This window comes from Musca autumnalis, unplaced genomic scaffold (genome assembly GCF_047663935.1).
Source record: "Musca autumnalis isolate F117 unplaced genomic scaffold, ASM4766393v1 scaffold_3, whole genome shotgun sequence".
NCBI classification, from domain to species: domain Eukaryota; kingdom Metazoa; phylum Arthropoda; class Insecta; order Diptera; family Muscidae; genus Musca; species Musca autumnalis.
The window spans coordinates 198795423-198905467 of record NW_027411866.1 but is presented as its reverse complement, the minus strand read 5'-3'; the positions used below and the strand labels follow the sequence as shown (position 1 = coordinate 198905467).

The 110045-nt window shown below is 36.2% G+C and overlaps 3 protein-coding genes across 20 annotated transcripts in view; 1 reads left to right on the top strand and 2 right to left on the bottom strand.

Annotated features, from left to right (window-relative positions):
• The window catches only part of LOC141398677 (uncharacterized), a 5897-nt gene extending 4881 nt beyond the window's left edge, over positions 1 to 1016 (top strand). Inside the window, exon 2 of the mRNA XM_073976212.1 lies at positions 1 to 1016. This exon is cut by the window's left edge and continues 4621 nt beyond it. Within this exon, the coding sequence (XP_073832313.1) occupies positions 1 to 726 (726 nt within the window). The 3' untranslated portion in view covers positions 727 to 1016.
• Positions 1017 to 8709: 7693 nt separating this feature from the next.
• On the bottom strand, positions 8710 to 10419 carry LOC141398682 (glyceraldehyde-3-phosphate dehydrogenase 2). The gene has a single exon (XM_073976235.1). The coding sequence runs from the start codon at positions 10020 to 10022 to the stop codon at positions 9024 to 9026; it is 999 nt and encodes a 332-aa protein (XP_073832336.1). The 5' UTR covers positions 10023 to 10419; the 3' UTR covers positions 8710 to 9023.
• Positions 10420 to 32449: 22030 nt separating this feature from the next.
• CrebB (Cyclic-AMP response element binding protein B) lies at positions 32450 to 101383 on the bottom strand. Of its 18 annotated transcripts, none has more exons than XM_073976220.1 (7): positions 68334 to 68471; positions 67776 to 67912; positions 47703 to 48605; positions 47474 to 47626; positions 43923 to 44094; positions 34511 to 34657; positions 32450 to 34383 (listed from the first exon to the last, which is right to left on the bottom strand). In XM_073976220.1, the coding sequence occupies exons 3-7, from the start codon at positions 48036 to 48038 to the stop codon at positions 34175 to 34177; spliced, it is 1017 nt and encodes a 338-aa protein (XP_073832321.1). In that variant the 5' UTR covers positions 48039 to 48605; positions 67776 to 67912; positions 68334 to 68471; the 3' UTR covers positions 32450 to 34174. The 18 variants fall into 18 exon arrangements, with proteins under 18 accessions (XP_073832321.1, XP_073832325.1, XP_073832322.1 ...); XM_073976224.1 differs by having other exon boundaries at positions 43923 to 44070; positions 68334 to 68372; XM_073976221.1 differs by lacking the exons at positions 67776 to 67912; positions 68334 to 68471 and adding an exon at positions 101038 to 101366 and having other exon boundaries at positions 43923 to 44070.
• Positions 101384 to 110045: the final 8662 nt, after the last annotated feature.

Below are 110045 nucleotides of genomic sequence, written 5' to 3'. Positions count from 1 at the left end.
GAAGAACTTCAAAGGCTCAGCGAAAGCGAATTAGCAAGGAGTTTCGACGACATTAAATGGTACTTCAATCCTCCGGCAGCTCCACATATGGGTGGAGCATGGGAGCGGCTTGTGAGATCAGTGAAGACCGTGCTACATCAAGCCTATCCGAATAATAAGTTTATTGACGAGACGTTGAGAAGCGCATTAATTGAAGTGGAATTTATAATAAATTCAAGACCATTAACGTTTGTATCCCTAGAGTCAGAGGACGATGAAGCCTTAACCCCCAACCACCTGCTGCTTGGCTCATCTACGGGTTACAAACCAATTTTTACGAAGGATACCAATCTACGAGAGAAATGGAACCAAGTCCAGGCGTTCGCAAATCGTTTCTGGGAGCGCTGGCTGAAAGAATACGCACCTATAATTACAAGACGAAGTAAATGGTTTGAGAGACAGAAACCAGTTGACATAGGAGATGTGGTTCTCATTGTATACGAGCACCAACCTAGAAACTGCTGGCTTAGAGGAGTTGTAATAGACCGTATCGTTGCGAAGGATGGTCAAGTCAGACGTGCCACGGTCCAGACTAAGAATGGCATTGTACACCGCCCTGTTTCCAAGATAGCTGTGTTGGACGTCGGCAATGGAGAGAAAGGTAAGGCGGGAGAACTGGACCCGCTTACGGAGGGGGGAATGTTGCCGCCGATTAGGGGTAACATTACCGCCGTTGAAAATAACTAATCATCTTTGACATGTCAATGTCAAAATCTATTTCATCGTTTGAATTTTTGTCAGTTGTTCGGGAGAAAAGAAGCCGTGCGTTCATACAATTTTGAAGCTACCTACCCACTCACCTACCAACCCACTCACTCACCCTTTCATCAAATTTCATCATCTTTTCAATTCACCAATACTAAATTCGTACATCCATCATCATACCAATTAATTTATCATTTACATAAACTTTAATTCATATCAACCTGTAAAACTACATTAAAACTGAATTCACAATAAACCATTATAAAAAATAACCCAAACGTCTTTGGTGTGCTCTCAAAAGGAACTAACTAACTAGTAAGTTCTCCGACTGCAACATAAGTAATGGAACATCAAGAAAAATTTAATATTAATTCTCCCTTAAATTTGCCTCTCTCTCGATTTTGCTCAGCTCTGCTGTAAAACAATAACAAATCAAAACATTTGTTCTCTTTTGTACGCTCTTTCTGTGCATTCGGGTCGTGTGCGTGTAAATTGCCGAAAATCATCGGCACCGCCGTGCCAAATGTGGCCATGCTTGGTCTAGTATTCTCATATGAATGAGAATCACACTCACTTTTCGGCTTTTCCAAAGAAACACCAAAATCAAAATATTTTGCAACATGTCAGCACGTTTCAACTAAGAATTCTTCGAATTCTGTGAGTTGAAAAGAACACCAACACAGTTGCCTGTGAGGTTGTTATTGGAATTTTTAAGAATTATTTTGGCAACACAAATTAATATACTTGTTATTAGATCATTTGTATACCTTTAAATCAAAAGAAAAGCCAACCCCACATTTTTTACAATCAAAAATGGCCTGTTCTAATACTGCAAGAATCTACTATTTCTTACTATCATGGTTTAATAAGAAAGGTTAGCCAAAGCTTTATGTCAATTTAAATTTTTTCATTCGAGTATGCCTAAAACTTCAAAACAATAAAAACAAACTGTGTATGTGTGTGTTGTGTTTGAATAATATGCCAAACAATTTTAAAAACAATCGAATTCAATGATTTTTTAAACTGTTTTTAGACCATTTGTATGGAAAAAATTGGTGAGATTTGCATTGAAACAATCAGTTTATCATATTCACAACACGATTATGTGGAGAAAACTTAACTCTTCATTCATTTTTCGCGTTTTTTTATAAAATGCTCAAAAAATGCATTGTAAACAAACCCACTTGTTGCTTTTATTTTGAAGTTTTAGGAATTCAAGAAAAACAAGGGTTCTATAGATTTTTTTCATTTAAATTTACCTCTTTGCTTATACCATGCTTACTATTTTTTACGATAACATAAAGGAAAAAATGTTATCGTAGTAAAAATTAGGAGCTTCTTGCAGTTTCTGGAACAGGGCAAAAAATTATTTGGCATATACAGTTGCGTTCAAAATAATAGGAGTGTCCATACACGGAAGAGAATGGTCCAAAAAAACAAGGTAAAACTTCTCCATTTTCGACTATTTTGTATTTGTCTAACATTGCTCCCAACCCAACTGTTAATTCATTAACAGAAAGGTGGATATTTGTTTTAAATTATTTACCGTTTACACAAACATTATAAATCGCCTTCAATTTTTTTGTTCAAAAAACTAGGAGTGTGGAAGAAAAAGGGCAATAAAAATATTTTAGATGAATTTATAACCAAAACTGAAAATATTTTAGTTGATAGTACTAAATCCAATAGATTTGAAGTTCCCATAGAAAACTTTGTTTTATACGATCCAAAACCTAATAAACATATTCGTAGAGCAAATTCAAAAGTATTTCCTTCGAATTTGCTTTTTTAAAAAGAAAGAAAAATTGCTCATATCTTCCAATCATCCAATTTTTCAAATATAAACAAAATAATTGTTCTGCGTGGAGTTAAGATGCTGAGGGTCTCAAAACATTATTTGGTCGAGGAATTAATGCCTTACAGATACGCTTTTTGGTCGATCCTTACATAAAGCTCTAATGGAAACTGGCTAAAACTTGGCTCAGGGATCAAAATACGAGGGCGGTTCGGAAACTTCTTAGCCTATCAATGAAAGAGAATAGTTAGTTTTTCAAAAATATTTTTATTTTTCAATATATCTCCTGAAACTTCAATACACTTAGTCCAACGCTTTTCTAGCCATTCTATCCCTTGATTAAAATAGTTTTCCTCAAGGTCTTCAAAATAGTGGTTTACAACTGTAATTGCATCTTCATTTGAGGTAAAACGCTTGCCAGAAAGGATTTTTTTAGATTTGGGGGCAAGTAAAAGTCACTGGAAGCTAAATCAGGAGAGTAAGGTGGGTGGTCAAGCAACTCGTACTTTAATTCGTTGATTTTAGCCATTGTTAAAACACTCTTATGCGCTGGTGTGTTGTCTTGATGAAAAATTATTTTTTTGTGTTGTAAGCCAGGACGTTTTTCTCGAATTTGTACATTTAATTGATCCAAAAGGTTGCAATAGTACTCTGAATTTATTGCTTTACCCTTTTGCAGATAGTCAATCAATAAAATACCTTTGAAGTCCCAAAAAAACGTCGCCATAACCTTACCAGCCGATTGAATTGTTTTTGCCTTCTTTGGGCCACTTCCTCCAGCTTCAGTCCATTGTTTGGATTGTTCTTTTGTCTCTGGAGTATAGTGGAGGATCCATGTCTCATCAATAGTTATGAAACGACGCTTAAAATCCATTTTATTTCGCTTAAAACGATCCAAACAAACTAGAGAAATGTTCATTCTTATGGGTTTTTGATCGACTGTTAACAAATGCGGCACCCTTCTTGCAGAAAGCTTTCATCTGTAGTTCTTCATGCAAAATTAAAAGGACTCGATCATTTGAGATGCTCATGATATTAGCAATTTCACTCACTTTTATTCGTCGATCATTTAATACCATATCATGCACTTTGGCTACAATTTCTGTTGTTGTTGCTGTTTTTGGACGTCCACTACGTGGTTCATCTTCAATGCTTGTACGACCACGTTTAAATCCAGCAACCCAATTTTTTACTGTTGCATATGAAGGAGCACTTTCACCTAACACATTCACCATATCATTATGAATTTCTTGTCCCGATAAACCTTTTTTATGTAAATATTTAATGACAGCAGGCATTTCTAATTTTTCCATTGTAAAAAAAATGTTTTTTCCTTTCAATTTTACTTCTTGTTTCTTCGAAAATATTCACTGCAACTGAAAATAACTGGTTGCTGAAAATTAGCCGGTTCGTCAACTGAGATTCGCAACTTCAGTTGAAGGTTGCCATACATAAAGTAATTTTGACAACTGACCCCAAAAATAAAAACAAATCAATTTCAAAAGAATTTTGTTTGCAATAATTAATGAAATATATTGGAAAATAACTAAAATAAAAATTTTACTTCCTTTATTAATTTTCGTATGACAAATTTCGTATTTTTATCAGTAGTGCGATTCTCTGACTCATTTTTTGAGTTACCGACAATTTTCGGTAAAATTAAAATGCTTATAATTTCGGTAATTACCGATGTTTTTCGGTAAGATAGCGACGAATAAAAAGCAGCCGTAAAGTTCTACCGATATTAAGAGTGTTGTCAACTTTTTTTTTAATTTTTTCATTCATAATTTTGCGTTTTAATTTTACCGACAATTGTCGGTAACTCAAAAAATGAGTTAGAGAATCGCACTACAGATGGAAAGCTTTCAGTTGAAAATCTGTTAGAATCCTCGTATAAAGGGGTGTTTACACTATCTATGAATGTCATATGAGATGTCAAATTTGCTACCTATGAATGCTGTACACATAGTCTGACCACTATGAAAATTTTCATCTATCAAAATGATGTGGCAACTCATATGTACATTTTTCATTTATGGGTACTTTACACGGTATGTTTTTTACATATGAGTTGTCACTTCTCCAATACAAAATGTATATGCAAAGTGACAACACATATGTAAAAAACATATCGTGTAAAGTACCCATTATTAGGGAGCGCTATATTCTGCCATATATTTTAGTATGCAGTTGAGAATTAATTTTTATACCCTAGACAGACGACAGAGTTAACTTGCATTAAACATTTCCTAATTTAAATTAATTTTTCACCCTGACAGACGATAGTTTCTGCATTTATGAAACAGATGTTTGTGTTGTTTGTTTGTACCCAGCAGACCATTTCATAAAGCTTTACAAAAGTTCGCCAAAATATGCGAAACAAATACACTTTCTAACATTGACCTTTTCACCACGATGAAGCAAAAATAAATTTAATTTATTCGCGATATTTTTGAGTCTTTTTAATATTATAAAAATATTGCAAAACTTTAAAAAACATTTGAAGAAGATATAATTTTCGATAGAATTGGTATGGTGGGTACTGAAATTTTTTGTGAAAATAAAAATTTTAAAAAGAGATTTGTTAGAAGGCGTTAAAAACGATTAGCTGCTATTCTACTCGCGAAAGACCACTACTTATTTTGATTAAACGAGAAAATTACTGATTTGCTTTACTTTTTTAGGCCATGTTTATATTATAGCCTTTTGCAGGGTTAACCTTCTTAATGAGGATTTATTTGACATATACGTAAAGGAGTTGACATTTGAAACCCAGTAGGTTTGTTAAATCCGGTTATATATAAACGTACTATTATTTTATTAAACATGGAAATTTGACAAAAGACATTGATTTTCAACAGCATTGCCATATTGAAATTGCTAAATTCTGTTTAAATTTCCTTTGATTTTGTGCATTAAGAATGTGGATAATGCACGAATTAATTTGAATTAAGGGAGTTAATGCAAATTAACGCTGCCGTCTTTCTAGGGTATTATTAGAAGAAAACAATTTTACCAAAAAATGAGTCCCAATTTACATTAGGCGAGTTTACTTGCGGCAATTGTCAGTTTGTAGGTGAGAGAGGGTGCTGAGAGGCAAAGGGCTACCATATGCCTCACCTCTCTCTCCTACAAAATGACAATTGCCGCAAGTAAACTCGCCCAATGTAAATTGGGACTGAAGGAAATAGGTAAAGAAAACGAAAATGTGAGTGCGATTAAAGATTTTAACAATATAAATTGTGTTATTTTCGTGATTGATAGATAGTGTAAACAACCCTTGATGGATAGTGATAGATAGTGTAAACGATTCAAGCAATGCAAATTTCTTAGTTCTTGTTCAAAAGATGATTTCGAACGTATTATTTTACAATCATGATACAATAAGAAGGTAGCATTATCAGCCCAGCTGATGGTAACATAATGTGTCAATTGCATTGAATTTGTCAAATTTTGACATTTTATGTTACCAAAAACGGCAGTTGCTGCTACCTTCTTTTTGTATCATGTTTACAATTAAAAAATATTTTTCTAAGTCCCAATTTACATTAGGAGAGTTTACTTGCGGCAATTGTCAGTTTGATGGAGAGAGAGGTGAGGCATATGGTAACCCTTTGCCTCTCAGCCCCCTCTCTCACCTACAAACTGACAATCGCCGCAAGTAAACTCGCCTAATGTAAATTGGGACTAATTTTGTATGAGAAAAAATTGTGGCTTAAGATGAGTTGAAGCATCAAGCTCGGGTCGGGACCAAATTTTTTCCACAGATAGGTCTCGTTACCCTGATCACAAATATATATAACATTTATTGCGGCAGTCCATACTTCCCGAGGACGAATATATTCATAATACCAATCAGTCGATTGGAGACGTCAACTTGCAATTTTGGATACGACTACGCTAACCGTAATAAGGCTGAATGTTTTTTTCTTCTTTGATTGGACCTATCAGTGGAATAATTAGGCCAATATTGATTATGTATTTTCTGCTTTAAATTTCCTTGTGGTCTAATTTTCTCGCAGTATAAAAGCTTACATTTTCTAAAACTATTCAAAGGTCCCTGTTCCCGAAGATGGTTGTTAGTTATAACATACTTTTTTCTTGTTTTCATATGGTGGATGAAGTCATCTGTTCTGTTCAAGTAATTTGTTTCACTAAGAAGATTTTTCAATACTGCATAGTTTTATAAGTATTTATGTATGTATGTACACATGTTTTCCTTTACAAATATATTTCTGCTCCTTTAGAATTACATACATATGCATGTATTTCCTGCTTTACAGGTGAATTTCCTGAAAAGTTCATTGTGGTCTAACATTTCTCGTAGCATAAAAGCTTTCATTTTCCCGAAACTATTTAAAAAAAATGCCGATTCCCATAGATGGTTGTTGTAGCAGTGCAAATTATTTTAAACCCCACTGATTGTTGTCTTTTTTTCTCGTCATCAAAATTGTGCCATTTTGTGCGTAAAGACACACCTCTTTTTTAGATTTCAAAGAAAATGTAATGTTCGTTCATTGACCTCGCGAAAAAAAGCTTTCACTTTCTATGACCTTTTGCCACAATGTGTCCTCCTTCTCATCTTCTCCCTCATTGTGTCTTGTAAGATCTGCTTGCCAGCACAACACATCTATTTTAGGGTACCGACCGGCATGATGTAAAATTAATAAATGAAAACGAAATTATATTATATCCCATGAATTTGTGTTTTGTTATGATGAAGTGATGGTGCGCAAATGTGGGCAGGGGGTGTGTTTATGGATTGCTGTTGGTGACGTTGATATTGAAAGTAAACGTGCAGTCAACCAGCCACTAGGCATCATTATATATGTGTATATACCTTCATATGTATACAAAATGTATCACACACACAATTTGTTGTGGAAAGACCTCCACCACTCTTCACTCTCCTTTCCTATTAGAAATAAGTATTTGAAACGATTGTTTTTTTCCTATGAAATACAAATTGTTTGTTTGGTTTTATGACGAATACTAGACCAGACGAACTGGAAGGTGACCTTTTGCCTTTGGAGTATAATAATATTGTTGATAACTATGAATATTCTCCATATGGTTGTTGAGTAAGCTGCACGAACAAATGACAAATCTAAGGCAATGAAAGCAATTTTCACAATATTAGTTAAATAAAATAAACAATCATAAAAATATTTACTTATGAGGTAGGTAGGTAGGTACATTTGCTAAAAATATGCGACTTTGTGGAATATTCTTTTGGAGAATGCAAACAATAACAACATGGTAACTTGTTATTTATTGTACTCGTATTGCAAATTTGTTGCCTTATCTTTGAATGCATTATAAGGCTGTTTTTGTTATTGATGAAATCTACATTTAATTATGATTTCTTATAATTAATTGTGCTTTTAAACAATTCTACATTGAATTCTAATTTCTTTTGAAGTATGTATGTACCTACATACATATGTATGTATGTAGGTGATCCATTGTTGTCAAAAGTGCCAATAGAAGAACATAGTAACATAGTCCACTGATTAGAATTGGCAAACATTTGCCAATTTCAACAAAGATAAAATTGTTTTCTATTGTTCTTATCATTTTCTGATTGTTGAGTAATAAGGCGGCATTTTAGGTAATCTTTGTTTATGCCAAATTACAGCACATCACTCGCCCCATATATCCTCCTCCATATGTTTGCAAAAATCGGTATTAATGATGCAACTCATTCGTTTCTCTCCCCCAATTTAATGGTGATTCTTGTAACAAGAATCTTGTTTCAACTGTCAACTCTCACAATGTAATGAGACGCATGTCAAGAGAGTGCCCCACTAGTTTCCGTGTATAACAAAATGCCTTTACGCTCTGGGGGAGACCCAATTTCCCCCCATCAATCTCCGTGTATGTATTACAAATGTCTCCCTCCTGCTTTACCATTGAGTGCCATTATTACAATTCTCTACTCTTGGTTTTCGTTAAATTTCTGTATAACAAATAGTTTTCTTCTCCCCCCATTCTATTGCAATTTGATTATATAAGAATTACTTTGCAAAAATTAGAGAAAACATGTTTTTTTTTGGTTTTTTAGTAATGTTTTTTACAACATTTATTTTTTATTAACGTTTGTGTTTAATATCTACTAATTATAATCATATAATTTTTAAATTATTGAATAGAGTAACAGAGAATTTCAATTTTTAGTTGTTTGTTGATGATGTATCAGGAGGTGGATTGGTTGTTGTTTGTTGTTAACATTCTTAGCATGTAGGTTTAAATGTTCCAATACTATATTTTCCACATTTCATCTGGTTTGTTGTGTTGATAACTAAATGCTCAACTCCTGTCTGATCATGTGCGTCTTTTCTTTTTCTTTAAGCATCTCATGTAAATTTTTTCTTCAATCTTTTTTTGGCGTAATATCTAGAAATGTTACTTTGCAGCGTGTTGTTGTTGTTGATTACTTAAAATGTAATTATTATAATTTATCTCTTCTCCCTTTGGAGACAATTTAATCCTTGCTTTGCATGTACTTGATCAAGTCAATGACACGGTTGGAGTAACCGAATTCGTTGTCGTACCAGGAGATCAACTTGACGAAGTTATCGTTGAGGGAGATACCAGCCTTGGCATCAAAGACTGAGGAGTGGGTGTCACTGACGAAATCGGTGGAGACGACTTCTTCATCGGTGTAGCCCAAAATTCCCTTCATGGGTCCATTGGAAGCTTCCAAAACCTTGGCTTTGATGGCATCATAGGTGGCTGGCTTGCCAAGACGGACAGTCAAATCGACAACAGATACATTGGGAGTGGGTACACGGAAAGCCATACCAGTGAGTTTACCGTTCAATTCAGGAATAACCTTACCGACAGCCTTGGCGGCACCGGTGGAAGCAGGAATGATGTTTTGGGCAGCACCACGGCCATCACGCCACAATTTGCCAGAGGGACCGTCAACGGTCTTTTGGGTGGCAGTGGTGGCATGGACAGTGGTCATGAGACCTTCAACAATTTCGAAGTTGTCGTGGATAACCTTAGCCAAGGGAGCCAAGCAGTTGGTGGTGCAGGAGGCGTTGGAAACGACTTTCATGTCTGGTTTGTAGGCATCCAAGTTGACACCGCACACGAACATGGGGGCATCAGCAGATGGGGCAGAGATGATGACCTTCTTGGCACCACCCTTGAAATGGGCAGAAGCCTTATCGATGGTGGTGAAGACACCAGTGGATTCAACGACATATTCGGCACCAGCGCTGGCCCAGTTGATGTTGGCGGGATCGCGTTCACTGAAAACGGTGATGGCTTTACCGTTCACAACCAATTTACCACCTTCAGCGGAGACGGTACCCTTGAAGCGACCATGGGTGGAGTCGAATTTGAACAAGTAGACCATGTAGTTGACATCGATGAAGGGATCGTTGACAGCAACAACGGTGGCACCCTTATCGACGGCGGCACGCAAAACCAAACGGCCAATACGACCGAATCCGTTAATACCGATTTTGGACATGTTTGTTGGTTATTTAGTTAATTCACTTAAAACTCTGGAAAAATATGTCGGATAGTCTCACTGCAACCGTACCGTACAGCTTGCTCTTGCGGAATAAACTGTGCTATTTGCTTGTCGTTGTTCTTCGCTCATCAACTTTGTACGAATTTTCGTTGAGTTTACAATGCGGGGGGTTGGGTATTTCAATGTCAGTTGAAGGACGTTCATGCAAATCACAAACACACAAACGCCACAAATGAAAGCTTCTCGTTCTCTCTCTATGCGGTGCTCTTTTGCCGGCATTTCGTTTAATGCATTAGAAGAGTACAGATATACAGTGTGGTAGGGGGGGACTTTTAACGAATGAATTAAACGACGAAACAGAAATTGTTTGCCACACAGAGTTGTAGTTTATCGAGTGATGCCAGATGGGTGCTTAGTTGGTGGGGGGAAAATAATAATGAAATAAAATTAATTTTATGAGTTATTTTTGATAATTCGGAATCAAATTCTTACATGGAAACAATGGCTATAAATATACATGAATTTTAATTTAATAGTTTTCCTAATAGTTGTTTAAGTATAAATATATTTGATGTATTTTTATTTGAGGGGATTTGGGGAATTTTTCCAATAAATGGATATGGGAAATTGGTTTATTTCATTTTATAAGGGTGGAAATGTACATATGGATGTTTTATATACCCCTATAAGGATAACCGGATATTATGTAAATATCATGGCAGAACTACCAGGTAGTGGTATCACACCAGCTGATCGAATATGAAAAGTCAAATCCCTTTATAAAAAAATTATTTTTGTTGTAATTTCCCCAACAACATAAAGAAAGTTTTGACATAACATATTCAAAATTTTACGATGCCACTACCTGGTTAATTGTGCCATGGTAAATATGTAAGGGAAGTATATACGTTATGTACATAACATATTTTATTAGAATGGGGGCATGGTACAATAATACAGGTAGCATTATCAAGCCAGCTGATGGTAATATAATGTGTCAATTGCATTGAATTGATGTCAAATTTTGACATCTTATGTTACCAACAATTGTCGATGCGGCTACCTGTGTATTTGTACCATGAATGGGGGTATTTGTTGTAGGTTATAGAAAGATATATGGGATAATTGTATGTTTTTTGTTACTAGGGAATTGATCCTTGCTTGCATAAGTGGTTTCTAGGGATGTGTGTTGTTTGTCCACTAAGAACTTCAAATTCACAACAGACATTTTTTTTGTTATAGAATAAATGTTTTTTTTTTCTTTTTTTGTTACTAGAACTTCAAATTGACAATTTCAGCAGTCATTTTATAGACAATTCCTAACTAATATGATTCTAACATCGTAGAAACAGCAATTCTTTTTCTAGATCATGGGATAAATCAAAATATTGTAATCTACGTCACTTATCACTTGGTATTAAAAAAAGGTATTCTAAACTCTTTGGATAACAATTTCAAACTAATGCTACTAATAATAAAATTATAAAAAGCAAAGGCATTTACTATTTACATGTGCATCTATGCCTGCTACTTTCCTATGCAAAGCGAATACAAAAATCCTATAGAGAGGCAAAATTAGGATACCATGAAGAAATTACTTAACAATAGGTTTTAATGAATAACAAAGTTGTATTAAAAAACAAGTCATACAAACTTGGACATTTATTTTAATATAATCGACTAATCTATTACTTTTTTAGTTAGTCGTCCTTGGGTGTCGTTGAGTGTATTAAGATTTAGAATCGACAAATTCAACATGGATGAGATGATCTTCACATTATGCCCCAAATTGAGTCGTAACAGCCAATTTAAAAAAAATCGAGAAAAATTCTCATCACAGTTGTTCTGGCAGTAAACGGCGATGGAGATTCGGTAGTAAACGGTTTTTTATATACGGGCAAAATGTGCCTCATCGAAATAATGGTATGTTTGGACGAAATTTGTTTCAGACAATTTGGAGTTGACTTAGCCATGTTCGTCCGTCTGCAACCGATTCGGTTCATAATTTGGCTTTCGTAATATTTTGCCCAAACTTAGTTTAAGTTCGAAGATGGGTTATATCGGTCCTCTCCTTCCGGTACCTCTCCCAAAAAAGTTCGAAAATGTTCGGAAAATTTGTGCGCACGATAACTCTTGAAGGGAGTATCCGATTTGGCCCACACTTTGTACATCGTGAAAGTTCTACCAGACTTAGATGAAGTTTAAATATGGACTCAACCGGTCCACTCCTTCGGGTACCTCCCACACAAAATTTCGGAAAAGTTCAATTTAGGACCTGCTCTCGAATAGCTTTGATTTTGTTGTAGCAACTTGTATTCGCTGTCCCCCATACGACGGTACAAGTTTCATAAGGAGCAAGTCCATACTTCCTGAGAAAATAGCCTGAAAGGTGCAAAAAAACCCCTATGACACCGTGTGAAGTGGTTGGAGCGCAAGATAAATCTCGAACGGATCTGCCAATTCCGTCCAAAATTTGGCCTTCGTAATATTTTGTCCAAACATAGTTTAAGTCCGAAGATAAACCATGTCGGTCCACTCCTTCAGGTACCTCCCTCACAAAAATTCAAAAATCTTCGGAAAAATTGTGCGCTCGATAACTCTTGAAGGGAGTGACCGATGTAATCCATACTCTGCAAATCCTAATGTATCTACCAGATATAGATCAGTAGTGCGATTCTCTAACTCATTTTTTGAGTTACCAATAAAATGTCGGTAAAATTAAAACGCAAAATTATGAAAGAAAAGTTATAATAAAAATTGACAACACTCGTGGAATCGGTAAAACTTTACGACTGCTTTTTATTCGTCGCCAACTTACCGAAAAATATCGTTAATTAGCGAAATTGTAAGCATTTTAATTTTACCGCTTTTTGTCGGTAACTCAAAAAATGAGTTAGAGAATCGCACTACAGGTTCGAATATGGACTATATTTGTCTACTCCTTCTGGTATCTCCCACACAAAATTTCGGAAAAGTTCACTTTAAGACCTGCTCTCGAATCACTTTGATTTGTGTTGAAGCGATTTGCATTCGCTACCTCCATTACGATGGTAAAAGTTTTTTCAGGGGCAAGTCCATATTTCTTGGGAAAACATCCCGAAACGTGTAAAAAGCCCTATGTCACCATATGTGGCTCTCGAACTGTTCTCCCGATTTGATGAAACATTAGGTCTTCGTCATATTTTATCCAAACTTAGTTTCATGGGGCAATACCGGTCCCCAACTTCCGGTACTTCTCCACAATATTTAAAAATGTCACTAAAATGTTAGGACGATATCCCCAATTTGGTCCAAACTTTGGATCTCCTAATATTTTGTCAAAATTTAGTTTAACTTCTAAAATGGCCAATATCGGTCCTCCCTAAGGGTACCTCCCCACAAAAGTTCAACATTTGTGTTAATTCATAATCCACATTTTTGTCGGCAAAATTCTGAAGAGACGCTAAATACATTCTATCTGTCCGTAGATGAAAGTTTCAATTCACATTGGCTTAGGGTATACCTCTGTCGGCAAAGCCGACTGACACTTTTTTACTTGTTATACTTTCAACCATGAAATATTTTCAAATAAAACATAATGCATAATTAGTTTCCCCTTTCCACCCAAATAGGTGGAGAAGATTTTTGCCAAATTATACCTAATTTGGTCAGAAAACGTATTTAATACTTTAGTACCTGAAATCCGGTGTTATCGTTGTATGGAGCCTAAACCAAAACGCAGACTCATGCCAACAATTTTTGGTGGAAAAGTTTTTCCCGACCACGGGGAAAATGAAATGCTAAAATAAATACTTTAAAGTACCAAAAACGGTCAGTACGGTTATCCACAATTTTTGGTGGATAAGTTTTTCGACCACTGGGAACCCTACATGTCAAAATAAATAATTTCAAGTAACTGAAATTAGGGGGGATATACCAAAAAAGTTGACCTATGTACATAATACTTGTTGCAGAAGTTTTTTGACCACAGGGAAAGCCCAAATGCCAAAATACAACCAATTTGGCCTGAAATGTACCTACATAAATACTTCAAAATATCTGAAAACGGCTGAAATCCTTATATGGGTCTGTACCAAGTCGTGAGCGGATATCCGCAAATGTTGGTGGAGAAGTTTTTCGACCACTGAGAACCCTGAAGTCCAAAATACAACCAATTATTGTGCATGCAAGACCAGATCGACTCGGAATTTCCACCTGATCAAGAATATTTATATATGTACATGATCCGGTCGTAAGTGATAATGTCAAAGAGTTACAAACAGAAAAACAAACAAGCTTAACATATCCTTCATACTATGGTAGAGAATGTAATAAGATTTAAGTTACCGCTAACAAAACGAAGCCCCTTACACTATTCGAATACGAGTCGCGGGTACTTGCATGAACTGGTGAACCGTATATGACATAGCTAAACGTAAAAGGACTAATACCCCGGTTACACTTAACAGGATTAACCTAGTGGGTTTGGGTTTCAAATGTCAAGTTCGTAGCGCAAATGTTAAATAAATCCTCAAAGTGGATTAACCCGGCAAAAAGTGCTAGTGTAACCGTGCTATAAGTTGGCTAGAAATGCATGTGAACTCGGACCAATCAGTGGCTACGCTGTACGGTAAAGCCACAACAACTGTGTACCGCACAAATGAAATCAATGATACGGCTGGAAGAGCAAAGTAGATGATAGAAGGAATAGGAAATAAATTCTAAAGTCGTAAAAATGGGGCTAATGTTCGGTTTCGGGCAACAACAGAAAGAAAATGTATTTTTTGGATTGAAGAGATTATTAGGAGAACGATGTGCTGAATGAGGCCTTGCATTCTCAGGAATCGATTTTATTTCTTAAGAGTTTCATTGATAGAGGCCACCCTTTTAAATACTTTGAATGCCTGGATTGCAAATATACCCCTCAGCGTAACATAAACGACATTTCCTTAGTATTTCAGCCTTGAAAAAATCGGAAAAAGTACGTACCATATCATTGAGAAGTCTCCATGACCCTTCGGGGATGTTTGTATGTACATACATAATTATACAAATGCTAGTAACAAACTTTATAATGGAACTTGTCCCTACTATTGAAATTGATGGCGATATTTCTCCTCATCAACCAACTTGAAAGTGTTTCAAAAAAATTGTGTATCTTATTCTTCTCTAAGGTGGCAACAGTCAATAATGATTTCATAAATTTCGTCCCAGAGGTGACACTTTGTGTAGAGGTGACACTCTAAACAAAGAAAAAATCGCGTAAATGGAATTTTTGTTTTCCATCCAAATATCGTCAAAGTAATCTTTGACATTGATGTGTCCTTTTTTTGGGCAATTGTAGTTTTTTTATTGGGTGCGTGCGTGTGTTTTTTGACTAGGCATTTATTTAATCAATTTCTCTATACTATTTATTCATTGTTCTTCACCCTCCTACATTCAATGTTGGAGAAGATCTAATGAATGAAAAACGAACAGTATGTACACAATCAATTTGGCGCACATGCCCTCTATGATAAACATCCCTCCACCATTTAACCATTCTATAACTTGCCCTTAAATATGACATTTACAAAAGCTTTCATGTTGTTTGGAAGAGCTTTTTTCCACAACTGCTGTTAATTGGAATTTGTGTGTTTTGGATTTCGAACAAGTGCTGCAGACAAAATTTCTAGTAAGAACATTTGAGTCATATTTTGCATTTCTAAAGGTAAAGAGGCATGGGTCTGGTAAACGATGTCTCCTATTTGCTAAAGAAAGGGCATTTCAGAAACAAATTCCGCTTATAGTAGCATATTTTACGGTAATCGAATCCCAATCATCTGAAAGTAGTGTCGGCACATATCACCTGCGTCATTGTGGTATGCACACCCGCCTTGTACACTAAATGCCCGGGTTCGATTCCCTGGCCGGACAACATGGCATTTTTAACAGTGACAAAATTAAGCATTCAACTTATTTCAGTCAAGTAAAACTTCTCTACTAGTGGTGACAATTCGGACTCGCGATACGTGAACAGATACGTCTTTTGTTTTTTAGGCAGGACAAGTTCGAAGGTGTGCTATATTGGCTAAAGTTACGGTACTAACCGATTTGAGGTATTCTGGAGTTTTTAGAGAAAAATTGTGGTAATATGTTCAGGTTTTGGTATAGTCTCCATAGAAGGGTATTTTGGAGTTTTTAGCTACATTTTCAGACTAAATTGGATCCTATTTTGCATTAAGGCTTAAAAGTGGTAAATAAAAACTTCGCCACCAAAAATTATGGGTTTAAAGTAGTCCACGTTTTGGAATAGCCCCCATATAAAGGGTATCTCCCGATTTCAGGTATTCTAATCGGATGTAATATGCCATAAAGGGTTTAAAGTAGTCAAAATCTTCTACACCAAAATTGTGGACATAGGCCAAAATATTTGGGTACCAGCCGAATCCAGCTTTTATGAAGCTAAGTCGAAGGTCACACTAGAGTGGTTTCATTGAAACTTTTAGGTATTTATAGATCGAGTTCCCCACTACAGCAACTTTATGATATCAATCTAATGTGAAACTCGACCTAGGAATCCTTCTTTTCATGAAATTGTTTCAATGAAACACTCTAGTGTGACCTTGGACTAATCAAAATAAGATTTTAAGTGTGTCACATAAAAAAGTCAGGAAAGTGCTATATAATAACAGGCCTTCATCTCGAGTGACTAGGTAAAAACCATTGCCCTCCCAGCATTATATGTATATATAAACTATAAATTTAATTCCTACCATAAAGTTCGGAAAACTGTCAGTTATGATATGGGGTGGTATACCAAGCATTGGCGTTGGCGACATCCAGATTTTGAAGGAACGAATGAAAGAGGAGGTTTATTAAGATACAGGGTGTTTTTTTAAGCCCGATAGAACTTGAAATTGCAATTGAACTGTAATCAATTTTTTTTTATTCGAAAGATCAATACGTGACATTAACATTTGAAAATGATTCCGGGCATATGGGCACCGCGGCTGTTCTTGAAGAAGTGCATTCCGGACGTCCAATTTTTGGCCACTTTTTCGAGCACTGCTGGCCGTATGTCACGAATAACACGAACAATGCTGGCCTCCAAGGCATCAATTGTTGCTGGTTTATCAGCATAAACCAGTGACTTCACGTAGCCCCACAGGAAATAATCGAGTGGTGTCAAATCGCACGACCTTGGAGGCCAATTGACAGGCCCACTTCTCGAAATCAACTTATCGCCAAATTTTGATTTCAATAAGTCGATGGTTGCGTTCGCCGTATGGCACGTAGCGCCATCCTGTTGAAACCACATCTCCTCCGGATCAATGTCATCCATATTTTCAAACAAAAAATCATTGATCATGGTGCGGTAACGATCTCCATTGACCGTAACGCGAGCTCCGGCCTCATTTTTGAAGAAATAAGGTCCGATGATGCCACCAGAGTGAAAACCGCACCATACGGTGCATTTTTCTGGATGTAATGGAGTCTGTAGGGTCTCTTGTGGATTGGTCTCACTCCATATACGGCAATTTTGCTTATTAAATTTATCCACAGTTCGACGAATGGCTTGTTCAGATGGACGATTATGTACGCCATACAAATGACGAAGTCGTCTATAAGTTGCGCGAATCGACGACTGATTTTCAAAGTAAATTTGGATAATTTCGTAGCGTTGTTCAAGCGTGAGTCATGATGATTTGTCAGAGTATACTGAAACAAATAAAAAAAAAGTTTCATCAAAATTTAATTTTTTGTGTTACTTTTTACAATTTAAAGTTCTATCTAGCTTAAAAAAACACCATATATTTTAAATAATGATTTAACAAAAAACGTTGACTCTGAAAATTCAAACAAATTGCAATATAAGTACTACCAAGACAACGACCCTAAACATAAATCTTATTTATGTAGGACTTGGTTGTTATACAAAAGTATCCAAGTCATTGACAATCCAGTCCAAAGTCTAGATATTAAATCCATGAGCCCACTAACAGGGCGGACTAAATAAAATTCATTAAAGAAGAATGGCAAGCAATATATTGTGATTGGAATATGATATTCCGAAACTTATTTATTAAATTTTGAGACGTTTATAAGCTGTTGTTGATGACCAAGATGGGTATACGAAATATTAGAGCCAACTTTTTTTATTTTATTAGGTCTGTACGATAACCCAAAAGTTTGTGCAAATTTGTAAAAAACTTTTACAAAATGCTGTTCGATAAAAAACTTGTAAAGTAAAAGAGGGCGAATTTGTAGAGAATTTTGGAGACTTTTGTTACTGAGAACTTACAAGTTTTTGCAAGCAAAATTTTCCTTGTAAGAATTTGCAAGTTTGATCAGCTGATTTAAATTCGAATGTTTTGTGGCAATTATTGGCAAACACATAAGCAAACATTTGGTTATTAAAATAATTATAAGATATAAAAAGAGATAACTAAATAAATTATGGAAAGAGACTTATTTTGTAAAATAACTTATTTTGTAGTTTGTGGTGATTGTTTTATTTCTAAGGTATCAAATCCGAGCACAAAGCGGCGCAGCCATGGAGTATGAGGAACACTATGTGAACGGCCAGCCTTTAATTTATGATATGGAAAGAGAATTACATATTTGTGTAGCAATGGATAATCAAACAATCTTCGATGGTTAAATTAAATCTTATCCGCCAAACTTCTTGCTTGTCAAATCAGCTGACTTCTTGCAAGTTTTTACAAATTGTTGTTCGATAACATTCTGCAAATTTGTAGCTTCCAGAGAGTAAGATAAGTGGAGAGAAGTTACTGAGAACTAGCTGAGTACTTGCAAGTCCTTTTACTTGCGAAGTTATCGTACAGACCTGTTAATTTGTTTAACATTAGGTGTGTACGATAACTTTCCCAGCAATAATTACTCTGTCAGTTCCAGCAAACTCTCTCAGTGAATTTTAATCTCTCAAGCAACAAAAATTGCAGAATGTTATCGAACAGCATTTTGCAAAAACTTGGAAGAAAGTCAGCTGTTTCCAAAAATGTATGAAATTTGATTTTAGGTCTGTAGGATAACCCAAAAGTTTGTACAAATTTGTAAAAACTTTTACAAAATGCTGTTCGATAACAAACTTGTAAAGTAAAAGAGAGCGAATTTGGTGAGAATTTTGGAGACTTTTGTAGACTTTTGTTACTGAGAACTTACAAGTTCTTGCAATCAAAATTTTCCTTGTAAGAATTTGCAAGTTTGATCAGCTGATTTAAAATCGATTTTTTTTTTGCGGACTTTGCAATTCTTGGCAAAAACATAAACAAACATTTGGTTATTAAAATAATTACAAGATAAAAAATAGAAGAGATAACTAAATAAATTATGGAAAACTACTTATTTTGTAAAATAACTTATTTTTAGTTTGTAATGATTTTTTTTATTTCTAAGAAATCAAATCCCAGCAAAAAGCGGCGCATCCATGGAGTAGGAGGAACACTATTTGGATGGCCAGCCGTTAACACTATGCAACACTGAAAATGCAAACAACTTCTAGTATGCATATTTTGAAAGTACATATTTAGACTACTAAAACCCTAGTAAGGTTTTGTCCTGTCAGATCCAGTTCGGATTTTATGGCCTCATCTAAACCGGGCTAAATTTGCACTTTTTTGCATTTATCAGGCCTTTATCTCAGAAACGAATAGAACTTATTTTCTGAAAAAACAACATAATATAAACTCCATCTAGGGCATCAAAATCTATAAAATATAGTAAATTTTACATAATTGCTAAAATTCTGGTCAGTATCGGCTAAACTATTGGGAGTTGAACCAAGTAATCTTTTGCAAAAATCTTCCAAATAAAGTTCTCAACAATTCTTTAGAACATTCTGAAACTCTAAAATGCTTACTTCATGTTGTTTCAGCGGTATTTTGCATCATATCTTTTACAACACATATTTCAAACACAGTTCACATCAACAGTTTATTCTCGCTTTTCGGATTTCACTACATTATTGACATTTTTATTAAATCGTCGTTGAAAAATGTACTGAAAACAACGTGATAGAGGCATTTTACAGCAAAATTAACGGTTTTGGAGATACGGTACGAAATATATAAAAATTGTGGAATTTTTGCATATATTTTGAAATTTGAGGCAAAAAATGTGGTTTTTCGAGTTCATTATTTCTCCAAATATTTTACTCTTGCCCTTATCTACAAATTTGCTTCATAGATCAGAAGAAGATTCGCATTGGTTTCAGAGATATAGCCCCGAGTTTCTTAAAAAACTCAATATTTAACCATGTTTAGATGGGGCCATAAAATCTGAGCTGGATCTGACACAACAAAACCCAACTAGGGTTTCTTGTCGTTTGGGTCTGTACTTTCAAAAAATCCTCAGTTCGAATTGTTTGCACAAGATCACTTTAAGAATGTTGCACAGTGTAATAAGATTTTTTGTATTCACTTGTTTTGTATTCAAAATTGCTGCGTTTAGCTCATTCATAGTTTATAAAATCCATCTTTCTCAACTTCGCAAATGCCAGTGGAACCTTTTCCTTGTCTGAAACCTCTGTATGGAAAGCTTCCTTCATATTTTAATTAATATCCTGCTATCAATAAGTTAATGTCATAATAACCGAAAATCAAAATTCATTTTATTTTAATTCCTGTATTTTTTTTATTAATTTTTTAAGACAAATATAACAAATATTTTCTTTCATTTTTTCACATTGGTTTATGTTTTTTTATAGTTTTCTTATCTTATTTGTATGAGAAATTTGTATTTGTATCTCATTTCATTTTGTTGTTAGTTTTTATTACACTATTTTTATTTTGTTTTAAAGAATCACAATTAAAATGTTTTTATTTTATTTTTGTTTATCTACAGTGACACAGAAAAGTATACATACACCCTACAAAAATGCAGTTTTGGCTAAATCATTGGAGTTTTTACAGCAACAACTGCACTGTGTGGCTCCTTGGTGACAAAATAACCATAATTACACAAATTTATTCTAATCTAATGCGTATATTTAATACAATTGAAGAAATTCAATTTTCACAACACAGAAAAGTATACATACACCCCAAGGAAATACAAGTATTTTCGTAAAATTTATGGAATTAGTAGCAAAATTTATACATTTTTTAATTTTTGGCGAATGTCTCTGGGTGTCTGAGATATATTTTAGAGAAAAGAAAATAATTTTTGGGGGTAAAATGCCGTTATTTAGGGCCAAATTTCTTATATACCTCGTTAAAGCTGAACCTTGCGTAATTTTTTGCGTTTTTAGGTATTGTACTTTATAAAAAGCACAACATTAGTTTCAGATTGCAAATCTTGAGACCCGAGCAAAATATTCCTTCCTAGACGTCGATTAATGCACGTTTTTCCTCAAATTTCTCAGGAAGTTAATATATTCGGCGGAATTCCTGGCGCAAATTACATACAAAATGCATTGAATTGCCTTGTAATATGGTCGGATACAATCCTTGGGCATTAATTGAATCAGAAATGTGACATATTTTGTTACAAATCTGTTCTCAAAGCTTCTAAAGCAACAAAATATAAGCACTACCAAAAAGCATGAAATTTGTACTGTGAACAACGTCGTTTTCCTATTATGATCATTACTGCTACTATAGGCGCGAAACGTTTCGTACAATTGTACATTTCTGAGTCAATTGATGCCCAAGGATTGTATCCGACAATATTACAACGCAATTCAAGGCCATCTATACGTAATTTCCACCAAGAATTCCGCGGAATCTATTCACTTCCTGAGAAATCTGAGGGAAAACGTGCATTTATCGACGTTCAGGAAGGTATATTACGCACAAAAACAACTTCAAAGCTTTCTAGGGTCTCAAGATTTGGCATCTAATACGAATTTTGTGCTTTTTATAAAGTACAATACCTAAAAACGCAAAAAAATAAGCAAGGTTCAGTTTTAACGAGGTATATAAGAAATTTGACCATAAATACCGGCATTTGACCCCCAAAAATTATTTTCTTTTCTCTAAAATATATCTCAAACACCCAGAGACATTCGCCAAAAATTAAATAATGTATAAATTTTGCTATTAATTCCATAAATTTTACCATAATACTCGTATTTCCTTGGGGTGTATGTATACTTTTCTGTGTTGTGAAAATTGAATTTCTTTAATTGTATTAAATATACGTATTAGATTAAAATAAATTTGTGTTATTATGGTTATTTTGTCACCAAGGAGCCACACAGTGCAGTTGTTGCTGTAAAAAACCCAACGATTTAGCCAAAACTGCATTTTTGTAGGGTGTATGTATACTTTTCTGTGTCACTGTATCTGTTCATCTTACAGTGCTTAACTATAGTTGGACTCCTTTGACTTTTGGGGGAAGTGGGGGAAGATATTGACATTCAAAAATATATATGTACTTATTTTTATACAGATTTCTTTTCAATTGTTTGACGACCTATTGTGTTTCGTCATAATTGTGTAAAAATCTACAATCTCAAAACTTCTAGTTTCACAATGTCGCTGATGGAAACAAAAGAAAAACTACAAAATTCCTTTGTGTTTTTCACATTTTTAATTTTTTTTAACCAGAAACGAGGGATAAAATATAAGGTCGAAACCTAAAACTATGCGTGCTGCTTGTGCGTTCAAAAAAAAAAAAAAAACATGTATTTTAAATTGAACTACATGTAATTTGTTTTCGTTTTTCCGATCGCACACGCAACACGCAAAGTTTTAGGTTTCGACCCTACGAAAAATTATTTTTTTGTTTTGTTTTTCTCTTTTGTTTTTCTATTTTGTATCGATATTGTGAAACAATTTGTTAATTTATTTTGTACAAAAAGTTCTTCCTTTATTAAAATATTTTGTTGTTGTAAAATTGACCATAATTTTTTACATGAAATGATTTGTTACACTACACCATTATGAGCTTTCAATGATTTTTGCTTTCAATTCGAAACATTTCATTTACACAATTTAAAAACTCAAATTAAAACGTGGGTTATCATATTCAAAATTAAAAAATAAACTAGAATTCAAAAAGTTATATAAAAATTCTAATTACGGTCCCGGATCCGCCATTGCAGCAATTCCGAGTGAAATGCACACAATAAAATAGATTGAGGAGAGCTAGAGCAAGCTCGATCATAATTGGTTACGTCTTGATGCGCGTTAGCTGATATATGAATCTTAAATAAGCGCTTTGGCAAATAGAAATTGAAAAAGTCAAATCAAATATCACATTGATGAAACCTATTATATAGGCTGTGTGGACCTTAAATACGCCTTTTGGCAAATCGAAATGGGCGAAGAAAGCAAATCGTATACCGCCTTGTACCAATTCCGTGTTCTGCCATTTGACATGGGCCAACCCATGTGTAAAAAACCATGTCATGTAAAGTGCCCATAAAGGATGCAAAATATAGAGATTAGATTTTAAGTCGAATCGACGAAACATATACAGCAGTGAGAACTTTTAAATACAAATTTTGGCAAATAGAAATGGACGAAAAAAAGGAAAACATACATACATCGCCTGTACGGTTCCAGTAGTGTGATTCTCGAACTCATTTTTTTGAGTTACCGACAATAATCGGAAAAATTAAAATGCTTAACAAAAATTTTCGGTAAGATAACGAAGATAATCTATTTGAACAAGGATTTTTCGACACGTTTAAAATATCCTTTAACCTATTTGCTGGAAGTACTTGAATTTGGCCCTCAAGATAAAAATATATTTGAAAAGGTTGGCAATTTTCTGTTAAAATAAATTGATAAATAAATTCATTGAAAATCCCATGTTACAATTCATTTCAATTATTATTTTTATTCGTTGACTTCATTAGTTGCCTTTTGCTTGGGAGTTTGAGCCATATCTTATGCAAAGTTATTTTGCTTGGTTTATCTTTTGTTGGAAAAAGTTTTACAAAGTTTTCTGTTTTTTTGGTAAATTACAAAAACATAGTTTTCTTTCTTTATCTTTTTATACTAACTACATCATAATGAAATTTGTTGTTGTTTGGAAAAAACCAACACTACTACATTTAGATAAAATTACATAGAAAAATTGAAAGGCTGTTTGTTATAATTTTTAAAATACTATATTTTGTTATAAAAATATTTTCAAACATAACATTTAATGTTATGTTATTTTATTTAATTAAAAAATATCATTCATTTTTGGTTTTTCAAATTTCTGTATTTTATTTGATTAGTAATTGTAGTAAATTTTAAGACAAATACTCCCATTATTATAAGTCTTCTTTTGTTATAGTTCGGATTTTGCGAATAGATTTATAGCGTTCTGGAGGACATTCTTGTCATTTACTTTTTATGTGAAAATTATAGTTGTAATGCCTCCAAATTGGTTTATTTTGTGTTTTCAAATCCATCCAATAGTAAAAGAAGACATGTAATAATGGCCCATAGAAAATTTGTTTTATATTTGGTTTGTAGAGTTTGTTATTTATTAAAAATTTTGTTTGTGTTCTTTTTATCTAATTTGATATTTTTATTCACATTTCATTATTTATTTTTTTATAATATAACAGTTATTTTTTTATTTAATTACATTCATTTTTAATACATTGTTTAATTTTATTTAAAAAAGTTGCCCTCTCTAACAGAAAGGTAAAATATTCGGGTAGGCAGATGTTAACAAAAAATACTCAAAACCCTCCAAAAACAAACATGGAGTTACAAGATAATAATTATAACACAAATACAACAAATCAACACTTTAACATAACTGAAGAACGGGCTAATCACACCATGAGTCCACCTGTCACACGCGCTTCGTCTGTCTCCCGAGAGCAGACGACCGCACAGATAGGGCTGCCGCTGCGCAGAATAAAATGGACACAAGACATGAACATGTCAGTCCTGAAAGCTTACTTTAAAGCTACCTGCACTGAAAACCCAACGGGATATCCGAGTACCCCGAATTATCCCACCTCACGCAACAAAACAAATCGCGGATAGACCTGCTGCGACAGTAAGGAACAATCTAATCCCTGCAACTATCCAGGAAGAAATACGAAGAAACGCCGAACTTGAACTGCAACAAAACATTTCTCACGCTTCAACAAGTACAGATCCAATCATAACAGAAACCCTCGAAAATACATTTAATACCATATCAGAAAGTCAGGAAACCACAAGGGCTACGACACACATACCAATACCAACTCAAGGTACCGACATTATCGCGTCAACTATAGATGCATTCAATGAATCAAAGATAAAGTTCGCAGAGATCAACCCCGAAAACAGGCCATATCTCCCAAAGCCAATAGCTACAAAATTACTCATGAAAATTGACTACCAACACCTCAATGAAATAATATACTGCAGCGCAAGCACCATATCCAACCTAAAACAAAACAAACAAAATACAAAAGTCCAATACATCAATACGTAATAATGTACCGAACAACCAAAATCGGAAAACCAGAAATAATAGCAACAAAGTAACACCCAAAACAAAATCCACGTTGGCAAATAAGAATTCAGGGAAAGATAGACGAATACAGGAGGGACTTAGGACTTAAAAAGATGCAAGAATAAGCTAAACAACATAAAACGAAAATACAAAATCCACACGCAGTTTGAACCTGCAAATAATTCTATAGAACAGATTCGCGACACCATTAAACAAAAGCTACTGAAATACACAAATAGACTACGAACCTACATGAAAAGTTACCAACGATCCACACAAAATAAACTGTTTCACATGAACCAAAAACGATTTTATAACTCTATTACAGAGCCCACCATATCTAACCCTACCATCCAAAACAACATAGACATCAATGAAATAGAGCACTTCTGGAAAATAATATGGAGCCATGAGACCAAACACAACACAAATCCCGTGTGGATGAACACCCTACTCGAGAATACTTCCACAAACACCGATATGACTAACCATCTAATCACAGAACCCATGTTCAAAAAGGTAACACAGAAACTTCATAATTGGCAAAATATCCAATTTTTACTATAAATACCTCACCACACTACATCCAATAATAATTAACATATTTAATAATATGCTAACACAGCCAGAAACTATACCACCTAGTATGAGCTCTGGTATCACATACTTGAAACCAAAAACGAATACCCCAGAATCTCCGGCCCAATATCGACCTATAACATGCCTAAATACGGCATGTAAAATATTTACGGCATGTATAAGTCAACAAATCTCCGAATACTGCGAATCACAAAACATTATTGCCGAAGAACAAAAAGGATGTAGGCAAGGAACAAAAGGATGTAAAGACCAACTCATCATAGACAGCACAATCACAAAACAAGCAATAAAGAATCGGAAAAAAATGTACGCTGCCTTCATAGACTACCAGAAGGCTTTCGATTCTGTACCCCACTCCTGGATAATCGAAGTTCTAACCATTTACAAAATTAATCCAGTCTTAATAAAGTGCATAGAACAACTAATGACGCACTGGTAAACCACCCTCCATATTGGAAATCGAAAGAACAGCGTCACATCACAACCAATCAAAATATTAAGGGGCATATACCAGGGTGATTCACTAATGGGCCGATTCCGTACAGCGAGGCGAGTCATGTCGCGTCGTCTATCGTCTCTGTGACAAAATTTAAAAAAAGCACTACGTACAGCGATGGAAAATAATCGTCGATAACAAGTTATTTTTATTTTTTTTTATTTTATTTTTATTCGTTAGTAAAAATGAACGGCGACAGCTAATTTGTTGTCGCCGGAAAATGAACATTACGGCGACAAAATTTGACGTCGTCGTGCGACTTTTGCCATACGTAATGGAAAAATTGCAACTGGCAACGCGACACGACTCGCCTCGCTGTACGGAATCGGCCCATAAGCCTATTACTATTCTGTATATCTCTTAACCCACTCTCCACACTTCTAAAAAAGTCAATACGGATACAAACTCAAAACATCCGATAATCTAAGGATCTCCCATTGTTTCTACATGGTCGACCTAACACTATACGCAGGGACCAAACTCAACCTAAGCCAACTACTCAAAATAGTCGAACTATTCTCAAATGACATTTGGAATCGAGAAATGTAAAACACAAAACATCACCAAGGACAAATACAATCCAGGAGAAGTCTTCAACACGTCTACAGGAGAACAAATAACCCCACTATTAAAAGGGGAACACTACAAATACCTGGGTATTCGGCAGAACATAACAATAGACGACACCGCTCACAAAACAAAAATAAAACAAGAATTCACATGTCAAGTCCAAAATATCTGCAAAACCGAACTAAATGGGAAAAATCTGATCAAAGCAATAAACACATACTCAATACCCCTCCTTACATACACATTTACAATTTGTATGTCAATTTTACCGGACATTTGATGACTAAACATTGCCAAATACTTTGACATCAGAACTTAGTATTAAATGAAGTCTTTTGGGCCACAATGCCACTCTCGCTTGTCGTTATGTCCATTGCATGTTTTCTTTCATGTTTTTTTTTTTTTTTGCTTAAAAAACTTTACCTCCCAGTAAGCTGTTCTCTTCATTTGTGGTGTTAAAACATGAACGAAAAAAATATAACGACGCTAAAAATAAAATAAGTAAGAAAAGCGTTAAGGTCGGCCGGACCGAACTTTTTATACCCTCCACCACAAATTTCAGCCATTTCGGTGGATTAATGTGAACACAACCTTCAAAAAACCGAAATTCGGAAGGTACCGTTCTATGGGGGCTATATGATGGCGTCGACCTATACCTAAACATTTCTGGGGAAAAGTTTTATAAGCCTAAAGAAGACTAAATACCAAATTTCAGCCATCTCGGTGTGATAATGAGGCTAAAACCTTCAAAATATCGAAAATCGGGAGATATCGTATTATGGGGGCTATATCAACACGTGGATCTATATAAACATTTTATGGTAGAAATGTTTCTTAGCCTCTGGAAACAGAAAATACAATGTTACAACCGATTCTTCGCCATGTTTATTCATTTATTTATTTATTTATTATTTATTGCCCCTGAAAATGCGTTTACCATCGTAATTGAGGCAGCGAATGCAAGTTGCTTCAACAAAAATCAAAGTGATTCGATAGCAGGTCTTAAAGTGAACTTATACGAAATTTTGTGTGGAAGGTACCGGATGGATTGGACAAATATAGTCCATATTTGAACCTGATCTATATTTAGTAGATATATTAGGATGTGTAAAGTATGGACCAATTCGGCAACTCCCTTTAAGAGTTACCGTATGAAAACATATTCCGAACATTTTTGAACTTTTGTGGGGGAGGTACATGAAGTAATGGACCGATATGGCTTATCTTCAAACTTAGACTATGTTTGGACAAAATATTACTAAGGCCAAATTTTGGACCGAATCCACAGATCCGTTCTAGAGTTATCTTGCGCTCTAATCACATCACACGGTGTCATAGGGGTTTTTTTGCAACTTTCAGGCTATGGACTTGCTCCTAATGAAACTTGTACCGTCGTATGGAGGGCAGTGAATACAAGTTGCTAAAACAAAAACCACAGTGATTCGAAAGATGACCCTAAACTGAACTTTTCCGAAATTTTGTGTGGGAGATATTCGTAGGAGTGGGCCGATTGAGACTATATTGGAACCTCATCTTCCTCTTGTAGAATGTTTACGATATACAGTATGGACCAAATCGGTTACTCCCTTCCAGAGTTATCGTGCGCACAAGTTTTGCGACAGCTTTTCAACATTTGTGGGGGAGGTACCTGAAGGAGTGGACCTATATGACTCATCTTCGAACTTAAATCAAATCTGGACAAAATATTTCGATACCCAAAATTTGAACCGAATCGATTGATCCGAAACAGCCAGACAAACAGACGGACAGACATTGCTAGATCTACTGAAATTGGATATCGTACAAACATACTTGGGGTCTAAACCATTATTTCGATGAGGCACATTTTTGGTTGTATCAAAGTGTAAATACCCTCTTTAGCCTAAAGGCTGAGGGTATAATTATCGTGCGAATCCCTCATTTATCGACAAACTAGTGTAGTTTTGACTCAATTACGTTCGGGATGGTGCAGCCCCCTCAATTCTTATAGGGAAAGGATTGATAACACCGTGCAAAAATCTGCCCAGTTTCTACCTTTTGAACTGTACCTTAATCACTTTTTCCACAAGCTTTGTGGCTACCAGATTCCTACACTTGGAGACAGAGCCCGATTAAACAGGAAAACGAACACACAATCAGCCCAATCATGAATGTCAACTCCCCGCTAGTTTTAAAAGACAGTAAGACCAAACTCACGGGGAAATCCGAATTTTGAAGGAGTGGACCGATACAGTCCAGTTTCGAAACTGATGTAAATTTGGAATAGTTTTTATTAAGTGCAAAGTTCGGACCAATACATAGTTCACTGTCTAGAAATAGTGTGTGGGAGTCCACTTTCGAACTTGATTTAAGTGTGAGAGAAAGATTGCAATGTGCAAAGGTAGGTCTGATGTCACTTTTTTCGATTGCTTAGTCCTTGGCCACACTAGATGGTTTCTTTGAAACAGTTTCATAAAATCCAGGGTTCCTAGGTCGATGTCCATACTAGAGTAAAATCATGAATTCGCTGTTGTGGGGAACTCGATTTAAGAATCCCTAAAAGTTTCAATGAAACCACTCTAGTGTGACCTTCGACTTAGTGATTACGAAGCATTTTAATTGGTCAGCTTAGATCATTTGGACCAGTATCGACCAGGTTGAGGTCACACAAAGATGCGAATGTGTTAAGACAAGTAAAAATGTATTAGTTGGCTTTGCCGACAGAGATATACCCTCAGCTCTAAAAAAATCACTATGCTCTTGAACCAACTATAAATGAAAGGAGCTTACACCTGGGAAGTTTTTGCGGATTCTGAAACTACAGTGTTCATAGATGAGAAAAATCATAAATACAAAAAAAGAAAAAAATCGCCTGAGCGCTTTTTAAATAAAACGCTGTCAATGTTCACATTTTTAGGGTTTTAGGTTTTCACGATTTTTCTGGGAAACGGCAAGCCCTATCAGAATGGTACTATAAAAAATGTTGTAGCAGTGAAAATTCTTTGCAAGTTTGTCTTTTATGATATTTTCATAGGTTTTACCATTTTTAAGATATAGAAGTTCAAATTGGGACAATGCACTGACTGTATCGTCTCCTTACACATTGTTTCATGACTGCAATTTCCCAACTTAAGCTTAGTCCCGGGCCACACTACAGTAATTGCATTGAAATTTTAATATGAAATTATGCGTTTCTAGATCGACGTCCATAGTAGAGTAAAATCATAAAATTGCTGTAGTGGGGAATTCGATTTAAGAACACCTAATTTCATGAAATTTTTTAATGAAATTCACGCTAGTGTGGACCGGGACTTATATATCTCAAAAATGGTAAAACCAAGGAAAAAATTACGAAAGCCAATCTTGTAGAGAATTTTCGTTGCTATAAGATTTTCTCTAGTCCCATTTCGGCAAGACTTACCGTTTTCAAGCAAAGCGTGAAAACCTAACAAAACACGTAAAAAAGTATCAGTCGGCTTTGCCGACAGAGATATACCCTCAGTCTGTGTGAATTGAAACTTTCATCTATTGACAATATCAAATGTAATAACGGCTACACATTTCCAAAGGATCTTTGAAGAGATCCTAAACTGTTCAATTTTGGACCGAATCGGCTGATCCGTTCGAGAGTTATCGTGCGCTTCATTCAGCCACTTTACATGGTTACATAGGGGTTTTTATAGCTTTGGAGCTATTTTCTCAGGAAGTATGGATTTGCGCCCTAAAAACTTGTACTGTCGTGATGGCGCAGCGAATGCAAGTTATTACAACAAAGATTAAAGTGATTCGAGAGAAGGCCTTAAACTGCATTTTTTTCATAATATGTGTTCGAGGTACTCGAAGGAGTTGACATATGTAGTCCATTTTCGAACCTGATCTATGTTTCGTAGAAATATTACTATGTTCAAAGTACGGACCAAATCGACCCCTCTCTTCCAGAGTTATTGTGCGCACAAGTTTTCCGAACATTTTTGAACTTTTGTGGGGGAGGTACCTGAAGGAGTGACCGATATGGCTTATCTTCGACCCTAAACTAAGTTTGGACAAAATATCACGATGGTATACCCTCAGCTCTAAAAAAAAAATCACGCTGCTCTGGAATCCGCAACAACTTTCCTTGATTCCAGAGCACCGTGAACTATGAATTTTGGTTGTTTTCAGAATTTTGGATTTGGATTAAAGCTCAAATGTATTGCGGAGGAGGTACCTGAAGGAAAGGACCGACTGGTAGTCAATTCTGGAAGTGGGTCTAATTTGGGAACCATCCATTTCGAGAGGTATCGCGCGCCTGTCGAACATTTCAGTTAATCACCGTATAATTGAGTTTTTGGTCCATTATATCAGGAAGCATGGGCTTACCCACGATAAACATAATATCGCTGTAAACAAGACCACAAGGAGTATCTTCGGTAAAAATTTCCAAAGGTTCCTCGAACAGAACTTAAATTTCACTTAAACAAAAATATTGAACTTTTGTGAAGGAGGTACCCTAACATAAACTAAGTTTGGACAAAACATTACGATATCCAAAACTTGGACCAAATCGGTTGGTTCGTTTATAAGATATCGCGCGTACCATGATAGTGAATATTTCTAAATTTTAGTGAAAAGGTACCGGAAATAGTGGACCGATAAGTTCCATTTTGGAACTTTGGCTAAGGGTTGCAGAACAATTACGATATGCAATGTTTGGAACAACTCAGTATCCAGTTCCAAAGTTGTTGTGCTCAAAATTTAAGATTGGACAAAATATTACGAGGTTGATCCGTATAGTGCGCACCGGGCAGCCATACAGACAAACGGAAAGGGCTAAATCGACTCCAATTTGAAACGAATTTCATCCAATCATAGCTGGAGTCTAAAACCATTATTTCTATGAGGCGCATTTTTGATCGTATCAAAGTGAATATTACCCTCGTTAGTCATAAGGCTGAAGATATAAGCTTCGTTCCCGTACATTTTAATAGTAAAACTCGTAAAAGAGAAAAATAGAGAAAATTTGTTGTCAAACAAAAGATTTTTCAAAAAGTTCGGGAACGCAAAAATGGAAAAAACGTCAAAAAAGCTGGAACAAATGTCAAAGTCGGTGTACCAGCCAATCAGACGCCGGCATCCATGTTACTATTTTTTACACGCTCAAATTTGTCGAGTAAAAAGTTTTTAAAGAGAGCGTCATTCAGCGCCATTTTTGTTTAAAGAGAAGTGAACATTTTACAACTTTTTTGTGTACGGGAACGCTTTTTCGAGTAAAATGTGTAAAAGTCGTAAAAATTTTAAAAACTGTTTAGTTCTGGAACACAGCTATAATAATGACCATTCCAAATGCGGTATAGGGTAAAAAAAATTTCACCTAGTTAATACGTAAAAGAATTAAAATAAAATAAAAACAAAAATGTAGTTTTATTCTTTGATTATTTTTTACCAAAAACACTTTGGTAGAATTTATTTCATATTTTATTTTTTTTTCAAATTTACAGCAAAAACTTGTTGTTTGTTTATTACATAAGAGTGCTAGGCTAAGATATTTTGTTTTGTTTGTTTCATTTCCATTTCATTTGACGAAATCGAATTGCAAATCTTACACATCTTTAGTTGGCCTTCTTAGAAAAGGATATACAAAAGAGCGAAAGATGTTGGAGGGGGATAGAAGGACAAAAAAACGAAACATAGAGGGGGAAAAATGTTGACGATTTTTAAAATTGCTTTAAGATTTCCTAGAATAAACAACTAGATAGAGTTTTTTTCTTTATCATCATATTTATATAGTTATGTGTTTTGTATGTAAAAAATAAAAAACAATAGAATTTCTAATGTTTTGTTTGTTTTGTTTTTTTTAGAAAAATTTACAAAATAGTTTTTTGTTGTGTTTCTTGTTTTGTTTTTTTCTTTAAAAGTTAATTACAGTACATTGTTTTCTTTCATGTTTCATGTTTTTTGTGGTAAAAAACATTTTAGTAATAATAGTAATTAATTAATAATTATAGACTTAATAAATACAAAAAAAGAAGAAAAATCAATTTTCTAGAACGTTTCCATTTAAGAACAAATCAAATTGAAATATTTGTTGTTTGATTTTGAGCCTAACAATAAATTTAATTGGATTGTTGATGCCATGAACAAAAAGATTGGGAAAGGGTAACAAAAATTGGTTTACAAAAACTTTGAGAGTTTTCATTTGAAAATTACATTGCAGCTTAAAGTTATAAAGCAAAGTATACAACTAGTTTTGCTCTTCCGGTAGTTGATTTTAAAAATACAATTATGCAGCAGCATAGTCAGGAGGGGAGGAAGGGGGGAGGGGGATATATTTACAAAATATAAAAGAAGTTTTTAAATAAATTATTATTTTTTTTTTAATTTTAAGGGACTTAAATTTGTGTTGACTTTTGTGTTGTGTTTTTAGGCGCCATGAGTTTTAGTTTAGTTGTTGTTGTTTTTTAATTAATAAAAAAGAAGAAAAAAGTTTTTTTTTTGTTTTGTTTTAATTAAATTTCTAATCAGGTTCACAATCATTTACAGCCGAGGTAGTGGGCCTTATGCAAGAAGTGGTGGCAGCAGTGGGAGGAGAAACTGCAACCGTTGCCGTTGTTGGAGTGGTGGCACACACCACTACCACTCTACCTTGTTTTGGATCCTCCACCAAAGCTTTGTGTAGAAGCAAAGATTTTCGTACATCCAGATAATGGGCATTGTGTAAAGTTATAACCGACGACGATGACGACGACGAGGGTGAAGTAGCATCAGCAGCAGTTAACAAAGAATTGCCAGAAGAGCTGGTGGAACAAGAGGATGAGAATGAGCCTGTTGTTGTTTGTGTAGCTAGTCTAGCAGTAGTTGCTGACTTATTGATGACCAAAGTTCTGTTACTTTTTGCAGGTATTTGTTCTTCCTGTGATGGTGGTGGACATATTAATTCAAATTCTTCATGGCATTCAATTTCTGTTTCACTAAATTGCTCTTCCTCGATAACTACTTCCTGTATGGTTGAGGGCTTTACTAGTTCTTCATCTTCTGCTACTAGTGTCAATTCTTCATCTGTTACTTCTTCTTTTTGTTGTATAATTCGCTGGTGGTGACGGTTATCTTTAATAATGCCCACATTATCCAGATTGGGGGGTCTGTCTCAATCTGTTTTCGTCTGGCAATATAGCTCTTTGAGCGATTTGAGCTCTTCTATGAGGGCCTTATTTTGGTTTTCCAGCACCGCCACACGATTTTCCAGGCACTTGATATACTCCTTCTTTTTCCGGCGACATTCCCGGGCCGCTTCTCTATTCTTTTGCAAGCGTATTTCACGTTTTCGTGTTTGATCTTCGGCAATGACATTATTATCTAAATAAACCACAGGCAAAAGAAAAAAACCAATTAGTAAAAAACTCAATATTTAAAAATCTACTCCATGGGGGTTTGGCAACCAATTTTTCCAAATCCCCCTGAAGAGACATCTGTTGATATTTACTAGGATTATAAGGTAGCCTATTGCTTAAATAAAATGTTGACGCATTATCTGGAGGTAAATGTAATAGGGGACCAGTTCCGGATCCAGCCGAACCAGGTGCTAAGGCGGGTATACCAACATTATCTGACATTTGTAAATTTTGTCCACCTGATTGATGATCACCAATGATCGATCGATCGATCACCACCGACAAAAAAATCACATCATTTCATCATCAATCAATGAAGAAAATGTAAGAGTTTAGGAGTGTTTTTGTTTGTTGTTGTAGTTGAGTTGTCATTTGGTTGGGTAGTCGTTTTAAAAGGGCAGGCGGATGGATACGCACAAATGCGCGCAATTCAATATCATTTTTTCATTTTTCAACAAAGTTTGAATTTTTTGGTATGGAAAAAATATAAAAAGGAAAAGAAAATAAACAAAAAATAAATTAATTTTTTTTTCAAATTTTTCTTTGGGTAAGTTTTCGAGTTAGTAAAAAAACATTAAATATGTGGCTTTAGAATCTTCATGAAACTGATTTGAAGCATGGCGGTTTGTTTTTAGATACAATTAGAGAAGGCGGGACGAATTTACAGAAGATAAATTTACAATTACGTGTTCGTAACGAGTTAGTAGTGGGTGTGACGGTGGGTGGTGGTGGTGGAGTAGCAATAGTTTTGTTTGTTAGGTTAGAAAATGTTGTTTGCTAGACATTGTAGTTACATTTACATAGTTTATGATAAATGATTTGTTTATTGTGACACACACAAATAGTTGAACATGAAGGATGGTGGCATGAGTTCTTCCTTTTCAGTACATAAATACAATATTCGATTTAGAGCTGTTTCAGCTGTTAAACGATATACATATGTGCAGAGAGCTTAGCTTGTTAGCCACTAGAATTGGGAGATTTTGTAAAATAAATTTAGTTTAGAACTGTGAATATTTGTCCTTTAGCAAGTCTTAAGACATGAATGAAATAATTTTTTTAAGAGTTTTATGTAGCAATGTAAGTTTGTGCGTATGTATGGATGTATGTATGTATAATAGTTGTTTGTTTAATATATGAAACTCTTACATTTTCATCATTGGAAACACTAATATATTTTTTACACCACAATGTGGAGAGGATATTGTAAATGTTATTGATCCTAGAAAGATTTACTCTAAACCCAACCAAACAAAAACCTATACGACGATTTAGTGCATTATCTCGACTTATTTGACATATATTGTATGAAAATGACAACTTATATCCATGGATTTGCTAAGTCAAACAATGTCTACACGGGGTAGAAATATAACATACGTAGAAGTTCCTATGGAAAATACGAAACGAAACGATTGGAAATGTTATTTAAAGTATTTTTACGTACGCTGCGTAGAACCAACACATTTTGGGTTAATCTTCCTAATGAGGATTTATTCGACATATACCCTACATTGGCATTTGAAACCCAGTGGATTTACTAAATCCAGTTATATGTTGTTGTTGTAGCAGCTTCTACAAGTACATGTAAATCTTTATTTTATTGATTCGGCTCTGCCTCTAAGTTCAGAAAGGACGCCACCTGAATAGGATTAGTTCAAAGAGAGAGAGAGGAGTTAAGTCAGTCGGGTTGGCTGGGCAGTTAAACAGGTGCTGCGTAGTATGCGGATCGGTGCCACTTGCGGGGGAGATTATTCCGCGTGCCATCAATCCTGGCCCAGTAAGAATTGAGGCGGCTGCACCAACCAGATCTATGTTGCGCCAACACGACTCCCGTTTGTCTTGGCAGCTGTTGTTCTTCCGCTGCCACGGGTGGTGGATGATCTTCGAGGACGATATTCACACTGTAGGCTGCCAGAGCCTCTGCAACCGCATCAGTATAAATGTCTTTTAAACCTGCCTGGTATGCACGTTGATCTAGATGTTCTCTTTTATATCTTTGGACCTCTCTCTCTAGATCTCTATAATCCTCCCTAACTCGCCTGGGGGGTTCATGCATATCCACCAGATGGTGATTTGGGTGGTCTTGCCTATAGCATCCAAGCAAGTACTGCATCGTCAACATCCTGTTGTGACGACGCACAGGAAGCATCTTTGTCTCCTCATGTAAATGGTCCCCTGCAGACATGAGGTGACACCCTGTAGCTGTTCTCAGGGCAGCATTCTGACATATTTGTAGTTTATCCCATTGCGTATCACTTATGTTAGCAAACCACGCTGGGAGCCGCATTGCTTACCACAGACCGACCTATCGCGTTGTATGTGGTTAACAAGGTTTCTTTATCTGCACCCCAAGTGCTGCCGGCTAGGGACTTGAGGACCTTGTTCCTGTTTCTCAGCTTATCGCAGATGACTGTTGAATGCCGGGACGACTTATACATGCTTTGGGGTAATTTGTGGTCGGAATAATTGCACCGTCGACCTGCACATTCAGTGGGAGCTTCATTTGCGCCGTCCATATGGTGAACAGTGTGGCTGTTGACTTAGTGGTGGATATTTTCATATTCCTCGCTTGGAAAAACTCTACAAGATCAATGAGATAGGCATTTAGCCTGTCACAAACGTTACCGATATTGGGACCTGACGCTATGAGTGTACAATCATCCGCGTACGTAATTAACTCAATGCCGTCGGGAGGGCGTGGAATTGCAGAGAGGTAGAGGTTAAACAGTTCCGGAGATATCACCCCTCCTTGGGGAACTCCCTGCTTCACTCTAAGGGGTTTGGACTTCCTGTCTCTGAATTCCACGTATGACTGGCGACCAAACAAATAGTTGATGACCCAGCGTTTCAGACAAGGCCGGAGGGTAGTATTCTCGATATGCTCGAACAGCCTAACATGGCTGACCGTATCAAATGCTTCCATCACTGTTCTGTGACATGGTTTGTCCCTGGTTGAGTCCTCGTCCAATATATGTATGTGGAAATGGCGTGCAGTGCTGTTGTGGTACTGTGCTGCTTCCGGATCCCGTGTTGATGATCTGCAACTCACACATTCTGATGCTGGGGAGGAGTAATGCCTCGAGTATCTTTGCTACTGCTGATAGAAGTGAAATCGGCCTGTACGACTCACCTTTACCAGTTTTCAGCAGCGGGACCACCCTGCCCATCTTCCAGGCATCGGGAACAATTAGGGTGGCTAGCGATAAGTTGAGGACCTTACTTAAATACTCGACTCCTGGGTCATCCAGCTGTTGTAGCATCACCATAGAAATTCTGTCAGGTCCAAGCGCTTTGGATGACTTTGCGCCTCGGATAACATCTGCAATATTGTTCATCGTAAATTGTGGCGGTTCTTTCTCGGCGGGAAGAGATCGCAAACGACGCAAAACACTTCTCTTCGACCGGTCGCTATCTGGGTGCTCGATTAATTGTCGGCAGAAATAGCCAGCGCACCTCTTCGGATCTGTCACAGCCACGCCGTTAAACGTGACAGATGTCCGATCGTCTCTCCTACCAGGGTTCGATAGCGCCTTAACCGTTGTCCACAATTTATTACAGCCGGCTCCAATGTTGCAGCACTTCAGATGTTCTAGCTACTTTTTCCGTATGTGTTCACTGACTAATCTATTGACTTCCATTGTCAGTTCCCTGACTCTGGGGTCGTTAGGGTTCGTGCGGCGAAGCTCATCACGCTCATTAGCTAATCCCGTCGCCTCTGCTGGGAAATTGGGTCTTATTTCAGGTATTCATTCCACCAGCAGGGATAAAGCGAGCGGCTGCAGCAGTGATGATGTCTCGGAACTTCCTCTCTGCTACCCGAACAGGGACTGTGGTGGTGAAGCGTTGATTAGTGAACTCTCTGAAACCTTGCCAATCCGCTTTTCCATGATTAATGAAAGTGCGGCGTTCAGAGGTAATGATAAGCTGTTAAACGGTACTTTTTCCAAATTTTGTGTGGGAGGTATATAAAGGAGTATAACGATTTAGTCCATATTCAAACCTAATCTGTGCCTGAAATTAATATACCGGAAGTTGTGGACCGGTATGGCCCATCTTCGAACTTAAACTAAGTTTGTACAAAATCCTTCAGGGTTTTCGAGGGTCCTGGTCTCAAAGTTTATCGACGACTACAGTCTCTAGGACGACTGTGATCCGAAGTTTGTCATCCCATAATGTGACCTCAGCCACAGCAGAAACGCTAGAATTCGATCGTCGACCAGTCATCATAACTTGCTCGGGTTTTACCGTGAGAGCCAGCCCAATCAAAATCTGGTGGGTAGACCCGACCCATCCAGGCACATCAGGAAGGATATCCACGCTCTAGAGGAAGAGGTCCAACGATACAGGAGAGAACCCCTATGGATGAAGCAACATAGTCATTTTCGGAACTGGATCTAATAGAGGGAGTCAATCAGTTCAGTTCAGTTGGTTCCCGTAGGATTTTTTGAGTTTTTGGGTCATTATGCTAGGAAGCATGGACTGGCCCACGAAACAAATCATTCCTTTGTAATCACAATTCGATGGAAATTTCAAAATGATTGTCAAATAGTCCTTCAAATGTACTTAAGCGAACATTTTGAATTTTTGTGGGGAAGGTACCCATAGATCTTGTCTGCTATATAACTTCTTGGAAGTTGAACTTGTTTCCGACAAAAAAAATTATGGGGGTTATCATGAACGGCAATTCCCCGTGAATTTTTTCACTTTCTCCCTTAAGTTGCTACGGCGGAAAAACAAAACTCACGGGGAAATTTCATTCATGATAACCCCCTATAAACCGAGACGTGCCTTTAAACTGCGTTGTTGCAAAAATCGAATTGCGAAGCGGAGAGGTACGCCGCGAAGGAGTGTACTGATTTTAATGACAGATCAGCAAGTAAGAAGTATCAGTCGGCTTTACCGACAGAGATATACCCTCAGCCTATGTCTGGGATCTTTTCAGAATTTTGTGGTTCTTTTTGGACATTTGACCGACCGACATAGTCCATTATGGAAGTGGATCTTATTTAGGGAGTCATATCTTTTCGATAAATATCGCGCCCACTAGTCATTTCAGTATGTCATAGTATAAATTCTGGACCAGTATGAAAGGAAGCATGGACTTGTCCACGGAAAACATAAAATCGTTCTAAACAGGACCACCACGATTACCATCGGTATACATTTCCAAAGGATATTCGAGCAGACACTAAACTGCACTTAGACACAAATGTTGAACTTTTGCGGGTGAGGTATCCTAGACAAGTTAAACTAAATTTGGACCAAATTGGTTATCGTGCTCTCCAGCCACTAAATATGGTGCCATAGGGGGTTTTTTACCCCTATCGGACTGTTTTCTAAAAAAGTATGGACTTGCCTCTAAAACAAGTAAAAAAGTGTCAGTCGGCTTTGCCGACAGAGGTATAGCCTCCACCAATGTGAATTGAAACTTTCATCTACGGAAAGATAGAATGTACTTAGCGTCTCTTCAGCATTTTGTGGCCCTTTTTCAACATTTGAACTAGCCGACAAAAATGTGGATTAGGAATTAACACAAATGTTCAACTTTTGTGGGGGAGGTACCCTTAGGGAGGACCGATATGGGCCAAGTTAAACTAAATTTTGACAAAATATTAGGAGATCCAAAGTTTGGACCAAATTGCTTGCACCATTCAAGTGTATCGTCCCAACATTTTAGTGACATTTTTTAAATATTGGGGAGAAGTACCGGAAGTTGGGGACCGGTATTGCCCCATGAAACTATGTTTGGATAAAATATGACGAAGACCAAATGTTGCACCAAATCGGTAGAACAGTTCGAAAGCCACATATGGTGACATAGGGCCCTGCTCCTGAAAAATCTTTTACTGTAGTAATGGAGGTAGCGAATGCAAATCGCTTTAACAAAAATCAAAGTGATTCGAGAGCAGGTCTTAAAGTGAACTTATCCGAAATTTTGTGTGGGAGGTACCCAAAGGAGTGCACAAATATAGTCCATATTCGAACCTGATAGATATATTAGGATGTGGTAGATATATTAGGATGTGTAGAGTATGGATTACATCAGTCAATCCCTTCAAGAGTTATCGTGCGCATATTTTTTTCCGAAGATTTTTGAATTTTTGCGAGGAAGGTACCTGAAGGAGTGGACCGACATGGTTTATCTTCGAACTTAAACTATGTTTGGACATAATATTACGAAGGTCAAATTTTGGACCGAATTGGCATATCCGTTCGAGATTTATCTTGCGCTCCAACCACTACACAGTGGTTCTGGCTATTTTCTCAAGAAGTATGGACTTGCCCCTTATGAAACTTGTACCGTCGTATGGGGGACAGCGAATACAAGTTGCTACAACAAAAATCAGAGCGATTCGAGAGCAGCTCCTAAACTGAACTTTTCCGAAATTTTGTGTGGGAGGTACCCGAAGGAATGGACCGATTTAGTCCATATTGGCACTTTATTTAAGACTAGTAGAAATTTCACGATGTGCAAAGTATGGACCAAATCGGTTACTCCCTTAAAGAGTTATCGTGCGCACATATTTTCCAAACATTTTTGAACTTTTGTGGGGGAGGTACCGGAAGGAGTGGAACGATATAACCCATCTTTGCACTTAAACTAAATTTGGACAAAATATTGCGAAAGCCAAATTTTGTACCGAATCGTTTGATGCGATCGAGAGTTATCGTGCGCTCCAGCCAGACGGACGGACAGGGCTAAATAAACTCCAAATTGTTCTGAAACGGATTTCGTCCAAACATACTTGGGGTCTAAACCCATTATTTCGATGAGACACATTTTGCTCGTATGAAAGTGTATATACCCTTCTTAGCATAAATGCTGAGGGTATACAAATCGGATACTGGCTAGACATAATCCTATCCTCCTAGTTATAAATTTCTGAAAATGTGTAATGTACCGAGCGAACTCTATACCCCATGCAAGTCTTCTATTGATGTTTTGCACGTCGTCAACAATATTAGCCCAACAGGAATTGAGGAGGCTGTACCATTCAGTACGTAGTTGAACCAAAACTACTTTGATTTGTCGAGATACCTGGCTGGAAAATATCTATGGCAGCAGCCACTGGCCACTGCATGTGAGATTTAGGGGTTTTCTGTTGCAACGTTCGATCGTTGAATTTTGTGGATCAAGTTTTAAGATAGATATAGATAATGACCCAACGCTTTAAAATAGCCTAAGGTTAACGCTTAAATAACTCTCGAGTCCGAGAAGATTTTAGATTTTTACAGGAAGTTTATAGAGCACACCGAGAGTGACAGTGCGAAAAGGAGTGTTCTGCGCTGTATAAGAAGACATCACAATAATTTTTGATGAGCGATGTCATGAGAATGGCGAAATCATGCAAAGCGTTGACCCCACACCCCAATGCTTAAGTAACTGAATGAAACCGAATTTGAGTGTTGGATGAGTCTCTTCATATTGTGCCAGAAGCCTGAAAAGTTGGCAGGGTGGTCCCGCTACTGAAGCCAGGCAAGGATGCCAGCATAGTTCCACAGCAAGTTTAAGTTATCCCCAAATGCCAAAGTTATCGGCGACAAGCTAAAACGTGCGACAAGCGAACATGCGTAGGTATGGTCCGCGAATATATGTGCAACGCAATGAAAGAGTATTCATACCTGCTAGTACTGTAATAGTATACCTCCTCATGTCTTCAGTAGTCCATTTACATGAGGAGACGATAATTCTTCCCGTATGTCAGCATACTAATATGTTTTCGTTGCAATACCTGGTGGGTAGAAACATCCCGCCCCGACGTATAAGAAAAGATCTTCAAAGATCTTCAAGATCTTTTCTTATACGTCGCACGTTTTAGATTGTCGCCGATAACTTTGGCATTTGGGGATAACTTAAACTTGCTGTGGAATTATGCTGGCATCCTTGCCTGGCTTCAGTAGCGGGACCACCCTGTCAACTTTTCAGGCTTCTGGCACAATATGAGGAGACTCATCCAACACTCAAATTCGGTTTCATTCAGTTACTTAAGCATTGGGGTGTGGGGTCAACGCTTTGCATGATTTCGACATTCTCATGACATCGCTCATCAAAAATTATTGTGATGTCTTCTTATACAGCACAGAACACTCCATTTCGCACTGTCACTCTCGGTGTGCTCTATAAACTTCCTGTAGAAATCTAAAATCTCGGACTCGAGAGTTATTTAAGCGTTAACCTTAGGCTATTTTAAAGAATTTGGGTCATTATCTATATCTATCTTAAAACTTGATCCACAAAATTCAACGAGTAAAGCTCAGACAGCTCCTCACAAAATATACTTTAAAAAATCCACGAGCATAGCTCTGCTGACTCCTATAAATCGTCATAAGAACACAATTTGTCTATGGCAATGTTCAAAACTTGTGCTCTTCACCAGGAAGAGTAAATTTCCCAGTTGGTCGAAGATCGTCTATCTATTAGAGATTCTAGTTTAATAATAACTTTAGAGATCTTGAGAAGTGGGCATTCCAGCAACATCGGCATAGAATTGAATTCGGTGTGAAAAGCACTATATGTGGGAAATGTTTCATGTTTTTCAGTGAGGTGTCGCTAAGAGAAATTTGTTCTTTGTATTCTAAAGCTCAGATTAATAACAAGATGTGGTACACAAGTATAAGGTGACTGAGACAATTAAATATTGAACAAACAAACGGAAGAAATCTTATTCGAACACGAATTATTTTACAATTGTGACTCCAGAAAATCTACAATAATTCGATAAGATTTTTTTTTAAATTTTATGAAAAGATCATTTTAAATGAAATTTAGCCCATTTTATAATGTATATACAATTTTGAACATCCATTATCCGAACAATTGGAATCATGGAATTTCAATATGATCCGGTAAAAGTACCTTATTAAGGTAAGCGGTAATTGAAGTTCAACTGTTAATACATTTACTTATAGAAATGACATGATCTTTATGATGATAAATGAATAGTTTATGTACAAATAATAGAGAATATTATAGTAATGCAAATAAAGAAATGTAAAAAAATGATATCATATGCTATGATGATCTGTTTGGCGGAGCTTGTAATGCTGCACTTGAAGTTAAAATAACAATAAACAATTAGAAAAAAATGTTACAAAAAAAGAGTGAGGTAATGAATGAATTGCTTTTGTTTCATCTTTGGCGACTGTGATGACATAGAAGGGCAATGAAACACAAATTCCTGGATGATATGGTTGAAGATTATGATGATGACGAAGAAAAAGGCGCAAAAATAATGCCAGCGGTTGGTGGTAGAAGTGAATTGTGTTTTAGATAAGAAATTATACGAGCTTAACATAATACAAAATTTGCTTAATGCAATTTTTATTTATTTGCAAAGTTTTTTATTCATTGATGTGATGTGATTGATGGTGATGTGATGATGATGCACGATAAGACACAAGACAATAAACGAATTTGCATTTGTTTTGTTTTCTGGTTAACAACAGCATTGATGATGGGTTTTTGATACACACAGAAATTGATATTTAAATTATAATTACCTGTTATATCGGGTCCACTAATTTCCGAATAGATTTTATTATACGACGGTCTTCGTGTAAGTTCTCTTCGGCCGCGTGGTGAATCCTCATCGGTGTAACTATCTTCACTGTTTGTATCCAGGTGGTGTGTATTCGGTTCTGGTTTTATCTTGCAGGGAAAATTTGGAGGAAGCTTAAGTTGTTGTTGGATGTTGTCGGATATCAATATATTTGGTTTGTTTTTGTTTGGTGGTGGCAGGTTGGTTGTTTATGATGAAAACGGTAATGATGATTATGGTATTGGAGTTTTGGATAAAAAAACAAAACAAAAAAGGGTTTACATAACAATAACATATTAATAGAGTTTAGGGAGCAATTAAAAAGTGTATGATAAGTTATGAGGGGGGACATTAGGGTTAGCAAATATTCCCACAAAATTAACTTAAAAAATCCAAGAGCATAGCTTTGACGACTCCTCACAAAATGTACTTTAAAAATCCAAGAGCATAGCTTTGGTGGCTCCTCACAAAATTAACTTTAAAACATCTACTAGCATGGCTTTGATGCCTCTTCACAAAATTTACTTTAAAAATCCACGAGCTTGGCTCTGATGCCTCCTCACAAAATTTGCTTTAAAAATCCACGAGCATGGCTCTGCTGGCTTTTTACAAAATTTACTCTAAAAATCCACGAGCATGGCTCTAGTGCTTCCTCACAAAATTTACTTTAAAAATCCACGAGCATGGCTCTGATGCCTCCTCACAAAATTTACTTTAAAAATCCACGAGCTTGGCTCTGATATCTCCTCAGAAAATTTACTTTAAAAATCCACGAGCTTGGCTCTGATATCTCCTCAGAAAATTTACTTTAAAAATCCACGAGCTTGGCTCTGATATCTCCTCAGAAAATGTACTTTAAAAATCCACGAGCATGGCTCTGATGCCTCCTCAGAAAATTTACTTTAAAAATCCACGAGCATGGCTCTGACGCCTCCTCAGAAAATTTACTTTAAAAATCCACGAGCATGGCTCTGATGCCTCCTCAGAAAATTTACTTTAAAAATCCACGAGCATGGCTCTGACGCCTCCTCAGAAAATTTACTTTAAAAATCCACGAGCATGGCTCTGATGCCTCCTCAGAAAATTTACTTTAAAAATCCACGAGCATGGCTTGGATGCCTCCTCAGAAAATTTACTTTAAAAATCCACGAGCATGGCTCTGATGCCTCCTCACAAAATTTACTTTAAAAATCCACGAGCATGGCTCTGATGCCTCCTCACAAAATTTACTTTAAAAATCCACGAGCATGGCTCTGATGCCTCCTCACAAAATTTACTTTAAAAATCCACGAGCATGGCTCTGATGCCTCCTCACAAAATTTACTTTAAAAATCCACGAGCATGGCTCTGATGCCTCCTCACAAAATTTACTTTAAAAATCCACGAGCATGGCTCTGATGCCTCCTCACAAAATTTACTTTAAAAATCCACGAGCATGGCTCTGATGCCTCCTCACAAAATTTACTTTAAAAATCCACGAGCATGGCTCTGATGCCTCCTCACAAAATTTACTTTAAAAATCCACGAGCATGGCTCTGATGCCTCCTCACAAAATTTACTTTAAAAATCCACGAGCATGGCTCTGATGCCTCCTCACAAAATTTACTTTAAAAATCCACGAGCATGGCTCTGATGCCTCCTCACAAAATTTACTTTAAAAATCCACGAGCATGGCTCTGATGCCTCCTCACAAAATTTACTTTAAAAATCCACGAGCATGGCTCTGATGCCTCCTCACAAAATTTACTTTAAAAATCCACGAGCATGGCTCTGATGCCTCCTCACAAAATTTACTTTAAAAATCCACGAGCATGGCTCTGATGCCTCCTCACAAAATTTACTTTAAAAATCCACGAGCATGGCTCTGATGCCTCCTCACAAAATTTACTTTAAAAATCCACGAGCATGGCTCTGATGCCTCCTCACAAAATTTACTTTAAAAATCCACGAGCATGGCTCTGATGCCTCCTCACAAAGTTTACTTTAAAAATCCACGAGCATGGCTCTGATGCCTCCTCACAAAATTTACTTTAAAAATCCACGAGCATGGCTCTGATGCCTCCTCACAAAATTTACTTTAAAAATCCACGAGCATGGCTCTGATGCCTCCTCACAAAATTTACTTTAAAAATCCACGAGCATGGCTCTGATGCCTCCTCACAAAATTTACTTTAAAAATCCACGAGCATGGCTCTGATGCCTCCTCACAAAATTTACTTTAAAAATCCACGAGCATGGTTCTGATGCCTCCTCACAAAATTTACTTTAAAAATCCACGAGCATGGTTCTGATGCCTCCTCACAAAATTTACTTTAAAAATCCACGAGCATGGCTCTGATGCCTCCTCACAAAATTAACTTTAAAAATCCATGAGCTTGGCTCTGATGCCTCCTCACAAAATTTACTTTAAAAATCCACGAGCATGGCTCTGATGCCTCCTCATAAAATTTACTTTAAAAATCCACGAGCATGGCTCTGATGCCTCCTCATAAAATTTACTTTAAAAATCCACGAGCATGGCTCTGATGCCTCCTCACAAAATTTACTTTAAAAATCCACGAGCATGGCTCTGATGCCTCCTCACAAAATTTACTTTAAAAATCCACGAGCATGGCTCTGATGCCTCCTCACAAAATTTACTTTAAAAATCCACGAGCATGGCTCTGATGCCTCCTCACAAAATTTTCTTTAAAAATCCACTAGCATAGCTCTGATGTCTCTTCACAAAAATTTACTTTAAAAATCCACGAGCATAGCTCTGAGGTCTCTTCACAAAAATTTACTTTAAAAATCCACGAGCATAGCTTTGATGTCTCCTCACAAAAAAATTACTTTAAAAATCCACGATGCCTCCTTACAAAATTTACTTTAAAAATCCACGATGCCTCCTAACAAAATTTACTTTAAAAATCCACGATGCCTCCTCACAAAATTTACTTTAAAAATCCACGATGCCTCCCCACAAAATTTACTTAAAAAGTCCACGATGCCTCCTCACAAAATTTACTTTAAAAATCCACGATGCCTCCCAACAAAATTTACTTTAAAAATCCACGATGCCTCCTCACAAAATTTACTTTAAAAATCCACGATGCCTCCTAACAAAATTTACTTTAAAAATCCACGATGCCTCCTCACAAAATTTACTTTAAAAATCCACGATGCCTCCTCACAAAATTTACTTTAAAAATCCACGATGCCTCCCCACAAAATTTACTTTAAAAATCCACGATGCCTCCTCACAAAATTTACTTTAAAAATCCACGATGCCTCCTCACAAAATTTACTTTAAAAATCCACGATGCCTCCTCACAAAAGTTACTTTAAAAATCCACGAGCATGGCTCCGGTGCCTCCTAACAAAATTTACTTTAAAAATTCCTGAGGAGCATAGCTCTGATAGCTCTTCACAAATTTTACTTTAAAAATTCCACAAGCATAGGGACATGAAGGGAGTGAAACATGATAGAGTGTCTAAGTGGGATTTCCTTCAGTTCCCATTCTGAAAACTTACTTGGACAGCATTGCCTGATGTTGTGTGTATAACTGTGGCATTGTTTTTGTATACGACAGTACCCTTGGGTAATGCAACATGCGTCTGTGAATTGTTACCGGCCGCTGTTTGTATAACTGACGATTGATTGGCTGCTTGTATTACCGACTGAACCTAGTGAAAAATGTAAAGCAGAGAAGATTAGAAAAGAAAAAGCAAATCAAAAAAAAAAAAAGCGCAGACAACTTACGGGCAAACTGTGTGGATTTGGTAAATATTGTACAACATTCTGGGTAGATGTGGTCAAAACAGAACCAGCTGCTAGGGCCGCAGCAGCTGCGGCTGCCACCGATATCGGTACTGGAACCGATTGTTGTTGGCTAGGAGGTGGTGGCTGATGTTGTTGCACACTATTTGAGTTCGATAGATTCATTTGTGTCGATTGTACCGTGGCAGGTTGCTGTGAAGATGATGTTATGGATAAATTGTGACCTCCGCCACCGCCACTACCGTTACCACCACCACCTCCCGCTGTATCGTCTATATTATTCGAGGAGTTGCCATTCTCCTCGACGATGCTGTCCATTTTTTCGATTTTCAACAGCACCGTAACGTCTTCCGACAACTGCTTCAGTTTGACTAGTTTCTTTATATTGGCACTTTTCTTTTGCCTACCAAACGGCCTTCCTCCTCCCCTCTCTACAGAAAAAACTTGGAGTTTGTTTTGCTTTCTCAAGGCCCCCTTTGGCGCTTTATCTCGCCTCCTCTGCTGTTCTTACTTAACAAAGTCTTAGAACAGGTGTTTTGAGTGTGAGTTCCACAGATCTCTCTTTCTCTTCCTCACTAATACCGTTTTTTCTTTATAGTTTAGTTTCCAACAAATCTGTGGTGTGTAAGTATTCGTCGGTCTTCCTCCTTCTTCGCTCAAAGAGTCAGGTCCACACTAAAGCTACATACAACACACACACACAGACGACACACAATAGTGCGACTTTTCAATTAGACTGGCTCGAATTTAATTAGACGGGGACGTAATCGGTGGTGATTTTGTCTAGGTTTTTTATACAGCGGTGGTTTTGTTCCTACAGCCGAGGAGGTCCAAATAATGACGTAACTTTTTAAATTATCCAGTTTGAAGTTCTATTAATTTAAACTGTAAATAGAAAGAAGAGAGAAAAGTTAGTTTAAAATTATATTTTTATAAAATTTTTTTATTAATTTAACACAAGAATGCCGCTTTACCAAGACAACACAACCAATATTGAAAGCCAAAACAGTCGTCGACTTTTTCTTTTTAAAACTTGAAACGAAAAATAAACAAAAATTCTCCATAAATTGGTGATTGGCTTAGTAGCCACCACAGTTGTTGTTGTCGTCGTCATCATCGCCGTCATAACAAATGAGGCTTAGTAGATGGCATGAGTCACCTCGTGACAACCCAGCTTAGCTCAACACCAACATCATCAATATGAAAATCGGCAGCAGCAGCAACACACAACAAATCACGCAACAGCAGCAACGTTGAATCGGTAAGAGGGTAATATGAAATATTTGGGAAATTACTGCATTGTTTGGACATCTACATATATGTTAAAATACAAAAACGCGGATAACGGATTTACATTATCCAAAGATCTTTGATAAAGTGTATATATTATCCCAAGATCAAGGATAAAATTTCGACGCTTACCAAACGTCGTGAATAAAGTATATGCAATATCCAAAGATCGTGGATAAAGTATCTACGTTATATAAAGGGCGTGGATAAGGTATCTACATTATCCAAAGATCGTGGATAAAGTATCTACATTACTAAAGGTCGTAGATAAAGTATCTACGTTATATAAAGGGCGTGGATAAAGTATCTACATTATCCAAATGTCGTGGATAAAGTTTATACATTATCCAATTTTTGCGAATAAAGTATATAATTATCCAAAGATCGTGGATAAAGTATCTACATTACTAAAGGTCGTAGATAAAGTATATACGTTATCCAAAAATCGTGCATAAAGCATCTACATTATCCAAAGGTCTTGGATAAAGTATTTACATTTTTCAACGATCGTGCATAAATTATCTACATTATCCAAAGGTCGTGGATAAAGTATCTACGTAATACAAAGGTCGTGGATAAATTATCTACGTTGTCCAAGGTAGTGGATAAATTATCTACATTATCCAAATGTCGTGGATAAAGTATCTACATTATCGAAAGGTCATGGATAAAGTATCTACGTAATACAAAGGTCGTGGATAAAGTATCTACGTTATCCAAATATCGTGGATAAAGTATCTACATTATTAAAGGTCGTGGATAAACTATCTACGTTATCCAAATATCGTGGATAAAGTATCTACATTATCCAAAGGTCGTCGATAAAGTATTTACATTATCCAAAGATCGTGCATATAGTATCTACATTATCCAAAGGTCGTGGATAAAGTATCTACCTTATCCAGACGTTGCAAAAAAGGTATTTGCGTTATCCAAAGATAGTGGATAAAGTATCTACATTATCCAAAGGTCGTGGATAAAGTATCTACGTAATACAAAGGTCGTGGATAAAGTATCTACGTTATCCAAATATCGTGGATAAAGTATCTACATTATTAAAGGTCGTAGATAAAGTATCTACATTACCCAAAAATCGTGCATAAAGTATCTACATTATCCAAAGGTCTTGGATAAAGTATTTACGTTATCCAAAAATCGTGCATAAAGCATCTACATTATCCAAAGGTCTTGGATAAAGTATTTACATTATTCAAAGATCGTGCATACATTTTCTACATTATCCAAAGGTCGTGGATAAAGTATCTACATTATCCAAACGTTGCAAATAAAGTATCTACGTTATCCAAAGATAGTGGATAAATTATCTACATTATCCAAATGTCGTGGATAAAGTATCTACATTATCCAAAGGTCGTGGATAAAGTATCTACGTAATACAAAGGTCGTGGATAAAGTACCTACGTTATCCAAAGATAGTGGATAAAGTATCTACGTTATCGAAGGTAGTGGACAAAGTATCTATAGTATCCAAAGGTAGTGGTTAAAGTATCAACACAATCCAAGAGTCGCGGATAAAGTACCAGCATAATCCCAAGGTCGTGGATAAAGTATCTACCTTATTCAAAGATCATGGTAAAGTATCTACATTATCCAAAGGTCGTGGATAAAGTATCTACATTATCTAAATTTCATTGAAAATGTATCTACATTATCCAATGTTCGTGGATAAAAAATCTACATTATCCAAAGGTATTTACATTATCCAAAGATCATGCATAAAGTATCTGTAGTATCCAAAGGTCGTGGATAAAGTATCTACCTTATCCAGACATTGCAAAAAAGGTATTTGCGTTATCCAAAGATAGTGGATAAAGTATCTACATTATCTAAAGGTCGTAGATAAAGTATCTACGTTGTCCACAAATCGTGGATAAAGTATCTACATTATCCAAAGATCGTATATAAAGTATCTACATTGCTAAAGGTCGTGGATAAAGTATCTGCTTTATCAAAAATTGTGCATAAAGCATATACATTATCCAAAGGTCTTGGATAAAGTATCTACATTATCCAAAGATCGTATATAAAGTATCTACATTGCTAAAGGTCGTGGATAAAGTATCTGCTTTATCCAAAAATCGTGCATAATGTATCTACATTATCCAAACGTTGCAAATAAAGTGTCTAAGTAATCCAAAGATATTGCATAAAGTATCTACATTATCCAAAGGTCGTGGAAAGAGTGTCTTAATTACCCAAAGGTCGTGGATAAAGTATCAACGTAATACAAAGGTCGTGGATAAAGTATCTACATTATCCAAAAGTCGGAGATAAAGTATCTATATTACCCAAAGGTCGTAGATAAAGTATCGACCTTTTCCAAATATCGTGAATAAAGTATCTACGTTATCCACAGATCGTGGATAAAGTATCTACATCATCCAAAGTTCGTGGATAAAATATCTACATTATCCGAAGGCCGTGGATAAAGTATCTACATTACTAAAGGTAGTAGATAAAGTATCTACGTTACCCAAAAATCGTGCATATAGTATCTACATTATCCAAAGGTCGTGGATAAAGTATCTACTTTATACAAAGGTCGTGGATAAAGTATCAAAATTTTACAAGGGTCTACATTCTACATTATCCAATATAATAATAAATTTTCTCTTCCAAAAATGACAAATACGTTTTCGTTTGACCACACACAACATACTCATCCTCTCAACAAGTTTTATCAAACATTTTACGTCTGAAATTCAAGATTTTTGCGTGCCAAAAAAAAACATACATTCACCACAAAAATAATGATTCAAAATGACTTGTGTATGGTATGTTGTTTGTGTTATATACAGTTAGGCAAGAAATGTATTGCAAAAACCAAAATTGTAGAAAATTTCATATTTCTTGTTCGTTTATGGCAACAAGTTATGTAAAAACTATACGGTTTTTTGTGCAAATTTCTTGCTATAGGTCCTAACAACAATATTCCGTCAAAACATGCAAAGGTTATTTGCGATTTATAACAAATACGGTCAAAAATAAGAATTAACTACTATTTGGGGGTGACAATAAAAGTATTGCAAAAATTACCAAATCGATGGTTTCTTCGAGAATCACCAATGATGTGTTCTTTAATGAGTTGCCTATCCACTTTGGACATTCATTTGAGCATTAATGAACTTAATTAAACCAAAAAATAAGGCTCGGTATGTTCCACTCTAAGGATACTGGTTCCCAATTTTTAGTAAATCTTGATCCTTCGTTGCAGGATGTTTTTGGAGCCTTTTGTTAAATTGGACCCAAACATTTTATGAGGTTTGATATCAGGATGTTGGTCCGATGCATTTAAGAGTTTTGTGTTGTTATATTACATCGGCAATTTACACAAATAAGATTAACATGTAATTATCTGGTCTTTGGAATGGTGGTAGTTGACTTTGTTTGAGCATTCGGGATCGATTTTTCTGACTTTCAGACTAATGACTATTAAATATTTCTTAATAATGTCAGTAGGAATGCCTCCCAATCATTATTATAATCGTGAACCCAATTTTGCATACTATTTTCCATGTTAAAGAATATAGTACGCAAATATTCGGTATTCCAGCTTCTCCAGTAGCGGTTTAATTTCCATATTTGATGGGTTTTATTGGATTTGGCGCAATTTTTTGGATTTATTATGATAGCAGAGGATAATATCTATCCACTTAGCAAAAATTAAATCATATCAATACCATTGGGAGACGAAATAGTGCTCTGTCGTAGGTCGTTCCAAAATACTACACTGGTGTAAATTTTTTCCATATACTTTCCAGAGGTATTTCCATTTTCTCAAAGCCAAAATCGGACTGCTTTGCATTGTTCCATTATCCTACAATACATATTGAGTCAAATATTCATTCATTGCCTACTTGCCTGTGGCCTATTCGACATGGTTTATTGTTAATATGGTCTGTTGCGTATTTTGAAATAAAAAGAAGCACGCGATGAATAAGATTTAATTCAATAATTCTTTATTAAATACTTAACACAACAAATCTTAATGTTAATCAAAAATGGAGGTTGAACGGTTTGTACTGGTTGATAGTTAGAATGGCAGTGAGTTATGCTAACAATAACTAGAAAGCAAAAAGCTGTTACTTGAAAGTAACGATTAACGATTTAGTACAAAAGATACATTTGCATTGAGTAGAAAATATTAACAGTACAGGGTTGCCATCAAATATTAATATATATTGAAATACACCACAATCTCCCAGGCTAAAATTGGACATGGTCTGACAAATGAGCAGGAGGTCTTCTTATCCGATTCGAACGCCTTAACGCTGTTGGTGTTTCTGGTGTAGACACTTGCGGCTGAGTAACGACTGGATTGGTGACTGGATTTGCAATTGTCTGTTCAATTCTGATTTCATCAAAGGCAGTTTTCTTTTTCGGTTGCACATCCTCAGCGAATGTAACAGATTTTTGTGGCTTTGGCACCTCGGATTTGTAAAGTTGATTAATATGACGTTTCAGCTCGTATCCATTATCAAGCTTAATTTGATAATGTAATTTTCCAAATTTACGTATGACAACTCCAAACTTCCAGGTAGGCTTATTTCTGTCGTACCAACGGACCTGTACCCTCTCTCCCAGGCTTAACTGGCGTACTTTAAACCGAGTTGGAGAATCTGAACGCTGCTTCGTTGGGCGAATTGCATCCAATTTAATTCTTAAAACACGACCAAGATACATTTCTGCGGGGCTCTTCCCGTTTGCTAATGGCGTTGCTCTGTAACGTAAAACAATATCTTGAACTTTTTCACAAACGTTACCTTTTTCACCTTCCATTGCCTTGAGCTTGCACTTTAATGTTTGAATGTACCTTTCGGCTAACCCATTTGTGGCTGGATGACCTGGGGCGATAAACTTTTGAATTATTCCATTTTCCATACAAAAACGTTTAAAATGGCTGCTTTGAAAAATTGTGGCGTTGTCGGAAACCAAGATTTGAGGAAGACCATGAGTCGAAAAAATGTTTTGAAGTAGAAGTATAGTTTTTTCAGTGGTTGGGGCCTCTCGAATCACTCGAACTTCTGGCCATTTTGATTTTGCGTCCACCAACACGAAAAAATAATTATTTTGAAATGGTCCTGCGTAGTCGATATGGACCCTTTGAAAATTTCCACTTGGTTCTTCCCATTGGTGTGTTATTACTTTCGTAGGATTTTTCCTCACCTGTGCGCAATTTTGGCAGGCTCTTACCAAATGTTCAATGTCGGAATCTATGTTTTTCCAGTAACAAAATCTTCGTGCTAACTGCTTCATTTTGACAACGCCGCTGTGTGTATGATGTAGTTCATTGAGAATATACGTACGTAGGTTTAGAGGGATGACCACCCGATCGCCACGAAATATAACTCCATCTTGCAAAGAATAGCTTGGATCCAAGTTTTTCCCGCTCAGAAGGTCTATTTTCAAAGTTGCTAATTCGGGATCCCTTTCCGTCTCCTTTGCTATTGTTGCAGCGGTAACCGTTGATGACGATATTTGATTGATGATTTGATCTTGAATGTTTTTGACTTCTTCGTCCAAAAAATGTTGAAATTTGATATTAGCCTCCATTGGAGCTCTGGACAAACAATCTGCATTTGAATTGTCGATGCCTCTACGATGGACAACTTTGTAATTAAAATTTTGTAGAAAAGACGCATACCTGAGTAATCTTGCTGACGTCATCGCTGGTGTCTTTGCACTTTGGTGAAAAATTCTTGAAAGTGGACGGTTGTCCGTAATAAGGGTGAATTCTCTTCCCATTAAATACGTAAAAAACTTGTCAACAGCATACACAATAGCCAACGCCTCACGGTCCAATTGACTGTAATTTTGTTCTGCCTTTGTTAAGGCTCTGGATGCAAATGCTACGGGGCGCTCTACTCCGTTTATAATATGAGATAAAACAGCACCAATACCTGTGGGACTTGCGTCACAAGCCAAGGTCACAGGTAAGGTTTCGTTGTAGGGTGTAAGTACCCTATCAGCAACAATTTCTTTTTTGAGATTTTTGAAAGCGTTTTCACAATTTGATGTCCACACAAACTTTTTCCCCTCTTCTAACAATTGTCGCAACGGATGTGTTAAAGTTGATGCATTCGGAATGAACCTTGAATAATATGTAATCATGCCAAGAAATGTTCGCACCTCATTAACGTTCTGTGGTCTTGGCAAATTTATTATGGCTTCGATTTTACTTGGGCACTTTGATATTTTGTTGTGGCTGACAATATATCCTAAATACTGCAGCTCGGTTTTGAAAAATTCGCACTTATTTTTGTTGACGTGTAGTTGATTTGCTTTTAAAACTTCCAAACATTTGATTAATCGCGTCTCGCATTCGTATATTGTACCACCATGTATAATAATGTCGTCGAAATACGATATTGTGCCGTCAAGGCCTTGTAAAATTTGATCCAAAATCCGATTGAATTCACTTGGTGCAGTTTTTATACCAAAAGACAATCTATTCATTCGATATACACCTCTATGTGTCGAAATTGTTTGTATATCCCTGCTCTCTTCATCCACTCTCACATGTAAGTACGCTTTGTATAGGTCGAGCTTGCAAAAATACGTTGAATTTTTAAGTGTATTGAAAATTTCATCAATTCTTTTGATTGGGTAGTGTGCAGGTTCCAATTGTGGATTTACACCAATTTTGTAATCTACACACAAACGCACATTACCATCTGACTTCGGAATGACGACCAACGGCGATCCCCAATTGCTGGTATTTATTTTTGAAATTATTCCATCTCGCTCTAAGCTGTCCAATTCACGCTCCACCTTTTCTCGCAGAGCAAAAGGAACTTGCCTCTCACGCACAAACATTGGCTTTGCCCCTTTCTGCAACTTCAAACAGCACATAGCATCAGGTATACAGCCAACTTGTTGCTTGAAAATTTCTGGATAATTTTTAAGAATTTCTTCCACTGGTCGCACCTCGAAAATTGCACCATGCTCACCTTTTTCACATTCTAAATCGACATCCGTTAGATTTATATGTAAATGACGTATCCACACTCTACCCAGCAGCGCAGAATGTTTTGAATTTACTATGTACATCTCTTCTGTTGATGTTTTGTTTTTATATTTGACTTCCACATCAACGACACCAACTGGAACAAAAACATCTCCGGTATATGACCGAAATGCCATATCTGCTTTTCTCACAGGGTTTTTTAATTGCAATTTATCGTATTCGTTTTGAGGGATTAACGTAAATCCTGCACCAGAATCAATTTCGAACTTTTGCACTTTTCCTTCTATTTGTATTTTTGCATAAAATTTTTGTGTATCCCTTTTTGACATTTGTTGATTGTTTTGATAAATATCGATAATTTTGTTTATGCCAAAATAATCGTTTATGGGGTATGTTCCGTGAGATCCACTTGAACTGCCTTGAGAGTCAAACAGCTGATTGCACTGATCGACTGTGTGTGTGTGTTTACCAGTTGTTGATTTCTTTTGCCTCATCTTCATTTGTATACATACTTGTCGTACGTGACCACTTTTCCCACATTCACGACACTTTAACATTGATTTTTTTACTTTGCATTCATTTGCAATATGATTTGAACGACCGCAACGCAGACACATCCCTTCCAAGCCTAATTCGCCGTAGTTTATTCTCGTTGCTGATTTTGAACGGTGTTGACTGCGACTTCGATTTTTCTTTTGTCGGCTTTGATGAAGTTGATTAATTTCTGTTGATGATGGGGTATTATGCGAAATAGCCTGGCTGTCAAGTTTTGCCGCTTCCATTGTTGTTGCTTTATCTACTATTTCTTTAAACGATGCATTCGGCGTTTGTAGTAGCTGCTCACGTATATGTGTATCTCGCAAGCCTCTTATAAATTGAGAGCGCAAAAATATCTCCGCCACAGATTTTTTGCATTCACACTCAAACTTACATGAATTTGAACGTTGTTGTAGAACTGCTACAAATTCAGATATGTTTTGGTTCTCATTTTGAACTTCACAAAGGAATCTATGTTGTTCAACCAAAACATTCTTTTTCGGACAAAAATGTGTATTTAGAAGTTGAATTATGTCATCATAACTTAAATCACTTATGTTTCTTGGGGCTGCTAATGTTGCTAGCGTTGAATATATTGATGACCCAATGTATTGCAACAACAATTTAGCACTAGTTATTTTATCGTCGAATACACCTTTTAACTGCAGATGCAATTCTAAACGCTCTTTATACGTTTTGAAGCTTTCTTTTGTAGGTTCAAATTGATCGAAGTTTGTAATAATGTTGACACTGGTAGACGTTGCGGACGACGCTTGTTGGTTCTTCATAGCTGTTGCCATTGTATTAATGGCTTCTAGAAGTTGCGCCAATTGAGCTGACTCCATTTTGCGTTGCAAACGTTGAAGAAATTTATTGAATTTATGCACAGATTCTTATTCAAAGTTTATTGAAATTGACTTTACACTCGTCGCCAATCTTTGTTGTGTATTTTGAAATAAAAAGAAGCACGCGATGAATAAGATTTAATTCAATAATTCTTTATTAAATACTTAACACAACAAATCTTAATGTTAATCAAAAATGGAGGTTGAACGGTTTGTACTGGTTGATAGTTAGAATGGCAGTGAGTTATGCTAACAATAACTAGAAAGCAAAAAGCTGTTACTTGAAAGTAACGATTAACGATTTAGTACAAAAGATACATTTGCATTGAGTAGAAAATATTAACAGTACAGGGTTGCCATCAAATATTAATATATATTGAAATACACCACATGGTCCCATGCGTTTTTTACCTGTCTGAAGACCCTTCAGGACGGCATTTTTTATCACTGAACTTTATTACATTCAATACTGTTATTCTATTATTAGCCGCAAAAGTCATAAAAATGCATAATGACCGCAAAAATTTGCAAAAAATTTTATAGTTTTATAGTACTGATTTTCCCTTTGCAATACTTTTATTGTCACCCCCAAGTAGTAGTTAAATCTTATTTTTGACCGTATTTGTTATAAGTCGCAAATAAACTTGCCATATTTTGACGGAATATTGTTGTAAGGACCTATAGCAAGATACTTGCACAAAAAACCGTATAGTTTTTACATAATTTGTTGCCATAAACGAACAATTAATATGAAATTTTCTACAATTTTGGTTTTTGCAATACTTTTCTTGCCTAACTGTACATATTTTTGGTTATGCCTTAACGCCATCACCATCGGCAGCATCATCATTATCGAACAACATAAAAATTTCTCGTCATAGTCGTCATCAGCTATGTCATCGTTCGTCATCACAAAAGCGCACAACAACCATCTGTAGCAAAATTTGTTAAGCATTGACACAAAACAAAAAAACTTTCCTATGGGTGAAACACGTGTAGAAATACGTACATATATGCGACCTAAACAATACGTTTTGTTTAAGAGAAATTTTGGCGTAATTCGAAAAAATGGGACTAAATCCAGAAAGTGGCATAAATTGAATACTCTGCCAGCTGGCGGAAAAATCTGAAATGTTTACCACAGTTAGATTTTTACGTACTGATTACAAAAATATAAAGTTTGTTGGGGGGAAGTCCATACTTCCCAAAAATTCCCTTGTTAAAGTAAGAAAAAAAATTTAAATTAAAAAAAAACTTGGCTCCTATCCATAGGAGAAAGTCTTAAATTCCCGGCCGAAGGCCGGCTACTTAGAAAGAACTTACAATTTAAAAAAAAAAAATCAGATTTTTTCCGTCAGCTGTTAGAGTATTCAATTTGTTCCCAGAAAGTTTTTCTAGTTATTCGTAGAGATGCGGATTTTCATAAGAATTGACATTTTATCTTTCAATGTGTGGTGATTAATTCAAACAAATTAAGAGTTTTTAAGTATGATTCTACAGTCATCGCTAATGCATTTCATTGGAAAGGTGTGTGTCGTATGAAGTTTAAACACATCGTAATCCATTAAAATGTTTTTAACATGAAAATTGGCAACACTATGCAGTGGTAGAAGTGGAGAATATCGCCTCTTGATTGAAAGTTAAAAATTACAACTTTTAGTGCGAAAGTGTATTACTACTATGTAAATTCGGACAGAAGAAAACATCTTGCATCTGTGATTTATGAATGCCGACTAATTAAATGCACGGTTAATAATTAATTGCATCTATATTTTTGCATCGTGGTTGCGGTGATTTGTTGCTGTATTTTCTGGCTAAGTACCAAGCTGATAATTTTCATCTTAGCTTAAGCCGCTTGTTTACATTTTGAAGTCGATAGTTTCTTTGCTGCCATCTTATTGTTGATCACATTAGTCGCCGGCATTTTTATATTTTAACGCCGTTATCGCTGCAAACAATCTTTATTTTTGACGCCGTTAATGCAAAATAGCCGCCGTTGAACTTTGCTTTTAATCAGCTGACACATAAGTAAACAGCGATCGTGCCGCTCAAATTTTTATTTGGCTTTTAATATTTTTTCTTCAAAATGGGACATCCTTGCGGAGTTTGCAATTTGGAAACCTCAAGAAAAAGATGTTTACTATGCAGGACATGTGATTTATGGTTTCACGTTGATTGTGAGAACGTTTCCAAATCAGTTTTCAACGTTCTTGACCAAAATCGCAATCTCGCCTACACATGCGTCAAGTGTATGGCTAATCCTCCAGACAATTCCGATAAAGCGTTCAAGACTGAAGTTAGAAAACAATTTTCATCACTCAAAGAATCTTTTTCTACCTTTGCTAGTGATATCAAAAAAGAACAAGGAGAAATAAAACGAGGCTTTGAGACTGCTGTTGCGGAATTTCGTGCGGAGATTTCAACTAGTTTGCAAGAAATAAGAGATGAAGTACATTGTTGCCGTGAACTTGCTAAAGCAAATGATATTTCTGTTAAAAGTTCTCTTTTTGAGCTGGAACTTCAAAATCATATACTACAGCACAGACTTAACAGAAATGATGCAATCTTAACTGGTCTTCCTGATAATATTGAAAAGCTTAAAGATGTTGCCACATATTTGTGTGCATTTTTAAAAGTGGACATTGTTCCGGATGATATTCAAAATGTTCTTTATATACGAAGGCGCCGTTCAATTCTATTAAAATTTAAGGACATTGGGAAGAGAGATGAAGTTATGTCGGCTTATTTCAAGCATAAATCGCTAAAAGTGTCTGATATTATTGGTGGTTCAAATGGAGACAGAGCTTATCTAAACGACAACTATTCCAGCTTGGCCAACAAGTTATTTAAAACCTGTTCTAAGTTGAAGAAGGACAATAAAATATCTGGTTTCAGCATTATAAACAGAGAACAAATTGGAACTAAAATTGTCATGTTGGATGGTGATGTCAAGAAATTCAACTATAAGGAATTTATAGATGTCTTCAAAATTCATTCACAAATTGCAATGTAAAAGTATTTTCTTCTTTATATATTGATCTCATTCATGCTTTATTTTTTGCTGTAATATTTTCAATCAAGTGGTTTAATTAATGAATTGTAGTATTTCATATTGAAATGAAAATTTATTGGAATTATACAAGTAAAATGGTTTTAGATTTTTGGCTCCCCCACAATTATGAATATTGCATTAAAAGTCATGACCGATAATATGAATCTTGGCCCTATAGCCAGTGATAATAGTTTATTGAAGAATTTGACTAATTCTTTTGATAAAAATCTTAATATTGGACATATAAATGCCCAAAGTTTATGCCCGTCAAATTCTAGCGTTAAACTTGAAGAGTTTAAAAACACTTTTTATGATTCTGGGTTGGATATTATTGGCGTTTCGGAAACGTGGTTTAAGCCACATGTATCTTCAAGTGCTCTAATGGTTCCTAATTACAAATTGATTAGAAATGATCGTTTCAGCAGTGATCAACCTGGCATTCCTCATCGAGGTGGCGGTGTTTGCTTATATGTTTCTAATAATCTACGCTTCAGAGTTATTTTCCGTGGTATGCAGCATGGTGTATGTGAGTCGTTATTTGTTGAAGTCTTTGGCAATGGCATATCGTCTGTTATTGTTGGCGTGGTTTACTTGCCCAATGGTTCTATTGATGCTTTTGAAAGTGTGCATGCCGATATATTAGATAGTTATCCAAATATTGTTTTAATGGGGGATTTTAACTACAATTTGTTTAATCACATTAAATCTCTAAATCTCAGGTCTGTTGCGACTAGATGTGGTCTGCATCCCATACACAACTGTTTGCCTACACACATTCATTTACACAACAATAGTACGTCTTTATTGGACTATTTTTTGGTAAGCCAACCTAATTGTGTTGTTCACAAAGATCAGATTCAGTTTCCTTTTTTCTCTTCCCATCACAGTTTTATTTTTATTTCGATAGATTTTTCACCTGTTTTACGTGATGATTGGGTTGAAATTAAAGATTACAATCGTACTAGGCTTGAAGACATTTCAGATTATATTGATGACCTTGAGCTTCGATCTATATTTCATTCAAATGATGTGGATTTACAACTTTCCAAATTAAATAATGTTGTAAATGTCCTTCATGCTCATGTCCCAACAACTAGAGTAAGAAAAAATCGTAATGAAGACTCTTGGTTTAATTCTAACAGAATACGACAGGCTAGAAAGGAAAGAGATAAGGCATATGGTTTATACCTTCGTTTTCATACTGATGAATATTGGAGAATGTATTGTCGTTTGAGGAATAAAGCAAAGGCTATTGTCAGAAAAGTCCGCTCCGAATTTGGTTGTAAGCAATTTTCTAATCTTAATAATGCTCAAATGTGGAAAAAGATTCGTTCGATTGGCTGTATTGAACGTGAGAACAATGATCTCTTAGAAAGTGATGTTGATCAGATTGCAAACAAGTTCTTAAGCTACATGAACCCCAGAGATGATCGTGATTTTAATTTTGAAGCGTTTAGTGAATCGGATAATTCCTTCTCCTTTAAAACAATATCAAGTACTGAACTTGTTCTTGCCCTAAGCTCTATCAAATCGAACTCTGCAGGTTATGATGCGATTCCTACTAAATTTATTAAACTTATCTTTCCAATTATATCTCAATATCTATTACATTTGATCAATACGATACTAACTGTTTCCATATACCCATCTGCATGGAAATTAGGACGTGTTGTTCCAATACCTAAAGATGGTAGCCATGATATTGATAATATTAGACCCATTACAATACTTCCTGCAATGTCTAAAATTCTCGAAAATGTAATGAAAAATCAAATACTTGAACACATCAACAGATATTCTCTATTTAATCCCTCTCAGTTTGCGTTTCGTAACAATCATAACACCACCTCCGCATTGCTTGCTCTTACCGACTCTATCAGAAAAGATCTAAATGATAATGTATCTTGCGCTATGGTCTCACTGGATCTCACAAAAGCTTTTGATTGCATAAACCACCATATTATGATTGAGAAACTACGTGATAACTTTAGATTTTCGAGGACATCTTGTAAACTAATTCATTCCTACTTGTCAGGACGTAGTCAGTACGTATCTGTAAATGGGATTTGTTCTTCTGTTGATTGGGTTACATCTGGTGTACCTCAAGGGTCAGTATTGGGCCCAATACTATTTCTTATATACATAAACGACATTATTACTAAGATTACAAATCAGTTTTGTCAACCTTTTGTTTTTGCAGATGATTTCTTTTTACTATTTAAATCACAATCTTCACAAGAGTCCATAAATTCTCATCTGAGTATTATATCAAAGTTAATGGAAGATAACAAGCTTAAAGTAAACCCTCTAAAAACTAAAGCTATAATTTTCCACAATAGAAATCGTGAGATTTGTTATCCCAATTTTTATATTAATGATACTCAAATTAATTCTGTTGACTCTGTTAAATGTCTCGGTGTTATACTGGATCAGAATCTGAGTTTTGATAAACATATTAATACTTTGTCCAATAAGATCTGTCTTACTTTGAGGAGGCTATATAGTCTTAAAGCATATACTCCTAGGATTGTGAGAATGCGTCTGGGGTATTCTTTACTTATGAGCCTGATTAATTACGGAATTGAAGTTTATACAGGTACTTGGTCTTACAACATTGATAATGTTGAAAGAATTTTTAGGAGAATTATACGATATGTATATTCATTAAATGTAAGCGATCATGTTAATGCTCTTGAATTTACACATGCATTTTTGGGCTGCAATTTCCGTAATTATATTAAACAAAGGACTATATTACTTTTTTTCAATATCATGAAAATGCAGCAACCTAAATTGTTAGTTAATTCATTTCATTTTATTCATTCTACAAGAAATGTTCAAATTGATATTCCGATTGTACATTCCTCTATGTATGAACACTCGTATTTTGTGCGTGTTTATCGTATCTGGAATTATCTCCCAAATGATCTAAAATTGTTTTCTTATTCATACCATTCTTTTAAACATAAACTGAAAGTTTACTTTAACGGTCAAGTTAATAATTATCGCTGGTTGGTATAGGGTTATCTTGTTCTAAAATGTTTGCAGTATTCATATGGCTGGGGAGCCTAATCGATTTAGTTTGTTATTATAAATTTAATTTTTCTTTTTTATTATTATATTGTTGAATTATTTGCATAGTTTTTATCTTACAATACATAAATAATAGGCTTTGTAAGCTTTCTTTGTATTGATATTGAATAAATAAAAAAAAAAAAAAAAAAAAAAAAAAAAAAAAAAAAAAAAAAAAAAAAAAAAAAAATATGTTTTTAGTTCTGCCATTGAAGTTGTCCTCATAAATCTTAAAAAAAAAATTAATAATAAATTTATTCATAGGATCGTGCAATGACGCATACAGTTCATCATTCATCAGTTTTTGTTTTTTCGAAACCTGCATAACCCCTACATTCAGGCTAATAATTCGATAAAAAATCTGCCCATTGAAATATTGGTTTTTAGGCCTCAAAAACCGTTTCAGACAATTTGCAGTCGAATTATACCTGTACATCTATCTATCTGTCTTACGGGTGCACACAAAACTATCGAACTGATCAACGGATTTGGCCCAAACTTCGCACATGGAAATATTTCTTTGGGACATAAATAATTAAGGTTCGAATATGAATTTTATCGGTCCACACCTTCGGGTAACTCCTAGACAAAATTCTTCGCAAATGTAAAGACACAAGTCGGATCGTTTGTCCTCGCGGCCCCCATGAACGGTGGTAAATTTTTTTCAAGGCAAGGCCGATGCTACCTGGACTGCAATAATGGGTTACTTGCGAAAAAAAAACTTTATATACCCTGCCTTGGAAACGTAACATTTCCGTAACCTGAGATCGTTATCTACATCATGGTCTCTACGGGAGTATATACTTGGACCAAAGCCATATGTTTCATATTTCACTCTTTGATGGCATTTTCCAATTTCATTCTTTTATTTTTTTTTTCCTTTTTTACTATTGAAATGATTATCTGCCCCCACGTTTTCATCCGTTGCTTTCTTCTATTGCGTTGTAGCACGACAACCCTGATGGGGGACCCTCTGCTGCACGTGATGAAATTTGCGATTCTTTAGCGGCGTCGATAAAATATGGTGATGATAACCACCTTGTTTTTTGCGGAGTCTATCAGCCTCGTTCCTCAATTTTCTCCATTCAATTTATTTCTTTAAATTGCAAGACATCCAGCCTACAGATCCGAGGTCATCTGAAAAGCTGCAACATTGGAGCCGATATAGGTGAATTGTGGACAACGGTTAAGTCACTCACGAACGCTGGAAGGATGGAGGATAGTACCTCAGTCACATTTGGCGACTTTACGTTGACTGACCCGAAGAGGTGCGCAAGTAATTTCAATCGACAGTTTGTCGAGCCCGCCGAGAGTGACAGGGCGAAGAGAAGAGTATTACGTCGCATCAGATCTCTTCCTGCCGAGGATGAACTACCACAATTTACAATGGATGATGTTGCCAATGCCATCAGGAACGCTAAATCATCCAAAGCGTTGGGCCCTGATGGAATCTCCATGGTAATGCTGAAGCAGCTGGATGAGCAGGGATTGGAGTATCTCACTAAAGTTCTCAACTTGTGGCTAGCCACCCTCGTTGTTCCCGAAGTCTGGAAAATGGGCAGGGTGGTCCCACTACGGAAGCCAGCAAAAGTGAATCGTACAGGCCGGTTTAGCTTTTGTCGCCCGTAACAAAGACCTTAGTCCTCCCCAGTATCCGGAATAGCTATCAAGTTGCTGATCATCAGCATGGATTCCGTAAGCAGCACAGCACGTCAACAGCGCTACACGCCATTACCACATATATTTGTCAAGGACTCAACCAGAGACGACCGTGTGATAGAACAGTGATGGTGGGGCTTTAATACAGTCCGGCACTTCACGCTGTGTGAGGACATTGAGCAGACAACCCTCCGGCCAAGCTTGAAACGTTGGATAGTCAACTATATGTGTGGACGCCAGTCGTACGTGGAATTCAGGAATAAGAAGTCCAAACCCCGTAGAGTGAAACAGGGAGTTCCCCAAGGTGGGGTGATATCTCCGGAACGGTTTAACCTCTACCTCTCCTGTATTCCGCCCCCTCCAGACGGCATCGAGATCGTAACTTAGGTACCTTCCCTGATGACATCTGTGAGAGACTGAACTCCTATTTAATCGATCTTAACATCTTTTTCCACGCGATGAATATGCAGATTTCCGCCACAAAATCTACAGCCACTCTGTTCACCACATGGACAGCGCAGTTTGGAAGAGAATTGAATGTCGTGGTCGACCGTAGCAGAATTCCGACCACAAACTGTCCCCAAAATGTTAGGCAATCCCACGGCAGCGGGTTCTTACGTACCGGATTGACCCGAAACTAAAAGTGTTTCGGCCAGCGGCTGCCAACCCAGCATTATATGCTGCTATAACAACAACAACAACAAAATGTTAGGGGTCATATTCGACACTACTTTCAAGTCCTGCGCGCACGCCACAGCTATCTGCGACAAACTGAAAAGAAACTTTGTTGACCACATATAACGCGATAGGTCGGTTGTGGTGGTAAGATATGCGGCGCTAGTTTGGTCCCCGGGATTATGTGATACGAATTGGAAAAAGATTCAAACCTGCCAGAATGCCGCCCCGAGAACAGCAACAGGGTGCCTCCTCAAGTCTTCAGTGGACCATCTACATGAGGAGGCAAAGATTCTTCCAGTAAAGCAACACAAAGAGATGCTTTCCTTGCAGTACTTGCTTGGGTGTTACCGCGAGAGCCATCCCAATCACCATTTGCTGGCTAGGCCCGACACATTCAGGCATATCAGGAAGGATATTCATTCTATCGAGAGGGAGGTCCAACAATATAGGAGAGAACCCCTAGATCAACAGGCATATCAAGCAGGTTTAAATAGTATTCACACGGATGCAGTTGCTATGGCCATAAGCAAATATAGTGTGAATAAAGTCCTCGAAATACATCCCCCATCTATCGCAGCTGAGGAGCGTCAGCTGCCACAACAAACTAGAGTCATTTTGGCTCAACTAAGCTCGGGATATTGCAGTCGCCAAAATTCTTATTGGGCGGATATCAACCGCGCCATGCAAGACATCTGCCCAGTATGCGGCATGGCCCCGCACGACACAAAACACCTATACAACTGCCCAGCCAAACCTACTCATCTAATCCCATCGAAGCAGCCACTTTCCTGGAGATAGACCCAAAGCCAGATTGAACAGATGAATAAACATACAAACATAATAATAAACACTGTTACAACAACAACGTTGAAATAATAAAAAGTCAATACCCTATACCCGGATACCCGGGAGGACTTTCGCCGAAAAACTATACATCGTTGTGATCAGTATAACAAGGGCTAACTGCGCTAAAATTTTGAAGCTGATCTGAGAGGTGTCACTAAACGACATTTGTTTCCCTTGTGGAAGTATAGATGAGAGTTTATGAATCCGTCCACATGTTGCTTTTATATTGTAAAATAATTGCCGGCTTAAATGTCGTTTAGGGCAAGCATGGTCACATTTGGCACGGCGGTGCCGATGATTTTCGGCAATTTACACGCACACGACCCGAATGCACAGAAAGAGCGTACAAAAGAGAACAAATGTTTTGATTTGTTATTGTTTTATAGTTTGTGTGAATACAAACTTACTAACACACTGTTATAAGTTGCCAATATTTTGAATACGTTCACATTTTCTCCGATCTCTTTTTGGTCATGCCTGGTTTAGGGGCACCTCTCGGATCGGGCTGAAATTTTTACAGTAGATAGTCCTTGGCATCATGAACACAACGATATATAATTTTCCGGGGGATGTCCATACTTCCCGAGATATGGTTGTTGACATTTTACAATTCTAACGTGGTCAATATGGGCATCGTTTTGAAGCTTATGGAGATTACTTTTATGCACGCGACCTATTTTTACACCTGTTTATAGGAGAATGTATTAAATTCCTGGTCAAAGCCGGCTACTTAGGAAACTTTAAATTTAAAAGAAAGTTTTGATCGCGTAGCCCACTCTTGTCCCTGTCCGTAGGAGAAAGTCTTAAAAATTTCAGCCCGATCCCAGAGGTGCCCATAAACAACATAAAGGTGTTACATGTATGAAATTTCCGAAATGTTAAGAAGACCCATATCTCGGGAAGTATGGGCTCCCCCCGGAAAATTATATATCGTTGGAATCAGGGTCCCAAGGGTTACCTATGGTGAAAATTTCGGACCGATCCGAGAAGTGCCCCTAAACGAGACTCCTCCACTGTACCACAACACAACAACTGAAACAATAATAAAGATATTACCAAAAAATCCAACGTTTTTATTTCATATTTACATGTTATAGACCTTAGCGCGCCTTCCAAAGGTTTTGGTTTAATCAACATACTATCCATTCCTTCTAGTAATAAACATTGCAACACATTTTGCTGTTTCGTTACACCTCAATTAAAAAATAACTAAAATTGCAGTAACCTTATAAAGAGATAAAGAAGAAGAGAGAAAAAGTAAATGTTTTTGTTTTCTAAAAAAACTCTAATAAGAATCCATTACCATACCACATAAAAGCATATCAAATAAAAAACAAAGATTTGCTTGAATATTCATGCAATCAACCATTCACAACAGTTATTGGATGGGGTCTTGTTGACTGGCTGTCAGGCAGGCAGAGTGTTGTTATTTTTATGAAATGACGTCATGACGTCGTTGTCGTTTGCTCTCTTAACAATATGAACGACCCGACCGCGAATGATGATGATGTCGTCGGTTGTTGATGCTTGGTGGAGTTTTACGTATACGACACGACTGGTATATGATAGAGCTACGTAACTTGTACGTATGTACGTAATCAACACAATAACATCATTACCATGTTCGTGTTAATCATCATTATTACCTTCATCATTGTGTTGATATGTAAACTAAACACAAGCACGGGGTTTGTTTTGTAGGTCCACACAATACATTTTCTTTTAATTTTTGGTATTTGTAATAAATAAATAATGCCGAAGCAGTAAATGTTTTCATTCGTTTCATTTAGTTTTTTGCTTGGCTCATTTCTTTTTATCTTATTTTTCGTTGTTACGTATTTCACAGTCATTCAGTGAGAAATACCATCATCATCATCAGAGGCCACTTTGATATCAAGTGGATAAAATAACAAGAAGAAGAAATGAAAGAACGGTGCTTCTTCCATTTGTAGAGGGGCAACATAACAAAACAATAAAGTGAGAGAGGCGGAAAATAGTGAAGAGAGTTAATGATGTGTTGTTTGTGTTATTTAAAAAGGGGGAAGGTGGGCAAATAAAGCATCTAGCACAAAAAAAAACGTTTTTATGTGGAATTGGAATTCATCTTTATGATTTCTAGTTTTCTTTGCAAAGATTAGAATACATATCATCAAAACGTAATTCAAAAAAGTAGAAAGGTAGATAGATATACACGACGACATCGTAAGCTAGTGACGTAATGAATTAAAAAAAGAACACACACAACACATATGCAACACTCACAACAATTGTGCAAAAAAACGAATGAATATGTAGTTCACAGACCACTTGCAAACAATTAACGAGAACGACGGACCTATTATTTAAATTTTAAAATAATATTTATTACAACAGCAACAACAATGTTGGAAAAGTGTTCATATTTGTAAGAATATTTTTTGTTATTTTTCATTAGAGAACTTGTGTTTTTCTTGGGGGTTGATTATTGACAAAGTCTCAAATAAACTGTTGCCAACATTTCTATCATAAAATAGGGGTGTAGGGAGGATGGGGTGAACATTTGTTCGTGACCGAGCCAACACCAGCTGAGAGTGACAGGACATGATGAAAGAAAAAAAACTGCACTTGTAAGTATAGAAGAAAATATTTTTCCAATAATTTTTTCACATTTTGGAAGTTACTTATTTAGCAATTTGTAAATATTTTTCAAATTTTTTCCCAACAATAATAAATATTTCCTTCAATATTTTTCATTGATATCTGTATAACAACAATTAATGCAACAAACTATTTGCACTATTTGCACACACACAATTTTCATTTACTTTTTTCTTCATTTTTGCAAATGAATACACAATTTGCCGTTATTTACATTCACAAAACAAACTTATAACAATCAAAACAGGTTTGTGGTATTTTTTTTCTCATATTTTTTTGTTTTTATTTATAAAAACCCATAATTTTTTCACATTCACCTTTTGCTTTCTTTAATTGGAGAAAATTCCATCTTTGATCAAATTCATTCAGCTGTGTTTTTGTGTGTTCACACCAAATAATCAATCTAATAGCGCACGCACGACAGAAAAATTCAACACCCGGACAATTTGACAAAAAAGAAAAACTAAATAATTTCTGATGACATCACTACGTCATTTGTTGTTGTTCATACGACGACGTTTTGCCACTTTGTGAGAGTTCACAGAGAGTAGCGTAGCGAGAGAGAGTGAATTCCAATATATAAAGAAAAATGTTGTCAATTAGGCGATTTAAAAAATCGCAAGCAATACTTTTTTGTTGGGAACGTATTTTGGGAATGGACAGTGGTACCATTAAGAGCTCCCATCTGATTAGAATGGTTTTAGACCCCAAGTAAGTTTGGACCAAATCTATTTCAGACCATTTGGAGTTGATTTACCCATTTCCGGCTGTCTTGCTGGCTGGAGCACACGATAACTCTAAAACGGATCGACCAATTTGGTTCTCGTAATATTGTGTCCAAACTTAGATCATGTTCAAAGATTGGTAATGTTATGTCCAAACATAGATCAGATCAGCTTGACTATATCGGTCCACTCCTTCGAGTACCTCCACACAAAATTTCAAAATTTTTGACACAAGTGCAGTTTAAGAACACTTTTCGGATTATCGTGATTTTTCCAACAGGTTGTGCTCTAAACCGCTTTTACGACGGTACAATTTTTTCGGGGGAAGTCCATACTTCCTGAAATAATGTCCAAAAAGCTCTAAATAACTCCGCCGGCACCAACACAAACGACTGCTGTAGTGCGATTCCCTATATCATTTTTTGAGTTACGGACAAAAATCGATAAAATTAAAATGCTTATCATTTCGGTAATTAACGATATTATTCGGTAAGTTAGCGACCAGTAAAAAGTAGTCGTGATGTTCTAACGGTAGCAACAGTTTTGTCAACTTTTATTTGAACTTTTCATTCATAATTTTGCGTTTTAATGTTACCGATTTTTGTCGGTAACTCAAAAAATGTGTTAGAGAATCGCACTACTGAGCTCGAAAATTTGCGATTTAAGTATACGATTTTGCCGAAACTTTGCTCGTCGCAAAATTTTTTCCAAACGTACATTGAGTTCAAAGAAGGTCTATATTGGAAAACATATTTGGGTACCTCCCTTACACAAGTTCAAAATTTTTGCCTAAGAATTACCCTAAAGCAAGCTGTAAAAACCCTACATCCACCAACCATGACTCTTATGCTTGGTTTACATTTACGAAATCCACTCGATTTCAACTGTCAAATCCATAGGTTAAACGTCAAATGAAATCCAGATGAGATTTCATTTGACGTTTGAGCTATGGAATTGACAGTTGAAATCGAGTGGATTTCGTAAATGTAAACTTAGCATTAAGGTAGAAACAGAATTAATCGCGGCTTGCTTTCCCAAATGTCAAATTATAAAGGAATGCCAGAGCCTCTTTGCAAATCCGCCTGCTTTCCCCTTTAGGAGGCTTTGGCATTTCTTTATAATTTGACATTTGGGAAGCAAGTGACGATTGATTCTGTTCTGGCCTTTAACGGGAATCTTCAATTTGATTCAATCTTTGCACATCGTAATTTTTCTACCAAACTTACGTCAAATTTGAAGATGGACTATATCGGTCCACTTCTTCCGGAACCTCTCCCTAAATGTCCAAACATTTATGTTTAAGAACAGGTTGAAATCTGTTCGTGGATAAATTTTAAACATTGTTTCGGATAGTTCTTTTAGTAATCATATTACAACAATAATGTTTTGGGAAATGTGAAATGATAACTTTTATAACTAGGCGTTTACACCAGACAGTTTGTCTTCAAATACAACTCTGATTTACTAACACATACATACATTTGTCGGCTGTTCTCCAACTGTCCAACATTTTTTCAAAGAAAGCCAGGGGCTCAATTCTTGTTCTATGAAAATTTGAAATGAAAAGTTTTATAAAGGAAATAAATGTCAAATGAAAAATTTTATAAGGCAAATATTTTTTATTTCAAATTTTCATAGAACAAGAATCCAGCCCCAGGTTAACAAATTTTTGACATTTTTGTAAAAATGTGTAAGATAATAATTGAAATGTGTTGAAAACAAAAGAACATAAACAAAAACAAAATATGTAAACTTAAAACAAAAAGAGATCAATAATTTTAAATTGTTTTTGCAGTTGTCTGGACGCCTACGTCACATAGGCAAGTTTTGGGATTTTGACAATCAATACATGTACTCAACTGTCCTGTCGTTTGTAAACGCAGGGTTAAGGAGAAAACTGTCAAATGAAAAAAATTAAGGCCTGCGTACATAAGCTGCTCTGCCTGATTGCCTTGCTTTCCTGCTTCATTTTTGACATAATAAAAATAAAAGAATAATGAAGGCCGAGGAAATTTCGAACTGTGTTGCCCTTTTCTTTTTTATTCTTTTATCAGAAGTAAGCAAGGTAAGCAGGCAAGGCAGCTTATGTACGCAGGCCTTTACTTAGGAAATATTTTTCATTTAAGGCCCATACCTATATACGGACGTATACCCAGAGCGTGTGTGGTGAAAAAAGTAGAACACATGTATTCTTATGAGAACTACCGAAATACGTCGAGCCTACACTTTTTGTAAGTTGAAAAAGTTTAACTTTGACAGAACGTTATTGTTTGTATGTGTGTGTGTTTTGTATTTTAAAAACAAAAGCCCAACAAAATATGAAATACAATTCATTGCAAAGGAAAATTATTTGTTTTACGAATGAAAACATTTAAGTAAGTTTCGGTCGCGGATTTTGTGTTTTAAATGTGATTTGGGACTCAACGTATTTGGGTAATACGGACGCTCAGAGAGCGTTGTTTTGGTAGGTTGGTGAATTATTTGTGTACGTCCCGTCGTTATTTAGGTTTAGCAGTAAAATTTTCATAGAACAAGAATCCAGGCCCAGGTCCAAATAATATAATGCCAAATTTACACTTGCGCTCCAAAATCAACTGGATTTCACGAAATTCTGAAATACACCCCGGTGTTTACACTTATTTTTTGTTGATTTCAAACATATCGCAATGATCAAGGTAGATGCATATGCGCAGCTGATCGAACATGAATTTTCAAAACAAGTTGTTGTAAATTGAATTAATCATCAAAAATATACGACAATGTAGAACTTTACAACTTTATTTGGAAAATTTTCGTAAAATTATCTATATATCGTATTAATTGTGTATAGTACTAACAAATGAATAAATAAAAAAATGATTTTATCGTTGAGACATCATAATAATAAATTTTGATAGATAAAAGTTGTGCTCAGAACCTTCACAATATTAGTACTTGCAATAGTTTTCTCGTTTAGTGCTAAAAATGCGTTCCCGTACTCCGAAATCTAGCAAGACTTGCACTTCTCTTTAATGGGTACTTTACACGATATGTATTTTACATATGGGCTGTCACTTTGCGTATACATTTTGTATATAAAAAGTGACAACCCATATGTAAAATACATATCGTGTAAAGTACCCATAAACAAAAATAGCGCCGTACAATATTGGCCTAGTAGAAACTAGCAGCATGCATGATCATTGCATCTAATATGATAGCTGATACGTTGATTTTGACATTTATGCTGAAGTGTTTGCAATTTTCGTCATTTTTCCGTTCCCGTATTTTTTAAGAAATTTGTATGGGGAAGCAATTTTTAACAATTCGCTCTTTTTTCTAACATTTCCATTAAAAAAGTATGGGAACAATGAAAAATATCATTGTAACAAAGCAATTTAAAAATATTTCAATAATGTTCAAAATTAATAATGTGTTACGCTGCTCAAGTATGGGGTTATCAGAAACATAATGATGTAGAAAAGTTGTTCCGATTTTTTATAAAGAAAATGCTATACCTGCCAGCAACACTCCGAACATGCCCAGCAACACTCCGAACATTCAAAACTAATTTTTGTTACATTAAAAAGTCTTACAATTACACACAAATAGGCTTCCACGTATCTTAGCCGAATCCATCTTAGAACTGAAAATGTGATGGGCTAAAGAATGGACAGTTTTATGCCAGAATTTCAATTATTTGCATCCCAGCAATAGTATGCCTTTATGCTACTATTTGAAGTATGTAATTAATTGTTTAAATTCCAAAGAAAGAGTTGAATTTGAAATTTCAGCTAGAAATGTTCAGTTCCATAACTAGTACCCTCAGCTAGATTATAATACGATGCCAAAACTTATTGAAGATATTCCAGCACGTGCAACAAGTCAAATAATGAAATCAAGGAGTGTTCTACTTAATTTAAATACAAAGTGTTTTAAAATACAATACAGATGGAATATGCTCTATCTGGAATACAGACGAGTCGGAAAATACATGTCATTTCATTGGTTTTTGACCAGTTTTTAAAGCTCACAGAAAGAAATATTTTAACAAATTTATATTGGATGTAAACGAAGTAATAAATATATTAAATGAGACGTATTAAGTATAGACAATTATTGTTAAATGATTTTAATATTTAATGTATACAACACACATATATGTACATATATTGGCATATAGCATGCTTGCTACGCCATATATAGATTGTGATTAACATATATTCTTACTCATACATACAAATCTGTATACATAAAATTGTAATCTATCAATCTATTAATAAATAATACAGGTCGAGCAAAGCATCGAACAACGATCAAGTGAAGTATGAGATGCTGTGCGGAGGAATGCCAACCCAACGACTAGAAGTTTAATCTGCTAATACCAGAGAAACATAAAGGTGACAAGACGGTATGTGCAGAGGCATCAATCCGATTGCATTTAAAATTCTGTCAACCATGGTCTAGTCTCGGACCAAATGTGGAGGTTGTAAACTACATTTTTATGTCCCATTGGTGCACCCGATGAAATGAATAACTGATTCTATCGGTTCATTCTTTTTGGAAGCACAGTGCAAGGAGCGATAGGAACAACAAATATAATGGGTGATCCAACAAGAGGTACTTTTTTCAACAGTATTTTTTGACAGGTCACGCGTGAGGCGTGTCACGTGTTCATGCCATTTTTGTTTAGTACTCTTTGGCATTTTACCATGGAAAAGATTACGCCTCTACAACGTTTACAAATAGTTTAACTTTATTACGAAAGCTCACGTTATGTGGGGAGTCTGTTTTGAGCCTAATTTTGTTCAGTGATGAGGCACCTTTCTGCCTTTATATTTAGGAAGAAGAGCAACATAAAGAGATTCAAGAGATTCCAGAAAAAATAACGGTTTGTGTGTCGGTGGAATCGTCGGACCCCATTTCTTCAAAATTACGCCGGTTAGGACTTCATCGTCAATGGCGACCGTTATTGCGCCGTGATAACCGACTATTTGACGTCTGAAATTGAAGGTCCTAATCTCGGCGACATTTGGTTTCAACAAAACGGCGCCACTTCCCACACATCGCATCAATCAATGGATTTATTGAAAGAACACTTCGGGGAGCACTTTTTGGACCAGTCGATTGGACACCTAGATCGTCTCATATCACTCGGTTAGACTTTTTCCTGTGAGAATATGTAAAGTCAAAATTGTGTGCGTATAAAGCCGCTTCGATTCCGGTCTGGCGGGAAAAACATCAGACGGATGAACCGTCTAAGACGTAGCCGCGGCCAATATTTGTTAGACATACCCCCATCATTATAAGTATTCTTTTGTTATAGTTTGGCTTTACCGAACAGATTTATAGGTTCCGGTTAACTTAATGTTAAAAGTGATGATTGAATTTCAAAAAGGAGCTTCTTGGCATTAACTTTCAATGTAAAAATTATATTTTTAAAGCATATAAACTGGTTTATTTTGCGTTTTCAAATCCATCAGATAGTATAAGAACACATATAATAATGGCCCATAATCGTCAAAGAAATAAATGCCATCGAATGTTCTTTCAAATGATAGTAACCATTCCCAATTCAATTTGATTTTTCTGTGTATTTTTCTTTAAAGAAAGTAGGAACCTCTAAATGGATCATCGTTTACTTTGGAAATCCTGTAAAATCAAAATGTAAAAATAAAGTATTCCTAACAGTCCTGGGTCCTTTTTATTACACGTTTAGGACGAAACGAAGTATTTTATGGCATGGTAGAACAAATACAAGGTAAAGTTAATACTACAACAATAATACTACAACAACTCGAACAACAACCACAAAGGAATTTGTTTTTGTTTGTAACGTTACTGCCAGTTGTATTTGTAAACAAAACAAGGAAATGTCTATAAATTATTGGAATTTAAAAAACTAATAATTTTTTACATTTGGTTGAATTTTGGAAAACATGAATGAAAATTCGTTACATTTTCAATTTTTATGGTTCCACATCATTCCACTAAATGCATAAATTCTCGCAGAAAGTAGAATTCTTGCAGAAAAGTTTGGGGTCGCTGGAAATTCATAGAAAAAGGAGAAGCTGCTTCAATGTTTTGTTTTAGAAATCAAAGAAGCACATGTTTATTAGGGCCTTATTTTTTTAAATTTTAACAAAATACATCACATATTAACAAACGTTGTATCGCCTCTACAAGTGGGGATTTACTGCGCGGCTTATCGTTCGAACTTGGAGGAGGTTACATATCATTGATATGATGAAGTCTTTCTGGGAAATGGTTTTTTCCGAACGATATATTTTTTTTTCTCAAAAAATATATGTCCCTAATGTACATCGAAATAGAAATGAATGTATAAAATGTCATATGAAATTTGACACTAACACTACAACCCAGTTCAGTCAGCTGGGTATTACTGCTACCTTTTCTTGTTCTACCATGATTTTATGGTAGAAAATTTTGAATTTTTAAATTTCATGAGTTGTCATTTAGTAAGAGTAGTAGACCCTGTTTATATCATAGCCTTTTGCAGGACTATAGCCCATTTAGATATGACTTCATTAGCCGGATTTAGCACATTATCAGGTTTTATTTGCTGAATCCAGCCAAAATCTACCAGATTTCCCATACAAAAATAAATCCTCGTATTGAGTGGATTTGTTTTAAATCTGGCATAAATCCTCGTATACAACTCTGTTTTTTGCAACATGTTGCTAGAAAATACAAAAAGTTGCAAGCGGATACAAGCCTCGGTGAAATGCTACACAAAAAATAATTTAAAATGTAAACATTTTAAACAAGGCGGAAAAATTAAATTTGTTTTGATGTACAAAGTTGATTTTAATCAAATAAGACTAATATGGTGTTTGTATTAGAGCTTTTTGCAGGGTTAACCTTCTTTATAAGGATTTATTTGAAATATAAGCAATGGAATTGACATTTAAAACCCAGTCGGTTTGTTAAATCCGGTTATATATAAACGGGGTATAATATTTACTAATAGATTTATGACTAGTCTAAATGAGCTATTAACCTTCTTTATGAGGATTTATTTGAAATATAAGCAATGGAATTGACATTTGAAACCCAGTGGGTTTGTTAAATCCGGTTATATATAAACGTGCTATTGTCCAGAAAGCAAATGCTAAAATCGTTTTCTATCGCAAAATAGACTGATTTGGTTGTTTTATTTGTTTTAGATTATTAGCGATTTTTTTCTCATTGTATGTTGTCAACACTCTTTTAATGTTTATTTTTATTTTGTAAACATGCTAGAAGAGTATGACTATAGAACAGAGAAAAGGGAAAGTATACGATGAGTAACCGATTGTATTATTCGCGGTTACTCAGTCAGTACAATGGGTTGGATACTACATTTTTTATAAAACAATAAAAAACTGACCTAACTGAAAAATGGAAACTATAACATAGAAGCATAATTACGTGAAAATTAAATCATTCACAAAAAGAAATATTTTCAAGGCATATCGACATATTTGTAATATGTTTTTTCAAAAATTTCTTTATGTTGTTGGGGAAATTACAACAAAAATATTTTTGTTACAACGCGGTTTCAACTACCTGTTCAATATACAATGTATCTGCCTTGCATGGAATAAAATCGCACAGACATACTTGACAAAACTATATGGTAACATGGGGCGCCTTCGCCACGTTTTTGTTCAAAATGTTCTCATACCGACACCATTAAAGTTTTTTCAAATATAATTTTTGGTACAAATATTAGCGTATCTTCACTATAAGTTTTGATATATATGTGGTTATAATTTTGTTTTTAAAATATTATTTTTGAGAATTTACAAAATGTCTAAAAGGTGGCGAAGCCTCCCCACCCATGGGGCAGCTTCGCCATCGAAATTGAACATTTTCCAACGGACTCTAAAACTGTAATTTACCATACTTTTTCCTTAAATATCAACATTATGCGAAAAATGAACATGTTTCGTATTGAATAATCAAAAATGACTCTAAAATTCACAAATAGTAACCGATTCTAGCGGTTAATTGAAATAGGTTCCTTGAATTTAGGTACAAAAATCATACTATGACCAAAACAAGATACGTTTATGATACTATTTGATTGTAACTTCACATTATAGTGTGGTATATCCATGGCATAAAGAATTGAAGTTAAATATGACAAATTTCTGACATTAACCCACCACACCCCTATCATGGCGTAGGCGCCCCACCCCCAACATATCTGATAATATGAATATTTTGATATTTGTTATTGTTTTTTTCAAGCAAATTATTGGGATTTCTATTCTTCAGTAGTTGTCTTCTAACGGTATAAAATATGTTTTTGATATCACAAAAGGTTAAGAAGATATCACAAAAAACATCTACCATAATTATTTTTCCCAATACCCTCAAAACACAAAACCGCGTGCGTCCGCTGTCATACTTATGACACAACTGCCAACTTTTGGGAGATGATAGATCTTCATTAAACTCACAATTTTGCCTTTAACGAATTTTTTCTAGCACTTGTATTTTGCGAGAAAATAGGCGATGGCGTACCCGCCCCAGTGGCGAAGGCGCCCCATGTTACCATGTATTAATCATAATAATTCGTTATAAAACAATCATAGAGAAGAACTCCGGCATCATAGATAATGTAATTAAACTTTCGTTTTCCACCGTTATCTACGGTTTGTTTTACTTCAAACTATTTACATAGACGCATACCTAAACTATTTAAGTAAATATGCTTGAATGTATCTTTGTAATAATATGTTAGATATTATAAATATGTATGTATGTAAATTTATAATGCCACACAAATTAATTTTTGTTGTTGTCATTTCTATTTTCTTTTTTTCCTTTGTTTTGTCATTTCGAACAACCTTCCAGAACAACGAAGTTCAAGGCTGACTGCTGTCTTTACAACACGAGCCATCATCGTCATCATCATTAGCTAGGCAACCGCTGTGCCCACCCATCATCCAGACCCCCAAAACACCACAGCCACCCACCCACCAACATAATTCAAACAACTGTCAAACAAACATACCTTCATATAAGAGAACGAACTATAACGGTAAGTAGATATTAAACACAGATACTCGTTCTGCTGTGTGTGTGTTGAGTAAAAAAAGTTTGTTGTGTACTTGAACTACGTAACAACGACGACTAGCAACGAGGATGACATATGATGAAAGTGAATGAAAACCAATTACATACCTAGTAAGAATGAGAAAGAAAGGGAAATAGAACGACCCAACCACTATTCAAGTAAAAGGATTTTTTAAACGTTAAGAACAATAATGTGTATTGTATTATAGATTTAACATGGTATTGGTGGTCTTAAAAATAATGACATGAGGGGGAAAACGTCAAATTTACATAATCAATAAAAAACGACATTATTTATACTAGCATCTCGTTAATTCGTAATGTCAGTTTTACGAATCGCCAGGGTATACGATTGGTTGCCAATTAAATTGCCAATTCCATAGAATATCTGTAAAATAAATGACGTAGGTATTTGCTCCAAATACTTATAGTACGTTTATATATAACCGGATTTAACAGACTCCCTTGCGTTAACCCTGGAAAAGGCTATAATATAAACATGACCTCATATGGGTAAAATAAGTGTTGCAGTATGTTTAGATTTACGAAATCCACTCGATTTCAAATGAAAGATCCACTGCGTATAGGTCAAATAAATCCTCGTCATAAATCCAGTGGATTTTATTTGAAGTATATGCTATGGAATTGACATTTTAAATCGAGTGGATTTCGTAAATCTAAACGCCTTATTGGTTAAATGACGTACGAATTATTGGGATTCCACTGTATGTACGTTTTATGTGTGAACACCATCAATGTGCACCCGTAAAACTTCGCTAAACAGCTGTTCAGTTTTCTTTCAATCTCATTATAAATTTATACCAAAAATGCACGTTTGTCTTTGATGTCCCAAATGTAACAAAGTTATCCCAATAAAATATTCAACTTTTTTCATTATTTTAATTCTTACAATGTTATTGACCTAATTATTGGCATTTGTTCTGACCCTCTTAAAAATCAAATAAAGACATAGAGTTCGTTTAAACTAGCGTTTATTTTCGTGATAATAGTTCTTTCCATGGCACAATTACCCAGGTAGTGGCATCGTAAAATTTGAATATGTTATGTCAAAACTTTCTTTATGTTGTTGGGGAAATTACAACAAAAATAATTTTTTTATAAAGGGATTTGACTTTTCATATTCGATCAGCTGGTGTGATACCACTACCTGGTAGTTCTGCCATGGTTCTTTCCCTATATTTGTTTGGCAGATTGTTCCATAAATGTAAACGTACTATTATCATTAATCAAATGGAACGATTTTTACTTATATCGGCAACTAAAAAAACTGTAACTAGGCGTTTACACCAGGCAATTTGTCTTCAAATACAACTCTGATTTACTAACACATACATACATTTGTCGGTTGTCTCCCAGCTGTCCATCAGTTTTTCACAGACAGTAGGGTTAAAAAATTTTTGACATTTTTTGTAAAAATGTGTGAGATACTAATTGAAATGTGTTGAAAACAAAAGAACATGAACAAAAACAAAATATGTGCAGGACAAACAAAAAGTAATCAACCAATTTCGTTCATAATTTTACAACTGTTTTTGCAGTTGTCTGGACGCCTATGTCACACAGGCAAGTTTTCTATTTTTGACAACCAATACATGTATTCAACTGTCCTGTCGTGTGTAAACGCAGGGTTATAGTACGTTTATATATAACCGGATTTAACAAACCCACTGGGTTTTAAATGTCATTTCCATTATATATACGTCAAACAAACCCTCATGAAGAAGGTTAACACTGCAAAAAGCTATAATATAAACATGCTATAAATAATAGGCTATAATATAAACATGGCCTTATGTGTGTTCCCGTACTTTTTTAATCAAGGCATATTTATATAAGGTAGAAGTAACAATCAGCGGTATTTTTACTTGTTTTGTAAATTTGGGTTTCAAAATTTAATATGGTCTACTCGTGGTAGAACAAACCAGGTAAAGTAAGTACTACAAAAAAACAACTCAACAACCACATAGGAATTAGTTTTTGTTTGTAACGCTAGTGTCAAATATATGTAAATGTAAACAAAATGAGGAAATGTCTATAAATTATTGGAATTTAAAAAACTAAAATTTTTCCACATTTGATTGAATATTTTGGAAAACATAAATGAAAACTCGTTAGATTTTCAATTTGAATGTTTCCATATCATTCCACCAAATGCATTATTTCTCGCAGAAAGTATAATTCTTGTAAATATGTTTGAGGTCGCTGGAAATTCATTGAAAAAGGAGAAGCTATTTCAATCTCTTGTTTTTCAAAAAAAAAAAAAAAAAACATGTTTATTAGGGCTTTATTTTTTCAAACTTATCAAATCTATAAGCGGTGTTTTAGTGTGCGGCACGTCGTTCGGACCTGGAGGAGGTTACATGTCATTTATATGAAGGGTCTTTATGGGAAATAGTATTTTTTCTGATGAATAAATTTGTTGTTCAAAAAATATATATATCTCTAATATACGTCGAACATAAAAATAAATATAAAAAATGTCGTATGGAATTTGACACTACCATTACAGCCCAGTTCAGTCCGCTGGGTATTGCTGTTACCTTTTCTTGTTCTACCATGTATTTATGGGAGCAAATTTCGAAGTTTCAAATTTCATGAGTAGACCCAATTACATTTTGAAAACTAATGGTCTGTTCCAGAACTGCAATAATCTACTAATTTTTAATATTTTTTCGATAACATAAAGGAACAAATGCTATCGTAGTAAAAAATAGTAGCTTCTCGCAGGTTCTGGAACAGAGCATAAATTTACAAAAAAAAAAGTAAGAATACAGCTGACTGTCACTTGTACCTTATATAAATATGCCTTGGAAAGTCCTTCAAACTTTCAACATTTTTGTTAACCCTGTGTTTACACATGGCAGGACAGTAGAGATCATGTATTAATTGTCAAAAACCCAAAAATTGCCTGTGTGAAGTAGGCGTCCAGACAAGTGCAAAAACAGTTAAAATTTTAAATGAAAATCGATTCCTTTTCGTTTTTCGTTCACATATTTTGTTTTTGTACATATTAGCTTCGTTCCAGAACTTAAAAGTTTTTACACATTTAACACATTTTGAACATTTTTTCCCGAAATGCGTTCCTGTACACCAAAAAAGTTGCAAAATGTTCACTTCCCTTTGAACAAAAATGGCGCTGAATGGCTTTCTCTTTACTTTTTACACGACAAATTTGAGGGAGCAAAAATGTGCAACATGTTTGCCGGCTTCCGATTCGCTGACACGCCGAATTTGACATTTGTTCCAGATTTTTTGACGTTTCTGCCATTTTTCCGTTCCCGTACATTTTGGAAAAATGTGTGCGATGAACTCATTTTTGACCAGAGCTCCGATTTACTCGCGAGTGAACATTTGGGGAAAGGTTGCAAGTTTTTTGGGTGCAATTTTTTTTGGTGGGGCAAGATTATTTGAGGGTGCGGTAAGTTTTTGTGTGGTTGGGGAAGGGGGCAATTTGCCCCCCTCAAGAAGAGTTTCAATCGCGAGTGGAATTCGTGAGAATTAAAGCGAGAATTCGGAGCTCTGTTTTTGACAGTTTTCTCTTTTGAACATTTTACCATTAAAAAAGTACTGGAACGAAGCTATTCTTTTGTTTTCAGCACATTTGTATTGTCATCTCACTTCTTTTTCACAAAAGTGTCAAAGATTTGTTAATCCGACTGTCTATGAAAAATGATGGACAGCTGGAAGACAGCCGACAAATGTATGTATGTATTTGTTAGTAAATCAGAGTTGTATTTGAAGAAAAACTGTCTGGTGTAAACGCCTAGTTACGTTTTCATACGATTTATTCACAATAACAATAAATGTGACGGTTTTGGTCAAATCAGATGCCCTTATCGCTTCCCTTATGTATTAATTGCACCATGCAAGCAATTATAAAAATGGGACGTTTAAAGCAGAAAATCGTGATCAGCTGTTTTTGCTAGAAGACCTGTTAATTGGGACTTGTTCTTATTTCATCATGGATTCTTCTTCTGAGTGACACGCAAAGTCAATTAGGCGTAAGTAATCTTTGTGGCGAAATAAGCAGAACCTTCTTCCGTGTCTGTCTAATGCCCTAGACGGACGACAGCGTTAATTTGCATCAAGAACTGTATATAATTTTACCCTGACAGACGACAGTTTCTGCATTTACGAAACAGCTGATTGCTGGTAGTCAACTGTTTTGTTGTTGTTTACCCCATAGACTAATGAAAACATAGGCGTCGGAATGCTCTCACCGAGTATGTTCGAATTGAGGGTGCTGAAAAAGAAACTCAAAATAAAATGCCAAAAAATACAAGTTAATAAATATTTTGTTCTGGCAAAAGGCTACATGGGGTTAGTTTTAGATGGGAACAATATCCTCAGACAAAAATATCCAAGAAAATATTGCCATTTTCCGCAAAAAACGTTTTGGAACTTTTTTGAGTTTTCGGATTTGAGTAACTTGACAGCGGCAACATTGAGTATTTCTTCGTATATACATTTATTTGTCTATGGTTTACCCTGCAATTTGTTGTTTTCCTTGTGTCTCAGAGCATGAGTATGCTTTCTCTCCTACATGAATATGGGTTCTCTTTTAGGGTATTGCCATATTGAAATACCTAAATTCATTTAAAATTCAGTTTCATTTTGTGCATTAAGAATGTGTATAATGCACGAATTAATTTGAATTAAGGCAGTTAATGCAAATTAACGTTGCCGTCTGTCAAGGGCATCGTCGCCCAAGAGAATTCCATCAAACTAAAGCAAGGGTTTATGTATAGGTGAATAAACAACAATCAAATTATGTTTATCATGCGTTTTTACACACGTACACTGTGAATGAGAGAGAATAGTAAATGCAAAACAACTCAGTGGGCGCCCTCAGTATAGAGATGGGCGATCCTGGTCTAGGGTATAATGGAAGATGATGTTGACGACAAATTACGAAAATTCAGCAACAACGCGTTTAATGTTGTTTGTGTTTTCTCGGCATGTGCCGATTACTGTTATCTCGTGTTGCCCTCTATAATTAGTGATACCATACTACAGCGCTGGTGCCTAATTTGTCATCAGATTGCGTTATTGTGTATCTTGTATGTGTTGTGGAATTAAAGTGGGAAATACCAACAAACACAATTGTGAAAAAGTAATTTCTTTTTTCCTTATCAGTCAAATCAGAATATTAACAACCTTGAACCTGCTACGATGATACAATATCCAAAGGAGATAGCTCCACCAAATAGGCAAATTCGTTGGTATTTTTGGAGGCACATCACTTTCTCGAGGGTAGATAGAAAATTGCGTGATTTTTCATCCTAGACTATGTTGTTGTTGTAGCAGCATAGAAACCCACGTACGATTGATGCTGGTTTGTTAGCCGCTGTACGAAACACTATGGTTTCGGGTCAAGCCGATACGAAAGAACCCACTGTTGGGGGATTAAGTTTGTCTTGTAGTTTGCGTCACTGATGCTCATCCTGCGTTTACACATGGCTGGATAGTTGAGTTCATGTATTGATTGTCAAAAACCCAAAACTGTCAATTCCGTTGCTTAAACGTCAAATGAAATCCAATGGATTTCGGATGAGTTTTCATTTGACGTATACGCAAAGTAAACTCGCCTAATGTAAATCGGGACTATGTAATTTAAAAACATTTTTAATTAAAGTACCACTATGTTTTTTTTGTTTATCTATGTCAAATATCTCTTACTTTTGTTCGATTTTGTTAATCACAATTATCGAACAACTTCTTTTCCCTCTCCAGTGGCTAGGAAGTGTCAGCAGTTGCATTACTAATCGATCGATTAGGTGTTAAATGCTGGGAAACCGTTTTTTGTTGTTATTATTGTTTTATTTTCTTGTGTTATGTTTTATCAACATTGCCTTATTTGATTTATGTTTACAATACCAATTAATTACGATTAATTTTATACTTGTAGGAATGTACAACCCGAGCGAGCACTTACTCTATACATACATACAAATATAAGTGTGTATGTCGTCAGTTTTTGTGATAATTTTCTTCATTGCTTTTATGATTTTTCGTAAAGTTTTTGTTTTTTTAGCGATAAGTTAAATGACTTGGAAAACGTCGTCGTCTTCGAGGACGGCTACAACATGAGTAATATAGACGACGTATGTCTGTACTTTTGTTGCGTAGTAACTACGTAACTTCCAGACATGATTATGGTGTTGCAATACATTGGCATTTATAAATATTATTGAAGATTAAGAGGCAAAAATATTGAGCTAATGCAAGGTTAGTACGAATATTGTTGTAAGTGAAGGCATTTTTTTTAATGTCATTCTGCTGTTCTAGATCAGACGACAGGTATTTGGATAAGCGACACGTGTAATAAAATTATCGGTAAGAAGTCCACTTAATTTGATTTTGACAGGAGAACGACTGATCTTTACGTTGATATGTTTGAAGTTTGTTGGTGTAACTGTTCAAATACCAAAGTTATCATATGAAGTACCTTTAACTTTTAAGTTTTTACTTTTTTTTAATTATTCTTATCATGAGGTCATACCTGAAAGTGTTGTACGGAAATTAAATTCCCAAAAAAAATGTTTGTGCGCCACCTCGAATACAAATGTCAATCCCTAAGATAAGGGCCGTTGAGCGTTTTCTTCCAACAGACCTCTTAAATATGTTATATAGAAACCTCCTAAGGGTCTGCTATTCTTCTTGGGAACTTCAATGTTCATTATTAGCTTTGGCATTCCGTCCTGGGCAATGAACAGAATAATACATTTTGCACGGTAGACGAAGGCGCTCATATGAGGATAAAAGAAGAATATTGCCACAGCTCACCAGGTATCGCCATTATGCCTGATGGTCTGATAAATGAAGTTTTCTGGCAACCTATCATTTCCCTTGGCTCAGGCCATCTTCCCATCATAGTCTTCTCTAACAGTCCATCCGACTTTACAACCTCTGACCCGCGAACTTTTCTGAACCATGGTAATTCACGAGTTGGCTAGTGATCAGAGAATTTATAATTGCCGCCTCCTTTCCGAAATTTAACCTTTATCTTTCTGAAATTCGACACCCTCCAGGCCGCATAGAGTTCGTCGATGATGCGATAGGTTAAATGCCACGTTACTGAATTAGTACAGTTCTTCCATCTGAGGAATATGAAAATATCCGTCGCAAAATCCACTGCCACACTGTTCACAACATGAACGGGTGAAATGAGGCTTCTTTGTTCCGATTCCGACCAGAAAATATTAGGTGTAACTTTCTATAGCATGTTTAAGTCGTCAGCTCAAGCCACAGCTATAGAAGCCACAGAATAAGAAGGTGTTACATCAAATCATGTCAAACGTCACATTTACTCACAATAATGCATTACTGTGAATTGCTTGTTTACATTTTGTATGTGATTTTATTCACAATAACCCATTTTGACAACTGGTATGTAGAGCAGCTGTTTTGGCGTTACACCTTATTATTCCACCATGATCTGCGGGCAGATGTACATATGTATGTCAAGATTTTGTAACCCCTTTTTTACATTTGAACTAGGGATATGCAGCGAAATGCAATAATCGGTTTTCCGATTATTCTGTTTTCGTTTAAAACTTAAAACTCGATTTTCGGTTTAACGATTTTATAAAGGTTTTCCAAAAGTTGACTTTCGAGTTTACATTTGCTCTGTTCCAGAACCTGCAAGAATCTACACATTTTTACTCCGATAACATTTTTTCCTTTATGTTATCGGAAAAAATAGTAAAAATGTGTAGATTCTTGCAGTTCGGGAACAGACCAATTATCAACCGAAACCCTGTTATATCGACCATGCTCATTGGTGCGATAGTGCTGACTACGATTAACCCACTTAAAGCCACTGGTCGTTTAAACGCCAGCAAAAAATGTGAACAAAAATGCAGGTAAAAAACAGTTAAATACGTGTTTTATTGCGGAGTTTTTTGTATTTTGTAATTGTTGGCTCAAAGGTCTGTCCTTCCCCGTTCATAAATTGACATTTGGCCTGCGTAGTTTTTCGCGGTTCGGTCACAAAAATAACCCTTTTCGTGAAGTGATTTTTTGATTTTCTTACAATGGCAAAAAACACATAAGTAGATAATTTACACTTATACAACGCAGAGATTACTTAGAAAACATGTGAAAGTATTATTCTAAAAACATAAATTGTGAATACAAAGCAAGAATTATTCTGTATTACCCTGCAAAGTTAGCTGTCCGTTTAAACGGACAGTGGCAAAATCCACTACCGTAAATTTGTATGGGAAATTGGAGTTTTTTAGAATTATGGATAAAGTAAACATGCCATTCTTTAGGGCGTACGATGGAAAATATGTTATAAAATGAAGAAGATAGAGAATATATTTAAAAATATAAAACAGTTGGCTTTGTGCGTACGACTAAAAATAAAGTTTACTTTATACATATTTGTAAAAAACACCAATTTCCCATACAAATTTACGGTAGTGGATTTTGCCACTGTCCGTTTTAACGGACACCCGATTCCGGAAAAACTATAGGTTTTAAGAAAAAAAGTTATTTTTTAAAAATTGCTTAAAAATGAAAAAAAAAACTAAATTCAATAAAAAATTTCAAATTTTCCAAAAAAAAATTTTTCTGGCGCTAAGTGGGTTAATGGTCGCCTTCGACTAACAATAGACTACGACTAGTAGTCGACTCAATCTTTCGAAAGTCCGATTTTCGCTCAGTCACTACTGATTTTACCATGGCGGAATAATGCACCGGTTACACTTAACCGGTTTAACCCAGTGGGTTTGAGTTTCAAAGTGGGTTAACCCGGCAAAAAAAGTCAAATGTAACCCTACTATAAGAAGGTGTTATGTACATCGATAACAATAATCGGCCCATTTACCACACCAAACGTCAACATTTGTTCACAAATTTGGGCGTTTGGTCTGCTAAATGGTCCGATTATTGTTATCGATGTAACAAAATCTTATTCCGCCATGGTTTTTACAAATTTTACGACTAATAATCGATTTGTCGATTAACCGAAATCGACTTTACTTATCCCTAATTTGAACTTGCCGACAAAAATATCGATTGTAGGAGGTAGCTGAAGAAATGATTCGACATAGTCCATTATGGAATTGGATTTTATTTTGGGAGTCATTTATTTTCGATAGATAGCGCGTTTTCCAGTCATTTCAATTGGTCACCGTATAACTTAGAACTTTTGGACCAATATGTTTGGAAGCATGGATTTGCCTACGAAAAACATAATATCGCTGTCAACAGGACCACAATAAATTTCCAATTTTAAAATTTTGTCGGGAAGCCCGATATGGACCATTTTTAAGTTAAACTAAATTTGGACAAGATATTGAAAATATTAATATATCCAAAGTTTGGACCAAATTGGTTGCCCCGTTCAAGAGATATTGTGCATACCATTTTAGTAACATTTGTTTTAATAGGAAGTACCGGAGATTGTGGACCGACATTACCCATCTTCGAATTTATATTTAAATTCGGCAATTTTCCTTGCGGTATTTATCAGTTTGAAGGTGAGAGAGATGAGGCATATGGCAACCCTTTGCCTCTCAACAACAAACTGACAATTGCCGCAAGGAAAATTGCCTAATTTATAGCTCTGTTCCAGAACTAAAAAGCTTTTAAAATTTTTACCACTTTTACCACAAAATGGACAGAATTGTGAAGATGGAATTTTTCATGTCTAAACATAAGCAAACAGCTGAGGATGTCACCACATAAACAAAGTGAATGATTTTTGTTACAAATGTCATTAACCTTTTAATATCTCGAAGCTTTCAAAGATGGTGATTGAGTGAGAGAGTCTATCATTAGCAATAACATGACAATAAAGAGAGTATTATTTTTTTATAAACTGTCATTTTGTAAATAAATAAATTTTTTAGAGTACAAAACGAACTAATAATAGTTATTATTGATTTTATTGTCTGTCTCTTCGATTCGACACGGTGGTATGCAGTTTATAAAACAAACAATAAAAAAATACGCTTGGTGTAATGAAAAACAATTACTTGCATTTATGGTAGAGATCAAAATGCGAAATGCTAGACAACGTCGGACAATAAAAATGGAATGGTGAAAAAATACATACATAGTTAAATCACTAATTGGTAGTGTTAACAATTACATATACACACAATGTACAAATATAATGATCATTAAAACGATCATTAAAACCACATAAACATACAAATTAACAAACTATTAAAAATATCAATTTCAAATATCCGCATATATGTATACCATGCCCGATTTGAAAATATCAATATTTTGCACAACGATTCATTTGCCAAACCTTTATTTATTCAGAAATAAAAACATATTTTGAATCTGTTTGTCAAACCCAAAGTCTTCTTTCTTCAAATTTGAAACAAAACAAATTTTATTTCAAACTTAATTTACATAAATTACAAATTCCAATGCATTGAGCGATGAGGATGACGGAGCAATGATAGTGTGATGACAATGTCATCACAATTACCAAAACATTAGATCATTTTCATGCACACAACACATACATACCTACTACACCCGTTTGTTTTGTTTCTGAAATGATGACTTCAGAGCCAACATGGCTGACTGGGCTACCTTGCTGAAATCTTAAGGTGTTCACTACTTTGTTGTGAGTTGTTTTTTTTTATTTTTTTATTATTTTAATTATTTGTCACACCCAACAAAGCAAAAATAAATCGTGACTTTTTTAAATCTACGCGAAGAAAGGTGGGGGAATGAAATTAAAAAAAGGTAAATAAAGTCAAGAGTCGGGAGGTAGCTAAGGAAAGTCATATAGAATAATTAGTGAAGATCTATCAGGCATCTATGGGGAGAAGGACTCCACAATATTTTCTTTCGATAGACCTCCGATTTAGAAGTCAAGCTTTATATACACAGTTTTTTTTCACTAGAAAATTTGTCCCGTAAGGATTTGTAAGCACAGTCTATACAGTCGGACACTAAGCCCACCTTATTGTTATGTTTGTTGTCAAAAACATTATTGTGATTTAAAATACAAAGAAACTTAAATCACAATAATGTAAAATCTATTATGTTTGTTGCATGGCAGAACTACCAGGTAGTAGTATCACACCAGCTGATCGAATATGAAATGTCAAATCCCTTTATAAAAAAAATATTTTTGTTGTAATTTCCCCAACAACATAAAGAAAGTTTTGACATAACATATTCAAAATTTTACGATGCCACTACCTGGGTAATTGTGCCATGGTTTGTTGTCAAAAGTTGTTAACAGAACTCCATGGTGGAATAAGAAGGTGTTATGGGCCAATTAGAACTGACCTCAATAGCCGGATTTAGCGCATTATCAGGATTTATTTGCTAAATCCGGCGATAATCTACTAGATTTCCCATACAAAAATAAATCCTCGTATTGAGTGGATTTATTTTAAATCCGGCATAAAACCTAGTATACAACTCTGTTTTTTGCAACATGTTGCTAGAAAATACAAAAAGTTGCAAGCTGGCACAAGAAACAAGGTAGATGCATCGGTGAATTTACAATAAAAATAATTTAAAATGTAAAAATTTGTAAACAAGGCGGAAAAATTAAATTTACTTTGATATACAAAGTTGATTTTAATCAACCAAGACTACAATTTACGATGTCTAAACGATAAAATAATTCTTTATTTGCTCATTTTCAATATTAAGCAATAAATTTGTAATTTGCTGTATGTTTTTGTGACGAATTCAATTTACAATAATTTCTTTTGACGCTTAAAATTCGATCAGATGGGCTAATGCATCTACCTTGGTAATTGTGCTATGAACAAAAATCAGCTGACTGCCATTTAAATCCTCCAAAGTTATATCTAAATGCAATGAGATTTGTACTGGATTTATTAAATCCAGTTGAGGATTTATAGCTAGTCTAATGCTATGTTTACATTTACGAAATCCACTCGATTTCATCTGTCAAATTCATATGTTAAACGTCAAATGAAATCCAATGGATTTCAGATGAGATTTCATTTGACGTTTGAGCTATGGAATTGACAGATGAAATCGAATGGATTTCGTAAATGTAAACTTAGCATAATGCCTGATTTAGACTATGCTGGATTTAGCAAATCCAGTGGATTTAAGTTGTCATTTTCATACAACATATGTCAAATAAAACCAGATAATTGCTAAATCCAGCGTAATCTAAATGGACTTTAAATGAGCTATTACATCAAATCATACCAAATGTCAAATTTGTTCACAATAACGTATTACTGTGAATTGCTTGTTTACCTTTTGTATGTGATTTTATTCACGATAATGCATTTTGACAACTAGCGTTATAATCAGCTGTTTTTACCGTTGTACCTGTATTATTGTGCCATGGAGAACTCTGAATGGCCTACTTTGTTTGTAAGATTGGCTAGCTGACTTTTAATCAGCTGTTCAATGTAAACAACTTAAAATGTTAACTTTTTTGACCAAGAAAATTTCACATTTTTAGATTCTAAAGCGTTGTGGATTGGATTCTTGCTTTAAATAAGTAAAATGTTTTTTCTCGTACAATTTCGGAAACAGCTGACTTTCTTTGCATTTTCTTATAAAATGTTGTTCGATAACTTTCTGCACTGAGAGAAGTTGCTGGAACTTGCTGAGTAATTAATTATTGCTGGAAAAGTTATCGTACTGACCTAATGTAGATGAAATAAATGCAGTTGTAGATTGTGGTGGGACATTTGCAACAACAGAGTTGTGGTTCGTTAGTAGTAGACCATAAGACCTTTGTCAGATCTTCTATCCACAGGAGACTTAAAATGTCTTCTATCTATAAAAGAACTTGTGTCTCAGCCATTTTTATACCCTCAGCATTTATGGTAACGAGGGTATATACACGTTCATACGGGCAAAATGTGCCTCAGCGAAATAATGGTTTTAGACCCCAAGTATGTTTGGACGAAATGTGTTTCAGACAATTTGGAGTCGATTTAGCAATGTCCGTCCATCTGTCTGTTTGGTTGGCTGGAGCGCACGAAAACTCTTGAACAGATCAACCGATTTGGTCCAAAATTTGGCTTTCGTAATGTTTTGTCAAAACTTAGTTTAAGTTCGAAGATGGGTTATATCGGTCCACTCCTTCCGGTACCTCCCCCACAAAAGTTCTGAAATGTTTGGAAAATTTGTGCGCACGATAACGTTTGAAGGAAGCAACCGATTTGGTCCATACTTGGCTCATCGTGAAATTTCTACCAATCGATCCACTCTTTCGGGTACCTCCCACACAAAATTTCGGAAAAGTTCAGTTTAGGACCTGTTCACGAATAGCTTTGATTTTTGTTGTAGCAACTTGTATTCACTGCCCCCCCCCCCCATACGACGGTACACATTTCATCAGGGGCAAGTCCATACTTCTTGAGAAAATAGCCTGAAAGTTACAAAAAACCCCTATGACACCGTGTGTAGTGGTTGGAGCGCAAAATAACTCTCGAACGGATCTGCCGATAATATTTTGTGCAAACTTAGTTTAAGTTCGAAGATAAACCATATCGGTCCACTCCTTCAGGTACCTCCCCCAGAAAAGTTCAAAACTGTTCAGAAAAATTGTGCGCACGATAACTCTTGATGGGAGTTACCGATTTGGTCCATACTTTACACATCCCATTATATCTACCAGATATAGATCAGGTTCAAATATGGACTATATTTGTTCACTTCTTCGGGTACATCCCACACAAAATTTTGGATAAATTCACTTTAAGACCTGCTCTCGAATCACTTTGATTTTTGTTGAAGCAACTTGCATTCGATACCTCAATTACGGCAGTAAAAGTTTTTTCAGGGGCAAGTCCATACTTCTTGAGAGAACAGCCGGAAAGTTGTAAAAACCCCCTATGGCACCATATGTAGTGGCTGGAGGGCTTGAACCGAATACTGCGTTCGTCCACACGTTGAATTTCGTAATATTTCTTCGAATATTAGATGAAATTCGAAGGTGGTGCTTATAGGTCCACTCCTTCAGGTACCTCCCCTACAAGAGTTCGAAAATATTCGCTAAAATGGTACGCGCGATTTCTCATGGACGTAGCAACCGATTTGGTCCAAATGTTGGATCTCTAAATATTGTTGAAACTTAGTTTATGTTCAAATTTGGGCCATATCTGTCCAATCCTTGTGGTACCACCCACAAAAATGTCCAACATTTGTGGGTGGTTCGAGGAGGCCTTCTATAGATACTGGACCTTGTAAAGATCGTCAATGAATATAAGACCTTTTAAAGGATATCTAGATAGACGACTTCCTCTAAAGGTCTGCTATAGAAAGAGGACCTCCTAAAGGTTTCGAGTTCACTGTTTTTATTTGAACATACATAACGACACACTGACGTTCTTCTTAATAGTTTTATACTGCCAGTGTCTTTATGAATAGATTGTATTATATTAGTACATACATATGTATTTATGTGCATTGTATATTGCACGTATGACTATGTGATAATATTTATTATATTGTATACATATTGTACATGCATGTGTACATATGTTCTTACATATTGAAAAAAATAATTGTACGTCATTTGAAAATAAATGAAGAAACGGTGCCAGACGAATTGACATTTAATTAAAAAAGAAAATTTCCTATCACTACCCGGCCAGCCAATTGCCAGTTGTTATGGTCAGTAAAGTACACATAGCAGAAGTGCAAGACACATTTACATATGTACATACAAAACAAACGGACATAAGGGTTGTTGTTACAGACATATGGTGGACCGTATGGTATTTCAGTTCAGAAATCTTACTGGTAGGATTTTCTAAAGGGTGTTAAAGAAGAATTGTATATCGCCTCGTTTTAATGACGTTTTTTTGCGATTTTTAAACCAAATACATATGTACTTCATCTCCATATGGGTGTTAAAAAACAATAACTAAGATTCTACTCATTGGAAAAAGTTTGCCCAATTTCCTCTTCTTCCACCAATTAAAAATATTAAATGGTTTTAAAAGACCTAAAATTCTCGAATAGATTTGTAGGTCAACTTCAGATATTGGGAAAACACCCTACTGAAAAATCCACTCTAATAAAAGCTCCTCCAATTAGAACTCCAACGAGTTGAGCCAAGCAGCAATTAAATATTGTATTTATTCTAATAAGTTGTCAAAGCTAAAATTTCTTTTAACGTGGCAAATAAACCCCTTCACCACAACACACAATGGCATTATCTTAACACTTCTTTTCAACACTTCTAAACTCCTATCTTTGAAAAGTTTGCAGTTTTAACTTCTGAAATGCAAAAAAAAATATTTAACTTTTTTTTTGTTAAAACAAGTGCCAATAACAATAAAAAACAACTCTACGACAATCTCTTGAAAAAATAAAAAAAAACATTTTTTGTTGTACTGTCAAAGACGACGTCGTTGATCTACGTACTATGTACGACGTATACAACAGTAACAACAACAACATTAAAAAAATAAAGATATGGATGAATTTTGAAAAAAGAGCAGAAAAAAATACGACGTATGCATACGGCTATTATCGGTTATATGGCGTATGTGTGTGTATGAGCGAGCTCGTATCTATGTGGAAAGTGTAAAAAGATAAAGACAGTGATGCTAATTCAGCTGTTTTTCAGAACACTTTGTGTATTTATTGAAAGGATTAAGATAATTATTAGGAGCCGGAGTACTATGGGACTATGACCAAAAAAAAAAAAACAAGTAAAAAAGTATCAGTCGGCTTTGTCGACAGAGATATACCCTCAGCTTAGGTAAATTGAAACTTTCATCTACGGACAGATCGAATGTATTTAGGGACTTTTCAGAATTTTGTAGCCCTTTTGGACACTTGAACTTGCCGACAAAAATGTGGATTAGGATTAAAGTTCTAAAGTGTTGCGGAAGAGGGGTAAAGAAATGAGCCGACATAATCAATTATGGAAGTGGATCTTATATTGGAAGTCATATCTTTTCGATAGACAACGCTCCCACTGGTCATTTCAGTGAGTCATCGCATAAATTTTTTACCAGTATGCCAGCAAGCATGGACTTGTCCACGAAAAACATAATATCGCTGTAAACAGGACCACAACGAACAGCATCGGTATAAATTTCCAAAGGATCTTCGAACAGACCCTAAGCTGCACTTAGACACAAATGTTGAACTTTTGTGGGTGAGCTACTCTAAGGAGAGGACCGATGTGGGCCATTTTATAATTTTAATTTTGGACAAAATATTAGGAGATCCACAGTTTGGACCAAATTGAGCAGGTCGGGAGGTACCCGAAGGAGTGAACAAATATAATCCATATTCGAACCTGATTTGGTAGATATATTACGATGTGTAAAGTATGGACCAAATCGGTCACGGCCTACAAGACCTATCGTGCGCAATTTTTTCCGGACATTTTTGAACTTTTGTGGGGGAGGTACCTGAAGAAGTGGACCGATATGGCTTATCTTCGAACTTAAACTAAGTTTGGACAAAATATTACGAAGGCCAAATTTTGGACCGCATCGGCAGATCCGTGCGAGAATTATCTTGCGCTCCAACCACTACACACGGTGTCAGAGGGGCTCTTTGCAACTTTTAGGCTATTTTCTCAGGAAGTATGGACTTGCCCCTGTTGAAACTTATACCGTCGTACAGGGCAGTGAATACAAGTTGCTACAACAAAAACCAAAGCGAATCGAGGCCAGGTCCTAAACTGACTTTTTCGAAAATTTGTGTGGGAGGTATCAGAAGGAGTGGACCGATTGAGTCCATATTGCAACCACATCTAAGTCTGATAGAAATTTCACGATGTGCAAAGTATGAATTATATCGGTCAGTCCCTTCAAGAGTTATCGTGCGCACAATTTTTCCGAACATTTTTGAACTTTTGTGGGGGAGGTAAAGGAAGGAGTGGACCGAAATAACCCATCTTCGAAATTAAACTAGGTTTGGACAAAATATTACGAGGAACAAATTTTGAACCGAATCGGTTCATCCGTTCGAGAGTTATCGTGCGCTCTAGCCAGACAGACGGACGGACATGGCTAAATCAACTCCAAATTGTCTGAAAGGGATATTGAGGCCACAGCCTTCAAAACACCAGAAATCCAGAGGTACCGTTCTATGGGGGCTATGAACAACAAATTTCAGGTGGAAAGTTTTATACCCCCAGCAGAGACAAAATACCAAATTTCAGTAATTTCGTGGGATAATAAGGCCACAACTTTCAAAATACCGAAAATCGGGAGGTACCGTTCTATGGGGGCTAAATGAAGACGTGGACCTATAGCGACAAATTTCAGGTGGAAGGTTTTGTACCACCAACGAAGACTAAATACTAAATTTCAGTCAGTTGAGTGGGATATATAGGCCACAAGCTTCAAAATACCGAAAATCGGGAGGTTCTTTCTATGGGGGCTATACGAAGACGAGGGCCTATACCGAGAAATTTCAGGTGGAATGTTTTATACCCCCAACGAAGACTTAATACAAAATTTCAGCTATTTCAGTGTGATGTTGAGGCCACATCCTTCAAAATATCGCAAGTCGGGAGGTACCGTTCTATGGGGGCTATCTGAAGACATGGACCTATGCAGACAAATTTCAGGTGTAAAGTTTCATACACCCAACGAAGACATTTCGGTGGCATATTCAAGACAGAAATCCTTGCATATGTTTTTGCATATGCTCACTTTATGCAAATATGTAAAAATATGCACGATATGCAAAATATGCAAAACTTTCTGGGCCTAATTCGTTTTATTTTGTGATAAAACGAGTTTCTGTGTAATCAGATTTTTTCCACGACCATCCTAACCATATATGCATTTACATAGGATTCCGCTGTCTAGTGATTGGTTATAAAAATCGCATATACAATTTTTTTTATACCCTCAGCATTTATTCTAGTTTCATACGGGCAAAATGTGTCTCATCGAAATAATGGTTTTAGACCCCAAGTATGTTTGGACGAAATGTGTTTCAGACAATTTAGAGTCGATTGAGCAATGCCCGTCCGTCTGTCTGGCTGGAGCGCACGATAACTCTCGAACGGATCAACCGATTTAGTCCAATATTTGGCTTTCGTAATATTTTGCCCAAACTTAGTTTAAGTTTGAAGATTAGTTATATCGGGACACTCCTTCCGGTACCTCCCCCACAAAAGTTCGAAAATGTTCGGGAAATTTGTGGGCACGATAACTCTTGAAAGGAGTAACAGTTGGTCCATACTTTGCTTATCGTGAAATTTCTACCAGACTTAGATAAGGTTACAATGTGGACTCAATCGGTCCACTCCTTTGGGTACCTCCCACACAAAATTTTGGAAAAGTTCAGTTTAGGACCTGCTCTCGGATATCTTTGATTTTTGTTGTAGCACCTTGTATTCACTGCCCCCCATACGACGGTAGAAGTTTCATCTGGGGCAAGTTCATACATCCTGAGAAAATAGCCTGAAAGTTGCAAAAGAAACCCCTATGGCACCGTGTGTAGTGGTTGGAGTGCAAGATAACTCTCGAACGGATCTGCTGATTCGATTCACAATTTGGCCTCTGTTTAAACTATCGTCCAAACATAGTTTAAACTCGAAGATAAGCCATATCGGTCCACTCCTTCAGGTACCTCCCCCACAAAAGTTCAAAAATGTTCGTAAAAATTGTGCGCACGATAACTCTTGAAGGGAGTGACCGATATAATCCATACTTTGCACATCCTAATATATCTACCAGATATAGATCAGGTTCGAATATGGACTATATTTGTCTACCTTCTGGTACCTCTCAAACACAATTTCGGATAAGTTCACTTTAAGACCAGCGCTCGTATCACTTTGATTTTTGTTGAAGCATTCGCTACCTCCATTACGACGGTACAAGTTTTTTCATGGGCAAGTCCATACTTTTTGAGAATACAGTCTGAAAGATGCAAAAAACCCCTATGGCACCATATGTAGTGGTTGGGGAGTACGATAACTCTCGTACTGATCAACCGATTTGGTCCAAAATTTGGCCTTCGTCATATTTTGTCCAAACGTAGTATCAGTTCGAAGATGAGCAATACTGGTCCACAACTTCCGGTACTTCCCCCCTGTTGTTTTCTCAAGAACTATGGACTTGCCCCTGAAAAAACTTTTACCATCGTAATTGAGGCAGCAACTTGCATTTGCTTCACGAAAAATCAAAGTGATTCGAGCGCAGGTGTTTAAGTGAACTTAACCGAAATTTTGTGTGGGAGGTACCCGAAGGAATGGACAAATATAATCCATATTCGAACCTGATCTATATCTGGTAGATATTTTAGGTTATGTAAAGTATGGACCAAATCCGTCACTCCCATAAAGAGTTATCGTGCGCACAATCTTTCCGAACATTTTTGAACTTTTGTGGGGGAGGTACCTGAAGGAGTGGACCGATATGGCTTAACTTCGAACTTAAACTTTGTTTGGACAAAATAGTACGAAGGCCAAAGTTTAGACCCAATCGGCAGTTCCGTTCGAGAGTTATCGTGCGCTTCAACCACAACACACGGTGTCATAGGGGATTTTCGCAACTTTCAGGCTGTTTTCTCAGGAAGTATGGACTTGCCCCTGATGAAACTTGTACCGTCATATAGGGGGCAGTGAATACAAGTTGCTACAACAAAAATTAAAGCGATTCGGGAACAGGTCCTAAACTGAACTTTTCCGAAATTTTGTGTGGGAGGTACCCGAAGGAGTGGACCGATTGAGTCCATATTGGAAGCACATCTAAGTCTAGTAGAAATTTCACGATGTGCTAAGTGTGGACCAAATCGGTTACTCCCTTCAAGAGTTATCGTGCGCACAAATTTTCCGAGCATTTTCGAACTTTTGTGGGGGAGGTACCGGAAGGAGTGGGCCGATGTAACCCATCTTCGAACTTAAACTAAATTTGGGCAAAATATTGCGAAGTGCAACATTTGGTTCGAATCGGTTGATCTGTTCGAGAGTTATCGTGCGCACCAGCCAGCCAGACAGACGGACGGACGGACATTGCAAAATCGACTCCAAATTGCCTGAAACACATTTCGTCCAAACATACTTGGGGTCTAAAACCATTATTTCGATGAGGAACATTTTGCCCGTATGAAAGTGTATATACCCTTTCTAGCCTTAAGGGCTGAGGGTATAATAAATAAATAAATAAATAAATAAAAATATCTCTGAGTGTTTTTTGTTCGGTGTTGTGTCAATATCATCAAAGGCGTCAGCGTCCAAGAATTTTTTCACAAAATCTAGACTTTTTATATTTTTCCAGAATTTCTTACCGAATTCGGACTCACTTTCTTCAAAAATGTTGCACCGAATTTCCAGATTTTTTTTCGAATTCAGACCGATTTCTTTCAGATAATCTAAATTTTTTCTCCGAATTCGGATCGAATTCGTCGCGAGAATTTCCTTAAAATTTCCTCGTCCATGCAACTTTAGTACCGAATTCGATACGAATTCGGAAAAAATGTTAGCTGGGGAGCTTTCGAAAATGGAAAATATCAACATTCGAACCCCAGTGCGTATTATTGTTATTAATTAGAAAAAAAAATTAATAACAATCATACGCCCTGTTAGAAAATATAAAATATTACAAAAACCCAACAAGTTAACACTAATTTTGGGCCTATCTAGTTCAATTGTACGACCTTATTCAGTATCTAGTTCAATGGTCTCCGGTTGTTTGTATAAACAAACTGCGTATACGTAATATCACATGTTAGTTTGTATGACGTTACTCATACTATTTTGAACCTGGACAGAGAACTATGATCTTTATTGCCCAACTCTTGTTAAAACACAACAAATTGCATTTATTTTTAAGCGATTTTATTGTTTTTCCTATTTTTTAACTTTTTCCTATTTTTCAACTTTTTCCTATTTAACGATTTTTTGCGGCTGCCCAACAATTGACATCACTGGATAAGGCTTAGTTGAGGAGATCATTGGAACACAACAAATTCCATTATTGCATTTATTTTTAAGCAATTTTATTATTTTTCCTATTTTTTAACTTTATTCTATTTAACGATTTTTTGCGACTGTCAAACAATTGACATCACTGGATAAAGCTTAGTTGAGGAGATCATTGGTTTTGTTGTGTTATTGTTTTGTTCGGTTACTTTGTAGCCACACCACAGTTGAGTGATCATCTGCTTGCCGATGTTTGCTCACAAATGGGGGTATACAAGAAACAGACAGACAGACAGACGGACACAAACACATACATACATAGATATGTACTCATTAGATCTCCTCTCTACGTAATTTCTTTCTTATATACAAAAAATACCGTCATTCCATTTCATATTGCTGTTGCTCACTCTTTTTGTTGTGATTAGTGTCGTTGTTTTTGTTGCTGCTTTTGTTGTTGTTATTATTATTGTGATGGGGTTTTGTGGGGAGAACACAACGTCCCTCCACCAAAAACATTCACACATTCATACGTATGAATGTTGTTGATATTATTTTTATTTTGTTGTTGTTGGGTTATTCGTATTTTGTTTCTACATATTCCTTTGGTGGTGATGTGATGATGATGTTTGGCTGGTTGTTGGTCGGTTGGACGATTGGCTGGTTGGGTTGAATTTGCTTATCTTTTGTCGCGTTTTTGTCGACGACGTTTTGGCGACGTCGTTAAAATATTTTTGCGGCGATTACGTCAAGATTACTTTTTAATAATACCACAACTTTTTTAGTTGTCTTTGACTGTGTGCTCTTTGTTATTATTATTTTCTTATTTAAATATTAAAATTTATTTTAGAAAAACAATTTTTTTTTCTAAAAAGGGGGTCATAAAGATATATATTTTGATGGTGGCTAAAATAAATACTTAAACAAATTAACACATCATATGGTTGTGGTTGTTGTTGTGTTGGTTTTTATTTGTTTTCATTACTATAAATAACTATTTTTTTTCTTTTCTCTTTTTTCACATATTTAACAAAAATAATACCCGTTTTTTTTGGAACTCACAATTTTGTTTAAATATATATTTTTTTTGTTTTAAAATAATTGTTTAATATTTTTGTTTAGCAAAAAATATTTCGTTTTAATTGGCGCGTTATAGGAATTTTTTGGTATTTTTTCGAACCCGTCCGTTTTTTTTTCTTCTCTGATTTTTTGTATTAACTTTTGTTGTTGTTGTTTCTTTCTACTTTCTTAATATGCAAAAAAGCGCGTTCGTTACTCACAGCGACTACTTTACGTAGTAGACTGAAATTTTGATGACAACACAACGACGTCTATCGATAGAGCCCACAAAAAACGTACTGCTGCGCCGGTTCTCTTGCTGCTACAGAGCATTGCCAGCAAAAGAGCTGGCAAGAAAGTAAAACAGCAGCAACAACAACAATAATGATATTATAAGCATAACACCCAATTCTCCTTGTTCGTTGGTTGTTCTCTTTGGCCCCCCCTTTTGGCAACATCATCGGGCTTTAATACAATGATTACGATTATATGAATATATATGTATATACATACATACGTAGTCGTCGTTTCTCGTATGCAAACAAATAGACAAACATACATAAAGGCTTTTTATTATTCGTTCAGTATGAAGTCGTATTCGTTCGTATATGGGGTGTTCCATATGGAATTGGTTTCGTTTGAGTTTGGACTGTTTGCTATATCTTTCCTATTACCTGAGTATTATAGCCTAACAAAACTTTTCTACAAGTAGTTTTGTTAGACACGTCGCACAGTGGGAAAATCAAAAAATTTACTTGAAGGAAACTATGAAACTCTAGTACAGTATTGAACTAGAATGTTGATTGTACTCAACGGGCTGTTTTCTCAAGAAGTATGGACTTGCCCCTGAAAAACTTTTACCGTCGTAATTGTGGCAGCGAATGCAAGTTGCTTCAAAAAAATTAAACTGATTCGAGAGCAGGTCTTAAAGTGAACTTATCTTATTTTGTGTGATAGGTACCCGAAGGAGTGGACAAACATAGTCCATATTCGAACCTGATCTATATCTGGTAGATATATTAGGATGTGTAAAGTATGGACCAATCGGTCACTCCCTTCGAGAGTTATCGTGCGAAAAATTTTTCCGAACATTTTTGAACTTTTGTGGGGGAGGTACCAGAAGGAGTGGACCGATATAACCCATCTTCGAACTTAAACTATGTTTGGACAAAATATTACGAAGGCCAAATTTTGGACCAAATCGGTTGATCCGTTCGAGAGTTATCTTGCGCTCCCACCACTACACACGGTGTCATAGGGGATTTTTTATCTTTCAGGCTATTTTCTCAGGAAGTATGGAATTGCCCCTAATGAGACATATACCGCCGCTAGCGGGGCAGTGAATACAAGTTGCTACAACAAAAATTAAAGAGATTTGAGAACAGGTCCTAAACTAAACATTTCCGAAATTTTGTGTAGGAGGTACCCGAAGGAGTGGACCGATTGAGTCCATACTGGAACCTCATCTAAGTTTGGTATTTCCCGATGTGCAAAGTATGGATCAAATCGGTTACTTCCTTCCGAACATTTTCGAACTTTTGTGGGGGAGGTACCGGAAGGAGTGGACCGATATAACCCATCTTCGAACTTAAACTATGTTTGGACAAAATATTGCGAAAGCCAAATTTTGGACCAAATCGGAACGAATGGATCGAGAGTTATCGTGGGCACCACCCAGCCAGACAGACAGACGGACGGACATTGCTAAATCGACTCCAAATTGTCTGAAACGGATTTCGACTAAACATACTTGGGGTATAAAACCATTATTTCGATGAGGCACATTTTGACCGTATGAAAGTGTATATACCCTCGTTAGCATAAATGCTGAGGGTATAAAAAGACGGACAAGGGGTACGTCATTTAGAAGTTGTCAATGATTGCCTAGCAGAAGAAAGCAGACAGCTTCTAGCCCTTCTGCAGCAGACGGTGGCCCTGAGCCTTAACCAGGATAGTACTTTTGCTGAGACAGAGGATAGTTTTGTCGGATGACGAACTCGGTATCACAGCGGGGGGATTTTTAAATAAAACGGGGTCAAAGTTCACATTTTTAGGTTTTTTTTTTAGTTTTCACGGTTTCACGAAATGGGACTAAAAAAAATGTTGTAGCTGTGAAAATTCTGTACAAGATTGGCCTGCATAATATTTTCGTAGGTTTTAACGTTTTTGAGATATAGAATTTCAGGTCAATCATTTAGATTTTTTCTCTGGTCTTCAGGATTTTGCTTGAAAACCGCAAGTCCCATCGGAATGGGACTAAAGAATATGTTGTAACTGTGAAAATTCTCTAAAATATTGGCTTTTGTATCATTTTCCTAGGTTGTACCATTTTTGAGATATATATGTTTAAGTTGGGAAATTGCAGTTATGACACTGTTTTATAAGGAGACGATACTGTCAGTGCATCGTCCCAATTTGAACTTCTATATCTCAACAAGTAAGAAAAGACTTAAGTTCGGCCGGGCCGAACTTTTTATACCCTCCACCACAAATTTCAGCCATTTCGGTGGATTAATGTGACCACAAACTTCAAAAAACCGAAATCCGGAAGGTACCGTTCTATGGGGGCTATATGACGGCGTGGACCTATACCTAAAAATTTCTGGGGGAAAGAAGACTAAATAACAAATTTCAGCCATCTCGGTGTGATAATGAGGCTAAAACCTTCAAAATATCGAAAATCGGGAGATATCGCATTATGGGGGCTATATCAACACGTGGACCTATATAAAAATTTTATAGTAGAAATGTTTCTTAGTCTCTGAAAACACAAATACAAAGTTACAACCGACACTTTGGTCAAATGGGTCGGATACATTCAAAATATATTAAAATGACGTGTACTATAAAGGGGGTCTTATGTGGGGGCTATACCAAAACGTGGACCTATATAACCCAACTTTGGTAGGAATGTTTTCTGGCCTCTGAAGACACAAAGTACCAAATTACAACCAATTCCGCGGTCAAATGGGTCTAATACGTTCAAAATATACTAAAATGACGCGTACTTTATATGGTGCCTTATATGGGGGCTATACCAAAACGTGGACCTATATAACCCAACTTTGGTAGGAATGTTTTTTGCCCTCTGGAGACACAAAATACCAAATTACAACCAATTCTGTGGTCAAATGGGTCTAATACATTCAAAATATACTAAAATGACGCGTACTTTATATGGGGCCTTATATGGGGGCTATACCAAAACGTGGACCTATATAACCCAACTTTGGTAGGAATGTTTTTTGCCCTCTGGAGACACAAAATACCAAATTACAACCAATTCTGTGGTCAAATGGGTCTAATACATTCAAAATATACTAAAATGACGCGTACTTTATATGGGGCCTTATATGGGGGCTATACCAAAACGTGGACCTATATAACCCAACTTTGGTAGGAATGTTTTTTGGCCTCTGGAGACACAAAGTACAAAATTACAACCAATTCGGTGGTAAAATGGGACAAATATCTTAAAAATTCCTTAAAACGACGACGCGTCACGCGTCATTTTGTATGGGGGCTATACGAAAGCGTGGACCTACATAGCCCGCTTTCAATACCAAAAGTCCTACGTTAATATAACATATTTTCCCAAAGTTTCATCAACCTACGTCAATCCGTTCGGACGCTAGAGTGATTTCCACAGACGGACAGACGGACAGACGGACGGACATGGCTATATCGATGTAGAATTGCACGCTGATCAAGAATATATATACTTTGTGGGGTCTACAATGATTATTTCGAGTAGTTACAAACGTAGTGACAAACTTAATATACCCCCATCCTATGGTGGAGGGTATAAAAACGGTAAAATCTACAAATCAAAAATGCCGACTTGAATGGCGATTTATTTAAAAATCGCTCAGGCATTTTTTTTTGTTTTTTCTCATCTATGAACAATGAAGTTCCAGAATCCGCAAAAACTTCCTGGGTGTAAGTACCTTCCATTTAAAGTTGCTTCAAGAGCGCCGTGTATAACTAGCCTTCCGAGCAGGGTTGCCGAATTTGACGATTTATCAAAATGACGATTTTTGGCCCAAAATTGAAAAATGACGATTTGACGATTTTATGGTCCAAAATGTCGATTTTTCACGTAATCCAGAATTGCATGAAATAAAAGACGATAACTATATTTTGACCAAAATTTCACGAAAGGCTTAAAGGAAAGCAATGTTCCAAACTCGATTTTATGAGCTTTTTTTTAACGTTTTATAGCAATTTCCAGATGGATGGGCTATATTTAGGCAGATATCTGGAATACAGGTTTTTGCCTCAAAAGTTTCATTTAGGATTGTTAATTGATAAAAATCTTCCTTGAAAAGTTTTCGAGATAAAATACTTCCTACCGATGCCCTCTTTAATTACAGTTGTTGTCGATTTCCGAGTGACCATCAAACAAAATGTACGTGTACTGACAAACATGGACGATCACACTGTCAAGCAAGCGATATTTGAGATTATCTGTCATTCAAAACTGGCAATGTGTACCCAGCTTTACCTTGCACCACAGGGAAAACTATCATCTTCTGAAAGCTGTTTTTATAGCCGTATTTAAGTGATATTGGGTTAGATTTATTGCTGTAGGTTGTATATTTTATGTTGTCAGTCTCATTGACAAAACTATCAGCGAAAAAATCGCACTAAAAGGTAACCAAACCTAGTTTTGGATCATTTTGACGATTTTCCAAATTTCGTTGACGATGTGACGATTTTTTTGACGATTTCCGACCAAACCCTGTCGGCAACGCTGCTTCCGAGGCAATACGCTACTGTGGATGGAACTCCAACTAAAGTTTTGGCTGCAAATTCCCACTGCCTCAACTACATAACAAACCGGTTGGCTAAGAGAAAAAGATGTAGCTTAGGTCGAACCCTCATCCATCTCGATCAGGTAGTTTGAATTGATCAGGACCAATCTCAAGGCGGTGTGCAAGTTTGAAAAAAAAAACATATCCTCACTTTTCCAAGAGAAATCCTGACCATCATAAGGTCATCCCGGTGACTAAAGAGGCCATGATGAGTTTAATGTCAATATCGAACCCTAGCCGCTAATGGGAGTAGCGTGGGCGATGCACTACCCCAGGTAATACGTCGGCAGGGGATACTCATTCATTTAAGTGTAAATTAATCAGGATCAATCTCAGCGTGGTGAGCTAGTTTACGACGGTAGTCGTAGATAAACTGTCCACGGTGGAAATAGCCAATCCGTCGAACCCACAGAAGAACGGTCCATTGCCTGAAGCCGATAAAACTAGTCTTCCGAGGCAGGACTCTACTGAAAATGGAACTTCGACCAAAGTTGGTAAATCTTTTGATTAAGGCGAAGAGGGCGTAGTGTAGGTCGATGCACTACTTCAGAAAGTACATCGCCAGGCGACACTTTTGCATCTCCAAGAGAGAGTGTGTGTTTATCGAGATCTCAATACGCTGAGCAAGTTCGAGAAAAAGTACCCTCACTTGCCCAAGAGAAATCCTTAATAAGATTCCTCTCATCCCGATGATCAATGTCAAGATCGATGCCTGTAGCACCTAAAGTCGATGTTGACATGACTCAATGTCCCACGAATGTTTCACATCTTTTGACCACTAAAGCTTTTTCAAACGGAGGCTCTGCCACCACACATGTCGGACATCCCTAGAAGGATGTTCTGTCAAAGGAAGTTAAATCAGCCCCAGTTAAAATTAAAACTGCAGAAAACTAGGGAGTCTTAGCCGGAACGGCCCTTCTTCATCAAAGAACACCACGGTGAAGAGAGTTAGACCAACAGAGGAATTACACCCTAACGGCCTCAACACATAAAAAGCATGGCATTCTTGCTGAAGTCATATCTGATAAAAGACTAAAGACCAAGGTTGACCTACTAAAAAGATTTCAGAATCACATTTGAATTAGGTCGAACTTGGTCTTTAGTCATTTACCAGATATGGCTTAAGCAAGAATGCCATACTTCTTATGTGTCGAGGCCTTAAGGCCAAGAGACTCAACTAGAGTCAGAACTCCAAACCTTCCACCTCCTTTGAACATGTTTATGCTTGTATCGGCTTTTCCGTGTTGGGCGCAGAATATACCGGTATGTCTGCTCCAATTTTTTTTGTTCGGGACGGAGAAAGGCCCATGACCAATATGGATGTGGTCGGTTTGTCACATCCGCATCCATTACACTCAAACTTTGGTGAGATGCTATAGATGTCGGGAGTGGGTTCATCTCAAGGGTTGCTCTGGTCTCGTCCAGGTAAGGGACTATGTTCCTGCATTCTGCGTGAACACAGCACTTACTGATTCGTCGTTGTCTTTGACATCAGTATAAAAGACTATCCCGCAGTACTTAACACCAGTCGTACCTATTCCAATCCTTGAAAACGGATCCTGTTTTCAATTGAATTGCAATAGACATATCGAAGAAATCGTGGACTTCATGAATCGGACGAATATTACAGTCGCGGTGCTGTAGGAAAACAAGGTCAACAACAACTGCAGCTTGCAGGAGGAAAAGCAGGATTTGGGGGGGAGGGGTCAAGCTTTTCTGTTACAACATTCCGTTCAATACAGACCTATCTCGCTTGGGCCTGGCTCTAGCAGTCAGGTATAGAAATCCCGAGGTAGGGTTGCTTAACGTATTCACAGCTGTATTTCTGGCTATAGGCCCGCATGTGGAAGGTCATAACCTACTGGTCTGGGTGGAGCAGGATTTACCAACAGTTTTTATACCCTCAGCCTTTAGGCTAAAGTGGGTATATACACTTTGATACGATCCAAAATGTACCTATCAACCAATCCGGTCCAAAAATTTGCATTCGTAACATTTTGTCCAAACTTAGTTTAAGTTCGAAAATGGGCCGTATCGGTCCTGCCCCACAGAAGTTTAAAATTTTTCGCCAAAATGGTGCACACGATCACTCTTGAAGGGAATAACCGAATTCGTCGTAACTTTGCACATGGTAATACTACTTTAAGGCCACTCCTTCGGCTACCTCCCACACAAAATTCGGAAAAAAGTGAAGTTTAAGATCTTCTCTCGGATCGTTCTGAATTTTTTTAGCAGGTAAACCTAACCGGCTCTAACTAAAATGGCACATCCGCAAGATAACTCTCCCAGTTATCATCATCTAGTCATGCATCAGGTTGGCATATGGACTATATCGGTCCCGTCCTTCGGGTACCTTCCACAAAAAATTTGGGAAAAGTGTACTTTAACTCTTCATGGCGCATGGCCCAAAATCTGCCGGTACCAACTAAACTGGACAGTGCATAGGAAAACCCTCGAAGGGAGAAACCGATTTGGTCAATATCGATTAGATCGGACTACTCTTTCGGGTACCTTCCACACAAAGTTTGGAAAGAGTGCAGATTAACACCTATAGAAATATACTGGGAGGGGTCTTCTATATATATCTATGAAAGGTCACATGGAAGGGTATTATATTTACAGAAGATCCCTTGGAAAAGTCTTCTATTATGAAAAGACACCATAGAAAAAACTTCTATCAAGGGTGTTCTACCTATAGAAGATCCCTTTAAGGGGTCTTTCATATATTGATGACCTCTTGGAAGGGTCTTCTAATTATAGATGAACCCATGCAAGTGTCATCTATCTACCTCTCAGAAGGGTATTCTATCTATAAATTACCCCTTGTAACTGCTTTATATCTTCAGAAAACCATTGAAAGTGCCGCCCCTCTATAGAAAATCTCTTGGTCTTATAATTGTAGAAGATCTGTTCGAAGAGTGTTCTGTTTATAGAAGACTCGTTGGACTTATAGAAGTCACCTTGGAAAGGTCTTGAGAGGGGTCAATCTAAAGGCCCCTTAGAGGGACTTTCATTCCACAGTACACCTCTTGGAAGGGTCTTCAAACTATAGAAGATCCCTTCAAAGGTAACTCCATTAATGGAAGACCCCTTGGAAAGGAGATTCTGTCGATAGGAAACCCCTTGGAAGGGTCTTCTAATTATTGAAGGGTCTTCTTTCTATGGAGGACTCCTTGGAAGTGGTTTCTATCCATAGAAGACCCCTTGAAATGGTCTTCTAGCTGTTGAATATCGCTTAGAGGGCTCTTCCGTCTAACAACAGACGACTTCTTGAAAGGTTCTTTTCTTATGGAAGTCCTCTTCGAAGGGTTTCTAACAACAAAATACCTCTTGGAAGGGAATTCTGTCAAGAGTTAACCCATTGGAAGGGTATTCTGTCCATAGGAAAACCCTGTGAAGGGTTTTTTATTTACAGAACACTCCTTGGAAAGGTTATTCTATTTATTGAAGATCCCTTAGAAGGGTCTTCTGTTTATAGATGTTTCTTAGAAGGTTTTTCTAATTATAAAAGACCCCATCAAAGGGTCTTCTATCTAAAAAAATCCATTTGAAGTACCTTCTACCTACATAATTATCTTCAAGGGGTCTTCTTTCATTAGAAGGCCTTTTGGAAGGATCTTCTAATTATAGCAGACACTTGGACAGGTATTCTACCATTGAGGTAGAAGACCACTCAAAGGGGCCTATTATGTATAGAAGTTTCCTTGGAATGGTATTTTATTTATTGAAGACCCCATGGAAGGGTGTTCTGTTTATACAGGGACCCTTCCAAGGGTCATCTATCTATAGAAGACTTCTCGGAAGGGAATTTTTAGTAGGCCCCTTGGAGTCTTCAACCTAAAAAAGTTCCTTTGAAATGGTCTTCTACCTATTAAAGACCTTTTGGATGGGTCTTCGATCTATTAAAGATCCCTTAAAAGGGCCCTCTATCTACACACTGCTCTGGAAGATGCTTACACCCGGGATGTTTTTGCGGATTCTGAAACTACAATGTTCATAGATGAGAAAAATCAAAAAACAAAAAAATAAATAAAAAATCGTCGGAGCGCTTTTTAAATAAATCGCGATTCAAGTTGACATTTTTAGACGTTTTTTAGTTTTTCACGATTTTCCTTGGAAACCGCAAGTCCTATCTAAATGGGACTAAAGAAAATGTTGTAGCTAGGAAAATTATCTTCATGATTGACATTCATGATA

Coding starts and splice junctions, on each gene's coding strand:
- LOC141398682 (XM_073976235.1), bottom strand. CDS start 10,022: ATGTCCAAAATCGGTATTAACGGATTCGGTCGTATTGGCCGTTTGGTT.
- CrebB (XM_073976216.1), bottom strand. CDS start 48,038: ATGGACAGCATCGTCGAGGAGAATGGCAACTCCTCGAATAATATAGAC. Junction 47,627..47,702: donor CAAATCCACACAGTTTGCCC/GTAAGTTGTCTG, acceptor ATTTTTCACTAG/GTTCAGTCGGTAATACAAGC. Junction 34,384..34,510: donor TAGGCTACCTTATAATCCTA/GTAAATATCAAC, acceptor TGGTTTATTTAG/ATAATAATGTCATTGCCGAA.